Raw genomic sequence first — 128,040 nt, 5'->3', positions numbered from 1 at the left:
GAGAGACGATGGACTCTGAAAAACAAACTGAGGGTTCTAGAGGGGAGGGGGGTGGGAGGATGGGTTGGCCTGGTGGTGGGTATTGAGGAGGGCACGTTCTGCATGGAGCACTGGGTGTTGTGCACGAACAATGAATCATGGAACACTTCATCTAGAACTAATAATGTAATGTATGGGGATTAACATAAGAATAAAAAAAAATAAAATAAAATAAAATAAAATCTTGAAGAATCATGGATTTCACTTAATTGCCTTTTTTTTTTTTTAAGTCTCCTTTAATCTAGATTCTAGAACAGTACCTTTGGCTATTTTTCCTAACGATACCAATATTTTTGAAAAGTCCAGGTCGGTTGTCTTATTTGTAATCTGGATTTGTCTGATTGTTTCTTCATGATTAGATTCACATTCAACCCCTTTGGCAAGAAAACTATAGGAGTAATATGGCTTACTTCCCATTGCGTCACACTGGGGGGTCCATGTGCCATTGCCCTGTTACTGGTAATGCTATATTCGATCACTTATATAAGGGGTGTCTTCTATAACTCTTTATTGTAAAGGTACAGTTTTTTCTTTGAAATTAATAAGTGATCTGTGGATTAATTAAGAATGTGTATGTTTAACAAGCTCTTATGGTGATTTTTGAGTGCCCTAAAGTTTGAACCGCTGTTTTGCATGTTGTGATGTGAAGGAAGGTCCACAAAGGCCTTGTCCACCTCCTGAATACAGACTCACCTGGGGCTGAGTGCATCTGTCTTCACCGTTCACCTCCTGCCCCACCTCCAGATGCCCCCTCTGTCTTCGCTGGCCCCAAATCCCTAGCCCAGGAGACACTAGTAGGCCAGATGGGGACATTGCCTCCAACATGAGCGAGCTCGCTCCCTTTATCAGTAAGGTAATCGGCCTTGCGAGGAAGAGCCCTGAAAAAGGATCCTTACATTAACCCAATGAGTGCACGTATGGGAACACTGAGGTTCAGAGAGGTGAAGTAACTTCCCCAAGCTATTCAGGGTGGGCACTGGATTCGAATCCAGTTTCAACTGTACAGCCCATGCTTTTAAGCACTATGCTGTACTCCCTACGGAGCACTCATCCCACCTGACTTCAGAATTCTCTCACTGTCTTCTTCCGAAGCCTTCCGGGCCCACGGCATTCCTGAGAGTAAGGAAGCAGGGGCCCTGGCCTTACTCTCTTTCAAGGTGGGGAGACGGTGCGACACAGAAATCAAGTGGCACTCCTGCGGCCTTACGGCAAGCGAGTGGCTGAGCCAGGCCGCTGATGGAGAGACCGTAAGCTCTTGCTTATGAACTTGATTTTGATTTAAGAGGCAGCTGAGAGCCACTGCGATTTCTGACTGGTGCTTGCTGAATCCAGAGTGGGTTCAGTTGGATTAATATCACTGTCCTTTGTGCGGGGAAATAAACAGGTTGCTTGGTAATAAACAGGTTGGCAGGGTTTGGCGGAAAAGGCCAATGCTGCCCAACAGCCCCTTCTGTGCTCGGCGCACGTGATTGACTGCCTTTCGGCTTCCGGCTCTCTGTCCAGCCTGTCACGGGGAAAAATGCCACCTCCTAGATTCTAGTCAGCTCCAGAAAACCTCGCGCCCCCACCCCCCACCCCCCACCCTCCTTTCCCAATAAACAGAAAACGAGCCTTGTGGAGGGGCTCCACATCTGCGTAGCCCACATTTTCCCCTGATCTCTCAATTCTTCTGTGAGAACGCCCAGCCAAACGCTGCGGTGACATGAAAACGACACGACAAACCAACCCACAAAAAACAAGACCGTCCCCTACTAGCAAGCCCCTGGTAATCTGGGGGTTTACTGCCCGGTTTAATCTTTAGTTTCAGGTTGCCCGTTTTCGGGTGGCAGAGGTGTCAGGAAAACATCCCTGCACCTGCTGCAAAGTCTCAGCTACGGCTGGAGATAGACGCAGACAAACCCATCTAGAGTTGAAGCCAGCACATGTACGTAGAAGGTATCATCCAAGTTTAGTACGCCCTGATAAATTAAACAGCATCGCATATAGACACAGAAGACGTCAAAGTTGGAGGACTCCCAAGAGGTCATCCGGCAAAGCCCTCCATCCTACTCGTCACCCCTGGCCGAGAGACCAAAGTTCGGGCAGCTCCAGTGACAAGCGGCTCGCTGGCTTTCAGAGGCAGTTGGCGTCCGTGACCAGCTTCTTTTCAACAAAGGTCTTTTCTAAAACAAGGGGAAATCCATTCTCCCAGTACCTGCTGGCCATTGGGGGCTACTGCCTTCCTCAGAACAAGGCATCTCCTTGGGCACCCAGGCCCCACCCCCAACCCTAGAAGGACTGAAACTTCTAGCACTACAGTTCCTGAGCCAGAACCCTACTCCCCCTCCGACTGCTCCCTCTGATGGATTGTGTCCCTGAGCTCCGGTTCCCTGGGGGGGGGGGGGTGTCGATCGATCGGTTGGGGCGGCCCCACCTCTATCGCTCCTCCCCCTCCCTGCCCACCCAGCGAGCACAAAGCTCCTGGGAATTGGGGCCTCTGTGGGCCCACTGCAGTGCCATGACTCTGCTTGCCAAAAGCCACTTGATGCAGCAGGTAAGCAGGCAGTTAGAGAGGTGCATTGGGTTTCTGAGAGGCACCAGTCTAGCTAAGGCAGAAATAGGCTCTAACTTAATAATCTGCTCATCACACACAGTAAGAGACACCCTGACTTATTCAAAGACACCGTGGGCGGTGCAGAGGATGAATAAGCATGATTCACTGCCACTCTGGCACCCGGGGCCCGAAGAATAATAAAACCCAAAGAATTGTAGCCGCCTGAGTAGTAAATTAAGAGATCCGGGGCTCAGCTAGACTCTAGACATCAATGTTACCATGGTGATAAAGGGCCCGGCGTTCAGCAGCTATTAGAGAGCAGGCATCTAATAGGCTAGTCTATGTCACAGCCAAAGCCCAAGGGGCTAGCAAAGAAGACCAATTAGCATATCCATTCATTAGGGGCCTCTGCACACTTCTTCTCTTAATTCCAATTAGTTGTTTGTTTGAACCGACGTCTCTTGTCTGCATTATGCTCATTAGTGCCTTTTAGCCACTGGAAATAGGCTTGAATCTCCACAAGGACCTCACAATTTCCCAAGCCTTCATTTTTTCCCCCTAGGGGTCTAGGCTTATACAGTCACCAACCCATAGCCCTCAGTCCCTCGAAATGAAAGCATCTCTCACTGTACAACTGTACTCGACAGATGGAAACTCTGCTCAGGAATGTGATGCGCTAAGGGTTCTTCCTGGAACCCAGCGAAGTAGGGATCTGGGGCCATTATCTGGACCATTCAGGTCAAGGAAACCCTCTGGCCTTAGCCACTGAGCCTGCTGGCTACGCCCACTGGCCACTACTCAGAGGCTAGCTGTGCGGGCGGGGGAGCTTCGGGCACCGGGGACCATACTGGCATCAGCAAAGTCGGGCAGTAGCTGTTCCAGCTTGAAGGACCGCCCTTCAAGGTCCAACCCAAACCCCGCCTATTCCGGGAAGCCTTCCCTGATCTCTGCAGCCCCAAATAAGTTCCCCCTCCTGCATGCACTTTGAAGATGACACCTGATGCCGGGCAGTATTCGCGGACAGCCTCAGGCCCTCGGCTGGCCTGGAGCTTCGGCACCCATGACTTCAGAGTCCACAAGTCACTAATGCTGGAAGGGTCTGGGGTTCTAGAGAGTGCCCAGCACTGCCCTCGCTGACTGCAATGGCAAAGAACTCTTAAGCCCCACTGCACGTGACCTCCCAGAGACTCCCTGAAGATTTAAGGAAAGCACACCACTATACAACTGCTCTTTGGTGGCTCTGGGACACACTCCACCCTCCCCCCAGCCAACACACACACATGCAATTGTGGAAGTGACCCACAAGAACAGATGTCAGAAACTAGCCCATCTCACGGTGGAGGCGAAGATTCTCTGAAGAGTGCTACCAACTCTTTCTTCCTCTGGGAACAGGAAGACCCAGTCCATAGCTTTCTGTTCCCCATCAGCAACCCAGCAACCATGTGGTTTGACCAGAGCAGGCCCCCAGGAGAGGAGGCTTCTAGAAGCAGCTGCGAACACCTGCGTCCAAGGACTGGGCATATACAGTTTGAGAGACTAGAGTCATTTGCCGTTGGATCTGCTGTCAAAGCCTCTCCTTGCCTCTCTTGCCTCCATAGCCACCGTTCATTTGCAGCTCTGCTGGCCACTTCCCGCTCCAGCCTGCTGCACTGGGCGGCAGACTGCTCCCCCAGCCCTCGTGGCAGGAATGGTTTCTCCTGTAGCTAGTCTTTTGAGTGTGAACTCATGCAGACTTCTGTGTTTGAGGTCCCATGGGATTTTGTTCTTTTACCCCACCCAAGAGCTGGCATTCCAGAAGGTAGCCTGAGCTATAGTCAAAATACACTGCAAATATATTAAGTGTATGGCAAACCCCAAGTGACCCAGAAGGCTCAGGCGTGGGAGATTCTGGAGAATGGAATATTTTGTTACCTGAGGTCACGTTGCTCCAAATCTCCTTCTGTCTTCCCCCTCTTGGGTTTTTTCCCCGGCTTTATTGAGATGTATTGACATATAACATTGTATACGTTTAGGTGTACAAGGTGGTTTGACTCCCTTATATATTGCAAAACGATGGTCACCATAGTGTTAGCTGACAAAACCTTCATCACGTCACTTAAGTGCCATTTCTTTTTTATGGTGAGGACACTTAAAATCAACTCTCTTAGCAACTTTCAAGTAATAATACAGTGTTATTAACGATAGTCACCATGCTGTACGTTAGATCCCCAGAACTTGTTCACCTTATAAGTGGAAGTTTGTACCCTTTGACCAACATCTCCCCAATTCCCCCACCCCAGCCCCTGCTAACCACCATTCTACTCTGTTTCTATGAGTGTGGCTTTTTTAGAGTCCACATATAAGTGGGAGCATACACTATTTGCCTTTTGTTGTCTGACTTATTTCACTTGGCATAATGCCCTCAAGGTCCATCCATGTTGTTGCTAATGGCAGGATTTCCTTCTTTCTCATGGCTAAACGATAGTCCTCTGTGTGTGTGTGTGTGTGTGTGTGTGTCTGTGTATCACGCTTTCTTTATCCATTCATCCACTGACAGACACTTAGGTTGCTTCCAGACCTTGCCTATTGTGAATAATGCTGCCCCCCAACTCTTGATTTTTGAAATCTTGCTTACATGACTGTGCTCTTTTCTGCGTTAGGAAGACAAGACTAGTTAACCTATCCTCTGGTTTCTGAGGCTTACAAAGGGCTTTGAGATTCTCATATTTAACATTAGAAGTCACACAAAAGGCTTGACTGGAGAAAGTGTGAGAGAGCCCAGTATCTACTGAGATCAGGTTAACCCCTGGAATGTATTTTGCTTTTATTAAAGTCCAAAAAGAGGAATGAGTTTCTCTTTTTTTGTCAGTGGCCTCTTTCTCATCAAATAAGGGTATGGAGCGGGGAGGGACTCTGTTAAGGAAGAGTCCTAATTAGTAGCGTTCTAGTAAATGGAGTCTTTATTTTAAATTAACCACTATTGAAGCTGTCTTCATCAGAATAGCCTAGGCTTGGAATTATGAATAAGTCAATCTATCTAAGCTATTGTGCTGGTTTTCTTGGTTATGTATATGCCCAGAATCTCATTATCTGCAACATTCTCAGCCACCTGGGTATAACGGGGTGATTTGTGAAAGAAGGATCACAAATTCCACCCAAGCCTTTTAGCCACCCAGGCTCTGGTGGGGTGGACCGAACAGACCAAAAATGCTATACAATGTTTTGGCTCTTTCTACTAATTTTTCTTTTGTTGGATCCCACATTGGCTTTAGGAGTTATATATGTCTGGGAAACTGACACTGCAAAGTTCTGGCCTGTTCCCTGCCCTGATGCTAAGGGATAAATATAGATCTCAACCACTACAGAAATGTGGCCAGGATTCCAAGGGGTGTGTGCGTGAGGGGCAGTGACTGATGGCGCCATTCTGACATGTGGGCTAGAAAAAGGCTTCTTTATGTCCAAGACCCTCTTTGGGGAGGGGAGGGGTAAAGCAGGAGCCTGGCCTCTAAAATCGGAATGCATAATCCACATTTCAAGGGGCTCATGGGTTGACACAAATAAGGAATATTGTAGGTGGCTTGATGTGTGTGGGGGGGGGGCGGGTGGGGAGAGCAAAGGGAATCTTTCCTGACACCCTAGATCCTTTTGCATGAGATCAGTCTTATGAAAAAAGAAAGTTATTCTTGGCCATGTCCCCTCACCCCCAACTCCCACCCACGCCCCACCTCCTGCACACACTGATACTCAGCTCTCAATTGAGAAGAACATGACTGAAGATTTCCATTGGGCCCATAGTACCTCGGGCGCTAGAGAAGGGCAGAGGGCGGGTAGAGACGTGAGGTGAGGGGGGTGGTGAGTCGCTCATCCTCGTGACCCAGAATATCTCCCTCCTCCCTGTGATGATGAGCTTGCTTTTCCATAAGGGCTTTCCTTTGATTCAGGGAATGGGCCAACCAATGAGAGAGGGGCATGTTAGATTATTTTGGGGAAGGGCTCATGCCAGGAGGGTTCACTTTTACTAGGCGCCAAGTGTCCCCAGCAACCAGTGTCTCCTGTACCAGCAGAAGCTCCGGAACTCTCACCCCCTGGCCTGCCTCTGCCCCGTCTGTGCCCACGGAACAGCCATGAGAAGGCAGCTCCGGTCCAGAAGGGCTCCGGCCTCTCCTTATGCTTATCGCTACAGACTTGTGAGTCCCGGGGAGCAGAATATTTTGCCCACCCTTTTGAGGGGGGTGGGCTGGGGGTTGCGTAGATCTTGGCTTATGGCCGCTTCTCCTCAGCATGGGCAGGAACAGCGAGGTGTAAGGAAGCCTATAATTTCAAGATCCAGCGGTGACTCCTGGCACCCCACTGTGCCCTAAATTGCTGCATTGAAGGAGGAAGCCCCTCTTCCTGGGGAACAAAAGACAAGGGGAGGGGAAGATGCCAAAGAATAGGGGCCTTCTAAAATTGGGGGGGGGAGTCTAGAATTTAAACAAACAGAGCTTTTGGAGTCTGGGAGTAGAGGTTTTGGTCCGATAGCAGGAAATTTTAGCCAGGAGAGAGAGGAAGGGGAAGAGGAAGGGAAAGACAGCCCACCCAGCTGTCTTCAGTCCCCCGGGGCGGGAGCGCCTGAGGAACCCAGCTGCTCTTTTTCTAAAGCAGAAATTCCAAACTCTCGCGAAAAATCAGAGAATCGTAGATAGAAGCCGGGCGTAATCTTAGACATCATCTCTCCAGAACCCCTCATTATGTAAAGGAGGCTGCTGGGACTCAGAGCACAGGAGTGACTTGCAAGTTAGTGAGAGAGCTAGTGAGAACGCCAAGTTTCCTCACTTCTAATCTTGGGATCTTTCTATTAGACGTGCAGTAGGCAACTCCGTAGCCCTCTGATCCTCCCCCATCCGTTGCCAGCCTGCCTGCCACCCCACCCCACCCCGCCCAGCACACACACACACACACACACTCTCAGCACGCGCTTCTCTGCTGTCGCCATTTATCTTCATCCAGGGTGCATCACAGATTTCTTTGAACCCACGGTTTCTTTGCATGTTCTTTGCTAGAAATCGTTAATATATGCCACACGCAGTACTTTTTTTTGGAGGGGGGGAGTCTGAAATCTCCCCCAGAGAGGGCTGTGATCTGAGCCCCAGGAGGAAACAAAGCTTAATCCACTTTTCTTTGGAAATGGCCCCTTATATAACCAGGGAGTTAAGTAAAGACTGTCAACAGCCCGCAGAGGAAAACACGAATCCTTCCACGTCCACGTCAACCTACAGAGGGCTTCCCTTCTCAGCCACACCGTGTAGAATCTTTCTTTGGGCATTTCAAGAGTCCCTCCCAGCTTTTGGAGCACTCACAGCCTGTAGGGCACCTAGAACTCTTCCTTCCTTGGCTTCTTTTCTCCGTAATGTTGCTAAAGGGTTGTGTATAGGTTCAGTTATTTGTCAAGTGCATCAGAGGAGCTTGCTCTTTATAGGAAATGCTTGATTTTAAAGGCATCGGGGGATCTTGCCCTTTAGAGGGAATACTTGATCAAATTTAAAAAGAAACTATTTAATGCAGTGGTTAATCATATGCTAATTTCTCTTTAAAATCAACCAACCATTCAAACGTTTACATGGTGTTACTCAATGCAGGGCACAAATTTATCCTTTGGGTCACACTGTTTGTTTATATGTTTATATATTTAGAGTGCTCAAAATGGAGCCACCCTCTGCCCTTCAGACTCTTCCCTTTTAGGGCAACATGATGGCCCCGGCACACACCCACTACTATATTCCAGCACATTCAAACACACTATCACAGGAGGGCACTGCCTCTCATCACCAAAGGATTCCCTACAGGATTCTGTTAAATAGTTAGTTGCACAAAAGTGCCTCCCTTGCACAATGTGAGGTTCTCCTGTCCCGGGAAGCAGAGGAGAGCAAAAATGACATTTGAGATTCCTGAAACTCAGGCAGTGTGAGAGCCGTGGGGAAATTAGCTCGGAGAAGGTTAATTCTTCCTGGGAGGGTAAAGCTTTAAATGACAAGCCATCTTTAATGGGATTATCATAAAAGCTCATATCTACAAATAAGATCAGGCTGAGGCCCAGGCCAGCTGCCTCCTCTGTGGAGCAGAGGTGGAGGGCAGGCCCCCCCCGCCCCGGGCAAGAGGGAGAGAAAAGTTGTTCAGAAAACATAAAGGGGACTATAAATCCTTTCGCAGTGAACCATTCCACCTCAAATTCTCGGAGATTCCCAGGTGCGGTAGATTCTTGGGGGGCCATGAGGACTACACACCACAGTCCACAAGGCTGCTGGGGTTTAGGACGACAAGCTCTGTGAGAGCAATTTCCCCAGAGTCCAGGCTCAGGTTTTAAGTGGGGCAGTTACCACTGGCGCTTGTTCGGTCCCCACCGGCTCCTGAGCTGTGGGCCCCACACGGGGGCAGGGCCATCAAGGAGTTGGAAAATATCCACTCTGCCCCTTGGGTGCTCAGAATGTAGTTGGGGAGGTCAAATGCGTCCGTGTGTTCGCACACAAGGTAAAGAGATTTAAGAACATTTATTAGTCCATTCAACGCTGAGTGATGGGGGCTTTTCTGAGCCTTGTACCGTGAGTCCACGTCAGAGCCAGAAATCCTTGATTATGAGCACCTACAATCTCTTGGGAGCACAGAACCCGACACACCTATGGTGGCTCCATCATTCTGTTAACAGCGTCTGGGCGCTTGCGCTCAGTGCGCGAGGGGAGACACGTCACTGTCCCGGGTAACAAGAGACACAGGTTCTGTCAACTCGATCACAAACTCGCTGTGTGGCTACAGCTATGTCCTGCTCCCTCTCTGGGCCTCCGAGGGACAAGGGAATCTTCAGGGTCCCAGTCAGTTCTAGTATGGTGTGTGATAGAAAGCTGTACATTGGAACAAACTCGAGAGCCATTCAGAAGTGCTTACGATCCAGAGCTAGACAGCGCTGGCCAGACTGAACACTGAGAGCAGAGCCTTGTCATTCTCTGTCCCTTTTACTGATTCTGAACAATCCAATTTTCTGAGGCCCGCCCCCCCCACCAATGGCAGCATTTTTAGCTGAGTGTCCTCTAAACGGCCTTTGAGGAATCAGGCAGGGAGGGGGCAGCATGGAGCCCCTGGCCTCTATCATTTGACACATCCAACCCCAACAGGTGCACAGGCCCCGCCACCCTTCAGATTTGGACAGCAGAGAGAAGGGAGGGTGGCCTCATTTTCTGCTGCTGCAGTGAGCCTTGGCAGACCCCCAAAGAGCAAAGATCCAACTCTCCTGCCTATGGCTGGGAGGCATTTGAAATACCGTTGGTGAAGTCTGGGTTTCTCTTTTTTTGTTTAATTTCCTTAGAACCACTCAGAGAAGATTATAGTTTCAGATCTCAATGACTGCAATCAGTCAATCAACAGATATGTGCTGAGCACTCACTACGTGCCCAGATTTTTGCCTAGGGTATGGGGTGGGGGTGGGGGGTGGGGGGAGACTAAGGAAGTATCAGTTGAGGTTCCAGACCTTCGGGAGTCTGTTCGACCGGCGGAGGTGCCAGCCCAGGCAACAGTCAGAGAAGCAGCAAACGGACCCCTGTGTTTTGTTTTTGCTAGGGAGGGAGTCTAAGTTTTGAGGAGGGGTCCAGCCACTGGCCTCTCCTCCTGCTGTCTGTCCCAGGCTACTTTCAGATACAACGTGGATGGTCAGGTTGAGCACCTGCCAGCTACAGGACCGATGGTAAAGCTGGCTTGGACTTAGAATTTGCCATGGTGGACTCAAGTGTCTAAAATGAGTCTGTTCTCCGGTGTTGAGCTCAGCTCTGCCCTAACAGGCCAGACAAAGCGAGACCAAGGCCCCAGGACGGAGGAGTGACATAAGCAGAGTCCTGGGGGGAAGAGCCCAAGGGCCTGCAGCTGAGAATAAAACTTACACCTCTGTGGAAAGAATATTGGGTCAAAATGGGTCAAAGAAAGGATATTTCCTCCAAAAGAGCAGAGAGAGAGAGAGAACATGTGCCTCTTGTAACGAGGGGGAAGCGTCTCTGAATATTGAGTCGTTTTCCATTCCTTTTGGCTGGTGGGATGCGCCCTGGGGAATTTTTTTTCAAAAAGGGGACTGTGTTTTGTCACCATTCCAGGATGATCAGGATGAAGTGAACCAGAACTACTTAGCAGATGAAGAGGAAGAAGCTGAAGAAGAGGCTCGGGTGATGGTGGTACCCGATTTGGAGGAGGAGGAGGAAGAAGAGGAGGAGGAGGAAGAGGAGGAGATAGAAGAGAAGGAAAAGGAGGAGGAAAAGGGTCAAGGTCAGCCAGCAGGCAATGCTTGGTGGCAGAGATGGCAGATCGTGAGCGAATACCTGTGGGATCCGGAGAAAAGGATGTCTCTGGCCCGAACAGGTCAGAGTTGGAGTAAGTCCCAGTTGTCCCAATGCCCCAGTCGGGTGTCCTTTGCTTTTGGCTTGGTGTCCAGGACTCCTTTACCATACGTTGGATGGGCTTGTCTGCAAACTTCTCTTAGATTTCGTGTGAAGGGCTGAATGCCTAGGGAAATGCCTGGACTGTGGGCAGATCCCATCGGAAGAAACTCCAAGTATGTAAACACACTAGATTGTGGAGCTGAAAGCCGCTGGGCTCAACTTCATTTGCGATGCAGAGAGACAGTAAGAATGAGTTGAGAAAGCACAGATTTTTTGTTGTTGTTTAAGTCCCGGCCCCATCACTTTCTATCTGTGTGACCTTGGGCTCATCCTTTACCCTCTCTGAGCCTCATTCTTCCTCACCTGCCAAATGAGGGAAACAATCCCTACCATGTTTCTCCCACAGGATCAGCCTGAGGCTCCCGTCAGATGCTCCAGCTGTAAACTTGAAAGCACAGTTGACCCTTGAACAACACAGGTTTGAACGGCACTGCCCCACACAGGTGCTGTGTTTTCCCCCATAAATACAGCGTAGTGCTGGAAATGTATTTTCTCTTCCACAAGATTGCCTTTTCTGTAGCTTACTTTATCGTAAGCAGACAGCATATCCTACATGTAATGTACCAAATACGTGTGAATTGACTCTTCCTGGCTTCTGGTCAACAGTGGGCTATTAGGAGTTACGTTTGGGGGAGTCAAGACTTAGACACAGATTTTCAGCTGCACGGGGGTTGGCACCCCTAAGCCCCGTGCTGTTCAAGGGTCAACTGTACCATGCAGTAGACTGTTGCTAGGATATGAGACCCCAGTCCCTGCTAACTTGACCGCGGATTTATAAAATCTCATCGTTTCACCCAGTAATGTCAGAAAAGAAAAGCCAGGAGGCCTGCCCTTGGCCCCGGCTTGTGGGTGCTTTAGGCTCCCACGGTGTACACAGAGAAATTCGGTTTAAAGGGGTCATTTCTGGCGATTACGGCCGAGCCCCCGTCGCGCTCAATCAGTGGCAGAATGGCATTCCTTAGCCACGGCCTTGACTTCACGACCTCTCCAGCACCCCTTTCCCAGGGTCCTACTCACCTCTTGAACTATTCATGCTGTGCCTTCTCCTCAGGAGATTTAGCCTGTGGTAAAATTCACACTTGCCACACTCTCTGCACAGCCCAGAAAAAGAGTAGCCGCTGGCTTGGCACTCAGTTAACCCAGGAGAAAAACAAAATAGATGACTCTGCGGATGAAATCAGAGTCCCCCAGGGCCCAGGGTCTAGGTTGCTGAAGTTGACGGTCATGCCTTCTAAAGGCCCCTTTGGCTGAGAATTCTCTCCCCACCTAGTTTATGTTTCTAATTCAGCTCCGTCAGGGTGAGACGGCCAGCCCTCCTTCCTGGAATTAGGAATAGCAGGTGTGGGGCTCTGAGCAACGCCCACCTCCCTTCACCCCTCCTCAGTTCCCAGCCCCACCCCTGCCAATCCCTCAAACTCTCAACTGGAACAAATGTACCATTCAAGGAACATTCCAACATTCTGGAAGCTGCAGACAAATGCCGGACACTCACTGGGGCTCCTAAGGTGGCACAGCTGTTTCTCCCTTGCCTAAAGAAGACTGGGAAAATAGGCCTTGTGAAATGCAAGTGTGATTCTGGGAGAGGGAGCTGTACTTTAACCCCTAAACAGCCAGCCATTGGAATTTCACCAGATGAGCTGATCCATGTGGCCCCTGGGGAGAATAATCCACAGGCCAAAAGAGAATGATGGGGGAGAAAGTTTCAAGTGCCCAGGGAAGACATGGCAGTGGGGACACCGCATGGTAGGCCATATCCGGGCCACTGGATGGCAGGTCTGAGGAGAGTCCAGGAACTCAGGCTTATGCTGTTGGGCTATGCCTGGGCAAGGGGCACATGGTGATGTTAATGCCTAGGCCACCAAGCATATGCTTTGCTGCCCTCTTTGCTGCCCTCTTGCTTGAAAACTAGGTGCCCACTTGAGCATTTACTAACCCTATCCCAGCCTGCACATCGACATGACCAACATTATTCACCCAGCCTATGATTATACTATTCCGGGTTTTCCCTTTGGTAGCTGGGCAACTTCTATTTTTAGGAACTATCTGTTATTTTATTGGATACTGACAAGAACCATATGAGGTAGTAATATTATTATCCCCATTTTACAGATGCAGAAACTGAGGCTTAGAGAGGGTAAGTAACTTATCTAAAGTCACACAGTTATTAAGCTGCAGCACTGGAATTCAAGCCCAGGTCAGATGAACACTGGGGCTCATCCTCTTGCTGGAACACCACATTGTCTTCATGAAGTGTAGTGATGAGCAAGGCCCTGATGGATAGGGTCTCAGGACCTGATGGGATGTTTTGGTGGGAGGAATGAAGAATCTAGATCATGGGGCCCAGGCTTAGGTAAGGCATTCAGAAGAGACCCCTGGATTACCTAGAGGAGTAGCCCAAGTAAAACCTGGACATCCAGGGCAGAAAAAGTTGGAGGGTTCAGTGGGTTCCGATGGGTATGGTGCTTGGTCTTCCTTGGTGGGGATGGGGGGGTGGGAAGCTGTGTTAGCCCATCACAGACTTCAGGGCATAGCTCAGGGGTAAGGCTCAGGGGACTCACCACTAGTGCCATTCTCCCCTCTACACTTCCTAGCCATACATCCTACGCAAGGCAGAAGACATCTCCAAGGGAATGTACCTGTATCCCATTGCTTTCCTTTCATCCATGAGACTGAGTCTTCTAGTCCCCCAGGATGGCTCCAGTCATTGACCCCTTCCCAGGACTGGGGACTGGGGTTGAGGAAGGGGGGAGGAGGCACAGGGCACATCCCATCAGGGCAGCCAGTGGGCAGGAGCCAAGTACCACAGGCGCACGGGCGCTGCTGTTTCTTCTCCAGGGATTCCAGCGGAATCGATGTGTTCCTGCCCCAGTTCTGCCTCAGTTCACCTTATGAAACATCAAGGTTCCATTTCCAGTTGGATGCCTGAGGATCTTTTTTCTCCCTTCCTCCGCTCCTCCCTCCCCCCCCCCTTTCTGGTTAATTTTATTTGGTTCATGGTTCAATTTAAAAATTAATATTTGGATTCAGTTTTGGGTACAGCAAAGTTATGTGGTTTGCTCCGGTTTCTGGTTCGTGATTCAGTTCAAATCTGTCTGTTCCGACATCATGTCATTGCTGTGAGCGGAGCCAGATATTGTTGCCGGAGAGGGCACCAAGGAAGACTTGAAAAGAGCTTCTCAGCAGCCATCTCGGGCTCATTCACCTCACTCGGTGCTGCCTCATCCTGGGGCAAACCTAATCCCAAAACAGCCTGCGGAGGAGGCATTCAGACAACCGTGCTTCTTTGGGTCCTACAGCAATAAGCACATGAATAATAACAATGGTGAGGACCTGCCGTGTAAAGAGCACTTGGTATCTGCCAGGCTCTGTGCTATGCTATTTATATGCATCGTCCCACACCAAGAAGGAAGTCCTATTATAGTCCTCATTGTACAGATGAGGAAATTGAGGCCCAGAGAGGCGAGCAGTATGTCCAAGATGAAACAGCGAGGAAATGGTAAGGTCAGGAAAGGACGCGAGGAGAAGCGGAATTTCAGATATTGTTAGGGATGTAGATCAGTATATTAGTGAAGTGCTAAGCTTGTTCCCATTTTACCTGTGAGGACTTGGGGGCACAGAGAGGTTCTGGAACTTGCCCAAGCTCACAGGTAGAGCAAGTGTCGATAATTAAGTACAGTTTCTTCCTCCTTCCTTCCCCGTCGCGTGTTCTTTTGGAAAAGCAGAGCCACTTAAACTTTTGCTAAAGATGAATAAGATTTGAAATAAGGGGTGAGGCCTCACTTTGCCTTGATTAGAGTAGAGGCAAGTCCAGCGGAAATTAATCAAAAGTTTGAATTATAGGCTATGTGAAAAGAAATGCTGTTTTCATCTCTTGCAAATACATATAATCACTGGAGCCAAGCCGCTAGGACTTTTCAGGGCACCTGCTTTAATGAGGGCTCCCAAGCAATTTGCCCTCTGCAGTACTCTCAACTCCACTCCCCTGTAATCTTGCTCATGGCCATCATCTGCTCAACAAGCCCTTCCATCGGAGATGCTGTAAAGGTACACTGCAATCAGACCTCCGGCACAGTTCTCACGAATTCCAAATTGGTGAAATCTGAATAAGCAAGGACATACTGAATCTGGGGAATATGGATAAATAAATAAATAAATAAAAGCCATCTCACATGTTGGGGTTGGTTCTAGCTCAATAGTTCAAGCGAGGAGGCAGGAGGGCTAGTTGGCAAGCACTGACCACTCTCATCTCTGATCCTTCTGCAGGCCTGATCTTAGTCATTTACTTCTTCTTCTATGCCTCCCTGGCCGCTGTCATCACCCTCTGCATGTACACGCTATTTCTGACCATCAGTCCCTACATGCCGACCTTCACTGAGAGGGTGAAGCCTCCTGGTGAGTGCCCAGATGCCCTGTGCTGTCAGCAGTCGCTGGACAGAAATCTGCTTGGACAGCATGTTCAGCCTCAATTAACTTTGGCTCTTCCTGGTAATGACTTAGGGATTCAATTATTAAGAGTAAAAGTAAAATGGTACTTGGCAAATTATGGTCCTTTTTGTTTTGATTGCCTGGGGGGTAAGGGTTTCATGGGAATCAATACAAAAAAATTATCCCAAGAACGGGTTAATATATCCAAGACCTGTTTTCGTTGCCAGGAGTTATGATTAGACCCTTCGCCCATAGCCTTAACTTCAACTTCAACGTTTCTGAACCTGACACTTGGCAGCATTATGTCATTAGCCTAAATGGCTTTCTCCAGGGTAAGTAAGTGCCTTTGAATGGGGGAAATCTCTGTGGAAAGGTGATGGGTTGGGGGTGGGGGATTCGAAATTCACAATTCACCAGAAATCCCACCCTTACTAACCCCAGCCCACCCTGGTCTTTCCTTACCTTGCATCCCCCTCAGCACCTGTATATACAATCAAGACTGTTCTAGTTTGTGATTGTATGTTGTCTTGAAAGCATATAAGCCAAGTCTCCAGCAAGATGCTAAGTTCACTGGGGGCAGAGAATTTGTTTTCTTAAACATCCAGATGGCTCAATAATGACCATTTATAAAAGATCATTCCAGGGGGTGGGTAGTGGTGAGAAAAGAAGAGTGTTCTCCAGAATGGGAAGATTCCTGCCTCCTATACTTTCTCAAGGTAAGAGAATTCCTTTCTTGGAGATGGGCCATCCTGAAGGAAGAGAGCAAGGGTCTTGATTTAATAGCATCCTGGCAGGGAGTTAGAGAAAGAATCTCTGGGTGACAGTCACTCCAACATTTTGATAGGAAATGTTTGCAAGATGCCTATCTCTATAGCGTCATCAGATACACTTTCAGGGACCGAGTGGCTTTTTGAGAAGCCCTTCCATGGACTGAAAGCTGAGGTAGCAGTTTGGTTAAGGTCCGACACAGAGCACGCAGGCTCTAAGCCCCAGTGGGCTGCACAAATTAGTTGTGGAAAAAAGCCAGTTTCATTGCTTTGGTTGTCCCTGCCTGGCTGAAATGGAGGGATAGGGAGCAGTAGAATGTGCACTGAAAGAGAAAAACAATCTCTTATGTGATGGGAAGGGTTATGTAAATGCATAAATTTTGTCATTTAACTTTAACCCTGCATAGAAGCTACCGTCAGGGTGCCTGGGTGGCTCAGTCGTCGGTTAAGTGTCCAACTCCTGATCTCAGCTCAGGTTTCGATCTTAGGGTTGTGAGTTCAAGCCCCGCATTGGGGCTACATAAAGAATCTACCATCTCCATTCTACAAATGGGCAACTGAGGCTCAGAAAGGGGAACGTGATAAAAGTCTCCCAGCAGCCGAACCAGTGTTTAAAACCACATCCATGGTTGTGACACCTTCGCTACTGGAAGTGTGGTCCAGGACCCGCAGCATCAGCATCCCCTGGGAGTTTGTTAGAAGGGCAGGCTCTCAGGCCCCACCCCAGACCTGCTGAATCAGGATCGGCACTTGAACAAAATCCACAGGTGATCTCTATAAACTTTAAGGCTTGAGAAATACTGCTTTTTGTAATTCTTTGTTGCTGCCATATGACCGGGACTTAGAAACTCAGCTTTGTAACAGTCATGCTCAGTGTCATTTTGGGGAAGTCTGAGTTTCAGATTCCTCATCTGTAAAATGAGGGGGACTGGGTCCCTTCTGAATCCATGTAGTTTTTTGAGCTCAAAAACAAAAACAAAAACGTTTTGGGCATCAGAGCCAGCACAGTCTCGTCTTTTCTTTCAAACTGTCTGTGAGCTATTGCAAGTGTGTTGTCAGAATCTCTGCTGAGGAAATCCCTCCAAGAAGCTAGTAGATAGAGAAATACCAATTCTGACCTGACGACAGAGATGGAGAACATTAGGGAAAGCATTGGGTTTTTAGTTCCTAAGGGTAGATAACATGCCCTATTTAAAAGGAACACATCTCTGAAATAGACATCCCAGAGTATCAATTTCATTCCCACGAGGACTGGGATTTTGCAATAAGGGTCATGCCCATGTCACATTATTTTTAATGGAACTACCTCAAGAGAAACAATGAGCACGTGATTAGAGCTTCTATTTAGAAACTTATTATTTGAACATAGTTCTGGTTCTAAGAAAAAAAAAAAAAGGATTAAAACGAAAACTTGAGTCCAATGTAGCTTTGTCAAAGGAAAAAAAATAGACATCCCAGAGTATCAATTTCATTCCCACGAGGACTGGGATTTTGCAATAAGGGTCATGCCCATGTCACATTATTTTTAATGGAACTACCTCAAGAGAAACAATGAGCACGTGATTAGAGCTTCTATTTAGAAACTTATTATTTGAACATAGTTCTGGTTCTAAGAAAAAAAAAAAAGATTAAAACGAAAACTTGAGTCCAATGTAGCTTTGTCAAAGGAAAAATAAAGGCTTAACCGTAATTGGAATAGATTTAAAATTCCCAGGGGCGCCTGAGTGGCTCAGTTGGTTAAGCGACTGCCTTCGGCTCAGGTCATGATCCTGGAGTCCCGGGATCGAGTCCCGCATCGGGCTCCCTGCTCGGCAGGGAGTCTGCTTCTCCCTCTGGCCCTCCCCCCTCTCATGTGCTCTCTCTCAAATAAATAAATAAAATCTTTAAAAAAAAAAAAATTCCCAGTTGCTCCTTAATAATATTAAACCCAAGTCACAACCTGTCTAGATGACAACCCAGCAGTACATCTGGAGTTTTACCCCCGGTAGATCATAGGTGCACAGACTCCTCTGAAAAACTAAGCTACTGGGAACATGAGTGCATGGGGGCTGGACCTAACAGGACTAACTGGACTCCGTCATTTAAAACCAAATTGGAAATAATGCAGTCATTTCCAAAGCCCAGTTCAGTGGCATCTGGTAGTCCAAAGAGTGAGCTCACAGACAGCCCCTTTTCAGCTCTCTCTCCGTGATATGTATACCTTGGACACATGCTCCTTTCCATCCGATGTAAATGGACATGAACCCTGAGTGCCTAGGTTCTCAGTAGACAAGATCTCACCCTCTCACGTTCTCGGGGGAGACCCTACAGCTTGTCTGTTGGTTTCTGTCTTTCAACCTAAGCTTCTCTTTTGTGGTGCTAACTTCGGTCTGTAAAGGATGAGAAGCTGGTTTATCTCCTCTTCCTCCCTCTTTCTCCTCTTCCTCCCTCCTGTCCCACAACACACACTTCTCATTTTCTTGTGTCTGGTGTCTCTCATGGACCTCCAAGGAAGATGTTTCCTAGACTGAACTTAAAAAGACTTAGCCCAAGAGGTTTGCTTCCTTATATAAGCCAGGCCGTGACATGATTCAGTCCCTCTTCCAGAATCTACTATGTGCCTCTTCCTCTTCCAGAAGTAGAAGGGGCAGCCCTCCCCAGTTTACAGTTTGCCATCGCTGAAAAAAAAAATGGAAAATGGACGTTATACGGTGACCAACACATGACCCAGAGATAGCTATTCCAAAGTTTGGAGGGAAGGAGAAACAATCGAAGTGGGCCCAGGGGATGAGCCGGAAAGGCTTCCGGGAGAGAGGCTGATGGGGGGGCCTGGGACACCGACGCCAGGTCACAGAGCCTAGGCCAGGCTGAGTGGGCTCTCAGAGGAGCACCAGAATGCTGCAGAAAGGAAACTAGGGAGGAGGACTACTGAAAACGTGGCCCTCCCCTGTAGCACCTGTCTAACAGGCCCACCTCCCCCCTGCTGCCCTCCCCCACACTTTAGGTTACAATGACAGTCTTCAAGAGGAGATGAATGTAGATTGTCCCCCGGGGCAGTACTTCATCCAAGATGGCGATGAGGATGAAGACAAGAAGGCCTGCCAATTTAAGCGCTCCTTCCTGAAGAACTGCTCGGGCTTGGAGGACCCTACTTTTGGCTACTCTACTGGACAGCCGTGCATCCTTCTAAAGATGAACCGGGTATACTGGCCCTTGATACTCCGGTGATACTAAGTGGAGGAGCTGGGTGGGAAGGCTCTGGCCCCTCCGTTTCTCTTGGGCTCTGTCTTCACACCCTGCAGGTCTGGCCACTCTTACTGACAGCATCAGTAATTCGAACAACCGGGCAAACCTGTCAAGCAATAATCCCTTTTTCTCCCTGAATACTTCCTATTTCCACCCTCCTCTCCCGCCCCTAACCTGCCCTCTGATGCCCTCTGTCAGTAACGAGGTCCTGAGCTGTTTGGAACAGGGGACTGACATGATGGGAGGGGCAAGTCTTCTATCACAAGAGACACATTTTCCTCCTCTCCTGCCATGACTGAGGTGTGGTAGAGCCCTACCAGGCACATCCCTCTTAAAACCAGAAAGTTCTTTACAGCTTCAGGGTTCTCTTGCTGCCGTTACCATTGTACAAACATCAGGCACAAATACAACAAGGAGTAAGCTGAGCTGCACAGCTCTGGAGATATTTTTGCATTTTTTGCTTTTTGTAACATTCCTGAGAGGGCGAAATAGGTTAAGTTTATGCCTACGGAAGGGGTGGCTTAAGGGGGGGTTTAGAAAAGCCCCATTTTTACTGTCCAATCCGTTTTGTGTTTTGATGTTCAACAACAACAATGCTGGTTTTCTTTTGATAGATTGTAGGCTTTCGTCCTGAGCTTGGGGATCCTGTGAAGGTGTCCTGCAAAGTTCAGGTAAAGTGCCTTTTTGAGTAAGTATTGCTAGCCCATCTGTTTTATGTAAAAAGATGGTTCATCCCTTCCAAGGGTTTCACCATGGATGCCGGGCTATGGGTTAGGGAAAGGTTAGTTGTCATAACAACGCCTCCCTCTAGTACCTTCTGGCCTCCCTCTTGCCAGAAAGCATTCAATTCACGTCTGTGTGTGTCGTGTGACTGTGTGTGTCCTCGCTGGTTTATACCTGTGAACGCCAAAGAATGAACCTGCTAAGGGCCACAGCAGGGACCGACAACGGGCCATGTCATTAACTGGGATTCTGTTTACACTTTTGCTTTTAGCTCTAATTACTTGTTTCTTCGAACTAAACAACCAGCTTTCATTAGAGTCATTAGTCCCTGCTTTTAAACCAGAATTTCCCTTTTTGCAGCAATGACCAGTGGCACTCCGTGTTACAATAACAAAGGACTACCAGGGAAGTATAAACAGAACTCCATTAATATGCTAATTAACTGTCCTTGGAAGGACCATTACCTTCTATCTCATCTGCGCCAATTAGCTCCTTTGTAGGAAGAAGCCCTAGATCTTGGGTTTGCTTCTCAAACCGGAAGCAGTAGCTCCCTCCGGTTTCCTAACATGCACTGCACCCCCAGCCCTGGATGGCTGCCTCGCTACTGTCCTCAGACCTCCAGCCTTGAGGGTGGTGGGTCAGAAAGCAGAAAGAGGCAGCATTTATTGATCCCTTAGGCTACGCCAGGTACTTTGCTAGATGTTAGGGGTGCTGAGATAGCTATGACTCGGTCTCTGAAATCGGGGCAACCACGTATTACAGCTGCTGTGAAAGGTGCAGCGGGGACACGGAAGATGAGGGTTGAAAGGTCAGGCCGTGGTTTGCCCCGTGAACAAGGTAGGAAGGACATCCATTCTGTCCACACGGACATGAGTGTGCGTAAATATACACACACTCCAGACGTGAAGACAAACTAGTGGCACTGATTCCACAGGCTGTTCACAGACGTGAACTGCGTTGCTTTCTAGAAGAAAATGTAAGTAAATCATAAAGACCGACTCAGTCTTAAACTAGCATACTAATTGGCTTGAGCCCTGCTTATAGTTCCCTAGTGGAAGCCATTCGTTTTTCCGTTTACACAGAACCTTGCTAAGAACCGTCCTTTAAAAAGAACACAAGAAATAGTCAGAGTCGTCATACATTCCATAATAATCAGTTGGTAAAAATCCACACCCACTTGTGGAAATCAAGCAGGACAAGGTCATCACTAGAATAAGAGTATACTCTGAACGATTACACTATATTGACAGAAGCAATCCCATGACCCCAGTGAGTGATCCGCTAGTAGTGAGCACTGTCTGTCCCTTGTTAGCCCCCAGACCTCTGCTATATAGGGCAAGCCAATGCATAGGCAGAATGGTCAGTCCCCTACCTGACATGATATGATGAGGGTACACTTATTTATTTCATCTTTGCAGTGCTGGTTCCCTCTTGCTTATCCTCCTGAGTTCACCTCCTGCAATTAAGCACTACGGAGAAGGTGGTCAGACACATGAGTTTCGGGGGGCCAGACTATAGGCTGTGTCCCTAGGCAGCAGATCCCTGTGCACCTGGTCTACCTTCCAACAGAACTGAGCCCACGGTGTGCAAGTTGTCGTGGCGTGGGATTTACTCAATATGTTCTAACATCTACCTGCCTCAACGTCCAAGACTGGGTGCCAGGCCCAGGAAGATTTTTTTTTTTTTGGAGAGGGGCTGGCATGGTAGGCCCTCTTGCTAGAGCAGCACCAGCTACTGCCAGCCTTCCGGAGCCCTTCTGTCTGGGTCCCCTAGGAGCCAGTACAGAACTATATCGAGCACATTCGGCCTCCTCAGTCCAGGCCTTCCATTCAATATTCTTTCAACTGAAAACCGAGGCACAGTCTCTCCCTGGAAATACTCTGGGGATAGGTAAGCTATGCCCCATTCTGCTTTCATGGGTCTTCCTGGGACTGTTGGTTATGGGTCACATTGTGATTTCACCTGGGGCACAGGCCCCTTGAGCTCAGGCTTCAACCCACCAGGGGACCCGGCATCCCACATACACCTGCTTTTACTTCCAGAGAGGCGATGAAAATGACATCCGATCCATCAATTACTACCCAGAGTCGGCTTCTTTTGACCTTCGCTACTACCCTTACTATGGCAAACTGACTCACGTAAGCCTGTATCCTTTTCAGTCTTTGCTGTCAGAAAGGGCTCAGAGACAGAGGCAGGGCTGTTCGGAATTTCTGAGAATTAGGGAGCAGCATGTAGTAACAGTGGGGTGAACAGTGGCTGGCCAAGACCAGGAGCTCCCTCTACCAATTCCTAGTACAACCACTCCTTTCCGTATCTGAAGGTATTTCAGCTCTGGTCTGGTCTAACTCCTTCAGATTACAGATGGAGAAATTCGAGTTCAGAGAGAGAAAGCGACTTGCCCAACACATATAGCTAATTAGTGGCAGAGCCAGGAGCAGACAGATCACTGTCATTGCACTCCACGATACCCAAATAATCACACCTGCCTGCTTCTCCCAGGTGAAGCCTTGGGGCGGCTGTGGTGGGTCATAGGGCGAGGCTTCACCTTTCCCAGAGACATTGGAAAGATACTAGTTCTGGTTTCATTCGTGGTCTGATAGCCAGAATATCCTATCACACAGAGTTAGAACCGGTTTTCCCCAGAGGAGGGTCAGACATCTGACAGTGACTTATGCAAGAAGAGTGTCATTTCCCCACCATCCCAGGGCAGAGAGCATGTCAGTTGCTTTAGCCACTCGTGACTTGGCATCATGGGATTTGCTCAGTTCCCTGTGTGAGGGTTATCCCATCCTGCACTGAATATCTGCTCCCTTGCATCCTGTTACCCACCGCCACGCCCTCCGCTCCTCGCACTTAGGATTCATGTTCTTCCGCCTACAGGTTAACTACACCTCCCCGCTGGTGGCAATGCACTTTACAGATGTGGTGAAGAACCAAGCGGTGCCCGTCCAGTGCCAGCTGAAGGGCAAGGGCATCATAAATGATGTCATCAATGATCGTTTTGTGGGTAGGGTGATCTTTACTCTGAACATAGAAACCTAAGAACTTTGCGGGGCGCTCCCACTAGTTCTGTTTCTGTTTTACTTCATGTACCCCCTGGTAGTACCTGAATTCCTTTTCTTCGCTCAGGACACAGCCAGATGGACACCTAAGACAGCAGATCATCTTTCCTTGCCTTTGACATATGTATGAAATGACATTGTGGGATTGATTTTTTAAAGGTAGTCTCTCCTGATGACAAATAGATGATGTTAATTTCCTTTCCCCCTACTTAAAACTAAAACCCATTCTTGCTGCTAGAAGTCTCACCATAGTGTAAACATAGTATCTGATAAAATTCACAAGAGTCATGAAGGAGAATATCTATGATGATTTTAAATTCATCGTGTTTTGTAAAATTTTGTTGTTTTTAGAGGTGAGATTCCTCCCAACCAGGCTGATAACCTTTAAAAAAAAAAAAAATTTTTTTTTTTCTTAACCTGCCTGACAAGTTCCTTCCCTGGGAATCACCAATCAGACCAACTCAGAATACACCTAGGGCTACCATACCTAGAGAACTCTATATCCAAGGGTGCTTGAGGAACTGGCTGCCTCAAAAGGGCAACTAAATAATACTGATTTGAAGACTAGGTTATCTTCAGCTGGGACAGAAAGCAGTGCTAACTGGATATCGTTCTGGAATAGAAATGAACACCTTTCCTATGACTTTTTTGGGGAGGTGGGGTCCATAGCAACTGGGGAGAATACTTACCATGTGGATGTGATTGGCATTTGATTCCTTGCTCTGTGGTGTGATCATCCAAAGGCAAACATGCCTACACACGGGTTTGTCTCAGCTTCAGGCAAAGGAGAAAACAAGGAAGATCTCCACCAGCTAATTATTCTTGGGCTATATGCTTGACAGTAGTATAATGTTCTTCGAGACCATCTGGGATGGGCATGTTGAGCCCCAGCTACAGCTCTAGGGATTGAAATCACGGTCTGCCAACTGATACACAGTAAGACAGAAAGCTCCCGCCAGGCCACCCAAAATCCAAGGCCCATTGCCAGTGTTTCATTTGCCTAGAAAACGTGGGGCAGATGTTTATCCAGGTTGTGGATCAGCCAGGCTGCTTTGTCTTATCTTTGGCCACGCGACCATTCCACTGCTTCTTAACACCTCCACCAGGGGGAGGGCTGGGACAAGGAGAAAAAGTGAGCATTAGAGAATTGCATAGTGTCTCGGGGTCCAAAGTTAAGCTTCAGTGCCACCTAGAAGCACCCAGAGTCTGAATCTCCTCTATAATGTTTATCTTCTCCCGAAACAGGGAACTGGCAGTCTGGTAGTGAAGACAAACAAGCAAAGAAGTAACTATGAACTAGCATGACGACTTATACAACTAGTATGTGGAAATGGGAACATGAGGAAAAGTAACTAACTTGAACTGAGAAAGTAGCAGAGGAAATTTCACATGCAAAGTCACAATCATGAAAGAGCACAGTGTGTTTGGGTAACTGGGAGCAGTTCGTGTAACTGGAGTGTAAGGGGCTCAGAGGAATGGCCGGGAGTGGCAGGGGATTGGGCTAGAGAGGTATAGAGGTACCGAAAGAGGACTTTGAGTTTAATCCAGGAGATGAAAAGGAGTCATTAAAGTATTTTAAGCAGGGAAGCTCTGTGATCATATTTGCACTTTAGAAAGAGCACTTTGGCAGCTACAGTGTGAAGGGTGGGTTGGAGAGGGCAAGACTGGGCAATGAGGGAGAAGGAGGAGTCAAGAATGGCTCCAAAGTTTTGAACTTGGCTAGAACCAGCGTGATGGTGATATTGTTGATCGAGGCTGGGAATCCAAGAGAGAAGCAAGATTGGAGAGCAAGATGTGATCAATTTCAAGCTTGTGATTCCTACTGGTCAGACACCGATGTCGAGACGTCAACACAAGTGGGGTTGGGGAGAAGGAACTCTGAGAACAAAAGCAACATTTGCTTAAGTGAACCTTCTTAAGAAATTCTAAGCTATTTAATCTGGGGAACTCGAGCCAGTTATGTAAACACACCACACCAGTCTAGTCTCTCGGAGAGTGTTTTTCTCTTTTGCTCGGGGCCCAAAGCACTGCGGCTGCTCTTTGGAATCTCCTTCCGGCTTTCCAACTCTTGTCAACAGAGTAGAGGGAAGGCGACCTCTGCTAACAAGTGATAGAAGATATTCGACAGCAGATCTGTGGAAAATACAAAAAAACCCCAATGAAACTGTCTCCTCCCAACCCCTGTCCTTACCAAATTCCGTTTCCAAAGCTAATCAAGAACGAAATACCTGAAGACGGTAACTTTAAAACCATTTCAAGATTACCTCAAATAATCAAACTCTCAAAATTCAGTAGTAAAAGATAATAGAACATTAGATCTGGAAAGGATACTAGAGTGTTTAGAGAAAACAACCTGCATTGCATCTGACTCCAGGTCCAGTGCTCTTTCTACTCTGAGCTGCTGCTTACCAGGAAGAACCATCTTTTTAAAAATCAATGGATGATACCCCAAACATTTTGAAACATATGTCAAATTTGAGTTAGAATAGTTAACATTTCACAGGAATTCAACTACTGGTGCTATATTTTATACATAATACATTATCCTGTTAAATACGTTGACTATTACACAGACAAGGAATTATGACTCTTTTGTCATACAGTATTTCTCATTCAGTGGAATCTATTGTATCCACAGTTTCCAAGCAGTATTGAATAGTACTAGGATGGTTTGGGTTGTCAGATGGGACATGAAAAAACAGCTTTATCACACCGAACTGGAAATTATATACTCACTAAAATGGAATTCTAGCAGTTCAATAAACTTCTGGTGGATTAATCTAAATCTTCCCCCATACTGTTTCATACCGGGATTTGATTTGTATACCATCTGTTGCAATGCACTTGGTTTTACTTGATTGTCAATGAGAATTACTACTTCCAAATGCCTTCGTGGTCTTGTCCATGCTAGATTTATGATTTCTCACCCCTCTGAAATCACTATCCTAAAGTTAACTTTTCTTAGGCATCTATCTGCTGGGACTCTTCATGTAGAAAACATTATTATTGTATTGAATTGTTGACAACAATAAATTGAAATAAAAAAAGGAGTGTATGGTTTCCTCTTTCTAGACGGTACCACTGATTTTCCCACAGGAATACTGGGTAGCCATGTGGGTGGAAAACTTGACAAGTGACAGCCTATTAGTTTAAAACTTTTTTCTTCTTCTTCCCCCCACCTTTTTTTTTTTTTTTTTTTTTTGACTCTTGGGGTTTAACCACAGGAGGATGAAACTAAAAGTTGTTTCATTTCTGAGTATTTTTCCTTTTTAGTCTCTATGCTCTGGTTTCTCAGAAGACTACTTGGTCAGAGCAAACTTCCTTTCTTCATCAAGTACTGGTATAAATTGTTCCATTTGTTTGTGTAGGAAAGGAACACCAAGAGAAACTTTGAGGTGGGGAGAAGGAACCAAAATCCAAAGAGAAGCTGCAATTGCTTGATGAAAGCCTGGCTAAGTGACTTTAGGGCACATCTGGCCACAAATGGTCTCCCAGAGCAAATCCCTAATGGTAACTGCAATTAAAGACAGAAATATTTCCACTCCCTTGTTTGACTCAGAGGCTAAGCTGCTGTAGGAATCCCTTCTTTCTTTGGAAGCTGCCCTGGCCTAAGGTCTACTAGGCTTATATGGTTTGATTGGGGTGAAGTCTGTGATCCCAATACATTTCCCCTATCTAGGTTCTTCGTTAGTCATTTTCCTTACTGATTTCCTCTTAAAATACTCAAACATGATAAAGTAATTAACCAAGTCATGCAGAAGTGTGATTTACACTGTGATTTTATCTAGGCAGAAAACAGAGGTTTGGATGTGTGTGGTGGTGGGGAGGAAGGACAGGATGGATGGAGGCAAAGGGCGAGGAAAAAGGAGTTGAAAGGCTGAATAGCCCTGCTTACTTCACAAAGTTATTTAGTCACAGGCTAGAAGGGGAGAAACGCTTATAGGAAGATCTAAAAGGCTTAAGAAAGATATGATAGGCTCCCAGTCTGGCAGCTTAGTCTCCAGGATGTAGTTCTGTGCAGGCTCCTGTATGGCCATAACATCAATCAGGGTTCCAACATTAAACAGCACACTTGACAAAATGGAATAATTGGAAGGGGGGTATTTCCAAAGAGATTACTTATAAATGTGTAGATGCAGGGAACCACAGAGAATAGCACAATAACCCAGGCTAGTATAAGCTAAACTCTTACCTTCCTAGGTCCCAAGGGACAGGCATAGGAAGTGATTCCCACAACCCAGAAGGACTGAATCATGTACAATTGACTGCCTTGAGAGGAGTGGTGACCTTGTTGAAGGACTAAGCTAGCCCAAGGTGATCTTGTAGGGAGGTAATCCTACACCTATTTATGGTTGTATCTGAACTTCTGAAACTAAAATCTTTTCAAAATTTTAACATTAAGATCTCCAAAGAACAGTCCTTTCACTCTACCCTACCATTTTGTTGACATCTTTCACTTGAAAGAAAGGGAGGATGAAGAGAGAAAGAAGCCACCTTGATTTATTCTGCTTTATCTTTACCAAAAAACATTCTATAATTCAACTCTGCATTAAATGTCTGGCTTGCATAAAACATTTTCTTTCCAGAACAGAATGATACAACCTTCATAATACAGCTAACTTGAGTCAGAAAAGTATTTGTCTTCCATTAAGGACAAACATGTTCATAAATGAGAATCAGGATAAAGGTGACATCCTTTCCCTCTCCAATCCTCCAGCTGATGTTATCATCTTGTGTATAGAAAATCCTAAGGAGCTACTAAAAGACTATCACAGCTAATAAAAAAGTTCACCAACAGTGCAAGATAAAAGATCAGTATACAAAAATCGGTTGTCTTTCTATACACTAGCAGAGAACAATTTAAAAAAGAGAAATTAACAAAACAATTCCATTACAATTGCATAAAAAATAAAATACTTAGGAAAACAGTAACAAAAGAAATGCAAGACTTGTGCACTGAAAACTGCATAGCATTGTTGAAATAAAAGAGCTAAATAAATGGAAAGAACTATGTTCATGGATTAGAAGATTAATATTGCTAAAATGGCAATACTTTCCAAATTGATCTACATATTCAGTACAATCCTTTCAAAATCCAACTTCCTTTTTTCCCCCAGACATTGATATGGTTATCCAAAAATTCATTTGGAACTATAAGGGACCCAGGAAAAGTCAAAATAATTTTGAAAAAGAAGAACAAATCTGGAAGACTCATACATCCCAATTTCAAAACTTACTACAATGCTACAGTAATTAAAACAGTGTGGTACTGTCATAAGGATAGACATATAGAACTGAGAGTCCAAAAATAAACCCATACATCTGTGGCCAGTTGATTTTTGAAAACAGTGCTACATCCGTTCAATAGTCAAAGAATAGTCTCTTCAACAAATGGTGCTGGGACAATCCACATGCAAAAATGTTAATTTGGACCCTTACCTCATACCATATACAAAAATTAACCCTGAATGGACCAAAGATCTAAATGTAAGAGCTAAAATTATGAAAGTCTTAGAAGAAATATAGACATAAATCTTTGTGACCTTGGATTAAACAATGGTTTCTTAAATACAAAAATGTGCAAGGAGTCTAAATAGATATCTCTCCAAAAGAGATATACAAATGACTAATAAGCGTATGAAACGATGGTAAACATTCTTAGTCATTAGGGAAGTGCAAATCAAATCAAAACCACAATGAGATACCACTTCACATCCACTACAATGGCTATTAAGAGAAAAGACAATAACAAGTGTTGTTGAGGATGTGGAGAAATTAGAACCCTCACAAACTGCTGGAGAAAATGTAAAATGGTGAATCCACTTTGGAAAAACAGTGTGGCAGTTCTTCAAAAGGTTAAACCTAGGGTTTACCATATGACCCAGAAATGCCACTCCTAGATATACACCAAAGATCATTGAAAACATAACTCCACCCAAAAGCATGTACTTGAATGTTCATAGCAGCATTATTCATAATAACCAAAAAGTGGAGATAACCCATGTCCATCAACTGATGAATGAATAAACAAAGTGTGGCATATCCATATAATGGAATATTATTCAGCTATAAAAGCTATGAAATACAGATCCATGCTATAGCATGGATGAACCTCAAAACATTATGCTAAGTGAAAGAAACCAGAAACAGAAGGCCACATATATGATCCCATTTATATGACATGTCCAGAATAGGCAAATCCATAAAGACACAAAACAGATCAATGGTTGTCAGGAAGGGGTTGGAGGGGGGTGGAATAGAGTGATTGCTAATGGGAGTGAGAATATCTATCTATCTATCTATCTATCTATCTATCTATCTATCTATCTATCTATCCATCCATCCATCCATCCATCCAACTATCTGTCTATCCACCTATCTATCCATCTATAGACAGAGGGAGAGAAATTTCTGGGTCATATGGCAACTTCTTGTTTAACTTTTAGAGGAACTGCCAGGCTGTTTTCCAAAGCAGCTGCACCATTTTACAGTCCCACCAGCAATATATGAGAGTTCCAATTTCTCTATATCCTTGCCTACACTTGTTACTGTCCATTTTTTAAATTATAGTCATCCCACAGGGTGTGCAGTGGCATCTCATTGTGGTTTTGATTTGCATTTTGCATTTCCCTGATGACTGATGATGTTGAGCATTTTTTTCAATGTGCTCATTGACCATTTGCATATTTTCTTTGGAGAGATATCTATTCAGATTCTGTGCTCATTTTTAGTTCGGTTGTCTTTTTACTATTTTTGTTAGAGCTATTTATGGTCTGGATATTAGACCCTTATCAAGTATAAGATTTACATAAATTTTCTCCCATTTTATGGGTTGTCTTTTCAAGTTCTTGATAGAATCCTTTGAAGTAAAAAAGTTTTTAATTTGGGTGAAGTCCAATTTATATATTTTTTCTTTGGTTACTTGTGCTTTTGGTCTCATATCTAAGAAACTCTTTTCTAACTCAAGGTCATGAAGTTTACTCCTATGTTTTCTTCTAGGTGTTTGAGCTTCTGCTGGTACATTTAGATCTATGACCATTTTGAGTTACCACACTCTTTTTTTTTAAGATTTTATTTATTTATTTGACAGGGAGAGCAAGAGAGCACAAGCAAGGGGAGCAGGAGAGGGAGATGGAGAAGCAGGCTCCCCGCTGAGTGGGGAGACACAGGGCTCAATCCCAGGACCCTGGGATCATGACCTGAGCCGAAGGCAGACGCTTAACTGACTGAGCCACCCAGGCGCCCCTTGAGTTACCACACTCTTTTAATTACTATAGCTTTGTAGCAAGTTGTGATTGGGAAGTATGAATCTTCCAACTTTGTTCTTTTTAAAGACCTTTTTTGGATTTTCTGCATCCTTTTAACTTCTATTTAAAATTTTGGATCCGCTTATTAATTTCTGCAAGAAAGGTTCTATTTCAATGGTTGCTTTATGGTTTATAGCAGGTTTTTCTCAGCATTGTTGACATTTGGGGCCAGGTAATTGTTTTGGGGACTGTCCTATGCATTTTGCGGCATCCCTGGCCTCTATCCAATAAATATCAGTTTTGGAAACCAAACATGTCTCCAGGCATTGTTGAATGTCCTCCAGGGGCCAAAATCACCCCTGAGAACCACTGGTTTAGAGTTTATATCTTTAACATCACAACTTACCTTCAAGTTATATTATACCATTTCATGTATTGTATATGAACCTTACCATAGTATACTTCCATTTTCCCCATCCAGACCTTTTGGCTACTGTTATCATACATTTTACTTATTCATATGTCATAAGTCCCACAACACACTGTTATTATTTTTATTTAAACAATTAATTGTTTTAAAAAGAGATTTAAATAATAAGAAAAAGAATCTTATATATTTAATCATGTAGTTACTATTTCCTAAGGCTCCTTATTCCTTTGTGTAGATCCAGGTTTCCAAATAGCATCATTTTCATTCTGCTTCAAAAATGTCCTTTAAGGGGCGCCTGGGTGGCTCAGCCGTTAAGCGTCTGCCTTCGGCTCGGGTCATGGTCCCGGGGTCCTGGGATCGAGCCCCGCATCGGGCTCCCTGCTCCGCGGGAGGCCTGCTTCTCCCTCTCCCACTCCCCCTGCTTGTGTTCCCTCTCTCGCTGCGTCTCTCTCTGTCAAATAAATAAATAAAATCTTTAAAAAAAAAAATGTCCTTTAACATGTTCAGTAGTGCGGAACTGCTGGTGAGGGTTTTTTCAGCTTTTGTATGCCTGAAAGTCTTTATTTTTGCCTTTGCTTTTGAAAAATATGTTGATGAGTATAGAATTCTTGATTGGGAGGGGCACCTGGGTGGCTCAGTTGGGTAAGCATCCGACTGTTGATCTCAGCTCGGTCTTAATCTCAGGGTTGTGAGTTCAAGCCCCATGTTGGGCTCCACCCTGAGTGTGGAATCTACTTTAAAAAAAAAGAATTCTTGAGGCGCCTGGGTGGCTCAGTCAGTTAAGCGTCTGCCTTCGGCTCAGGTCATGATCCCAGGGTCCTGGATCAAGCCCCGCATAGGGCTCCCTGCTTGTCGGGAAGCCTGCTTCTCCCTCTCCCACTCCCCCTGCTTATGTTCCCTCTCTCGCTGTGTCTCTCTCTGTCAAATAAATAAATATAAAATCTTTAAAAAAAAAAGAATTCTTGATTAAGAGTGTTTTCTTTCACTTCTTTAAAGATGTTGCTTTACTGTCTTCTGGCTTGTTTCTCCAAGAAATCTGATGTTAACCTTTGTACATATCTTTTTTTTCCCCCTCGCTATTTTGTTGTTGTTGTTGTTGTTGTTTAAGATCTTATTTATTTATTTATTTGTCAGAGAGAGAGAGAGCACACAAGTAGGGGCAGCGGCAGGGAGAGGGAGAAACAGACTCCCTGCTGAGCAAGGAGCCCGATGCAGGACTTGGTCCTAGGATCCTGGGATCATGACCTGAGCCAAAGGCAGATGCTTAACCAACTGAGCCACCCAGGCGTCCCTTCCCCTCACTGTTTGTAAGATTTTATCTTTATCACTATTTCTTTTTTTTATATTTTATCTATTTATTTGACAGAGAGAGACACAGCGAGAGAGGGAACACAAGCAGGGGGAGTGGGAGAGGGAGAAGCAGGCTTCCCGCTGAGCAGGGAGCCCGACGCGGGGCTCAATCCCAGGACCCTGGGATCATGACCTGAGCTGAAGGCAGACGCTTAACGACTGAGCCACCCAGGCGCCCCTCTTTATTTCTAAGCAATTTGATATTATGTGTTTGGCAGTTTTCATGCTCCTTGTGCTGGGAGTTCATTGATCTTCTTGGATCTGTGGGCTTCCTAAAATTTGGAAATAACTCAGCCATTATTTCTTCTTCAAATATTCTTTCAGCTACCACCCCCACCTCATCCTCTCCTTCAGGGACTATGAAAACATATATATATTGGGTTGCTTGAAATTTTCCCACAATTCATGGACACACTGATCTTGTTTCATTCATTTTCTATCTGCATTTCATTTCGACTATTTTCTATTGTTCTATCTTCCAATACACTAATATTTTCCTGTACAACTGGTAATCTATCATTAATCAAAAATACAGTGCTTATTTCATCTCAGATACTGTAGTTTTCATTTCCACAAGTTTGATTTGGGTCCTTTTTATAGCTCCCATGTCTCTACCTATTATGTTCAATCTTTCTGTACTTTATTGAGGATGTTAAATACATTTATAACGACCTTTTAAAATATTTATTTATTTATTTGAGAGACAGAGTGTGGGGTGAGGGGCAGAGGAAGAGGGAAAGAGAGATTCTCAAGTAGATTCCACATCGAGCACGGGCCCTACTGGTTCCATGACATATGACACCCCCCGGAAAGCTGATATCCTGACAAAGTAATGGAACTGCCTGCTGAGGAACAGCTGAAGCACCAACTCAAAGTAAATACTTTGTGAGGACAGAATGCTGTTCTCCAGAATACATTAAATTCATTGAATCAAACATTTTTACATGGTGCGTATGCTCAATTAGGATACATGAGTTCAGGAGCCAAGGAGTGGAAGCAGGAATAGCCACACTTATCATCACTTCCAATGACACAGTTGGGGGACTTTATGTTTGCCATCTCTGCAATTCTGAACTTTCTAAGGTCAGAGGTGCTAGCCCTGAAGGGAGCTCACTCTAGCCCAGGGTTTCTCAACCTTGCCACTAACGACACTTGGGGCTAGATAATTCTTTGTTTGCAGGGGCTGTCCTGTACATTATAGGATATTTAACAGCATCCCTGGCGAGACGCCAGTAGCACACTCTTCCCAGCTATGATGAACAAAAAATGTCTCCAGATATTTCCAAATGTTCTCTGGGAGACTGAAGTGCCCCAAGTTGAGAATCACTGCTCTATCCAATGGGGGGGGGGGAAGGTTCATATTGAACTATAATTTGTGGCTGCCACCTCGGCATTTTGATCTCCTTGTGTCCAGGGTCCAGCAGGCAAGAAGAGGAGTCACCATTTTAACTTGGTCAATTGACCCTGACTATCAGGAGATAGGGCTACTATTGTACAATGGGAACAGGGAGGACTGATTGGAGGATCAAGTAGTTTCTAAGCAGAAGCAGCCGCTAGGTTGGATTACCATTCTGTCAGAGATCTGTCCAGTAAGGAGAAAAGCCCAAATAGATACACACACTTGGCTACTTACATAGAGAGCCTAAGCAAGATCAGCACAGTGTCAGCTCCCCACATCCCTAATCTCACAGGATGACACCTGAACCACAGGGGTCAGATAACAGATTGACAGAGCATCTGTTGTGGAGGAACCAATTCTAGACTGCAGCTAAGAAGTGTTAGAGCCTTTATCTATATGCTAAGGAAGCCAAGGTAGATAGTCCGTGCCTCACCGGAACCAGGGAGGTAGATAAGAACCTGATCTGTGGCATCCTCCTGCAAGAGAGGGAAGCTTACGAGAAATAGCCTTGCGACAGCTCCTCAGAAGATTGCTATCTTGCCATGTTCCTGGGAGGATCACGGGGTGTTCTGCCAAGACTTAGGTCAAAACAATTGAGCCTTGCCTATGTGGCCTACACAGATATATGAAGGTTGCCAGGGTGCCATCGTTCACCCATTTCCCTATAGGTACGTGTGTGGAACCCAGGTGATCCACTTGAATATTTCTAGGTACTACCTTTCCCAGTTATGACTATAAATGGACAGGTACAGCAACTCTGAACTGAGAAGGACGTGGTGAGGAGATTGAGGCCACTCAAGGACAAAGGTCTGGGTCACACCCCTAGGTAAGCCACTGAGACAACAGAGGTGGTAACTGGGGGTGAATGGAATTTAAAATGGACAGTAGAGGAAGGAGATTATGACTATCAGTCGTGAACCCAAGACCAACGTCTATAGCGTTGCCTGTGTTTCTAACACTGACCTCCCTCTTCTGAGTTTCCCCTCAGGAGGAAAGACCTTATAGAGCCCTGTAGAATCTGCCCCCCAAATATATAGAAAGAAACGTATCCCAGTGGCACAAGTAGTATATTGTGGTAGACAAAGACACATACTCCCTAGCTGCCTCTTCGAGGAAAAAGTTGCTGCTCAGCTCTGGGAAGGGCAGTCAGCAGACCCTAGGTAGCCGTCAGCGTTTTCAGGGCGTGCCTCAGCTGCAGTCTCTCTGTCCACGTCATACTCTTCCTGTAGCAGCCCACATCTAGTAACTGAGTGAATTTGACATGGGGCCATGCTGATTGGCAATATTCATTCCAAAGCCCTTTGCTGGGTCACCGAAGTCTTTGTTTGGGCTATATCACATTTCAGTTTCTCCACTGGCCCAATCCTACTTCATCCGCCTTTCGTGGGTGTTGATCCCTGACAAACACCTAACTCCATCTCATCATCTGTTTCTGGAGAACCCAAACTGGAACACCAATGATGATGTTTAGATCCAGGTTTAGAGGAAACAATATATCTTGATATGTCAAAATATACTCTGTAGGGACATTTTTCTGGCATAAAGTTGTTCATAATATTTCCTTATAAGCTTTTTAATGTCTGTATGAATCTAGTGATGTACTGTCGCTCATTCCTTATATTGGTAATTTGTGTCTTTTCACTTTTTTTCCCCTAACGAGTCTGCCTGGAGGTTCATCAATTTCATTGATTTCCTTAAAGCCCAGCTTTAGATTTCACTGATTTTCCTCTATTGTTTTACTGTTTTCTACCTCACTGATACATGCTCTGATTTTTAAAAATTATTTTGCATTTAATTAGCTCTTATATTTTTGGTTCTTAAAGTGAAAACTCAGGTCATTGAATTGGACCTTTCTTCTTTTCTAATGTAAGATTTAGTTCTATAAATTTCCCAATATGTTTAGATCTAAACAATACATTTAAAGATGTTTAAATTTTCCTCTAAGTAAGCTTATGCTTGAGCTACACTTCAATAATTCTGATATATTGTGCTTTTATTTTATTTTATTTTAAAGATTTTATTTATTTATTTGACAGAAAGACAGAGAGAGTGCACAAATAGGCAGAGCGGCAGGCAGAGGGAGGGGAAGAAGCAGACTCCCCCTGAGCAGGGAGCCTGATGCAGGGCTTGATCCCAGGACCCGGGGATCATGACCTGAGCCGAAGGCAGCCGCTTAACCAACGGAGCCACTCAGGTGCCCCTATTGTGCTTTTATTTTAATTCCCTTCAAAACACTTTCTAATTTCCCATTTGATTTCTTCTTTAGCTCATGAAATATTTAGAAGTAATATTATTTAGTTTCCAAATATTTGGGGATTTACAGATATCTTTCTGTTATTGATTTCTAATTTAATTTTCCATTGACGTAAGACAACATACTTCATATCATCTAAATGATTTTAAATATATCAACTTGTTTTATAAGTCAGAATATTGTTTATCTTGGTAAATGATCACCTGAAATATGTATTCTGATGTTTGTGGGAATAGTGTTCTATAAATATCAATTAAGTCAAGTTGATTGATCATATCTTTTTAATTGATCATTCAAGTCTTCTTTGTGTTTGCTGTTCTGCTATCTACTTTGTTTGAAATTAAAGCCACCATTTCAGCTTTATTTCCATTAGTATTAGCAGGATGTATTTTTTTTTTTCTATTCTTATACTTTAGCCTATTCGTGTCTTTATAACTAAGGTGGGTTTATTGTAGACCACACATATTTGGGTCTTGGGTTTTTTCTTATCCTGACAATCTCTACCATTTACTTGAGTTGTTCAGACTGTTTATAAATAACATTATTGATATGAGTTGTATTTAAATCAACCTCTTGCTCTTCGTTTTCTGTTGGTCTTGTTTGTTCATTGTTCCCCTTTCTTCTTTTTTTTCTGCCTTCTATTTGAATTAATTGGGTTTTAAAAATGATTCCTCTTTATCCCCTTTGATTTATTAGCTATATTGCTTGGTTTATTTGGGTTTTTTTTTTTTAGACCTTGCTTTAGGGTTCATAGTAGATATTTTTAATATATCACTGTCTACCTTGAAGTCATATTATACCACTTCTCATATAGTATAGGAAATTTACAATATACTTCCATTTTCATCTTTGTGCTATCATCATATATTTTTCTTCTACATATATTATAAACACCACACTACATTGCTATTGTTAGCCTTAACCAATTACCCTTCTTTTTTGCAACATGATTTTTAATAACTAAATAGTATTATGTACTAATCAGAATATGGATGCATCAGAATGTATTTAACCAATTCCAAATTATGCATTAAAGTTGTTACCACACAAATTATATAGCAATAAACAGTCTTGCACAAAAATCTCTTTGCACATTTCCAACTATTTCTTTAGGATAGTTTTTTATTGTGGTAAAAAATACACATAACATAAAATTTACATCTTAACCATTTTTGGGGTCGCCTGGGTGGCTCAGTCAGTTAAGCATCTGCCTTCGGCTCAGGTCATGATCCCAGGGTTCTGGGATCGAGCCCCATGTCAGGCTCTCTGCTCAGTGGGGAGCCTGCTTCTCCCTCTCCCTCTGCCTGCCACTCCCCCTGCTTGTGCTCTCTCTCGCTCAAATAAATAAATAAATAATCTTAAAAAAGCCATCCTAACCATTTTTTTGTTTTTTGTTTTTTTTCATGCATTATTTTTTTGTATTCTTATGTTAATCCCCATACATTACATCATTAGTTCTAGATGAAGTGTTCCATGATTCATTGTTCGTGCACAACACCCAGTGCTCCATGCAGAACGTGCCCTCCTCAATACCCACCACCAGGAAAACCCATCCTCCCACCCCCCTCCCCCATCCTAACCATTTTTAAGTGTATAGTTCAGTATACTTCCAGCTCTGTCTGTGTTCCAATCCTTTTGTATGCTTAATTCCTTAGCCTTGGGTAGTTTCCTCAGATGTACGTGCATATTAGTACTGGGGGGACCCTCTGTAGGTCTGTGGAGTCCTCTGTCTATACACCTCTCCTATCTAGTACTCTGTCTTGCAAACTCTAGCTGCCATAGTCTCCCTAGATTCTCCACTCCATCTTCTCAGTTTTTCAGGCTCCACCTGGGTTCCCTCTCCTTATACCATGGCCTGGAAACTCACTCCAGACAGTATGCTACATAAACATGGGGTTCACCTCATTTCTCAGGGATCACTGTTCTTTATTACTTGATGGCCAATGACTTTAAAACTGTTATTTCATATCTTTGTCCATTTTTTAAAGTTCTTTTTTCTGGTGGGAGAGTAAATCCAGTCCCTATTATGTCATCTTGGCCAGTAGTGGAAATCTACCTCCTTTTTTGTTAAATTTTACTTCAAAGTGTGTCAGTCAGGCTTCAGTCAAAGTAGTAGAACTACTGTGTGTGTGTGTGTGTGTGAGAGAGAGAGAGAGAGAGAGAGAGTGCGTGCGCACGGGTGCACATAGGTGTATGCATGTAATTTATAAGGGATTTGCTACAGAGATCTTCCTTATACAATTGTGGGAACTGGTTAAGGAATCTCTGTAAAGCTGTTATCTTTACATCTGATGCTGAAACTTGAAGTCCACAGTGTAGGAAATCAGGAAGGCAAGACGGACATAAATGTAAAGTGGGAGAGAACAAAACCACAAGCATGAGCTGACATCCCCAAGGACAGACCGAAACCTTTGTCAGTTCTTACTTCCTCTGACCTTGGAATGGGTATCCTGCAGAGGCCAAGACACTTCATCACAGAACTAAATTCACACACCTGGCCCAGGAGTCAAGGAGCCAAAGGAGGATCCAGCAGGAGGTGGAGAATTTCCAAGCCCAGCTGCTGCCTTGTGTCAATAAGGTGAATCAAGAAAAAAAGCCACAATGTGTTCAAGCTACAAAATGGCCACCGCTTCACTTTTGTCCTCCAAATCTTCCACAATAAACTCACTTGTGTCCCACCCTAACTGCAAACATAAAGGAAAGCGAGTTCCCCCAATGTTTATAGCAGCAATGTCCACGATAATCAAAATATGGAAAGAGCCCAAACAGATGTCCATTGACAGATGAATGGATAAAGAAGATGTGGTATATATATATATACAATGGAATATTACTCAGCCATCAAAAAGAATGAAATCTTGCCATTTGCAAAGACATAGATGGAACTAGAGGGTACTATGCTAAGTGAAATAAATCAGTCATAGAAAGACAAATATATGATTTCACTCATATGTGGAATTTAAGAAACAAAACAGAGGATCATAGGGGAAGGGAAGGAAAAATAAAATAAGACAAAATCAGAGAGGGAGACAAACCATAAGAGACTCTTAATCTCAGGAAACAAACTGAGGGTTGCTGGAGGGGAGGTGGGTAGGGGGATGGGATAAGTGGGTGATGGACATTAAGGAGGGCACTTGATGTAATGAGCAGTGGGTGTTATATACAACTGATGAATCACTAAACTCTACCCCTGAAACTAATAATACACTACATGTTAATTAAATTGAATTTTAAATTAAAATTTTCTTTTATTTTTTCTTTTATTTTTTATTATTATGTTCAATTAGCCAACATATAGCACATCATTAGTTTTTGATGTAGTGTTCAACAATTCATTAGTTGCATAAAAAAATTCTTATAAGTAAAAAAAAAGAAAGAGTTCTGGGAAATGTAACTGAAAAGATAGGAAGGAAGGAAGGAAGGAAGGAAGGGAGGGAGGAAGGAAGGAAGGGAGGGAGGGAGAAAACCAGGAAGGAAGGAAGGGAGAGAGGGAGGGAGGAATTGGATACAGGGGAGGAAAGAAAACAATGAAACAGAAGTCCACAGTTTGACCCAATTGAAGATCCAAACTTTACTAAAAGAATTTATAAAACAAAAAGATAAAAGTGTGCTGATTTGCTTTTGCACCTCTACAACATAGCTTCTGAATCAACTTTAATATCTGCTGAAATGCATCAACTGGCAAAACTTGATGGCCTTAATACTTGGGCTCAGATTACAGTGATACCTGAGGATCCATCTAAATTTGAACTCAACTCCTATAACCATAGGGAAGTTACTGTAACATAAAATAGAGGGCAGTTATGCCTCATCTTAACTATCAGGACAATAGCCTTGCCTAAATTCCCTGGGATGGTCGCACCCATTGCCCTAAAATATCCCATAACAAGGACACAGATGCTCTAACCCAATGGGTAATAAATTAAAATTAAATCTTTGGCACTTACAAATTGGCTTTAAAAAATGAGACCACATGGACCTTCTCCCCTCCACATACCTGTTAAAAAGCTAATAAGGTCCAATGTGAATTTAAATAGGGCCTTCAAGGATTGAAACCCATTATATAACACCTATTTAGAGAAAGAGTGTTAACCACTACTCCTCCCTTTAACAATTCAATTTGACCTGTTCTTAAACTTGGAAAGAACGAATGCTGCCCCACAGTAGATTACTGCAGCCTCAGTGCTGTGGTCCCACTCACTAAGGCCCCCCATACTCAAAATTATTGAAATTACTGACTCTATCTGATCAGCAACCGGTAAATATTTTTCCGTAATAGATTTGGCTCATATGTTCTGTTTAGTGTCTATTCTACCAGCAGTTTTCCTTTACCTCCTAATGGACATGATACCCCTTTACCTGGTTATCTATGGAGTACCACAATAGCCTGGTCATCACACACAATCTTTGCAGACATAATCTTAACTGCATCTAGATGTGCCCCTGCATTCAGGGGCACATGTATAGCATTATATTCATGACACCCTCCCCTGAGGATACTCATTTGGCACACTTACTCAGGGCATACGAATACTCATAAGGGAGCTCGGCAAAGTGGATGGGCCATTGCCTCACACATAGTGCAAGGCCCTGCCACCTCTGTAAATTCCTGAAAATTATTTGGTAAACCAAGGGCCCCTCTATCCTCACACTGTCAAGAAACAGCTACTGACTCTCTCAACTCCCACAATATTAAAACAAGCCTGGGCACCTGGGTGGCTCAGTCGGTTAAGCATCTGCCTTCGGCTCAGGTCATGATCCCAGAGTCCCTCATCGGGCACCCTGCTCAGCGGGGAGTCTGCTTTTCCCTCTGCCCCTCCCCCCCACCCCCGCTCTCGTGCGTGTGCACGTGTGTGCACGTGCAAAAATAAAAATAAATAAAATCTTAAAAAAAAAGAAGCCCAACATCTTTTAGGCCTTTTGGGTTCTGTAGGCAACGTATTCCTCACTTACAAATTTTCCTTAAGCCCATTTCTGCAGTTATTTGTAAATCAGTCCACCTTGAATGGACCCCCTTCCAACAAGAGGCTCTAGATTCGGGCGCCTGGGTGGCTCAGTTGGTTAAGCGACTGCCTTCGGCTCAGGTCATGATCCTGGAGTCCCTGGATCGAGTCCCGCATCGGGCTCCCTGCTCGGCAGGGAGTCTGCTTCTCCCTCTGACTCTCCCCCCTCTCATGTGCTCTCTCTCTCTCTCATTCTCTCTGTCTCAAATAAATAAATAAAATCTTTAAAAAAAAAAAAGAGGCTCTAGATTCTATCAAAATTGCATTACAACACCCACTCTCATTAATGCCCCTCCACCAGACTCCTCTCATGGTAGAAGCTTTAGCAACCTTCTCTCATGCCTCTTGGAGTCTCTGGACCACCCATACTGGCCATAAGTTACCTATGGGCTTCTGGTGCAAAAAACTGTCCTCTGCAGCCCTATAGGATGCTATAGGAGAGGTAATTGCCAGCCACAATACTGGGCTTTCCTGGAAACAGAAGTCCCACAGGCCCTGAGCCCATGATCCTCTGTACCCAGCCGCCCACTATGCATTGGGTCATGGAAGCAGCACCCATAAGTTTGCCATGACCACAAAGGCCTCCTTTGCTACAGGATAGAACCAAACCTAGGGGGCGTCTGGGTGGCTCAGTCGGTTACACATCTGCTTCCGCCTCAGGTCATGATCTCAGGGTCTTGGGATCGAGTCCTGCATCAGGCTCCCTGCTCAGCGGGGAGTCTGCTTCTCCCTTTCACTCTCCCTTTGTATTCTCTCTCTCTCTCAAATAAATAAAAGATTTTATTTATATGCGGGACTCGATCCCAGGACCCAGGGATCATGACCTGAGCCAAAGGCAGACGCTTAACGACTGAGCCACCCAGGCGCCCCATAAATAAATAAAATCTTAAAAAAAAAAAAAAAAAAGAACCAAACCTAGGCCCCCTGGCATATCCCATCTACAGGAGGGGTGGCCTTCCCTGTCCTCAGTTCTTTGCCAGATGGCATAGGGCTGGAAGAAGCCACCTCTCTACCAGACCCCTTGGCTACCTGGGAAGCCCCTTGGGATCAACTGAGTGAACAGTGGGAGTTTGTACATTTTACAAATGATAATGTCCATCACATGTGACAGAAGTTCACTGGAGAGCTATTGTTTTCATCCCTTAACCAGGACATTCCTGATAAAGGATAAGACAGAAGAGTCAACACAATTGCCCAAATCTCAAGTCTGCATCTCAGAACTGTTTTCCCTGGCCAAGAATCAGCCCCATCTGCACCATTTTATAGACTCGTAGACTGTTGCCAATGGTCTGGCTCTCTGGTCCGGCCAATGGCAGCAACAATAATTCTTTGTCTGGGGTTTCCCCCCTTGGGGTACAGAACTCTTGCCTCACAGATACCCCACATAAAATCAAGGTCACATATGCCAGTACATACACTGAAACCACAGTATAAGGCCTTACCAAGACACTCTTTATCCCCTTCGGAGTCCCAAACATTACTGATAGTGACCAAGGCACTCATTTTGTTTCTCAGAATATAAAATACTGGGCTCTTGAACAAGATATTCAGTGAAACTTTCACTTTCCTTACAGGCTACAGGCTTCAGGCCTCACAGAGCGCCATAATGGCTTATTTAAACAAGTTCCAATTCAATTAAATGAAGCATGGTACATTTTTGTCATCACTCAAACATCCCGGGTGAATTATAAGAAAGAGGCTGACTCCATTTTTTTGATGTTTGACTGCTGACAGCTTTTAAGCCTCAACCCTGACTCTCTCCCTGGGTCCCATATCTGGGCAAGTTAATAAGAAGGCCTAAGTTCTTCCTCCTTTGGTGCTGACAGGAGTTTCAAACCACACAAGCCCCTGCCCCATCCAGGAACTGTCACCCCAGCCCTAACCTGAACCACCATTAAAATCCCAAACCAGTCTCCTTTCCTTACTGTCTTAAGCCATTTGTGGAGGCCTGGCTGCTCTCCCCAGAGAGTCCCATTAGGTAAGTAATAAACATATTCATACCCTCTTAGCGTGTACGTGGTGTCATCAGTCTTGACATCTGAACCAAAGTTTGGGTGGGGATTCACCTTGTTTCTGCATGATGGTCACAACATATGTCTACCACGTTCTCCTCCTGGTCTCAAGGTCTAACAACAACACATCCTCATACCAGCATCCCAAGGATGAGGGCTTGTGGTAAGGTTTTCACTTCACTGATCCTTTATCACAAAGGAGTATCTTTCACTGAAACCACCAGCAAATTTTCTGTGTCTCCCTGGCCAGCACAAGGTAACATACCCACTCCTAAATGGAGTCACGGACAAATGGAAACAAGATGGCTGAGACCAATCATGAGACACTGCCCATATCTTAACACATCACTGTCTAAGCAATGTAGAGGTTCTGTTAGCAGGTAAGAGAGTATGGCTTGCTGTTGGTTATTAACCAGCAATATCTGTCACAGGAATGTTGATACAGTCCTTTTTCAGATATTTAATGTAGAATTTTTACAGATGGGCCAGTATATTTTATACTATATTATTTTCTACACTATTTTTTCTGATTGGCTATTAAATTTTATTGGCTTCACAAAATGAACTGGGGAGCTGTCCATCTTTTTCTATGATGTGGAATATACATCTTTAGCTTACAATACCCATCTTTAGCTTATCGTAATATACCTTTAAGAGTTATTACACTCCTTCATATATAATGCAAGAATCTCAAAACAGGGAATTTCTCTTGGATATTAACCAAAAGTAACACAGAAATGTTGGTACAATCTCTTTGCAGCTATATTTACAAATGAGATGGGTCAGTAGCATTCTTTTTGAGGTAATATATTGTTCTCATTGGATATTATATTATAATGGCTATACAAAATGATCTAGGGAGCTTTTCATATTTTTCTATGGCTGAAATGGCATACGTCATAATCATCTGATTTTAAAGGCTAAGCAGGAATTAGCATGAAATCATGTTTTGTGCTTTTAAAAACTGACTACACTCAAACCATGCTTCTATAGGTTGGAACGCTCCAGGACTCGGTCCTCTGTTTTCTACTCATCTCTTTCCCTAGGGGATCTCATTCAAGCCCATGGTTGTTAAATACCATCAATTCACTGTTTTTTTCCCCCAAATTTATATATCCAATCCAATTTCTCCCCTCTGCTCCAGACCTGTATATCCCTGAAGGTCTACTTGATATCTCTACCCTAGTCATGAACAGACATCACAAACCACATCTCTGAAAATGTACTCTTGTTTTTTCCTTTCCTCCCCTGTTCTTCTCCATTTTGGAAGTGGTACCATCATCCACCCACCTGCTAAAGCCTATAAACTAGGGGTCATCCTTATCTCCTTTCTTTCTCTCAATCTTTACAACCCTCATACAATCTAAAAATACCTGTCAATTTTGCTTTTTTTAAAAAAAAGATTTTATTTATTTATTTATTTGACAGAAAGATAACACAAGCAGGGGGAGTGGCAGAGGGAGAGGGAAAAGCAGGCTCCCGGCTGAGCAGGGAGCCTGATGCGGAGCTAGATCCCAGGACCCTGGGATCATGACCTGAGCTGAAGGCAGACGCCCAACCGACTGAGCCACCCAGGCACCCCTCAATTTTACTTTAAAAATACATTCTTTCTCCCTGTGTCCATATCCATTAACAATACTTCAGACTAAGCCAAATCATGATCATTTCTTGCTTAATCCACTGCAACAGCTTCCAAACTGTTGTCCCTGTTTATATAATTTCATATAATGTCTATTCTGTAACATCCAGAGTGAAACTTTTTAGACCTGACAACACTACCACAGGAAATACTACAACATTGCCCCTTCGTACTTAGAATAAAATCCAGTCTTTTTAATATTGCTTCCAAGGCCATTGCAAGATGGCCCTTTTGTTTATGTTTCTAACATCATCTTATTCCACTCCCTCCCTAACTTACCAGGCTCTTGCCACACTTGGATCTCTTCTACTCCTTGAAGATTTGAAAATTTTCTGCACCAAGACTTCTGCCACTGGAATTCTGGGTCTCAGTTCAAATGTCCCTTTCTCATAGAGACCGTCCCTAAACTCCTTATTCGCAGGGGACAATCTCAAACCCCTGTGTAGTCTCTATCTCTCACATCAACTTATATATTAACTTGATAGCACACACCCCAATTCACAATTACTTTGCTTTATTTATTTACTTTCTTCATTTATTATTCCACCAATGGGACATAAATAGCAGGAGGGCTGGGAACTTTTCAGTATTTTTCAGTTTTTGTCCAATGAGCCCACTATGTGTTTAATAATTATCTGTCAAAGGAAGAAAAATGTATGGATCTGATGATGAAGAGAAAAGTCTAAGTTGGAAATACAGAGTTGTGATTTGAAGTAGTGTTTAAAATTATGGGAGTGGATAAGCTCACCCGAAGAGGAGGGGTCTGAAGACAAAACTGGGAAAACACCAACTATGGGGCTGTGTGCTGAAGAACTGGCAGTTCAATGAAAGATAAGCGAGAGAGCTAAGAGGAACATCCGTAGAATTTGATATCACAGAAACGAAGACAGTATGGTGTCAAGGAAGGGAATGGTCAACAGAATTAAACACTGCTGAAAAATCATGTGAAAACTAACTTTTAGGGCACGTGGGTGGCTCAGTCGGTTAAGTGTCTGCCTTCAGCTCAGGTCACGATCCCGGGGTCCTGGGATGGAGCCCCGCCTCCTGCTTCCCGCTGAGCAGGGAGTCTGCTTCCCCCTCTCCCTCTGCTCCTCCCACTGCCCCTGCGCTCAGCGCATGCACGGGCGGTCTCTCTCGCAAATAAATAAATAAATAAATAAATTTTTTAAACTGACTTTCAAAGTATCCACTTGCTTTTGTGCTGAGGTAGGGACTGCTGGTGACCTTAATAGAGAATTTTCGCTGAGGTTTTGGGAGGTAAGAACCAATGTGCCGCAGGCTGGATGGTGAAAGCACGATGAAGTGGACAAGAGTGTGGACTATTCTCTAAGAGTCTAATAGGAAGAGAGAAAGGGCAGGATATAGGGTAGAGGGAGGAAATTATTCGAAGCACAGAGAGAACTTGGACAGGTTTACTGTATGGGAGAAAAAGATCCAGTAGCACAGGAGATGCTGGGAAATACGGGGGGCGGGGATAAGATGTACTGAAGTGGCTGGGGAAGGGGAACAGGAGCGACTAGAGTCTGCGGCAGGAAGACAGCGTTTAGCAAGGAAAGCTGACGGACTTCAGGGCTCAATCACTTGATTTTCTCGATGACAGGAACTCCAAGGTCATCTGCTTAGGACGAGGCGGGAAGAGGGCGGACGGCTTGGGAGTATAGAAAAGTTTGCTATCGCACCTGAGAGTGATGGGAGAGGGCGCTGAACCAAAAAGAGCCCCCGCCCCCGCCCCCGCACGCACTCACCGACCCCCAGGTCAGGACTTCATTCCGCGCCTCTGGGTGCTGTCCTTCAGAAGCTCTCGGGAACGAGACGCGCCTCTGGGCTCACTGCAATTTCTAGCACAGTCGCCCACCCGACCCGCCCTGTAGGAGGCGTTTGCCAAGGAAAGGGGGCAGAGCCCAGGGCAGCCGCCAACCTGCCAGCCAAGCAGGGGGCTCTCTCCCGAGTGGGGCCGGTCCCAACAGGCCTTGCGGCCGTGACTCAGAGCCCATATCTCTGACGCGCTCCTCCGTCGCCCCAAACGAGGTCGGCGGGGTGAGTCGGCTTCACGCTTTATCGAGCGAGCAAGTGGGTGAGAGAGGAAGCCCGCGGAAGGGGAGGCCAGGACTGGGCGAGGGCTGAAGTAGGACTGAGGCGGGGAGGGCGGCGGTGGGGGCTGGAGGGGGTGGTGCTGGTGGGCGGGGCGGGCCCGTAGGCCGCCGTTGTTTTCGAGCAGCAGGGCGGCCGGGGCGGCTGACTAGGCCGCAGCGGCCATGGCCGTAGATTTCGGCGACCCCAGGAACGGCTTCCGTCACAACGAGGTGGTGGTGTTCATCAACGAAGAGGTGCTCAGTAACGGCGGCGGTCCCGACTTCTACCTGACCTTCTGCTCGAGGCCCTGGAACGAGATCGAGGACGAGCTGCTGTCCATCGTGGCCGACCCCCAGGTGCCGCGCGCCCTCAAGAGGGCCTACTCCTGGAGCGCGCTGGCCTTGAGTGTGCGCGCGGCCGCGAGGCAGCAGGAGCAGCAGGCGCGCCGCGTGCGGCGGCTGCAGGAGCAGCTGGAGGAGCGCGAGACCACCACTTGGGCTCTGGCCTCCCAGCTGCAGCGGCTGCGCCAGGAGCGTGAGCAGGCGGTCTCGCAGTTGCACGGCGTGCAGCACGACCTGCAGCGGGTGCTGGACGAGCGCGAGGCGCTGCGTGGCCAGCTGCTCCAGGCCCAGAGGCAGCCCCAGCAGGCCGGGTCTCAGGCGCAGTGGCTCTCGACCGAGATGTGGCCCCTGAATGTAGCGGATCGCAACGAGGTGCCGGCCGCCACCCGGTCGCAGCGTGACCGGGATGCGGAGAGCCAGAGAGGGGAGGCCCGGATGGCCCCCGCGACAACAGGTGTGCTTTACACGCCAGGGCCGCAGCTGCCGCCGCCGCCGCCGCCGCCGCCGCCGCCGCCGCCGAGTCCCTGGGCCCAGGTTGTTCAACCCTCTCTGCCAATGCCGTTCCCCATGCCCTTCCAGGTGGCGTTCCCCTACCCACCACCTCCCCAACCCACAGTAGTGGCAGAAGCAGCAGCCGGAGCAGCATTCCCACCCCAGATGCCTACCGGGGCCGTCTACCCACCTGGCACGTGGCCTCCGTTCGGGCCCCAGGAGGGGATGGTCCCGCGGTGGGGCCAGAGGAGCCAAGGCCAAGAAGAAGGTCCTGCGAGGCCCCACTTTGGCGTAAACCCCTCAGGGCACAGCTGGAGCCAGAGAGAGGAGATGAAGCAACAGCTACAGGAACAGATGCCCAGGCAACCAAATGGTAAGAAAGCCTTTGAATCCCAGCAAAAGGACAAACCTGCCTCCGACCTGAGGAGGAGGGGATTGGGACTGCCTGTGGTGTAGAGCATGATTAATTTTTCTGGACACTTGGCTTGTGATAAATGCAAAAAAAAAAAAAAAAATCTACATGCTAACTTTGACCCCAAACAAGTTTCTCACTGAATTTAGGCATGTAGAAAAGAATAGGGACAAGATTCCAAAGAGAAATCAATTTCTGGAGGCCCTCTTCTGATCAAAAGCTCACTCTTATTTACAGCAGAGAAAAATCGAAAATGCCCCAAATTTTCAGTATCCTACCATCAAGTAATAACCATTTTTAGCACATTAATATAGCTATTTCCACAGGTGGATCTCTTTCCCCAGTTTCGTATCATACATGTTTATGTGTGTGTGTAATGTGTATTGCTTTAAAGAAAGATGAGACTCTAACGAATATGTTAATGAATCGTTTAAAGGAAAATTTTTCCAACTGTGTTTAAGTTCACAGGTGGTGGACTCTGGATGGCTGCTACCAATTGGTTGACACCCTGGAGAGGCTGACATGATGAAACATTCTTTTTCTCTTTTCTGTATTCTCATTAACCTCCTCTCTCCCACAATAGCAGGTCTTTGGCTAAGAAGAATCATGCTTTTAGAACATACGCACATTGTGTTCTAGGAGCACCACTTTTCCTTGAGAATGCTATTGTTATGCTATAAACTGCAGCAGTGTTCATTTTGTTTCTTGATTTGTTTTTACAAAATTCATAGCCGAGGGCCTGTTCTTTGTGTCTCTAAGCTCCAGGAACTTTGTGTGAAGCCGAAGAAACTCCAGCTCCCAGTGTGTGAATGAATCCTCACAAAATACCCTCTGGCTCTCAGCAGGCTTCACCTCAGTGAGATCTCAACTGGCTGGAGCTAGTAGAAGTGTGAAGAAATCAGGGAAAAGGAGACATTCTGGCACACATCCTGAAACAGGGGAAAGCAGACAGATTTTGTTAGAATTTGATTCTTCTGTTAGGGAAAAGGGATTGACAGCAGATTTCAAAGGGTGGATGGGAGGGTAGTATTAAATGTTAGAGGTTATAGCAAGTTTGTTGAATTTCGTTCATTAATTCATTGAACAAATAGTTATTGATAGCCCAGTATGTTAGGAACTACAATTATATGTTGTTATCTGGTGCAGACATTATAGCTCAATTGGATGAGTTTGGTTAGATGACCGAAGAGCCTAATTTGGGATACAGTGTACACGGGGGGTGTCTTTGCCTAGCAAGTAGTAGTGGCTTTTGGGTGAACCCAATTGAAATAACATCAAGATCCATTTCTGTGATTCTGGAGGCAACGTCAAAGGCACTTTCACGGAAGGACTTGAATGACTGAACTGCTCAGCACATCAGTCCCAACGGAGACAAACAGGCAGTGGCAAAGATGGGGAAAAGTAACCTCACAAGAGTATGGGCAGGACTTTTCTGAGACTCCTGCTGATTTCCTCCCTTGAAAAGGACTGCTATTTTCCCGGTTGTCTGAAAGGCCACTGGGTTGTCTTGAAGAAGGAGAGTGTCGGCTACACACTCGCTCCCTCAGCTTTGGGACACCACCATCCCAAGCTCCTTTCCAGTCAAGATGGATTCCGAGGGCGAACACCATGCTGTGGATGGTGCTTCTCTTGGGAAGACTGACTGGATTAAAAATAGAACTGGACTGGGACAAGCCCTTTTGGGAATGCCCCGGGCCCCTTCTCTCCCATTTGGTGTGTTCTCTGCAGGCTCTCTGCTCCCCCGAGGCAGGTGGAGCCCAGGGGGTGGGAAGTTAGATGGTCTCCAGTCTGAACGAAAGGTGTCCTCGAGTTCCCCCATGAAATCCCAGCTTACCAAGCTCAGCCTCTGTCAGAGGTTTCCTGAGTCTAATAATAAAGAGTGTGCACTTGCCTGCTGTGTCTTCTGTGTGGTGTGCATCTCGGGGCAGGTTTGCTCCAGGGCGGCAGTTTAAACCCACATCTTCCCACCATCCCACCGAGGTGAAGGAAAGTTCGAGCACATTCACCATTAGAGGGCCTCTCCTCTTCCAGCAAGTTACCCAAGATTGGGAGGGGGAGGAGCTTCTGTGGGGCCTTCAATCCATTGTGAACGTCCCTGCTCCCCTCACTGTCCGAGTCCACATGGTCCTTTGAAGGTGGGCATCTCCGCTGCTCTTGGGCCCATGGGGCACGGGAGGGGAGGTGGGGACGGGGCTCTGTCTAGGCTGGGAACCCGGATGCCTGGTTCCAGCCTCCCTATGTGCACCAAGAAGCCATTTCCCTGAGGCTCTGTCTCCCAGAGTCCCAGCAGAAATTTCCCTTCTGCATTTCTGCCCTGCAATCCACGGTCCCCTCCCTCCTATGCATAATCCCATGAAGGTGTTCAGAGTTCGGGGGAACAGCCAGGTTTAGACGGCCTGTTAATAAGATAAATGTTCCCTGAGGCAAAGGGGGGTAGAACCTGGCTGCCTGCTTGGTGTAGGGACAGGGGATGGGGCAGAGAACTGACCCTACCCCACCAGCTTTCTCTCTCTCCTCAGTCCCGGTAACCGGGAGGCCTTGCTTACTAGAGGGGAACACTGGGGACGAAGAGGACCATCAGGGACATCGACCTAAAGCTAGGTTTTCTGGGTCAGGGGCTGGTTTTGTGATACTCCTGTGTGTGCCAATAGCTCCCTGGAATTTTGAGAGGATGGGGCACAGATGCGACTCGGCAATGTTATAGGATATTTTTATCTGATGGTTCTCAGCGTGGTTTCTGGACCAGCAGCATCAGGATCACCTGGGAACTTGTTACGAATGCAAATCCTCGGACCTGACTCCAGAAGTCCAGGGAGTGGAGCCTAACAGGTGTTTCTGATGCCCGCTGAAGTTCAACAACGCTTGTTTGTAATCCATAGTGCAATGTGAACAAATCACCCAGGATTTCATTATGGTTGGTTCATTTAGGGCTTCACAACTCACTCTGATGTCCACTGGAATGTCTTTAGGTCTGTATGAAAGCAGACTCATCCCTGGGCATAGCTCTTCCACAGCCCAGTGTGATTACCCAATATTGCAAGGCTGACTTTTTTCATAAAAACATTCATAAATCTTTGTCCAGAATTACTGAGGCTGGCTCTCAATTATCTCTTCATTCTGGGCTGGGCACCTGCATGTAAAGCCAGTAAGTTTAGTTTAAGGGACGAGCCTGGGCTTTGGAGCCAGAGAGACCTCGGTTCATAGATAACCTGTTCTGCCATTCACTAGCTGTGTGACCTTGAGCAAACTCCTGAATTTCTCGGATCCCCAAAAAGTGTTGGCTCCCTTCTCCTACCCTTACCACTCTGCTCTGTGATGATGGGGTAATGCGTATAAAGGATACCCGCTGAGGGCCTACCACGTGACACTTTGGCCATTATCCCACTGGTGACTGCCACAGCTCTGTGAAGTATAATAGATTCCTCTATTAATAGTTCTTCAAGGAGGATATTGTACTCCCATTTTACAGCTGTGGCAACTTAATAACTTACCCCAAATCATTCAGCTGGGAGTTGGTGAAGCCTCGGTTCTCACCCCAATCTGCCCGGCACCAAATTCCATGCTCTTTCTACTGTAATACTGCAGTGCCTCAAACTTCTACCCTTCCCAGTTAATAGCCGTTAACAGGGTCTGTCAATGCCTTGACTGATAGAATTGACTATAATGAAAGGACTCGAAGTCACAGAGGCAGTCTGGTGGGGAAGGAAGTGGGTGGAGATGGCAAGAGTCCAGCTTTGGTGGCCGGGGAGTGTTGGTGATAGAAAAGAAGGTACTGGAAGAAGAGGACTGCGGACATACCTCCTAGAGGCGTCAGGCTGGTGGAACCTGCAGAGACAGAGGTACGGAAGATGGAGCAGCATGCAGTGGGGGACTCGTTCCCAGTCCCACCTGCACAGAGCCCATGGCCGGCTACATTTCTACTCGCGTTCACCTCCGCTGCAGAAGGAATGGCTCCAATTCCAGCCTTTCCCGTGGGGGCTTCTGCAGGCAGCGTGTGGAAACGTGTAGAGATGGGGAGAAGCAGCTCTCAGATGGCACAGGAGGCAATGACAGGCCGGTGAGAAACGTGCCTCTGCATCGCTCTGGGGCTGGCAGAGCTGTGCACGGGGCATGGTTAAAGGCCAGGTGCCTGGACTAAGGAACAGTGTAAAATAAATGCATTTTTCTTTGAATTAAACATGCTTTAGGGGGCGCCTGGGTAGCTCAGTCGTTAAGCGTCTGCCTTCGGCTCAGGTCATGATCCCGGGGTGCTGGGATCGAGCCCCGCATCGGGCTCCTTGCTCGGTGGGGAGTCTGCTTCTCCCTCTCCCTCTCCCCCTGCTTGTGCACTCTCTCTGTGTCAAATAAATAAATAAAATCTTTAAAAAAAAATAAATAAACGTGCTTTAAATGAGGGGAAAGTCCTGGTAGGAGTGGAGGCTTTGTCCTCTCCCAGAGCTAGCGCTCATCTCGGAGCAGACCACCAGAGAGCACCACGGAGATTCCAGACCCACTCTCTGCGGGAATTACCTTCCTGAGGCCCTTTCTGGTTATCAAAGCAAACTGGATTGACCCAAACAGAAACATCAAAAGCAGTTAAAGCCGCCCACTATCCCCAAACCTGGGGGTGACTGCTGGTTATACTTTAATGTATTTGTTTTATACCCATACAGGCTTATGTACATGTCTGCACATACAGATCTACCAAACAGGATAAGGTACATGCTTTTTTCTGCAGCCTCCTTGACTGCAGAAGTAGTGGTTCCAATCCGGACCCCTCTTGCGGGGGATTCTGCACCCAGCATGGGGGAAGGTGGAAGAAAAGGGAGAAGCACGTCTTGGGGGGCAGAGGAGCAGTGATAGATACAGATAGATAGATAGATATACGTTTATTTACCAAAACAGAATCGTGGTACATCTTTCTTTCCAACATTTGTTTTTCTCTTAACAACAGTAAGACATGAACTGTCTCATATTCATATTGAGAATATGATTTTAAATGGCCGTGTAACATTCTGTCACATCAACGTTTCAATGGACTTAACTGGTTCTGTCTTACTGGGCATTTAGATTATTTTCAAATTTTTATTTTCACATTCAACATTTTATCAGTATGCACAATTTTCCGTACCATGGCCAAGAGTGAATGCCACCATTAAAAATATCCCAACCGGTTTGAAAGATCTCTTGTTTTAATTTCTATTTCTTTGCCTACCTGGACGATGGAACCTTTTTTTCAAGCTACTTACTCAGTTTGTATTTCTTCTATCATGATTTAGCTGTTCATGTCCTTATTCAAGTTCACTCGTGGAATATTTATGTTATCTTGTTTTGTATTTGACAGTAAGGATATTACCCAACCCTTTGTCATACTTAAGATTGCGAGTATTTTCCCTTGTTTGTAGTTTGTCTTTAAATTTGTGCCCGGTGGCATTTTGATGATCAGAAATATTACATTTTTATATATTGAGATCGTCTCCACTGGCATTTCCTTTTTTTTTTTTTCCCCTTTATTCTTAAGAAGGTCTTCTTTACTGGGGCGCCTGGGTGGCTCAGTTGTTATGCGTCTGCCTTCGGCTCAGGTCAGGATCCCAGGTTCTGAGTTAGCCCCGCATCAGGCTCCCTGCTCAGCCAGGAGCCTGCTTCTCCCTCTCCCACTCCCCCTGCTTGTGTTCCCTCTCTAGCGGTCTCTCTCTCTGTCAAATCAATAAAATCTTTAAAAAAAAAAACAAAACAGGTCTTCTTTATTTTGAGGTAAGATCTACAGCCATCTATATTTGATTCTATATCTTCTATAGTTTTCAAAAATTTAAGTCTTTAATCAACCTTGAATTTATTTTGGTACTTATCGTGAGGTAGGTGTCTAAATGTAATTAACCCCGTGTCTCAGCTTCAATGTTTACTCTTTCCCCACTGATCTGAAAAGAACATCTTTATCAAACACACACACACACACACGCTGATGTTTGCGCGTATGTTGCCTGTTAAAACTGCTGGTCTATTCTTATTCCCACCTAACATTTGATTCTGGCTTTATAACACATTTTAATAAATGCAGTGCAAGTTATCACTCATCTTTTTCTAAACTTTTCAGGGAGTCATCACCTGTGTATTCTCTCAGTTGAAGCTTCATAGTTTACCTCTCTGTTCCTTTGAGTCCCGGATGTACTTCCTTCATTTGGATTCTGTGAGACTTACCCTATAACTTCGTAATTCACTCCTCTTTTTTTAAACCTAGTTTGAGTGAATTTCCATTCCTAAGGTTTTATCTCAGCCCTAATCTCTCTTTACTTCCTGTGTCTGTGATCTTGTCTAAACATTCGACATCTATCATCTTTAGAAAGAAGATCTTGCTCTGTATCATTAAAAAAGCCCACGTTTGGGGCGCCTGGGTGGCTCAGTTGGTTAAGCGACTGCCTTCGGCTCAGGTCATGATCCTGGAGTCCTGGGATCGAGTCCCGCATCGGGCTCCCTGCTCGGCAGGGGGTCTGCTTCTCCCTCTGACCCTCTTCCCTCTCGTGCTCTCTGTCTCTCATTCTCTCTCTCAAATAAATAAGTAAAATCTTTAAAAAAAAAAAAAAGCCCACGTTTATTGCCTTACTATGTATTTGGTGGCATTATGCTATTTAGTTTTCTTTAAAACCCTACAAGAATGGGGGGCGCCTGGGTGGCTCGGTCAGTTAAGCGACCCCACGGTCCTGGGATGGAGCCCCACGTTGAGCTCTCTGCTCAGCCAGGACCCTGCTTCTCCCTTTCCCTCTGCATGTTGCTCCACCTGCTTATGCTCTCTCTCTCTGTCAAATAAATAAATAAAATCTTAAAAAAAAAAACCCTACAAGATGGGTAAGAGCATCATCTCCATTTTACACATGGAGAAACCTTGGCTTAGAGGTTAAGTCCAAGGTGATACCGCCACTGTGTGGTAAGAGCCAGGATTCAAATTCTGTTCTCCCACACCTGCCATGCTCTACCATACAGCATTTAAAAGAAAGGAAAGTGAAGGCTAAATATTGTTTGCTTTAAAAGTGAAAATTATAGCAACCAGAGAGACGACCTTCTGTTTTGGGAACTGAAAATGACACAAGAACCAGTACCAAAGGGAGGCTGCTACGGCAGAGCACTGCTTGGGTCTGAATCCCAGAGGCGTTCAATGGATGGAAGGTAGATGGTAGAATCCACGTCCAGCACTCTCCCCAGTGCCTGGCACATAGCAATTCTCAGGTGTACATTTTTCATTTTTATACTTTTGAAACCAATGGGGTTCTCACAACCAATTTTTTTATTTTTTTAAAGATTTTTATTTATTTATTTGAGAGAGAGAGAACAGGAGAGAGAGAGAGAGAGAGCACAAGCAGGGGGAGGGACAGTGGGAGAAGCAGACTCCCCGCTGAGCTGGGAGCCCGATGGGGGGCTCGATCCCAGGACCCCGGGATCATGACCTGAGCTGAAGGCAGGCGCTTAACAACTGAGCCACTCAGGCGCACCCCGCCCCAAGATGCCACTGGCATCTTAGAATTGATGAAATAAAGTATTAAGCGCTTAATAAATGTTCAGCTACGGCCCAAGATGACCACTCGTACACTCAGGAACTATTTATTCCGTGTGAACTATGTGCCAGGCACCATTCTCGGGACTGGGACAGAGTAGTAAACACAGCAAAAACTCCTGCTCTCAAGAAGTTTCCCTTCTAGGGGGAGCCATACATGAAACACAGATTCACAAGTAAAATGTGTGGTTTGTCAGATGGTGAGAGGAGATAAGCAGTAAGTGGAAGCAGAAGAAGGGGAGCGAAAAGCAGGGGCGGGAGTGGGGGTGCTATTTTAAATATGGTGGTCAGGGAAGGCTGCACTGCCTGGGGGACATTGGAAAAGAGAACTGAGCGGGATGGCAGGGTGAGCCTTGAGGAGAGCTAGGGGCAGATCTTTCCAGGTTAAGGCAGAGCAGGCATGGGGGCCTCGAGCACCCTCAGGGGCTTTGAGGAATAGCCGGAGGGCCAGTCTGGCTGGAGTGGCGTTGAGTACAGAAGAGCAGTGGATGAGGTAAGAAGGGGGAGCATTGCAGATGCGGCTGGAAACTTTAAGTATGTGGGTACAGATTTCCTGAAATCCTCTCAGAAAGGCTCTAGATCTGACAGTAGGAATCGCGTACCGGAGCTCAGAACCACCCAGCAAGGACCGCCGGGTGTCAGAGCTGGGGGACGGCTCGGGGCAAGGATGGCGTTAATTTAGGCAAAGTGAGGACAGAGAGTTCCCACTTAGTCTCTTAAACACACTAAGGCACAGTCAAAATGATTCAGAACAGTTTGACGGCAGAAATGATACGTGATTCTGGTCACGATACGTGACCAGAATAACTAGATGAGGCTCTTCTGAAAAAAGTGACGTTCAGGGCTTCCCATTACTGATGAGGCACATTGCAAACTGGCCTTGGCTTGATCTTTCAAAAGGCGTGTTGCCACAGCACCCATCCGCTCCTCGAGTAGGCGGGACAGAACTCAAGTTATTTTAAGAATACTGAAGAACATTTCGAGGATGACCACACACAGGATAGAAGAGGACAGAAGCCAGATTTCTGTAACCATTTAATATAAGGCGTATGTGTGGGTCTTTTGTTGTTGTTGTTGTTGTTGTTAAATCTATTGTTCCTTAGAAACCAGAATGCAGAGTGGTTAAGAGCATGGTCTTTGAAGGCAGACAGAGCTGAGCTCAAATGTCAGTTTCGTCACCGACTTCCTGCGCGACTCTGGTTAAGTAGCCAAGCTAATCATGTCATCTGTGACCTGGGGACCATACCGCACCACCTCGGAGAGAATGAAATGAAAGAACGTGTGTCAAGCGCACGGCTCTGTACCTGCTCACAGCCACTACAGCTGCTGTTTCCTACTAGAGATGCATCGGGTTCCAGGAGCTCTCCGGTTTCTGATGCAGATCTCTTGAAACGAAGGGGCTCGAGTCTACGCGGCCATCAAAATACTCACAGAGAGTAAGAGCAAAAAGAAAACACCTCCTCGGAGTTTGAAAGGCCGTTCTAGCATCCAGAGTAGACACACTGAGCGTAAAAAGATGAACCTCCACGTTGACTTTTTTTTTCCAAGCGGACTTTTTAGATACTTTTTAGCCCTCCCCGCCACGTGTAGAGAACCACTCTTCTCGCCGTCAGTCATGCTGAAGTGTTTGCTTCTTTTCAAGGCCCCGCGAGGTGCAGAACTGTGAAGTACAGTCAGTGAAGAAGCTGAGACAAGAATGACGGCTTCTACCGGGAACCCCCTTGCCAGTCCCTCAAATGCAAGTAAGGCCTTTTTTTGCTTTTTTTTTACTTAATCAACAGCCATTAAACGTCTAACAATCAGAAAGTGAAGTCCTATTACTCAGGAGCTATACAGAGGGCCAATGTTCAATGCCATGTGCCACCCACAATGCGCCCTACATAAAAAGGAGTGTGTTGTCATTTGATCCAATGATAGAACATGTGAGCATTAGACTGGGTTGTAAGGAATTTAAAGGAATCTGCAGAAAATGGGTTAGGCTCCTTCTCCGCCCCTGCCATATCCCTGAGGTATATCTTGCTCGGAATGGAATGAACTTCGACAATGAGTACAGTACATCAAGGAAAAACAGACACGTGCTGAAAGTCCATTTATTCACAAGCTCTTACATTTGTTAGATTTCCATATTTTCTTTTCAGCGTTTTCTTGGAATTTTCACAACCCCATAGGCCCCCGCATTTGAATTGTCTGTACTAGAGCTTCCTAATGCCTTCTTCCCGGTGGTACTTGGTTAATTTGCAGACCTATGAAATCACAGGATTCCTACTGACAACTCAAGAGACTAGAATTTGAGGAACTTAGATTATACAAATCAATCCAAGCTCTTAAGGCTGAGCACATGGAATAAAAATGAAGTTATCCATAGTGATGTGGATTGTATAATCTTTATTATCTTTGAATCCACTGGTCTAAAAATCACACATATCAGATTAAACAGGAATACCACAGTATGTTTTATTTTGCAGGTATCGATTAGTTCACTAAATTGATATGTCCAAAACTTTAGGTTGCAGCAAGCATCCGTTCTTCCAAAGAAGCTTAGGTGAAAAACAATCCTTTATATCCGTGAGTTCAAAGTCCTACTGTCTGATCCACTGTTGTACTGACAGAAAAATGAACTCAGTGAGCAAGCTAACTGAATCCTCAGTTCATAGATTTGGGGCTTCCCATTCTTTATTGGAATTAAAGCAGCTTTTGTTTTAACCCTCCACAAATATTTTGTATTTTAATCTTCATTCTCAAACAAGAATTAAACACGTCTGCTAATTATCTAAGATAAAGCCATGATATCTAATGATGAATTAGTGCTATTAGTCTCCTACCCGGAAGGTAGAAAACTTCTAAGTGAAGCCTTAATTCTGAATGTATCTGAATTTCCAGTTCATATACTTAGCAAGGTCACAAGCTGATTTACATCATCCGGCTTTCCAGACAATCATCTCAAAAATATTCATCGAAATTAAGCCACTGTTCTTTATGGTGCCATCATTTTGACCAAATAACAAATAAGCAATTGTTTTCACAGAACATGTTAAAAGAAAACCTTCTTTCTGTACTTAGCAAATAGAGGCGAGCTTGAATCTGCCAGTCAGAGCTAGAGAGTTCTAAGGGAGATGTAACTGAGCAATCTGACTCTATGCCACATTGGAAAAGATGCTTTCGAGATGAACATATAGATAAGATAGCAAAGAAAGATCTTGATGAAGTCTCTTCCTTTTTAGCAAAATTTTCTAATTCCAGTTACTGGCAAAGAGTTCTGGCATCAGTTAAGGGCAACACCACAGCTGCATTGTGCTGAGAGGTAGACTGGGACTTAATCCTTGGATTTAATAGCAAACTAACTTTATTTAAGGTTTAGGCTTCATTTTTTAATCCATGGAACACTTCTGAAGCGAAGGCAGATCTTTGGAGACTTTTGTTTTTAGTTAGAAAGAAAACAGCTTGGTAAAATAAACATTTGCCTTATGCTAATACCAGGTATGCAAAGTAGCCATTTGGGCCCTAGAGAAAGACAACACTGTGCTTCCAAATCAAAGGGCAATTCAACAGCCTAGCCAACCAAGCAGGCCCTGGGATGAATGGTCTCTAGTACCTTACTCCAGAAGCCAGAGCCATGAGAGGTCCCTACAGGGATAGAAGTCTCTATCAAGATCAACAAATTTACAGTATAATCCCAGTCCAGCTTTGGCTAGGCAGCCATCTGACTGATGATACTTCAGAACCCACTAGCCTCTAGAGTTAGCACTTGCTGCTGCAAGAAAAAAGAAATCAATACATTAAAAAATGTCAATCAGAACTTATTCATGTAGGGAGTGGGAGAGTGCAGGAGGCCCACAAAGTATAGAAGTGGTTTGGGGGTTTTTTTTGGTGGAGGATGAACTCACTTTCTGGACAAGTTAAGACTCTAAGAAAAAAAAAAAATCTAAATTATAACCCTAAAAAACCATAACCCATCCTATATCAACACTTAAAAAAAAAGCTGAAGATCTTAATTCATTCTTCAGATAAATATCAAGTCTGAGATAATCAATATATTCCAAACTCCAGGAGGCAAAAGAAAAAAAAAGACATCCTTATTAAAATACAGTTGCCACGAATGGTAATGAAGAAAACAGGCAGACTTTTGCTATTAAGCACATATTGTGAAGCCATTTCTTTCTCTCTCTTTTTTTTAACAGAAAAATACTAAACAGATTTAAATAATCCTGATCAGGAGGTGAGGAAAGGAAGTCTTATTATGAACCAAATTTTATGCTTGCCACCAATGAAAAGGAATTCATTGTTCTTGAATTTATTTCCCCAAGCAAGTTAAATTCTCTAACAGCTTTGATTTTGTAAATACTGTCAACCAAAGTAGCAAAATACAAGTAGCTGCAACATACAAAATTATTCTTCAGTAGAAATGCTTTCATAATTGAATCCAGAAGCTTAAAATCATTATTTACTAAAAAACATATTCTAAGCCACAATTTTTCTTCCAATTACACTTTAACAAAGGAAGAAAAAAAACAGAAAAAAAAATTGGTCCTAATACATTTTTTTTTTTAAATAAGAGCTACTCATGCCCAAGTTAGCTAGCAATTCACTGAGGTTAGTCTGCATGTCTTAAACAATCGATTGCACAGCATTTCCTGGCATCTAGCCAATGGAAATGTAACTTCTGATGGCAAAAAAAAAAGCGCACTAGATTTAATTGATTACACAGACTGATAACCAGTACGACTTTTCCTTCTTCCAATCATATAGGAGATAAAGACAACAATTATAAGGAAGCCCAAGGCCACACCCACTGCAACAGGAATAAGAAAGTTGAGGTCAGAGTCAGCAGAACATTCTTCAGCTGTTAGAAAAGAACAGACAGAGAGCAAGGAAATTAGTAAGGAAGGCAATTAAGCAGAAACAAGCCAACAAGAAACAAGCATTTCGAAAGTGAATGTACATTAGTCTTTAATAGCGTTACCTCTATGTCCCTATTCCCTCGATATCCACCCAAATATTTCTAAGGAACCGATCCTCCAATATCTCCCATTATTACTTCATCTCAAATCACACCTAATTTCCTCAGTACAAAAAGCAGAAGTTAAGGGACAAACAAGAAAAGATCTGTGCTCACCTAACACGGGAAGATTTTATGTTTGTCTAATAGCACTGGGGAAAAGAGCAATCATCTACACTTAACCGCCCGCCTGCGTGTTTTCCCGCTCCCTTTCTCCCTTGCCACAATTATCATCAATATATAAATAAGAATTCTGTAGGACTAATAAAATTTAAGTTAAAAAGGACTTGGGGTCAAGAAAATGCGGTATAATATTTTTTTTTCCCCACACGGGCATCAGGTTGTCAGGTTATAAACGTGATTATTTGTAGCTGAGCAGTGGCCTGGAAGAATAATAGAATCCAGTACATCGGAGTCCATTCCGGGACTACCAGGAAGGCAGTGTGTATGTAGATTTTGAGCTTTGGACTCAGACAGAACCGACTTTGAATCTTGACTACTTCCCTAACTAGCTAAACGACTTTGGTCAAGTTATTTAAACTGGGCCTCATGTTCCTCACCTGTAAAAGGGGGATAATCATGCCCGTACTTAAGGTATTTGAGGACTAAATACAATTCTATTTCCAAAGCATCTGACATACATCAGGTGGTCAACCAGTGTTCATTCCCTTCTTTCCTGCCATGTCTGTGATCCCATCCAAGGGTTAGGTTTTGAAGTAGCAAACAGAGATCAAAAGCCAATATTCAGTACTTTCAAAAAATACTTAAAGTTGGCATCGTGTGTTAGTTATTGAAAGTAGTTAGTACAGAAGCTCAAAGTGCCCCCTTCTGATCCCATAATTTCATGTTTAAACTAGTTTTACCAGTGAGTGATTAGATTTCCTTGGGACAATTGCTATCAAAATGCTAATAAGGGTGTTGCTGCCCACTAGATAGGTAACCTCAGCGAAGTCACTCCCTTTTCTGTGAAATTATAGGGTTAGAGTCAATAACCTTTAACGCCCTTTCCAGTATAAGCCTAACGTGATTAACAAGATGTGATATTTGGTGTGATTTATGATTGAGTGATAACTTGCACTTTTTCCTCTAATTTTATCTTTTGTTCCTTTTGTACTTTTGTCATTCATTAAAAACACAACACAACACAAAACAAAACAAAAAAGAGTTGCTAAGTTTCCAAGTACATGGATTTCAGTATTGACCATAGCCTTTATTGGAAGGATCCACCATATTTCACGAAAAACCTTCAGAGACAGACAGATAGCTGGGTACCAAGATACTGTAATCAGTGAGTTACAGAAATTCTGAACAAGCCAATATATACACAGAATGAATTAATATAAGAATCACTTGGATGTGAATGTCTGCTCCAGTCCATTGGTTAAGCTTCCTTCTTATTTGTCTATACATTCAATATCTGAGCTGCACATATGACAAGGAGTATGCTTCAATAGGGGCTGATTATCTAGCTCATTTTCATGACAACAGCTTCTCTCTACCCCCCCCCCTCCAATCTATGCTCTGCCCCACGGGGGCCTTCTTGAAGAAGCAAGAGCCTAGTTGCTATGCTTCACTGCCTCCCTTCTGAGATTGCTGTTAGCTTACATTTCATAAGTACCAGTCTGATGACAACACTAAATAGATTTTAATGCTCTAGAGATCAACAAGATGAGGTAGAGAAACACAACACAATCTGTCCTAATTAGTTCATAGTTCATGCTAATCAGGCATCCAAAGAAGAGAAAAACACACGGGGAAAAAAAAGACAAGCGGTTATATGTGCTTGAATCTTCTCAGTCTTTGCTGAAAAAGAAACAATTTTTCTAAAACTCTAATTCTGAAGCCAGTTTAAGTTCTGTTGTGGCCTCTTGGGGCTGTTTTTTACCTAGGGAAAAAATCACAAGCCTGAGATACTGACTTCATCCTTAAATCAAACTCAAAGAAAACAGCAAAACCGAAAAAATCTTGATGGTCCCGAGGACATTCAACTGAAAACCAAGTTTGCGCGTATCTGATGGGCATTTATGTCACATCAATATGTATTAAATGAACTACACGCAAAAGTACTGTGATGAGCTTAAATCAGGATAGTTCTTATACATTAAAACAGAACACTTGTAGTTAAACAATATTTATTAATTCCATTAAGAGACAACTGCATATTTTATTCTTATAATGGCCATGTTAGTAAGTTTAAGGCATCTTAGGTTAGGATCAAAATTTGGCCAAGGCCTCTTAGGATAGACCTCAACACACTGCAGCACACCAATGTGTTTTTAACCAGTTTGTCTTCAGGACCAGTGAACACAGTATTTAATTTTCAGCCGAAAAAAAGAGAACAGTTTTTATTCATAGAGACTTATCTCAAAATGCTGGGACTGATTCAAGAATTAACGTTTCGACATATCAATCTTAGAGAGCAACGTGTTTCAAAATGGAGAGGCAAGAAAATCTCATGTGCGTGTATTTTTATATCATCGATCAGATTGCAGGTTCTAAAATTGCTCATATCCAGCGTGATGGCGCTTGAGACCAATAAAGTAAGCCAGCAACACTAGAATAAGTATTCCTGCCAAGGCTGCTCCCACCACAATGGGCACAAGGAAGTTGTCGTCATCTGCACTGCAGTCTTGAGCTAGATGTGGAGAAAGGACAATTGAGAACAGAAACAATGACACAATTTCCAAGCCGCAAATGTTAATACCCAGCCTTGCCTCTGACACCGCGGTCACCAGGCATTGGCATTCCTTACCAGCGAATGAGAGGTTCCACAAAAGTGATCCTCCAAGGAACCAAACCATACACTTTTAGGTACCCCGCCCCCCCCCCGCCCCCGCAAAACACAGTCATTTTGGCTGAAAGAGAGATTATCAACCGAACACCTACTGCCCAGATTTCTTAAACAGAAGATAATGGATAAATATAACGAATCTTCCCTTGATGATCAGGGGGTGGGCTTTCGGGGGCAAACCGTTATCATGTAGAAGCAGGCACAGTGCCCAGAAGTATTAACGAAATGAACCGAACGGACAGCGACACAAAGCGGACGCACGAACTCCACGCAAGGCACTCTGGGCTCCTTCGGTGACAAAACGAGAGAAGCTGGCGCGGACGGCATGACTGTTGGCATCCAGCGTGAGTCAGACAAGAAAAGCGGTGGTTCTAATTCCGAAAGGTGCTGTCACGGGCAGGCAACGCGCGAAGTGTCACGGAAGCGTTCCAGAGACACACTGAACTCAGCCTTGTTACACAAGACGTACTTTGAAAGAGGTGACCCTGGAGCTGAGTTGTTAAGGATGAGCAGGAATTAACCGTGCAGGTGATAGGGGAAGGGCATTGCAGGTATAGGACACGGCACAGACCAAACTGTCTGGAGGGCAACCGAACACGGCACTTGAGGGGAAATGCAGGTGGGCTGGCAGAGTGGGGACAAATCGTGGCTGGAAAAGAGGCAGGAAAAGTGTAGTAGGACCAGCGCACAAAGGCATCGTAGGCTCTAGGTGCTTCCGCCTTACACTGATGGAAGGAAAAAAGAGTACGGTGGGATTTTAGGCAGGATATTTGTTGTAGAAGTCATGCCAACCGGAGACTGGCAGTGAGGAGGCGCCTCTATTGCTAGAGGCCAGAAGACCAATAATATGGTCCTGACCTGGGTGAACGAAGCATAGCTGCAGAAAGGGACAGACTAGAGATCCAACGAGAAGGCAGAATTGACCTGATGGATATTGGGGGCGTGGTGGGAGGTAATAAAATGGCTCCCAATTCCCCACTTGAGTGATTATGTAGATCCCGGTGCCATTCATCCCGACAGGGAATACAGGAGGGAGAATGTATGCATTCAGTTTTGTTGGTAGTTATTTGTGTGTGTGTGTGTGTGTGTGTGTGTGTGTGTGTGTGAGAGAGAGAGAGAGAGAGAGAGTGAAGGGTGGGGAGGGATACGTGGAAGAGGGAGACGTTCAGTTTTGGATCTTCTGGGTTTCAGATGCCTGTGTCCCAACCAAGTGGTAGGACAAAATGATGAACCTAAGTGGTAGTAAAAACCAGGGACACGTTTGTTTCTCAGCAAGGGCAAATAGAATCTAAAAAGGATCAGAGACAAAACCTTGGGAACACTCAGATTTGAGGAATAAAGGAGCAAGAAAAAGAAAAAGGCAAGTAGACAATGGCGCCACAGAAGCCAAGGAAGGTACCAGTTTTGATTAGCAAAGGGAGAAGAGTGAGAACTATTAGAGAAGCCTATCGGATCCAGTGATATGGAGGGTGTTGGCTGTGAGGCAAATTGCTGCTGGTTTAGGAGCAAATGGGAAGTGATCGGTTAGGAGATCAAGAACTTGGGATGGGGAACATTCAGTGGTCATTCCGAGAAGTTTAGAGGAAGAGAGGGCACGAGGGAGGGAGTCAGAAGGCCAACAACAGGGTCAAGAAAGGGTATCTTCGGGGTAGAAGAGACTTAAATGCGTTTGTAGAATGACGGCAAGAGCCGCAAACAATGGACTGAAGCCGACAGTACGAGGTCTCCCGGGAGGTAGGTGAAATAGGATTCCAGAAGCCCGGACAGGGAAAAGCAAAGCCAGGGAGAGTGGAGAGGAGGAAGGGATGGTGCCTGCAGACGGAGGTCCATTTGCAGAGGGAAGGCAGCTGGGATGTTGAACCACCACTTCTGTTTCCCATTTCCTTGCCTCTTACTGCCCTAGTTCTCCTCCTAGCTCGCAATCTACCAGGGATGGAAAAATCAGATAATTACGCTTATTAGAAATGTGTCAAAGTAAGAATGAATAGGCTGCCAGGCAATTCTGATTGTGCCCGCATTTAAGAAATGTGCCAGGCTTTTGCTAGCCTCTGGGGCAATAAATGGGAACAAGATGCAATCCTGGAGTTTATGGACTTTATGATGTCGGCTTTGGCTGCCAGCTCAGTGAGCTTTTTTACTTGCTTCTTGGTTCTGTTAGAAATCCAGATAGCTGAGATTGCTAGATGTGACCTGGGAATACTTGGTGTTAAGAGCACCCAGTTAACTGACTCCTCTCCTTCAGTTTCCCAAATTACCACCTGCCACATCAACTATTAGGTGACACGAACCAAAAAGTATTATGCCTTGGATTTAATATAACTTGGTTTTTAAAAAATTCATTAGTAGATTAATTTCTTATTCTGGCAACAGATTCACAGTCCTCTCTTTCCCAAATTGGGTATTTGACCTAGTACTGAAACGACTTTCATAAATACTGCCAATAAGGCTTTCATGTAAGACAAATATTCCCAGAGTAGATCAAAAACGCAATTCCACTAATACAAAGATCTTTCTAGATGCTGCCACTTACTTAAAATGCTCTCAATTAGTATGTGAAGTATTAATTTATAATAACTATTGATTTTATGAATTCAACCTTTAAAAATTCTTTAGGTAATGGGAAGACATTTTGGAAAACAGTAATTTTAATAGGATCACATCCTGAGGAAAAGAAAATCTCATTCTGTAAGTCATTTTGACCTGATTTATTTGCATAATGTACACTGGAAACCATATTGAAAATATCTGGGGGGAAGGAAGAGTGTATTTGTGGAAGAACTTAATGATTAATTACAGAAGCAGTGAAGATTTTTTAAGAAAAAAGTTTCGTGGCCATTGAAATTTCAATGAAAAGTTTCATGTAGATTAAAAATACTGTTAATCCTCATTTTTCTGATAGCTCAGAAATTTTCCAGATACAATTTTCAGTGTGAGTTGGAAAGCTGAGATATACAGTTGTAATAAGAATTCATCTTAAAAACCAATTGTGTCAAAATTTCTCTTTGGAAGAATCACCATTAAGAATCATAGTCTTGGGTGCCTGGGTGGCTCAGTTGGTTGAGCGACTGCCTTCGGCTCAGGTCATGATCCTGGAGTCCCGGGATCGAGTCCCGCATCGGGCTCCCTGCTCGGCGGGGAGTCTGCTTCTCCCTCTGACCCTCCCCCCTCTCATGTGCTCTCTCTCATTCTCTCTCTCTCAAATAGATAAGTAAAATCTTAAAAAAAAAAAAAAAAATCATAGTCTTGGGGCACCTGGGTGGCTCAGTCGTTAAGCGTCTGCCTTCAGCTCAGGTCATGATCCCAGGGTCCTGGGATTGAGCCCCGCATCGGACTCCCTGCTCCGCGGGAAGCCTGCTTCTCCCTCTCCCACTCCCCCTGCTTGTGTTCCCTCTCTCGCTGTGTCTCTCTCTGTCAAATAAATAAATAAAATTAAAAAATAAAATAAAAAGAATCATAGTCTTGGGGCGCCTGGGTGGCTCAGTTGTTAAGCGTCTGCCTTCGGCTCAGGTCATGGTCCCAGGGTCCTGGGATCGAGCCCCGCATTGGGCTCCCTGCTCTGCAGGAAGCCTGCTTCTCCCTCTGCCTCTTCCCTCTGCTTGTGCTCTCTTTCCCTCTCTCTCAAATAAATAAAATCTTAAAAAAAAAAAATCATAGTCTCACGCGACATCTTATTATATACCTTTTAGATCTACAGTCAAACTGAAGTACATCACATGAATGTGAAGATCACGAAGCTACTCAGTATTACCCAAACATGTCTCTACTAGTTTCAAAAACAAGGTATGGTAATTACTGATGGAGAAAGTTAGTTCCCAGAGTAAAAGAGATGGGTGGGAGAGAGATGAGCCCAAGACAATATAACCTTACCTACTTAAAGACATAAGGATGAAATGCTATAATCTTAAAAATATCTGAGTCTTACAAGAATTCCTCCTGAAACGTGCAAGAAACTTCAGCTGGTACACTTTATACTGTATGTAAAGTATATGTTCTTGACTGTAACGAGTGGCTTATCAGATTCCTTCTAAAAATACTCAAACTGTCATTGAAATAGAAACTATCACTCACAGAAATTAAGAGGAACAGGATTTTAAAGCCCTCGGTCCCCAGATGAAGAAGCTGAGACCCCAGAAGTAAGCAGCTTGGCCAAAGTCACATGGCAGCTAGCTGCGGAGCTGGGAGTTGTGACGATTAACTGGCGGTCACACAGCTTAAGTAGGTAAGCCAGAGGAAAGGTACTAGCCAGGGTGCCAAGTTTTTGTGTGTGGGAAGCTATGGGGAAATTGGAAGGTTCGAGGATTTTAGGGTGATCTGAGAGAGTGACTGCACACAATCCTATTTAGGTTCAGACCAATAGCTGCCACAGGTTCCTACCGAGTATCAGCCCCAACTTAGAGGGGCGGAGAAAAGCGAACAGAGAGATAGTCTCAAGCTTTTCCCATGAAATACATATTCTAGATCACTGGTTCCCTGATTGGCTACCCACCAGACCCCACTGGGGAGCTTACACACCCACACACGTGCATGCGCGCACACACACGCACACACACTCGCAGGCACAAGCGTGCACGCACACACATGCCCAGACCTGCTAAGTGAAATCCTCTAGGAATGGGGCCCCGCATGTGCATTCTTCTAACAAGCTTCCCAGGTGATTCTCACTCCGTAGCCAGCCCAGCATCAGTACAGACCTATCTATGTATGGGACCACTCTTCCAGATGGTAATACACAGAATGTTCTGGAAATAATTTAGTTCCACTTCTAAGCTTTTCTAAAGTCCTCCCTTTTGGAAGAAATTGTCATATAGCATACAAAATTTTCACTTTAACCAACGGGAAAAAATGTGAGCAAATTTCCTTAAGAAATAAAAGAATCTTTATTGTTTGTTTTAGAAGCAATATGTTGAGCAAATGGACAGGCAAATATCTAAAGAGAAACACCATACATCGACTAGTGGTTTAAACATTTGAGAAAAAGAAAACACATGAAAAGTATTTACATGGACCAGTTTCTTTATACAAATGCTAAAACATGAAAAACACCCAGAACCAAATAGCAATGTTAGACCATCAAAGTGTAAACCCAGTAAAACAAACAAAACTACAAAAAGTACAAAGAACATGTGGCTATAGGAAATAATAGCGTAAATAAGAGTATATAAACTGGTCCATGTAAAATACAAAAATATTCAGTGAAGTCAGATTTTCTATAAAACAGTGCTAATCAGAGGTATTTTAATAGGAATTAGGTATATAATCTAAATGTAAAAACTTTTAGAAACATTAACAGCATTAAGCTCGTGCCACCCACTTGTGCTTCCAATTTTTATTTTCAAAATAAAAAAAAGCTGCTTTGTTTTGACTCACGAGAAGTATCTAATGTCTATTTTCTTATAAGCATTATCCATTCATATAAGGTTAACAATCCTACACTAGAACACTATTTAAGTAAAAAATAAGTTTTAAAAATTGGATTTATATTTAGTCCTCCAAAAGTGCCTTAAGCTGGTAATGCAGCTCAGTGTAGCTGGAAGGAAGAGGCTGGTCAAGAATCTGATTCTGAGCCAATAAGAGTTTCAGGCTACTCTAAGCAGAGGGCAAATTTAAGTGGGAGAAAATATTTACCACTCCAATATAACTCGAAAGATACTTACAGACATCCACATGCTAACAGGCAATTGCCTCTGTGTGTGCGTGGTGTGTAGAGCTAGACTACCGAATTAGTTCAACATCGATAAGAGTTTGGAACCCAGATGTCCCATTTTCTAGTGAATATGGGGGCACGTCATCTCCCACCCCAAAAACACAAGAACCTTACATATATGGCTGCATACTAACAACTCTTTAATATTTACTCAGCCATTCCAATACCAAAAAAAATCTGGAAGCAGCGAGAAATACTTGACGTGTTAACTATCAAGCTGAAATGTTTTGCTTTCTCATATAAACATTAGGTGGTGCACGGTAAATGGACAATTGGTGCATCTCCCCAGAGCACAAAACCGAACACAAAGTACATGAATTAATAATGATTCTACCATAATGAACAATAATAACGTTAAGTTTTGATTAGCACAGAACTATTTAAATGTGAAAGCCAAATTAGTAAATGTTGTAAATATCAATGCAAGCCGGAAACAAAGAACAACTTTTTAATGGACTAAGAGAAGACCAAGACTTTTGGGTTAGGTGCAGGTTACTTGCTAAGTCTAAGTGCACTTCTTTATCTGGGTTCTAGGACATTCTGGCATTTCTTAAGAAAGAGAAAAGGACAGGAGAGAAAAGGAAGAGAAAGGAAAAGAAAGAAAAGAAAAAGAAAAAAAAAAAACAAGAAAAGAACATAACATACTACCACCACCAAGGATACTGCAAAGCTAAAGAGAAACTACATTCATTTTCGCAGTGTACGCACAGGCCAATTTACAGGTAACAAAGGACTAATGCCCCAAATTGGCACGGCCTAGCAATTATCTCTAAAGCACCTAGAAAATGGATTGAAATGCCCAGCTGGAATAGTCTTGTGTCTTGCCATTTAAAAGACTGAAAAATCCAGTTTTTTTTTAAAAGGATTAAACAAGAAGATTAACACCTATTCCAAAATGTATACAGCTTTTGTACCTTTTGTCATTACAGCCGCATTAAATACAAGTATATTCAAAAGGCATTAGAAAAGCATTCATTGCTAAGAACATAATACTAGACTCTGTTCAAATCTACTGGCATATCTCTCATAGTTCAAATATGCAGCAACGCCAAAGTAGCTAAGTTAACCTGCAAACAAAATCACAAAAAAGTACAAAGGGAGCAAGTACAAATCCACTGTAGGATGCACGGTCTCAATTTTGACTACATGCAGGAAAAAAAAAAAAATCTCTTTTTGAAAACTGTTTTTCCTGAACTGTATATTTCTAGTCAGAATACATAAAGTGAAAACACTGAAATACTAATTCAAGATAATAGAATAGAACCAATAATCAGGTGATTTTACACATGCTTTTTGCCGTAGAAATAACAGTTTTAAAATTCCTTGGTTGGGGAAACCAAAATCAGGTGACTAAGTTGTAGTTTATAGTTTTTAGGGTGTTTTTATTTATGTAAGTTTGAAATCCCCCACACCATCCATTCTAAAATCAGAATTACAACTAAATATACCTGAAATTGAACAGTATTGCATGTTGGAACTTGTACTTGCTTTATTATTTTGTAACACAGATCACATATGGATTAGTATTACAGAGTCTGGTATCCGGCATAGCTTTTTCTTCTGCCAATTAGGTAAGCAATCACTATAACGATAATCAAGCCTGAAAGACCAGCACCAACTATAATTGGTATTAGAATGGTGTCATCATCCAGCGAACACTCCTGGGCTGTAGGTGAGAAAAAGTGTGTAACATATAATGAGTATAATCAAAAATGAATGTCCAAAAGTAAAAGATGTTGATTCAAAAGTCAGAAATGCTCTTACAAAATCAACTTTAAGTAATAAAGACAGGTATATTTTAATGATAAAGCTACAGAAAATTATGGATTGCTCTAGAATTAAAATCCTAAAACGTATTTGCCTTTTCTTTTGTGGGTGTATGTATATTCATATGTATGAATACATACATACTCATTTATATCTATGAGTAAGCACATATATATGTGTATGTGTTTCATATTCCAAGTCCTTTCTAAAATAGAGGAATGAAGAGGAGCACCTGGGTGGCTCAGTCAGTTAAGCATCTAACTCTTGGTTTTGGCTCCAGTCATGTCTCAGGGTCCTGAGGTGGAGCCCTGCATGGGGCTCCACGCTCAGCACAGAGTCTGCTTGAGATTCTCTCCTTCTCCCTCTGCCCCTCCCCCAGCTTACGTGCACGCTCTCTCTCTCAAATATTTTTTATTGATTGATTGATTGATTGATTGGAGAGAGACCGAGATAGCGACAGAGAGCACAAGGTGAGGAGGAGAGGGAGAAGTAGGCTCCCAGCTGTGCAGGGAGCCCAAGCTAGAGCTTGATCCCGGGATTATGACCTGAGCCGAAGGCAGACACTTAACCGACTGAGCCACCCAGGCGCCCCAATAAATAAATAAAATCTTTTTTTAAAAGAAAAGAAAAGAAATGAAGAGAGCTAGTTCTAACCCATCTCTACATAGCCAGATTAGCCTCTTAGTGCTAGAGTGAATGTCTTTTGGGAAACTGAGAACAGATCAGAAAGGTTTAATCATGGGATTAGAACCATGCTGGCTCTCGAATCTTTCAGAGCAGAGAGCAAACTATAGCCTGGAGGCCAAATCTGGCCCAAGAGCTAAAACTGGCTTTTCCACATTTTTAAATGGCCAAAAAAAAAAAAAAAAAACCCCAAAAAACAACAGAAATTTTGTGACACATGAGCATTATATGAAATTCAAATCTCAGTATCCATAAATAAAGTTCTATTAGAACCCAGCCACACTCATTTATTTATTGCCTATGGCTGTTTTCGTGCTACAACAGGACAGCTGAATAGTGGTGACAGAGCCCATGTGGTCTCCAAACCTAAAACACTTACTGCCCGTACCTTACAAACAAACTCTGCGCATCCCTGACCTAGAGTATATGATCCTAGTGGCTACAGAAGTCAAGAAGCTGGGACCTCTTACTGATGTGCGTGTGTTTACTACATTTATTAACCTGGCTAGGGCTGGCAGCCCACAGGGGGCTAACTTTTCTATTTCCAGAGAGTAGTCTGATCCAGTAAAATCCATTCAACACTCTTTGACCTGACTGCAAGCTTACTTCCTCCTCCTGCACGGTCAAGAATTTGCAGTGCGTTGTACCTATAGGTACCCATAGTCAAGAACCTAGCTCCACAAACAGATTACATGTTCACTGCCAGTATTCAATGTTGTGTATTCCTTTGGGTACCATTTTTAATTCGACATACACAAAAACCAAAGTTTCAAATTCGGGAAAGAATGCAGCTCATCGCTATTAGAGCTGACTAGATAGATGAACAGACTCAAGCTGGTATCACGCCGCAAATGATTTTCAATTCTAAACACCAATCTGGACCTAAAATTAGGGTAATAATGGAGGGGAGCTAGATAAAGACTCAAAAATAAAACTATGAAAGGATCAAAATAATTGTAGTACATAAGCAATACTGACAAAAGGGAAAACAAATTCTTGAGAAAAATTTCTAAGTGTGATTAACCTTTCCAGGCATGAGAATGGTAGGGTGAGGATCCCAACTTATTCTGGCCTAACCAAGTCAGGCTGGTGACCAGCACCAGCGCAAAAGCAGCTGAGCGGCTCAGGGCATAGTCACTTTTAAACACAGCTGCCACATTTCCTTCTAAACCATAGAATTAACTGTTAAAAAGGATGTGGATGGTCTGAATAGCTCTGCTCAGCAGAGCTGTGATCCACAAACCCCCAATTTTAAGTAATCAGTTTTAAAGGACAAGTCAATTAAGGAATTTTATGGACTTTTTTTTGCCTCCGTGCAAATTTTAAGCTTGTAATGCCAAATGCATCTTTCATATTTGTATAAACGCACTGCCATGAGCCCTCCACAAAAGGTTTCGTTAAAAATCTGATAAATACCACCATCAGCCCCGAGCAGATCTTCCAAAAAGCCTCATGCACACTTCAGCCGGCCAAAACACTGTCCATGGTATTTGAGGCTTTGCCTAACCGTAATCTTCTGTCTTAACAAAGTAAGACCAAACTGCTTTTATTTGTGTATGAAAATATTTCCAACGAGAAGATGGCCCCAAGAAAACAGATCCCAGATGCTCAAAGCTGCCATCCTTCCCACAAACTAAAACCTAGCGGGGAGTATCAATACCTTAAGCAAAGCTCACTGAATGCTTCCATCAGTTTTGAGTTTTAAGAACTTGGTTGCAAGTGGGTTTCAGATCCACACACAAAGAAATCTACTTTGAGCAAAATGATGGGCCAAATACAGAGTTCACAGAACTTGCTCAAGGCCATGCGAACTCTCCAACAGAGTCACAAGAGGTGAATTCATATTTCTCTATTTCAGTGCTTAAATTTCCATGAGTCAAAGGAAAAGCCACCTATTAGTCAACATAAGAACATAAGTTATTGATAAAACTTGCTCGGTTCTTACCTGTAGAATATTTTCCTTCCATCACATTGAAAGGCTGAACCCTCAGATCAAAGGTATTTATCTGAAATGCTCCAGACACTGAAACAGTCTGCTCTTTGTTGCACATATAAGAACTTCCCAGGGGGGCATCCCAGTAGCTCAGATTGTTATTTGCGATGCTGAAAACTTTAAAGAAAACAAACATGTTAGGAGCTTTTGTTTTGTTTCGTTTAAGTAGGCTCTACACCCAACATGGGGCTCGAACTTTCGACCCAGAGATCAAGAGTCGCATGTTCTACCGACTGAGCCAGCCAGGGGCCCCTGTTAGTAACTTCTTATTCTATCAACGTAAGAAATGGGACAGTCCTCAGAATTTTTCAGTGAAGTATGGGAGCCTGGGGTACAGGGTCTACCAAAAAAAAGCAATTCTTAGGATCACTAAGTTTCCTATCTTCCTATAGATGTTTCTGTGGTCTAAAAATCAGTCACATCCTTAACTATTATCCACCCTACTTGAAAATGAGGGAGACTGAAAAGATAAAAACACTATAGTTCTCAGTTACTGATTTTCAGTTGTGGTCAAGGTATAATTTTCACATAGATTCTTCTGTTCCATTAAATAAAAGGCACTATTTGGTAACAAAAAAACTATGGTTTCTATTCCTTCAGTGTAACCTACTCTTTTCCCCAAGGCCAATGCTTTGCTTACCAGAGCCATTAACCAAGTACATGCTGACATTCACTTCCTTCAGATAGAATCGGTTTTCATTTTTCTGTTAGAAAAAGAGCTTCCAGTTAATCAACACATCACACCTGTCTAAAGGTACAGTTAATATCTACAGATGAAAAGCAATCTAATCCTATTACCCAGAAGATAAAACCATGGCTTAGACCCGGACCAACAGAATAAACTGCAGCTAAGGAAAATGTGACAGAATCCTTTTTCCTCTGCATTTTGTTTCCAATTTTTGGACCAACGGTGTAGTCACGTGGTTCTTCAACACTCAACAATTCGTTCCCTCATTTTATTCCTCCTGTCACTTGCTAAGCCCCCACCTCCTCTAGCTTGGATCATGACAGTCTCTTAACTGGGCTCCCTCCCCGCCTTTCAGCCTCTCCAGCTGGGAGCTTTCCTTCGCCACTATTATCTTTGTGAAGCACGCATCTATCAGCCAGTCATTCTAATTACGTTAGTGCTTAGCATGTACAAGGCAACATATCTAAGTACTCCAGGGAGCTAGCCGAATGAACCGGGCTTGGATCCTGCCCCCACCGTGTCTGCGATCTGCCAGGGAAGAGAAGACAAATACATAAAGAAATAACCATATTGCAAAAAAGACAGCGATAAATTATAAAAATTAAAAAGAGATAGATGACTTCGAAGTAGGGGAGAAGCAGAGCGATACGAGCTTACGGATGCGCCATTTGAACTGGGCCGAATTCAATGAGGAAACAAGCAGAAAAGGGTATTCAGGAAGGCAAGCGCATGAGTAAAGGTAGCCAGAAAATAAGCACCATCACAAGTACGGCAGCATTTGAAAACTTAGTGCCAAGCGATGTTCTTAAAACTTCACAATGTGAGGGCGCCTGGGTGGCTCAGTCGGTGAGGCACCCGAAGGCTCAGGTCATGATCCCGGGGTCCTGGGATCGAGCCCCGCATCGGGCTCCCCGCTCAGTGGGGAGTCTGCTTCTCACTCTCCCTCTGCCTGCCTCTCTCTGTCAAATAAATAAATAAAATCTTAAAAAATTTTTTACAGGTGAGGTGTCACTGAATAACCGTAACACTCCATTCTGGGATGGGGTGCTCGAAGTATGGCGATGTTAAGTGATTTTCCCCAAGGCCATATGGTTAGTGGCCAGTGAGGCGGGATCTGAACCCCGGAAGTCTGGCTGCAGAGCCGAGGCGCTGGTTGCTACCGCGCTCTCCTACCTCACAGAACACAGGCTTCATGAGAAGGGAAAGGAGGAGACACAAAGCCGGATATGCAGGTTATGCAGGTTCCGTTGCATGGCGGCGGGGGGCGGGGGGGGGGGCAGTGTGGGGGAGAGACTTGAACTACCCTGCCATGGAAGTTAGAGGTTACCTTGTTGGTAAAACAGAACCGCTGAAGCTTTCTGGGGAGGAGCTGTGCTTCCAGAAGATTAAGCGGATGCAGAAGAATACCAAGGGAGGAGAGGAAGAAGGACTAGCTGGGAGGCTGGGAGGTAAGAGGTCATGCAGGCTGGACTCAGGGCAGAGGCCGTGGGGAACAAAAATGGAGGGGACAGATGCAGAGAAATGTCAGGAGGAAGCACAAAGGAATTGACCACCTCATTACACCTCTCCTCGCCTTAGGCTATGTCTCGCCTTGGCATTCAAGGCTCCCCACGATTTGTCCCACCTACTTTCCCATGCCTGTCTTTCCCTCACATGCCACGTGCCTCATTCTCCCAGCTGGTCTTGATCGCGTTCCTTTTTCCAGAAATAACGTATACTTTTCCGCTTACTCCCCTTATCTCCACGTGTACAAACCTGACCCATCCCTGAAGGTCCAGCTCAAATGTCATCTCTTCCGTGAAACCCTGCTGACTCTCCTACACCCAGAATTAACCACTGCCCCTCTATACTCTCACAGACTTTGTATTTTCTCCTGGCCTATCACTCATCCCACCCGGAATGCACCTCCCAATGGTGCTCTAATTGCCCACAGAATCCAGTTCAAAAGCCCTAGTGTAGTATTCAAGGCCTTCCACAAAAACGGTCATTTGTATATTTTTATCTTTACCACTAAACTGTGGGCTCCTTATTAATAGAGGCCTTCTTCTTTGAATCCCACCATGGCATCCTGTACTCAACAAACTCGAATTCAATAAATTCTCCTTCAAAGTGTCTATCATGACAGGGTTGAAGATGGGCCCCAGTGAAGTCTGGTGATATTGCAGGTGTTTCTTGATTTTTCAAAGTGCCTATAGCATGGTTAAAATGTCACTATTTTTTTTTTATTTTCTTAAAAAGATTTTATTTATTTGAGATAAAGAGGCAGAGATAAAGAGAGAGAGCACAAGCGGGAAGGACAGTCATGATCTCAGGGTCCTAGGATGGAGCCCCACATCGCGTCGGGCTCCCTGCTCAGTGGGGAGCCTGCTTCTCCTTCTCCCTCTGCCTGCCGCTCCCCCTGCTTGTGCTCTCTGTCAAATAAGTAAATAAAATCTTTAAAAAAAATAGTCTGTTGGGCAAATTAGATATTATAATTATTAAATATTTCCCCGTAAGAGTTAGAAGAAACCATGTTCCTCTTAGGACCTGACCACAGCTAGAAAGATCAAACTCAATCACTCCAAAGGGAAGGAACCTAAAATACTATTTTATTCATTCTTACTGATAGTATAATCCCTATGAGATAACTTTAAAAGAGAATATGTCTGGGGAAGCCTGCTTTACCGCATCGAAGAGGACGAGCCTGACCAGACCTTTTTAATACTAATCCTCTGGTCACATGTGTACTGTAACAGAGGAATGATTTCAACGCTGGTAAAGGGAAGATTTTTATAAACCTCTCTAAGATATAATTGCCTGATATAATCCTCAATTACTCTGCGTATATTCCATAGAGAAAAAGGGCTTTAGACTAAAGATACCAAGTTTGGACTTGAAACAAACACCACACATCTAATTTTTTTTATATATCAGATGTTGAGAGTATTTCCCCATCCCTAGATATTGTAATCTTATTTAAAAGCAGAACTGGTTTTTAATCTACCTATACAATAACCCTTAGTTTGAGAACTGCCGGCGGCTTAAATTTTCCCTCATTGATGGCTGTCCCCTCTTTCCCATTCCCATTTGCCAGAACACGTACACACACACACACACCCCCCAAAAATTATGAGGGTAATAACTGCTTCTGAGAAGGTAGAAATGAAAGTCCTCGGTGATGAATTTATGCTAGCAAGAAGCAGAGCACATATGCTTAACCTGGAATCTTCTCTTTAGGGTTCAGCCCTTCATACAAGCATGAACAACAAAAATCCGAATGCTACCATTATACGCTATCTTGATTTAATGACTTTATGCATGTTAAGTACTTACACAGAGTCTTGTAGATGGCAAGTACTCGATAAATGTTAGCTATTATTGTTACTGATACTATGACAAACAGTATAGCCTCCCCAAAACCTAAAATATTAGAGTAAACAAACATGAGTTTTCCAACCAATAATAGAGAAACATATTATGGAAATTACTTTTTATCTTTTGCAATATATAATATATAAATATATATACTTTTATTATTAAATATTTCTGTATTGGGTAGATTAGAGAGGTTTTTGTTTTCGTTTTCTTGAAGTGGGTTAATTCTTGCCCCTACTGTGAAGTCTATATAATGGGCGAATAGTCGCTTTTGGTGAACATGAATATTAAGAATCCAGCCCACAGACCACTGAGGTGACTATGAGGGATTAAGAGGGGTCGATGGGCTACACTTTATAACTCAGTAGTGCTGAAATGGAAAACAGAGCTAAATCCACCCCCCTACACACACACATAGCTATTTAGACTTTCAGATGTGTTTCTAAGAAAACAAACTTAATCTTAGAGAAATCTGTTACTCACCACAGCGAAGACAAAGTCAAGATACTTGATGTTGCTGCAGTTCAGCCTAAGCAGGGCAGTCTGAGGCTGACAGCTCCCGGTGAAGTCAGTCGTATTGGGGTTGATGTTAATAACCGAAACAACCTGCAGGGGAAGAAGAGAGAGAAAGGTACAGCTTAACCATACGCATCCACAGCAAAAACCTTATACTCTAATGAGCAACTTCAGTGGAGAACAAAAAAATCCTTTTGTCTGCATACTTAAGGTTATGGTGTCTTACTTTCAAACAAAGTTGGCCCAGGCCCTCAAGCTATGACTCAGACAACTTAAAAAAAAGAAAGAAAAAGAAAAGAAAAACAAGAGGGAAGCTTCCTCTGTAATGAGCCAAATGAAAAGACACATTTTGGGCACCTGGGTGGCTCAGTCGTGAAGCGTCTGCCTTCAGCTCAGGTCATGATCCCAGGGTCCTGGGATCGAGCCCTACATCGGGCTCCCTGCTCCGTGGGAAGCCTGCTTCTCCCTCTCCCACTCCCCCTGCTTGTGTTCCTGCTCTCGCTGTGTCTCTCTCTGTGTCAAATAAATAAATAAAATCTTTAAAAAAAAAGAAAAGACACATTTTATGGAGCACAAGAGCCATCTGTCTGGCTTATTGAAGTCGCAAGACTCTGGAAGTGGGATCTGCCCGTCAGCACGCCCCCTGGAGGCTCAGTGGAACACTGCAATCACAAGTGCCACCCCGGACTGGAGCCCTGAGCGCATTGGAGTCATCGCGGGGAAACAGCGGCACTTTGCCAAACATCAACCTACACTGCATTTCACATACAAATGTGAAGGAGTTATATTTTAAACGGACTGAAATAAAAATCACCTGTGTGTACTCTGATCTACTGATGGTAAATAGAATCTAAACCCCAGGGCGCCTGGGTGACTCAGTGGTTAAGCGTCTGCCTTCGGCTCAGGTCATGATCCCAGGGTTCTGGGATTGAGTCCCGCATCGGGCTCCCTGCTGGGCAGGAGGCCTGCTTCTCTCTCTCTCTCACTCCCTCTGCTTGTGTTACTGCTCTTGCTATCTCTCTCTCTGTCAAGTAAATAAAAATAAAATTAAAAAAAAAAAAAAAAAGAATCTAAACCCCAAAGAGTCCCTGAAACGGCTAGGTTTCCTGCTGGCCAAGACAACCCCTTGACAGGGACATTAACTCTTCCTGGTTACAGTAACTCCAAATTTATCAGACCTCAACAAGTCAACATCAAATCTCCATTTAAAAGGGGCACCCGGGTGGCCACTCGGTCGGTGAAACGTCTGGTCTGCCTTCTCCCTTCGGCTCAGGTCATGATCATGATCCCGGGGGTGCCGGGATCGAGCTCCATGTCAGCTCCCTGCTCAGCGGGGAGCCTGCTTCTCCCTCTGCCTCTTCCCCTGCTCGTGCTCTTTCTCTCTCTCAAATAAATATTTAAAAATCTTTAAGGGGCGCCTGGGTGGCTCAGTCGTTAAGCATCTGCCTTCGGCTCAGGTCATGATTCCAGGGTCCTGGGATCGAGCCCCGCATCAGGTTCCCTGCTCGGCGGGAAGCCTGCTTCTCCCTCTCCCACTCCCCCTGCTTGTGTTCCCTCTCTCGCTGTGTCTCTCTCTGTCAAACAAATAAATAAAATCTTTAAAAAAAAATAAAATAAAATAAAAAATAAAAATCTTTAAAACAGGGCCGCCTGGGTGGCTCAGTGGTTAAGCGTCTGCCTTCGGCTCAGGTCATGGTCCCAGGGTCCTGGGATTGAGCCCCGCATCGGGCTCCCTGCTCTGCGGGGAGCCTGCTTCTCCCTCTCCCACTCCCCCTGCTTGTGTTCCCTCTCTCGCTGTCAAATAAATAAGTAAAATCTTCAAGAAAAAAATCTTTAAAACAGAACCAGGCTAGCAACACTACTCTTGGGCCAGAGGTAGGATACACCATATTTGAAAGGAGATACGAGAAGAACGTATCAATAAAACCAGAGAACTATACCTTATCGTGAGTGAAGTTCAGCTGCAGCCCCATGGTAGCCAGAAGACAAGTACCATTGCTATTATTAACCGAGTAGGATCCCACCTCTGGTTTTTCCTTTGGAGTGGGTGTTGTAGTAGGTGATGGTGCAGTGGTGGGGATGATGGGCACCACAGTGGTTAAAGTTTTATCTTTTTCACACAGAAACTCTAAAGAAACAAACAAAGGACAAAATAAATTCAAGTGGCCTTTTTCTTAATTCATAAGGCCAGGAAAGAACAAAATATTTCTCACAATAGAAGTCCAAAGGGTTATATTAGGGGAATCAGGCAGAGGTTCCCAAACTGCTGCTTCGGATGCCGACAATCTCTAAGAGTTATGACACACCAGACACATACAAACGCTTTATCTACTTCATACTTTATCTACCACACACTCATCTTTTTAGACCCCAAAGTCCCTTTATTCCCAAAGAATGTCACCTGCCTCTGATGTGAAAATGAGAGATTTAAGTTTGAAAACATTTCACTCCTGCCCTCTTCTTTCCCACATACAACCACTAGAAGGAAGGACAGTGTTAACCAGGAAAACGTTCAGAAATCATTAAAGGGTTTAAATACAAATGAACCTTTTATTTGTATCATTATTTGTATCACCCCTTCAACAAATCAGAGGCATTTCAACCTCTTCTTAGGAAGTGCTGGTAGGTTTTCAGAGCTGGTGAATGAGAAATTATGACATTTCCATAAAGTCATATATAAGTTATAAAAGCAGTTTATAAAATTCAAGATTCGAACACAAAAATCTCATTCCTAAGCTAAAGAGCTGATGATCAAGCTATTTGAGGATTTGTTCAAACAAAGATTAGGTTTGATCAGCTGAAAACACTATAGGTCGAGCATTTGTACAAAGCCATCAGTACAACGTGTACATCATCAACTTGAAATTGCAAGTTCCACAAGAACAAGAATTGTGGTTATTTACAAAAACTTTATAGTCCAGTGTAAGCTACGAACAAGGCTTAGTATAGAAATGCTTCCAGATAACAACGTCAATGAAAGCCAGCTGGCATACTCTAATCTTAAATCAGGATCCAAGTATGTATACTTGAAGAACTCACCTTTTGTGCTCACTGTGCCATTCTGGACAAAAGCCTGTACATGAACATCCCAATAGGACTGGGCGACACCATTCTTCTCTAAAGTTGATAAACTATTGCATCTGAAGATGTTGTTCAAAGGAATTCTGAATCCCACAGCGTCACGGACGGTCAAAATTCCTATAAAACAAGATTAACACTAGCTGTTCCCAAGAAGGTAGTTCTCAAAGTGATCACATAAATTTATCTATAGACTTTCTTCTCCTTCTGCCTGCCTGCCTCACCCCATCCTCAGGTGACAGAGGACATGGCACGTTCAAGAAATGACAAATTCACTGGGGCTGAAACACAGGGAGTAAGAGGAAAGACATGATGGGGGGTTAGGAGGGAAAGACGAGTCGCAAGTGGCCACGCGTTAATGGAAACTGGAGGAGGGCAGGTTAGGTTTTATTCTGTTAGCAGTGGAAGGTTAGCGTCAGTTTTTAAAGCTGGAAATAAATAACACACACATAGTTTATTCTAAGGGAGATGGCAAAATTGTAGGGGCTAGGCAGGGGAAAAAACTTTTAAGGGAAGTCATTTAAGAGGGAAAGCAGTTAGAAGGCTATTGTTCTGGCTGAGGTAAAAGGTGAGGAGGTTGCCTAAATTAAGATGGTGAGAGGCAGTCGAAAGAGAGCAAAGAGACCAAACTGAAAACACAGCTAAGGTACGATCAACAGGGCTTTGTAACCAAAGAAGGAAGAAAGATGGATTCATCAAGGACTTTAGAGTAAATCCTTATTTTTGTGCTACTATCCCAAAGTATAAAATGAGCCTTTGGAACCTCTTCCTGGATAACATTTCAAGACTATTCCATTTTAGGAAATCTTCAGAATGTGAAAGGAGTAAGTTACAGTCAGTCTGCATGGAGTTTTTATTATAATGCCTACGGTGAAACCTCAAAAAGACTATGATCACAATTATCCACCCAAATGGCTTAGTTTCTTTCGGAGAAGCAGCAAGGAAGGAAGGGATACAAGGTCCTTAATAGGGGCTGCCTTCGGAGTCTCTCCATCATGTAGCAAGGCAGCCAATTAATGCTGTCTTGGCACCCCCTAATGGCCAAAGGAAAAAACAATTTAAGCCAAGAACCAGAACATTTTTCCCCAAAACGGTTTCTCACTGTTGACATAAGTGAATAGGTATTTGAACTGTCTTATACAGAGAGACCTCAAAAACAATCTATAGACATACTGGAGCTCTACTATGAAATGATAATTTTTTTAAACTATATTATTTATGAATGTGTACAGATTAGTCAAATATAAACACACCGATAGGAAGGCTCCACCCCAAATTCCTAAGAGTGGCTGCCTCTTGGGAGGCAGAAAGGGAAGCTCTGGGGAGTGAGTACAGAGGAAACCTCAAATGTATCTGTAAGGTTTTATTTCTTTATTTTTTTAAAAGATTTTATTTATTTATTTGACAGAGAGAGACAGCGAGAGAGGGAACACAAGCAGGGGGAGTGGGAGAGGGAGAAGCAGGCTTCCCGCTGAGCAGGGAGCCCGATGCGGGGTTCGATCCCAGGACCCTGGGATCGTGACCTGAGCCGAAGACAGATGCTTAACGACTGAGCCACCCAGGCGCCCCTATTTCTTTAAATAAATAAAAAGATGAGGCAAATATGAAAAAAAAATGGCATTTATAAATCCCGGGTAACGGATACATGTAGGTCTATTATATTATTCTCTGGACTTTTCTGTATTTTAATCATGCAAAAAAACTTTTAAAAGAAAATAGCAGCTTTCAAAGTTACTTCGATTAGCAGATGCCTAAAAATAAAACACTAAATTATTTCAAAAACAACAGTCCATTTAAGGAAGCCATTTTAAATTCCAAATAGTTTCAAATATCTTCTTACATAGACGCTAGTAATAAAAAAAACTGCATCGGCCCCTCGTTTAAAATAAAAAGGAGGAGAGTGAGATGTTAATGTTAGAGTCCATATCTTTTCCATTCAGATCTGTCAGATTTGTCCTTTTATCCGCCACCCCCTTGGTCTAGGCACACGCTGCATCATCCCTTGGTTACTCTAACAGCCTCTTAAAGCTGCCATATCTCTGCCTGCAGTCTCCTCACTTCCCAATTAATCCCGCAGAACATTCTTTATTAACTACTGTCTCTGCTTTTGTTATGTCATTCTCCTGCTTAAAAACCTAAAATGGTTCCCCAGTGTCTACCCCATCAAGCTAAATGCCTTTCCTTGGCTTCCAAGGCCCCCTATCATTTAGACCCGCTGCACCCAGCGCACTTGATTTTCCTTCTGCTACACACACGGCCTCTATTTTCATCAGGCAGCTCTCCAGCTTCCGCTGCACATACTATGCTTCCCCCTGCTGGAAATCCTCTGCTCAAGCTCTCTGCCTGACTCAAGCTCCATTAGCCACTCCACTATTCAGCTCAGGTCCCTCCCTACACCAAGATTTCTCACTCCTCCAACGCCCGCTGACCTCTCCTTTCTCTCTGCTCCCAAGCAGACCACTGGTGAGGACACACTCAGACCGGCACTCGCAGAGGGGCTCGGGAAGTATATGCCATCCGCAACGTTTACTCTGTACCCTGAGAGAGAGGGTCGACAGGCGTCCCCCCCCCCAAACAAAACCCCGGAACAACAACAACAAATCACACTGATCTCAAGCGCTTTCTACTTTTGCCATCTAACTTGGAAAAACAATTTTGCTTTGTCTCCCCAACTTGTTCTAGAACTCCTTGAAGGTGAGGGGCAAATCGTAGACTAGTTCTAAAGGACAATGCAGGGCACAAAGCTAAATATATCAAGTAAACCAGTAACAGTCTCGCTTCGGTCATCCTCTCAAACGAAGAGATTAGGAAAGAGAAAACTAGGATTGATTTCCAAGTCTCCATCCATGTTACCTCCCAAGTTTTGCATGAGCTAATTCATCTCTGGGTCCCGAAAATAGGATCTTTTGATATCCATACCTCCAAATTAGTCATTCATCCCCAGGGCTTGCAACTGAAGCCCATCTGCCTGTGTTTCTGGGGTCGGAAAGAAATACTATCTGTGAAAAATGCTAAGCTACTTACAGACACCATGTTAACTCGAACCTCAATAGAAGGGAAAGAAAGGAGAATTATAGCCCTGACAAAATTGAAATCTCCACTATCCATGCCTTCAAAATATTTAGTACAAAAAAAAAAAAAAATCTAGTATGCATTTCGGTTCTAAGAGTGACAAGAACGCCTTATTGCCAATGCTTTTCCAAGTTCGTTTTGACCTGAAATTGTCTCAAAATAGCAACAAATGTTGACTTCAGTCATTTTGCCTTTAATTAATCATTTACTTTCCAGTCCAAATCCTATCTAAATGGTAAAAAGATCTGAAGATGAAGCATTTCTGCCCATCTCAGGTTACTGAACTTGTGCAGATTTAAAATAGCTATCGGTAAAGGATTTTCTCATTCATTCAGCATTTGCTGACTACCCACTATTGAATGAAATAAAAAATAATAGTGAAGGCATGAACTCTGTAAGCTTAACAGACTTGAGTTCAAACACCAGCTCACCCACTGACGAGCTGTGTGACCTCCGGGGAAGTCATTTATTTCATCAAGCCTCATTCCCTTTACCTATAAAGCTGGGATAATATCTACTTCCCAGGCTTGCTGTTATGGACTGAGGTGCAGCTAGTCACACACTTAGGGTACTCCGTGGTACAAAGTAAAACACTCAAACAATGACTGCAAATACCATCACCGCGTCGAACACTGCCATACGTGGGGTGGCGGGGATACAAAGACATGAACTTTCTGTTCTAGTTAGGAAGACAGACATGCATGCAGATGATTTCTTACATTATTTACATTTATATTATTAATATAAAGCAAGAGAGGGGTGCCTGGGTGGTGCAGTCGGTTAAGAGTCCCACTCCTGGTTTCAGCTCACGTCGTGATCTCAGGGTCATGAGATCGAGCCCCGCATGGGAGCGGGCAGTCCACTTGGGTTTCTCTCTCTCTCCCTTTGCCCCTCCCCGCTGCGTGCGTGCGAGCGCGCTCTCTCTCTCTCTCTTTCAAATAAATAAATAAAATCTTTAAAAAAAAGAGCAAGAGAACATAACAGAAATCTAATTTGTAAGCTTACCTTTATCTTTAGCATCAGGAAATGTCGTATTATCGCTAATGTTGTAGGAAAACGAGATGCCGTCAATTGAGTAAGTAGACTCCTCCTTCGTAAAATTCACAGTCCAGGAAAAACCAGATCCAAACTGCACTGCTATTTTGGCATTGTTCTGGACATCCCCACAAATGCTTCCATTATATGTTGCAGTGCTAAAGTCTGAAATGGTTACAGTTTTCTAAAAGAAAAAGAAGTTCGGGGGTAAGGAGCTAACAGGCAGTAATGAGCACCAAGCATTTGCAGAGGATGTGCCAATTCAGTCTCTGTCACCCCCCCCTCCCCCGTGGCCAGGTTGCCCTTGGCCTGGCCCGTTGTGTAAACCAGTCTCAGATTCTTCACCTACATACCAGTCCTCTGGACAAATTCATGTATGTCGAAAAGGGAAAGGAAAATGGGCCTGAACTTCTATTCTTGATTTAAAAAAAAAAAAAATCAGGTTATAAGGAGGCAGGACCTTAACTAAAAGAAAATAAGAAGGCAAAAGGATTGAGAGAATACCCCCCCAAGGAGATTTTAACAGCAAACTATTAAAAATGGGAAAGCTTTGATGTGTACATGTTAAAGCATTACAGATGTAGTCAGACCTAAACGCCACAGTCTTCGGATCATTTGCCCTTAATCAACTGCAAGAAGAACTCCAAAGAACCCATGAAATAAAATATTCCTTCCAACACTAAACAGAATACCTTCAAGTATGTATGTTTTTGGAAACCCACAGAATTTAAGTGTTAAGTCAGTTAACATATGAAATCTTATTTACATAAATGTATACAAAGGATAAAGGGTAGAACTGAGTTCCTACTGTAAAACTCAAGGAAAAAGAAAAGCACTTACGTAAGTTTTGCTTGTGGTCTCATAGTGTATTGTGAAATTCATCTGCCATTTTGCATAAAGGCAAGTGGCTTTTTCTGAGTCTGTCACATTAAGTTCCAAGGCGTAAGATGAGACCGCTCCTAGATTAGAAAGAGTAAGACTGTAAAACTGTACCACGAAAACGTATCTGAAATAAAAAGCTCTACCCACCACTGAAATTCAACCAGCTCTAAAATGCAACAAAATACTTTGAAAATATATGGTATCTTGGTGATGGTTTTTCTTTGTATTTTTAGCGGAATCCTATTGATAAAGTTAGCATCACCCCTTCCAGAAGGAATGGGTTACTTGACCTAGGATGCTTAGGTAAGGGCACAGATCGGTGACATTTACCTTTTGCCTCCTAATAGCCATATCCACATTCATCTGTGCCTTGCTAGTTTTGCGTGTCAGGACTTTTGTTTTTAAGGTAAATGAGCTTACGGGAAGCTTGGGAGGGGTGTTAAACGGTCTCTCTCATTTGCAACAAGGATGGAACTAGAGAGTATTATGTGAAGTAATGTAAGTCAGAGAAAGACAAATACCATATGATCTCACTCATATGTGGAATTTAAGAAACAAGACAGATGAACATAGGGGAAGGGAAGGAAAACTAAAATAAGATGAAATCAGAGAGGGAGACAAACCATAAGAGACTCTTCCCTGTAGGAAACAAACTGAGGGTTGCTGGAGGGGAGGGGGGTGGGGGGATGGAGTAACTGGGTGATGGGCATGAAGGAGGGCACGTGATGGAATGAGCACTGGGTGTGATATGCAACTGATGAATCACTAAATTCTACCCCTGAAACTAATAATACACACTATATGTTAATTAATTGATTTTAAATAAAAAAACAAAAACAACAACAAGAAAAAACCCTGTCTCCTTCAAACCAGCTGGTGGAACTTTCTCTGTCCAAATAATGGTAGATCGGATGTTCATGGTCTTGTTGCTTTCAATCCTGTCACAAGCTATGTGACCCATGACACACGGATGTCTTGGCAAACTATTTTATTCTGATATTAAAGTGTGGGAGAGCTCTTTGTAAGCATGTGTACCATGTGACCAAAAGAACAGAGTTTCAAAGGTTGTTAGGTCTAAAAGCAAAAAGTTAATTTTTTATAAATGTAACATTCATCACTTTGGTTTCTTTTAAAATCCAATCGATTAGGAAGGCTGATGAATCTTCTGACATGGACTCAAAGTCACTTCCTACGTTCTGAACCTGCTACCTCTTTAGGCAGAGAAACCTTACAGGGACAGAAAAGCCTTAGGACTTTTGAGCTAACTTGGCTCTGATCTAACACAGGGACATCACCTTTTAAACTGAAGAGCCCAAGGACTCAAAATACTATGTGCCAGCAAACACACCAGCAGTATAAATGCCTGACAACCATTTAAGGGTTTTCTTCACTGTCTCACACATTACCCAAGGGGTGAGCTGTTTCCTGTTAAGACAGATGCGTATCTTTTAATGATACCTGAGCAACCCAGCGTCATCTACAAGTAGGGACATGCTATAGGCTGTGCAGCATGAAGTCCTAAGAGGAATACCAAGAAGACGTGCCTCAGCAACAGCTTTCAAGCTGTGCACAGAAGCCGATCGTCGTGATGCTACAGAGACCAGGGGCCTCACAAGTCTGAAGGTTCTGCTAAAGCTTGTGGTTACTGAGTACCTAAATGTACTGGTTAAGGCCTGAAAAGACCTCGTGAGGCCTAAGTAGATTTCACAGCTGTCCTTTCCTAAGTACAATATGGAATGGAGGAGCTTGTCATCCCTGACCCAAGGCTACCTACCCTGTAGTGGTGCCGGGAACTCTGTCTCCTAATGTTTCCAATCGACTGGAGGCCTGCTTTTCATACGCTGCCTCTCTGGTCTCATTTAAAGTCCCTAGCTTTAACATAACTTCCTTGTATTCAAGGGCTTCAAAACGGCTGGAAATCACCAAGAAAAGCCTCACACTGGTTAATCATTTACTTCCCAAAGATACTGAAGTAACAGAAAAAAAATGGCAGAAGATGGTAACAGCCCTGACGTGCCCACGTGGGAGACCTCAAGCGTCATGAAGCGGAAGGCACAAGTTGTGGTTCAAATTTACCACTACAGCCAATTCAAGGCAGTCTAGCTGCCGACCTGAAAATGAGAACTGAGAAATGCCCTGAGGGCTCCAGGTCTTTCTGTTCTGGTGCCTTCGCCACCTTTCTCCCAGGGAGAGCTATTCTTTTCACAGAGCTTCCCCGCTTCCTTCCTCTCGACCTCTCCCAACTGCACCGGAAACCACTTTCACTCCATCGCTATCAACCTCACACTCAACTATTCTAAAACGAAAATTCACTCTAAACTGGTCCCCTTCTCGGCCTCTCTAGCTCTCAAGGAGAGGTGGGACCCAGTACAGTCACTCAGGCTCACAAGTTTGGGAATCAGCTTCTACTTCATTCCCTTTGCGAAGTCCTACTGGGTTTTTTTTTCCCCCTTCAAATCCTCTCTTAAATCCAATCTTGGCCTTTTATTTCTATTCCCAATCCACCGTCCCACCCCTCAATTACTACAGACGCCTCCTAGCTGTCCCTCAGAAATGCTCCCTGTTTAACGGTCCTTAAATACCTCTTCCTCTCTGGACCTAGCTCCAAAACTCCCATATTAAATTTAAGTTCCTCCACCTGACTTTCAAAGTAATCCTTAATCTCATCCCACCTTCTTCCTTCAGCTTCTCTCAAACCATCTTCCCAGAACACACCCTTTAATCCGGTTAAACTTGTTCCACTGGACCCAAATGCCATGCTCTATACTCAATTTCTACCCCTAGGCTTCACCTGTCCCTACCAATTGAAATTCACGGTTTTTCCACTGACCTCAGTGTTCACCTTGGGAAGGATCTCCCTCTCTGTTCGGCTGCTGCCCCCAAATCTGAACCACCACCACCCCCCCCACCACCACCCCCCCACACCCGCCCCGCCGACTCTGCCTCTTCCTAATAATTTCTGGCCTATCACCCCCCGCTTTAAAAGCTGAAAACGTCAGACACCTGCTGTCCCGGCCTCCCTGGCAGCAGGGATGGGCACCTGTGCTCGGCTCCGCCGGACACAGGCATCCACCCCAGATCTCAGATAGGAGGGCAGCGGAATGGAGCCGCGCACGGAAGCTGCTACAGCAGGCAGGGTCAAGGTCCCAGGCAACAAGGCCGGCCACGCTGGTGGCAGTGGCCCAGAGTGGGCGGACAGCAGTGTCACGCTTGGCGCTGTTAGTGCGGCTCAGGGGCGTGATTTGGGAAACTCAACCAGGCTTCGAGATACACAGCCAGGAGCTCTGGTAATTCTGAGTTACCGGATACACATTTTTTCATAAACATACAGAAGAGTGCACACTGTAACACACGAAAGGGAAAAGCGCACGTAACGTGAAGCAGACAGCTCCAAGAATTTCCACAAGCTGAGTCCACTTGCGTCAAGAAACAGAACATTCCAAGTGCCCCTGAAGCCCCCACTGTTCCCCCCTTCCAGGCACCTTTTTCCCCTCCCAAGGGCAACCCCTATCCTGACTTCTAACTATATAGATTAATTTTGCCTGATTTTCAACTTGATACCGATGGAATCACTCACTATGTTCTTTTGGGTCTGGCTTCTTGCACCGCATATTATGTTTGCGAGGTTCACCCAGGATGGTGTGTGCAACTGCAGTTTGTCCGAACTCACTCTGTATGTGTAGCTTTCTGTGATTGGGTAAATATTCCACTACTGATCTGTGGTAGATCGTAGATGGCATATGGACAGTTTCCAGTTTGGTCCTACTATGCATGGACACACTGGCGAACACACGTGGATGTGCACCTGTTGGGTATATACATAGGAATGAAATGGTGGGATCGAAGCCTACGCATATGCCTGATATCTTTTTAATAAATTCCTTTTCTGCTTAAAATCGATCAGATTTTATTTCTGGTGCTTACAATTAAGAACCTGGACTGGGGGGCACCTGGGTGGCTCAGTTGGTTGGGCATCTGCCTTCAGCTTGGGTCATGATCCCAGGGTCCTGGGATCAAGCCCCGCGTCGGGCTCCCTGCTCAGTGGGGAGCCTACTTCTCCCTCTCCCTCTGCCTGCCACTCTGCCTACTTATGCTCTCTCTCTGTCAAGTAAACAAATAAAATCTTTAAAAAAAAAAAAAAAGAACCTGGACTGATAAGCTACCCATTTCTCAACAGCCAAGTATCTCTACCAAGGTCTCCTTAACTGTAAAAGCCTCGAGGAGCTGTCATACATGGCCCATACCCCTACCTTTCTGTATATTTTATACTATCCTGAATTATTCAGTTATTTTATGCGTGTAAATCCTGACTCCTATATTGTCACAAGCTCTAAGACAGCAGTTTTCAACTGTTAACTTCACAACAAACTGATGTGTCATGGTAAATTATAGTATACAGCAGGTAATTTGTTAACTAATAAAAAAAGGACCTGAGTCTGTGAATGAATGATATATATGGATTCAAGATTCCCCTTTGATAATGTCTCTGCCACTCATTTGAATTCCAATATTCTCCCTTACCAACAGATGATCTAATCTATGCTGCAGCCCCTAGGAATGTGCCTCTTGTATGAACGTCATCCATCACGGGTGCCATGGTTGGGGAGATCATGTCTATTACTTTCCCTCCATCTCCTATCATTCCTAATAGTGTGGAATACATATTAGTTTCTCAATAACTCCTGGTTGATCATATCAAGGTAAAAATACCCTGCAATAAGGACCTGAAATATAGTTTAATTACAAAAAGGCCAGTGTTTTAGCTCTTCCAAATCATGAACCTAACCTATCTGGCTTCTAGATACTCCCTCAATCCCCAAGTCAGTTTTTGCCTCAATAAATTTTGACATGAATTTCAAGCTAGGAATAATGTATTTTCCATAAGGCAAGTTGACAGTTGAAACATTTACACTTTGCTAAAAAAGTCTCCGGCAAAGCATTTCCATCCTTATTGCTGTATTTGATTTTAGCATAGCTAAACCATTTTTGTTTGAAAGTCTTTATGACATTAAAAAAAAACCCCACAGCTGTGTCAACTATACTCAAATTAAAAAAAATCATTAAATTTAGTTAAATAATGTTTTTCAAGAGAAACCCCACACAGCTGAATATATCCTAGAGTGCGTTAATTATAGAGCTGAGAGTTTATTCTCCAAAGAAAAAGGCATGCCTCAAAATCAACTTTTTCAAATTTAAATATCCTCTCAATCTTATTTCCAAAAAGTTCATTTACAGGTTCTTTTAGAACTCACAACTTATTTCGCCAAGCATGACATGCCGCAAAAAGTGGCTAGGTTTTTACAAGTCTATCTGACCCGAAGCGTAGTAGAAAAAATACACATTTGCAGGGGCGCCTGGGTGGCTCAGTCGTTAAGCGTTTGCCTTCGGCTCAGGTCATGATCCCAGGGTCCTGGGATCGAGCCCCGCATCGGGCTTCCTGCTCGGGCCTGCTTCTCCCTCTCCCACTCCCCCTGCTTCTGCTCCCTCTCTCTCTCTGTCAAATAAATAAATAAAATCTTTAAATATATATATATATACATTTGCAAACAAAAGGGGGGTGGGGGAGGAACATAATAGCAGTGGTAAAACAAAACCAATAAAAAACAATGATCTAAGAGGCAATATAATGAGGCGATTAAGAGCCCCATCCCTGGCACTGAAAAGCTAGAATTCAAATCAAGTCAGTCCAATTTACTGGCTGTGAGACTCTAGGCAAGTTATCCTCGCTAAGAATTGCAGTACTTCTCGAACAGGTTCTTCGAAAGCCTGCAAGCCCTTCAGAGCTAAGAGAAATTTGCCTAGCAAGTTGGATATTCCAGCTTACAAGTTTCCCTTCTAGTAACTAGAGCACCTAAAGGAATCCTTCCCAAACTGTAATTCTATGTTTACTTTCATCATATTAAGTTATGAACTCCTGAACTCAAACTCATCAGTTCAGAATGATGCTGGGCAAAGGGTCTTAAAACAACAACAACAACAACAAAAACACGACATGGGCATACAGTACCTATTTATTCTTTCTTTGCTGTTCATAGGTTTAATAAATCAGATTAACTGTTCCTCATTTATTAAGTCCTCATTTATGCTTCCTAATATAGGTACAACCACCCATTCAGTTGCTGATGCTCTCAATTTCTGGTAAATCTCTTTTAAAAAGAAAAGTAATAAAATGATTTTAAGCTACAAAATAATTTAAGATCAGGGTAAGGAAGTGAGCTTCAACACTATTCAACTAATGGAAAATGCTTATTGCTGAGTGAGTGGTGTTTGGCAGACCTCCAGAATTCTTTTGCAATGCACAGCAAGATAACAACAAGCACTTATAAAGTACACTTTTGGATCTGAGGCGATCTCTGATCACTTTAATAAGAAATTATGATCAGAATGCTTTTGTCACTACAGGAGGAAGAGCAGACTTCCTGCACCAAGGATCACTTAAGTCAGCTACAGTGCTATGAAATCATTGTCAATCGCAAATTCCACTCAAGGATATGGAAGAAAGCCGCACTCCTGGGAAATATTTTAATATCTATAATCCTATCAGATGTGATAACCAATGACTAATGGACAAATAATAAGCCTGTCCTTTCAACTATCTCTACTATAGCTAAAAATAATTTTAGCAGAACCTTGAAATCAAAGTTATCAGCTTAACAAATGTGGTTAAGGTTACAGAGAGATCTCCTGCTTACTTTCTCTCTTTCAGATCACCTCCAAAGGGAGGGAGATTGGTTCTCTGTGAAAACCTTATTCTCCTTCCCACCGAGGCCTTCCTAGTTCTCCATGTTAACCCTGCCTACCATGGAGGTGTATCTGAAGGGGTAGCATTATGATATGGGATCATACATCAGTAAAATGGTTTATAATTATCTGCGCTGCTTAGCACTGATCTTGAAGTTCTCAATACAAAGACACAAAAAACACCTCTTGCGAAACATAATTTAAGGTTCACGGAAGAAAAAGGAGACCAAGTTGGTCTAATTTACAGTCATATCCCCAGTGCCCACCAATGAATACCCTCAACAAAAATCTCAGGGTTAACCATGTACCAGGTGCTGTGCTAAGTAGGCAATGAGAAATAACAGTGCCTAAGATAGTCTTGGCTCTCAGAGACTAATGCCTTAGGGGAGATCTGACTGGCAATGGGATTTTTTTTTTTAAGATTTTATTTATTTGACAGAGAGAGACACAGCGAGAGAGGGAACACAAGCAGGGGGAGTGGGAGAGGGAGAAGCAGGCTTCCTGGCTGAGCAGGGAGCCCGATGCGGGGCTCAATCCCAGGACCCTGGGATCATGACCTGAGCCAAAGGCAGATGCTTAACAACTGAGCCACCCAGGCGCCCCTGGCAATGGGATTTTTAAAAAGAGTGGAAAATAGGCTAGCCTAATAAGCTAAGAGTTTGGGAACCACAAGATTTACCCCTATTCCTCCAGATGGTCACCTGGCTGGCCTCCCTGCAACACTCAGGTCTCCGCTCACCGGGTAATCGATAGATAACCATTTGTGGGAGGGGTCCTCCTACCAGTGAAGCACACTCAGGATATTTATATGAGGTTTCTCCAACCCAGAAAAGCACCAAGAAGTCAAACTAGTTGTAAAAATCAATAACCACAGAAGAATTCTGAAATCTATGATGTCACAAAGAAAAAACACTTAGGCAACGATGCTAGGAAATGATTTTTAGCCACTACTCTCTTTATAATGCATCTGTATAGCTTTTCTTCAGAAAACTCAAGAGCTTTTCTTCAGAAAGCTCTCTAGTCAGTTATAATTCATTCAAATAAAGAGCATAACTTAATCTCTGTGAAAAGGACCAATAATAATACATAACCCCTAAGAACTCTCCTCTATACTTGCTGTAAAGCAGCTATTTTTAAAAAGTTCCCGTGGAGCCAGAATAGTTATAAAGTTACAAAGTGAAACTGGCACAGCTTGAGCACTCAAGCTAATGAGACTATAAATTCAGGACAGATCCCCCTGCAATGGTACCCCGGAAGGGCACAAGATTCACAGCAGCTCCTTTACAAATATTTACGGAGTTCTTAAAAACCTTATTCCTGGTATCCACTGTGATGTATGCAAAACCCACCAAGCAACTCAAGACGGGCTCAGGTCTTAAGAGAGAAAGCCACATGGAAGGAGTCTGAGCTCCACCCTGAACCAGCAGCTGCCAGAAAAAGCAGCTGTATCGAAGAGATGATTTCTGTCTTATCCTGATATCGTCTGAAAAATCTAATCTAGGTACATTATGAACTTTTACTCCTCCAAATCCTGTTCTAAACCTGGAAGTAGAGGAAAGCGACCTTGGAAATCTTCCAAGAAGATGAATCTAGTTAGTCCCGATCAATAAATTTAGGCAAACTAGCAGATGAGCTGACGGGTTCTTTTATTTGCTTCTTTTTGCCTGTTTATTTTCTGCAATGAGCAAGCATTGCTTTTGTAAAAACAAAACAAAAAAGCTTTCATTAAAAAAAAAAAATCTAATGACACGAAAGCCAACAAGCAGGACAGCTATTATTTTTTTTTCACTTTCTCTAAACAATAACCGTGTTGTGTTTGTGCAGATTCAATTGGCAGTGAACTACTGATTAACAGATGCCTCAGTCAGATGTGTTCTAGCCACTGATAAAGTGCTGTTCGTTGTAAACAATCCTCTCCTAGGGTCACCGGCTCCTCAGTAAGTGCTTTACAGCAGTGTTAGAGCTTCGAATTGTGTTTGAGCAAAGGCTCCACGGCCCCCTTCCAGAAGGGCTATGGAGGCGTCTCCTGCCCTATGTGGATAGCCGCACTAGTTCGGGGAGTCCGAAACGTTTGGTATCAGGACCCCTTACTCTCTTACCCACTGAGGACTTCAAAGAGCTTTGGTTTACGTGCGTTCTATCTATTGGTATTTGCCATGCTCGAAATTAAAAATGAGAAGTGAATAAAACACAACATCAGGGCCATCAGAGTGGTGATGTCATCACACAGGATGAAGCCTCTGGAAAACTCCACTGTACGCTGGAGTGAGTGTGTGAGTGAAAAAGAAAAATAACTTCTTGGTATTCTTTTAGAAATAAGTTTTATCTGACAGGCACCCCCTCAAAAAGATCCTTGAGAATCACTAAATCAGATCAAGAACCCTTCCAGCGCTATCACTCTGGAGCAAGACTGCTCAACCTCAGCACTACTGACATTTTGAGGTGGATAATTCTTTGTTGGGGGGGGGGGCACTATGCTGTGTACTGTAGGATGTTCAGCAGAATCCCCAGCCTCTACCCCCTAGATGCCAAACGCAATCCCCTGTTGCGACAACCAAAATGTCTCCAGATATTGCCAAATGTCCCTGTTTGAGAATCCACTATTTTAGGGTGCTGATTTTATGCTACTGAAATGTGAATTACAGCATGGGCACCTCTCACTGCCTTCTCAGACCCCTATTATCTTTATCTACTCGCCACTCCCATCTGGGTCTGTTCCTTCTGGGTTTTTTTATTTGGTCACAAACAGCAAGTTGGTGGATAGCAACAAGCACAGGATGAATGAGGTCAGGAAGAGACCTTCTGGTCAAAGTTCACCTTTCAGGCATTACAGCCCTCGGGGACCCAGTGATCTTTGGGGGAGGGGGGTATAACACAGTCAGCCAACATTCATCCAGCCATTCTTATGACTTGTTAACAACTAAGTCTTTGACAAGTTACCTTTCTCCTCCAAAAATGAAGTAAAGGGCCAGCTGTGCCACTGAGAAGGAGCTTCTGAAGGCAGAGAGGCAGCGTACACGACTCAGACCACCACCCCCAAAACCTCACATCCGGGAGGCCCTCCCAACCGAAATACTTGGAGATTGTTTTCAAGTCTTTTTTAAGTTGTTGTTGTTTTAAATCTGGATCAGGCCGGGAGGAAGTAGCAAAACTAATAGAAAACAGACATCCTAGGATGCCTGGGTGGCTCAGTTGGTTCAGCAACCGCCTTCGGCTCAGGTCAGGATCCTGGAGTCCCTGGATCGAGCCCCGCATTGGGCTCCCTGCTCAGCGAGGAGTCTGCTTCTCCCTCTGACCCTCCCCCCTCTCATGTGCTCTCTCATTCTCTCTCTCAAATAAATAAATAAAATCTTAAAAAAAAAAAAAAAGAAAAGAAAAGAAAACTGACATCAACACCTCCAAGTCAGATCTTCTCTCCCCACCAAAGTTCCCCCTCTTCCCTTTAGTCTCCAGAGGTTAGGTCCGAGTTTTCTCGCCTGGAAATTGCCCCGGGCCACCTTAGGTCCCTACCCCTCAAAACTCCAACTACCAAACTCAAATCCAGCATCATTCCTCATCTCTTTACTCACCCTTCCTCCAGGACCTCAAATTCCCACCCACAAACCGCCCCCCCAGCCCCCTCGCTGTCCCCCAGACTCTACTGTCATATCTGCCCCTACCCCCCCACCCTTCCCCCAAGCTTCTTCACGCAGGCGACAGTCTCTTCCCTCCCCAATTTTCGCTCTCATCCCATAATTTTCCACCATCTTCAAAACTCTTCCCCGATCCTAAGAAACCAGGACCCTGTCTCTGCCACCCCAGAATCGCACGTACGTCCCTCCTACACTCACTCCTCAGTATCTTCCCCAAGTTACTCTTCCTACCCAAATCGGCTCCACTCCTCACTCTTCCCCACCTACTCCCTCGGCGGCCCCCCGCGCTTACTTGCCCCTTCTCACTCTCACGGGCCCTTCCTCCCCGCCATCCCTCGGTCAGGCCTTCTCTAGGTCACGGCTCGCCTCCCTGGGCCAAGCGCCGCCGCCCAGTGTCAGCCGCTCAGCCTCTCAACCCTCCCCCCCTTCCCCCGGACCAGTCTTTCAGGTTGGGGCCTTTGAACTGGGCTCCCCGGGCCCAGGCTGAGGGACAGAGCAGGAGGGCCCAACAACTCACCCAGGACAAGGCAGAGCAGAACGAGCCCCGAGCCCGGAACCGGGGAGAGGCGGAAGCACACCATGATTCCGCAAAGCAGGAGGCGGCGGCGGCTGGTCGGGGTGGAGGTGGCGGCGGCGGTGCCAATGGCAGCAGCAACACCAGCGAAAAGGCTTCGGGGAACCGGGCCAGGAGGACCGCAGACCACCGAGCACAGCCCCGCAAACGCCAGGACTCGGCGCTTCAGCGCGGGTCATAAGACTAGGGGCGGGGCTCGTTCTTGCCTTTAGCCAATCTCCGCGCTGGAAAGCGGCGAGAGGGGTGGTGATGTAGGAGCCGGTGGGCGGGGCGACCATGCCCTGGCTTTTTGGTTCACAATCATTCTTATGCGCCTGAGAGCTCTGTGCGGACGGCTTTTTCTAAGGCTTAAAAGACAGGATTAACTTTCCGGGGTGTAGGTAGTAGAGTTCATTTCAGTTCCAACTCCTTGAGGAGGGAGAGAATAATTTTGTTGAATTAAAAAGGTTGCTAAGCATCACAACGTAATATATGTAAAAATAATACACAGTTGTTCTAGGAACACTGTTGTTACCTCTGCTGTTCATGTGATTGACTAAATGGATAAGAGAGCTAGGGGGTAATATGGTGTCGCGGATCGCCAGAGCAAGACGTGGCCTTGAAGTTCGCCTAGTTACAATACCCTGTTTTTCGGACGGAGGAATTGAACTCAGAAAGAGGAAGAATCTTCTTTAAATACAGAAAGAAAGAAAATAGGAAAGAGAAAAATAAAATAGGAAGATAAAGGGGAAAAAATAAAGCTCATCCATTTTCCCACTACCCAGAGAGAGATGGTTATCTAGCTCTCTTTCCAGTTGCTTTTCCTATGCATATCCACATGTGAATATTCTTTAATGAATTCATACTAAACATCCTATTTGGTATACTTAACAATTGAACAGATGAAACCTAAAATAGTCAACAAAGGAAAGCATTCAAAAACTATTAAAAAAATCTCAAGTTGGGATAAAGCACTAATTCTCAAATGTTAGTGTCGGAAAGAATCATCTAGGGAGTTTTAATATCATACAGACTCCTATACCTCATTCACAGAGATTCTGAAACAGTAGGTCTCTGGCTGCCCTTGGAGTCTGCATTTTGAACAAACACCCCAGGTGATTCCGATTTCTGTGGTTCCCCGATTACAATTTGAGAAACCTTAAAAAATAGAGCTCCAAAAGCGTCTAATCCAGGAGATCTTAATCTGGTGTCAATGGATGAACTTGCCGGGGGTGGGCGAGGGTGGAGGGGACCGTCTGTGAATCTCCAGAAATTACTTGCAACACTCATGTATGCGTATTTTTCACGGGGAGAGGGGCTATAGCTTTTACCTGTTCTCAAATGGGACCTGTGAGTCCTCACTCTACAACCACCCCTGCTCAAAAATTAGGAGTCATTGGTATATCCTGTCATTTGCTTTAATATGATTCATTCCTGAAAGTGAGAACACTTATTCATGACTTCTTCATGGGTGCAACTGAGTCATGAGCAGCTGACTTGCTCTAGGAGGAACTAATATACGCTACAGTATTAGACAATGCTTTTAGCAAAAGAAGGTCATTTGACTATCCTACCACCAATACGACTTGAAAGGAGCCATGTCCTGGAGAATCCTTGATTGAGTTGAGTCCTTACAAGTTTCCCCACCCATCCTTACTGATGGACCCTGTCCCTTCTCCCTCAACTGTAAATCACCTAACTATAATGTTCAGTGAAACCCTAAGTTCTAGAAGAAGACGCAAAAAGAGCATAGTGGAAAGAACATTGGATGGGCAGTCAGAATAGTTAGATACCATTTATTGGCAGCGTGACCTTGGGCAAGTCACTTCATCTCTTTTAGTACATGTGCTGCCAAAGCAAGTCACTTCATCTCTTTAACTTCTGTATTTTTATCCATAAAATAAAAGGAGACCAGAGCAGTTTCTCAATCCTGGCTGCACTGGAATAACTGGTGGGACCTTAAAACTAGCATTGCCCCTTGGTCCCAGCCCTTGAGATTCTGATTCAGCTGGTAGGGAGTGGGGCCTGGGCATTGTGTTTTCCTCTAAACTCCCCAAGGCAATGTTAACGGGCCAGCGATGATCTCTAAGGTGGTCCCAGCTAAGATTCTATAAGAATAAATGTTCATTTATTGAAAATATAAGGAAACAGTGTCACAATTAGTGAAATGTCCAGCTTAATAAATTGTTGCCCTTAACTTTCTGCAGGTATCATCAAATTAAAAAATGGAAGACAGTGAGATATAAACAGCCTGGTAAGCTAAATCTCCCCATCACAACCTTTTCCCCTGACCAAAAACAAACACTGGCTCCCTGACTGGGACAGGAACCTCAGGAGACAGAACAATGTTTTTGAAGCGGTAAGTAAATGGTGGGTGTGTTGTTAGAATGAATCGATTAAACATTCTCAATCTTTGTTTGGTCTGAGCTTCCATACTCACCGCCGTTTTGTGAGAACCAATCCCTTTTGCAGGCGGTGTCCCATGACCCCAGCACAGTCAAAGGAGCTTAGCGCAAGCTCTTCTGTATTGGAGGCAGATGTGTACGTCTGGGACCAGCATCCATGTTTGAGAAATTCTGTGGGATCCCCTCCCCTCTGAGCTTCACATCCGGTGTCTTGTTGGTTGCTGCTGCCGCATCCAGAGTGCTTTTAAGGGCACCTCCCTCTCTCCTACCTCCCCAGTGTGCAGAAATCCTCAGCACACCCCCTCCCCACCCTCTACCCCCATAGGTAGTTTATGACTCTTTTTTTTAAGTTTTTATTTATTTATTCATTTAAGCAAGCTTTACATCCAATGGGGGGGCTCGAACTCACGACCCTGAAATCAAGAGCCGCACGCTCGACCGAGCCAGCCAGGCGGCCCTGTTTATGACTCTTTAAAAAAATTTTTTTGGGCGCCTGGGTGGCTCAGTTGCTTAAGCGACTGCCTTCGGCTCAGGTCATGATCCTGGAGTCCCGGGATCGAGTCCCGCATCGGGCTCCCTGCTTGGCAGGGAGTCTGCTTCTCCCTCTGACCCTCCTCCCTCTCATGCTCTCTGTCTCTCATTCTCTCTCTCTCAAAATAAATAAATAAAAAATCTTAAAAAAAAAAAATAATAAAATAAAATAAAAAAATTTTTTTAAGTAATCTCTACACCCAATGTGGGGCTTGAACCCACAACTCCGAGATCAAGTTAGCTCCACTAACTGAGCCAGCCAGGGGCCCCTGTGACTCTTTTGAGCAGCTTTGCGAGCTCATGACTTTTTGGCCAGGGAGCGGGAAATCGCTGGCAAACACATCCCTAAATGTGAACACTCTGAACGGCGTGAGAAATAATGGTCCTATCAGATTTGGTAAACGAAAGACAATGAAATGTGTGGGTCAGAGGGGGGAAATGGACATAAAGATTCAGAGATTTAGAATGAGAAAGTGATAAATGTTTATGAAACGTAAGGGGTACAGTTGATGGTATTGTAATCATGTTGTACTATGACAGATGGTAGCTACGTTCACGGTGGCTGTAGCATAACATATAGATTTGTCCAATGTAAATTGTGTGTCAACTATACCTCAATTTAAAAAAAGAAAAGTTTTGGGGCGCCTGGGTGGCTCAGTTGGTTGAGTGTCTGCCTTTGGCTCAGGTCATGATCCTGGGATCGAGCCCCACATCGGGCTCCCTGCTCAGTGGGGAACCTGCTTCTCCCTCTCCTCCCCGCTCGTGCTCTCTCTCCCTATCTCTGTCTCTTTCAAATAAATAAATACAATCTTTTTTAAAAAATTAAAAAATAGGGGCGCCTGGGTGGCTCAGTTGTTAAGCGTCTGCCTTCAGCTCAGGTCATGATCCTGGGGTCCTGGGATCGAGCCCCGCATCGGGCTCCCTGCTCCGCGGGAAGCCTGCTTCTCCCTCTCCCTCTCCCTCTCCCACTCCCCCTGCTTGTGTTCCCTTTCTGGCTCTCTCTCTCTCTGTCAAATAAATAAAATCTTTAAAAGAATTAAAAAATAAATAAAAAGAAAAGTTTTCCTGAAAAAAATTTATGAAATGGATGAATGAGTGGCCGTGAGGTATCAACGTCATCTAACTGCCGTCCTATGGTGGTTTTATTTGCATTCTCGCTCTGCCATCTTTCTTTTCCCTATTCCTCCTCCTTTAAGTTTCTCCTCCACTCCCTTTTCCGTTTTCACGCTAGCGTGTCCCCTTTTCTGGATCATGCCTCCAAACTGTGACAATACGGTCCTCAGTCGACCCCAACAGAGAGATCACAGTGGACTCAAGAGGCTGCCAACCTTTGAGCTAGAGCTCTCTGGGTGAATGGAGACATGTTGTTTTGAGTTCTTAGTTTCCTCTAGTGGGATTCTTCTCGACCACCCCCAAAAGATATGGTTTAACCTGTTAAAACGAAATGGTTTGAGCACGCTTCAAAATAACCAAAAGAACTTTTTAAAACCCAGATTACTCAGCCCCATTATGGAGTTTGAGCAGGTCTGGGGTGAGGCACAAGAATCCCCTTTTCTAGCAGCTTCCCAGATGATCCTGATGCTGCTGTTCTGGAAACCATACTCTGAGTAATGAGGTCCCAAACTCTCATCTGTGGCTACCTGTCCTCTGGGGAGTGGAATTAAGGGGTGGGGAGGGGTGCAGAAAGGACTTTGATTAACTTCTGCAGTATTTAAATTTTTAAGAGCAATTGGATTGTTTTTGCAATAATGATTTTAAATTAATGATTTTAAATTAGTCCTCAGAGTAATAACTGTTAACACTATTTTTTAATACTCTCAGGAAAAAATTATGCCTGTACCTGCGTATGTATTTATATTCTTTTTCTAATTAGACAAATATGAGCATGCTCTACACATTGCTTACTGACTTGCTTTTCTCACTTGTGGCATATCTTGAAGATATTTCTTTTTTTTTTTTAAAGGTTTTATTTATTTGACAGAGAGAAAGACAGCCAGAGAGGGAACACAAGCAGGGGGAGTGGGAGAGGGAGAAGCAGGCTTCCCGCAGGGCAGGGAGCCTGATGCAGGACTCGATCCCAAGACCCTGGGATCATGACCTGAGCCGAAGGCAGACGCTTAACGACTGAGCCACCCAGGTGCCCCTTGAAGATATTTCTTAAAAGCCATATAGCTTTACTTCATCCTTTCAAATGGCTGCTTAATATTTAATTGTGTAGCTATATCATAATTCGTAAAAACACAAATATGCTTAAACCACTCCTTTCAAACAAATCCCTAGATCTGTCTGCAGCACCACCTTGTGGTTCCCATAGGAATTGCATCACAGAACAGCATCGGTGTAAGGGAATTTTAAAAAACCATTTAGACTGAAGTCGGTGGTTTGAAAATTGGACGCTTAGCACAAGATAAACATTGCTGGCGTGGCCAGAGCAAAGTGGGGTCCAGAAGTTGTGATGCTGAAATGGGTTTTTGGAACCCATTCAGCCATCAGATTATCATGCAACCTTCGGAAAATCACTTCATGCTTTGTGCATCTGATATCCCTCTCCACGCCCAAATGAAGACTCTCCCCTGTTCCCCCCCTCCCCAAGCCCGACTTGGAGGAGACAGGAGCGTAGTCAGCTGACGGCAAGAAGTTGCTTCTTAGAAGAGGGGGAAGTTAAAACACTAGTTCTTCTCCGGTGCGTATCGCTTTAGTCTCTTAGAGAGGCGCCCCACAGCCTAGTAGGGAAGAGCCCAAGCTCGGGCCTCGGACTGCCTCTATTTAATCCCGTTTCTTCCACTCCCTAATTGTGTGACTTCTGGGCCTCAGTTTCCTCATCCGTAAAATGGAGGTGATAACAGTAGTATCTATCACGTAGGATTATTGTAGGGATTAAGTGAGGTACGTGGAAAGTGCTCACATATAGAAAGAAATTAACAAATATTTCCAATGCTGTGATCAGTCGTGGTCATTATAGTGTTCCCTTTGCTCTCTGTCAGCGTGTCACAGACCTAAGGAAGTTCTCATTGGTGCTCACTGATTAAGGGAGGGCCGTTGCTAACCTTTAAATTCTAAAATTCCTTCTATATTAATGTAATATATTGCCAGCGAAGAATATTTGTAAAACACTGCTAAGCACAAAGAAAAAAATTTTAAAGCCCGTAGTCCTCCTTCTGCCTAGAATTTTCCTTCTCTTTCCACCTCCTCCAACAGCAGGCTGGCTTCTGCTTCTCCAGGTGACATGATTTTCTCAGAAGAAATCTTCTTTAACCAGCCAAGGCTGAATTAGGGGGGTTTCACCAACAGGCTCCCCCCAATATCCTGGACTTCCCTCATCATGGCATTCATCACACTGTAATTGTCTATTCACTGGCCCAGACCTGAGAGTAGCCTGTGAGCTTCCTTAGGGCAGAGGACGTGGCCATTTTTTTTTTTTTTTACCAATCTCTTCTCATAGTAAGTGCTCGGTAAATGTATATTGGATTAATGAATGAATAACAGATCTAAGAATAGGATCTGGCTTTTCGAGACTATATGACCTAAGTGCTGAGCTGGAGGAATGGTCTCCCAAGCAGAATATTTCCCCAGTTTTTTCCATCTGAGTCACATCAGGGAAAGTGGCAGGCTATATGCCTTCTTTCCACTAGACCAACCAGCTGACCATTGACAAACGTCTGCCTTCCACCTCTACCACTTTCTCCTCGTCTCTTCGTCTCTCTCTCTCTTTCTGAGTCTCATTCTCTCTCTCTCTCTCTCTCTCTCTCACACACACACACACACGTGCATGCTGGCCTTACTTATACCTCCCCCATGATCCCCACATTCTCTTTCAACACAACAGATTATGCGGGAGACTGATCCCAGGACAGTACGACTCACAAACTGTGAAATAATGTCCCATTTCCCTTCCTTTGCAGTAGGGGTTTGGAGGAGAGGGTTCACCTTCAGAAATCCTTAACCCCACCTGGTGACGGTATTCATGATGAGGATAACCTGACTCGGCAGGTACAACTGAGAAGGCCGCAGCCAACTCTTTGGCACAAGATGGCGGCCCCTTGTTGCAGACCCTTGATTTGAAGCGATGGACATGTTCAAATCAGAAGAGCCCTTGTCCGCTTCAACCTCTCCATTTTGCCCAGGGAGCTCAACTTACTTGCCCAAGTGGGCAGCCAAACGGGGACTAGAACTCTCATCTCTGTACTTCTTGTCTAGTGCTCTATTCTTGGTTAGCTCCAAGCCTGGGCTCTAAAAGGCCCCACTCATCGAAGTGTCCTGTCAGCGAGAGAGGCCGGGAAAACCCCGAGGGTGCTGTTCGGCGCTGGTGCAGAATTGATCGGGTGCAGACCTTAGCACTCTTAGGAACTGAACTGTGGGAGTTTCCTAGCAACGTCCCTCTTCCAGATGTTATTTCCTCCCTTTTGCAGCTGACTGTTCACCTAAGCACTTGCTGGCTCTACAACGGGCTTTAAGGAAGGACAGCCCATCCGCCAACCACTTCATTAGGGATTTAACAGAAGTTGAGAAAAACAAGTCCACATCCTTTGATTCCATCCCTTTCTTTCCATTGGCGTCTCTCCATCCTTTCTCCCCGGACATAGTGGTTTCTGCGAGCCAGGGTGCCTCCCGGGGGTAGACACGTCTCCCTGAAGACCTGTAAAGCAGGATGAAGACAACAACCCTCCAGATAAAACCTAAACGATGGGCTTGGCAGGGCCCCGCGGAGGTTTGGCCATAATGCCCCATCTAGCCCCCTGCTCCCACCGCACATTCACTCACTCTCCTCAGCTTACAAACCAGGGAAGCTGCTTTCTGATCCCAGTTTGGCCACTACTCACTCTGTGGCCTCTTTAGGCCACTTCATCTCTTTGGCCACCTGATGAAACTTTACCGTCTAAGTGTTTGAACTCCTGTCAGTGTTTCTCAAAGTGTGTTCCATGGCGTCCTTGGGGTCAGGGGAGGTATCTTGGAGCGAGTAAGGAAGACAATGGCTCCAGTTTTCTTTGTTTTAGAGCATAAGTTTTCGTGGCTCTGTCGCTAAAAAAAGTACAAGAAACATTGGGCGAAGAAATCGCCATGTTCACTTTTATCTGAACTAGTCTAAAATCCTAGGTTCTTTCTCAGTGCCCAAGATAGGCCTGTTTTATGATGAAAGATTCGGGTGGATTTTGTTCAAAAAATAGAAGCTCAGGGCGCCTGGGTGGCTCAGTTGGTTAAGCAACTGCCTTCGGCTCAGGTCATGATCCTGGAGTCCCTGGATCGAGTCCCACATTGGGCTCCCTGCTCGGCGGGGAGCCTGCTTCTCCCTCTGACCCTCCCCCCTCTCATGTACTCTCTCTCTCTCTCATTCTTGCTCTCTCAAATAAATACATCTTTAAAAAAAAATAAAAATAAAAATAGAAGCTCAAATGAGAACACTCAAAGAGCATATCCATGGCAGTCCTCTAGAACCATCTCTAAGCTGGTAACACCCGAAAAGGCATGATAGCTAGCAGGTCCTATATGCCAGGGGCTGGTGTAAGCCTTTTCCATGTACTATCTCGTGGGATTCTCGAGACAACTCTATACAGCAGGCACTGTTATCTCTGTTTTACAGACGAGGAAACTGAAGTACAGAAAGTTTAAATAACATGCACATCTTTGTCAGTTTGAATTGCTATAATGACTTATCGTAAGTTTTCAGTCATTTAGTACAAATACTCAGTACGTCTGTGGCGGAAACGGCTGTTGCCTTCCAAAGAGTCATTCCCCCTACTTCCTTAGTGACACGACCTTGATTATGTTACAGGTGACAATGTGTTCAGCTCCAAGAGATGAAATCACAATTGCTTTAAGCCAGCCATGCAAGCCTTTGCTAGTGATGGATATAAAGGTGACCAAGTGACCTAATTCTGACTAATGAGACAAGAGGAGGACCCCGAGGGAGCTCTGAAATTTTTCCTCTCTGAAAAAGAGACGAACGTGAGAAAAGCCTGCATCCACCTATTGTTGGGATACTAGAGTCAGGATGCAATGTTTGGTGCTGTGGCAGCCATCTTGGAACCATGAGGGAAGACATCATTGTGGTACTGAGGATGTCAGAGCAAAAAAGACAAAAATATTTTTAAAAGCGCTGAGTTGCTGCACAATCCCCTTGGGACTGCCCACCTCCCAACTTCTTGTTAAGTGGGATAATACATGTCCATATAAACTTAAGTCACTCTTAGTTGGGGAACTTTATTGCCTGACTTGAAGTCATCTGAACTAGTATCCTTCATCCAGGAAGCTGTCCATCTGTTTCACCATCAATTCAAATCTTGAAATGTTTCCAAGATGCACCTTAAACCCTACCTGCAGACCTCACCCACCTCTCTCTCTGTTGAGATTCTGAACTCGTGTTTACCACGTGTCCTATAGCTCAATATTTCGTTATGAGGGGGTTTTGTATGACTTTTCACTCTAGGTTCTCCTGGGTTCATTTGGACTCTCCAACTAGACTAAGTTCCTTGAGGAACATGCCTTCTAGTAGCTTATTTACCCCCAGCATTTTCAGCAGTACATAACGCTGTAAACGCTGTCCCACACATATGGTGGTCATCAACCTTCCTTGTCGGAATAAAAATGATGGCAATTACTGTTGACGTTTTTAGTGCTGACTAAGAGGCACCTCATGTCTCTCCTTACAAGGAGTTCATTTTTACCCTAGGACAGGTAACTCGAGGTCCAAAGTAAACAGGTGACATTTTATGAGCTCAAAGGGTTTTCTTGAGGTCTGACAAGTTGTTAAAGGTTATTTGACCCTCAAATCTATACTGGAGAACATAAAAATCAGTGTTTCTCAGTAATGGCTACACATTAGAATCACCTGGGGAACTTTTTTAAACCTACAGATACCCGGGTCCCACCCCCAGAGAGTCTGACTTAATAGGAGGCGTGGTCTGGGCATGAGAGGTGTGAAGAGTTGAGACCCACTGCTGTAGATCGCTGTGTGGAAGTCCTAAAGCAGGGTGCTTAAACTCTAGAGTCCATAAGAATGACCTGTGGTTTAATGTCAAATGATGACTCCTGAGCCTCACTACTGGAGAATCTGAGTCTGAGTTGGGCCCAGGGGTCTGCATTTTTAGAAAATAGCCAGGTGGGTCAGATGTAAGTGGTCTGTGGGCTACATTTTATAACCAGAAAATTCTGTGGTGCATTTTTCACTTGCTTAAAAATACACTTTTAACAGAAAACTAACAGAAGAAAGTAGCTGTTACAAATCAGAAGGGGGAAGGGGTGCCTGGGTGGCTCAGTCAGTTGAGCATCCAACCCTTGATTTCAGCTTAGGTCATGATCTCAGGGTCCTGGGATTGAGCCCCGTGTCAGGCTCCATGCTCAGCTCGTGCTCTCTCGCTCTCCCTCTCAAATAAAATAATCTTTAAAAGAAAGAAAGCAAGCTCAAGTCAAAGAAGGTGCTATCCCAGTGGATTCTGCCCTAGAGTCATATATTCAGTTCTGGGTACCACAGTTTCAGGGCACTAAACTAGAGAGCCTCCAGAAAAGGGAGACCAGGGTAGAGAGGAACCAGAAAATCTCCCCACGGGCACATGGTCAGGCTGGACAACAGGTCTTAGCGGGGGTAGCGGTCTTCAAATACCTACCTACAGGGCAAACACGGGGAAGAGAAAGACTCTTCTCTGGAGCTCCGGAGAGGAAATGGGAAGGTTCGTTTGGAGTTACAAGGAGCCAGGATTCTGTTCAGTAGGAAGACTGTTTAACAGTAAGACCTTAACAAGTACTAACTCATAGTGACTTGTTTTGAGTTGCCACAAGTGTTTAAAAGAGAAGCCGAATGAGCATTTGTCCAGAAAAATGTAGAATGAGTTTCAGCACCGATAGAAAAGTTAGATCAGATGACCTCTAAGTGCTCTATCAACTTGGATCCGGTAGCTTTCTGAAATTCCTTGTGCCTCACAAGTTGTTAGAGGAGGGAATTTACCATAAATGAAAATACAAAGGACGGCGATACCATGAAAGGAAAGGGGCCACAAGATAAGGAATGCGGGCAGCCTATATAATGTAGAAAAAGCAGGAAAACAGATTCTCCCCCAGAGCCTCCAGGGGGAATGCAATCCTGCTGACACTTTGATTTTAGGACTTCTGGCCTCCAGAACTATAAGATCATAAATACGTGTGGCTTTAAGCCACCAAGTTTGTGGTGATCTATCAAAGCAGCCAACAGAAAACTAATAAAACAACCCCTGTAGGGAAAGACTCGCAGATTTTAGGGAAGGAGAGGTGGGTCCCTGAGTATTTTGCCCCTGAAGTTGGCTTTTATAAGATTTTGGCGGAAAAATGTAGTTTGTTGTTTTGGGGTTTGGGTCGGTTTATTTGCTTCCTTTGCTACTTAGAAGTCCCAGAATAAGAGCAAATGCCAGTTTTCGATGGTCTCCAGACAGGTTTCTCATCTAGCCTTCTAGAAACCTGCGAGTCTTGGCAACCACTGTGGAGCAGTTTGAGGCCATGGCTCTGTTTTATGTGCCCTGTCTGCCCTCCCCACACCTTCCACCCCTCAAGTCCCAGGAAGCCTACCCAGAACCTCCATCTGGTAACTTCTTTCCAACTCAGCAGCTGCTCAAGCCCTCATACCTTCCATCTGCCCTGCGGGTAGGGTTGTTTTCGTCCTTGCTAACACCTTGCTTTGCAATCGGGTATCTAGCCATTCACTCATGTAAGCAATAAACTTTGCCCCTCTCCATGTGTGTTAGCCGCTTTGCTGTTCAGGTGCAGTTCCACTCCAGGGCTCTACCCTGGCTGTTTTCTCCGGAACATTCTTTCTTCAGATATCTGGATGATGAACTCTCTCGTTTCTCCTCCAAGTCTTTGCTTACCTGCCACTTTCTTACTGAAGCCAACCCTGACTACCCTATTTAATACACACACGCACATGCGCGCACACACACACGCACACACACTTTCAAACTCCCTTTTCTTGCCCATTTTTCCCCAGCACTTGTCTCCTCCTAACATAAAATATAATTTCTTTATTATTATGTTTATTGTTTAGGGTCTGTCTTCCTCTATTAAAATGCTAAGGACACCAAGTGCAGGAATCTGTGTCTTTATCTGACAATGTCTTTTATAAGACCTTGTGTGACTCACAATCGGCCTGCCCAGTACGACACACAAGTTGGATTTCACTCTGACTGGCGGGGCTGTTAACACTTGGGGGCACATCCCCGGGTGCTCAGCCCAGCTCTCCCCTCCTCAGCACTGACTGCCGTCCTAGTGGTTGCCCATTCTCTCCACATCTCTCTCCTGGACTCAGTGGACAGGAATGAGTGAGAAAGGAGTTAAACCACTCCTTCCACTGATCTAGGTGCTTATGGATGTATTGAGGCGCTTTGGGAAAAACACAGAAGATGGTTAGAACAATAGTTTTAGGGGTTGTCCAACATACATTTGTAGGAAAACCTCAAACAACCGCCAAACTTAAGCAAAAGCTCAGGTGTGTTTTGCCTTACATAAACCCAATAAATGAGAACTCAAAAATTTAGGGAGGGGAACAGAATACAATACCCCAACGTGTGTCACTTGGGCATGTGGAATGGTTTGAGCTGAAGGCAATTAAAACCCAGCAAACTCAGGCAAAGCTTTTTACCTCCCCCTTAACCGCTTAAATGAATTTAGATAGGATGCCTGTACCTGGAAGACAGCTATTACCAGAGATAACTTTTTTTTTTTTGAGAGGAAGAAAGAGATGGGGGAGGGGCCGAGGGAGGGGGGAGAGAAAGAATCTTAAGCGCGCGAGCCCGATGTGGGGCTGGATCTCACAACCCTGAGACCATGACCTGAGCCGAAATCAAGAGTTGGACACCCTTGGGGCGCCTGGGTGGCTCAGTTGGTTAAGCATCTGCCTTCGGCTCAGGTCATGATCCTGGAGTCCCGGGATCGAGTCCCGCGTCGGGCTCCCTGCTCAGTGGGGAGTCTGCTTCTCCCTCTGACCCTCCCCCCTCTCATGTACACTCTCTCTCTCTCATTCTCACTCTCTCAAATAAATAAATAAATAAATCTTTAAAAAAAAAAGAGCCGGACGCCCAGCTGACTGAGCCCCCCAGGCGCCCCCAGAGATAACTTTTTATATCAGAAAGATGTATGGCATGGCAAATATTTGTTTACCCATCATTTGCTCTTCTCATCTTCCTGTGAAGTGTCCTCCTCCCCTTTGAAGCCCCAGGCTGCTACCCACTTCTCCTCAGCCAAGGATGATACTCTAGGACCTGACTGCCTGGGGGTCTCGAATTTTTATTTGTTCATTTTTCTCCTGTTAATCTGTCTTATGTCAATTTGATTATTAGGCCAGGCAAAGAATCATAGAAGGGAAAAAAGGAAAAGTTTTTCACCCCTCAGCTTGTAAAAATAGATTGGATCTGAGAGTGTCCACTTGCATTTCAAAGGATGCTTCACTTCACAGAAAGAATTTACCTCCGGGTTATTTTAAAGAGTTGGCTCAATTGAAAATTTTGAACCTGAATGTCACAAAATGGAGGATTAAATGATGCACGTTACATTAATACGGTGGACTATTAAACGGTTATTAAAAGTTGTGTTCTTGGGCGCCTGGGTGGCTCAGTCGTTAAGCGTCTGCCTTCGGCTCAGGTCATGATCCCAGGGTCCTGGGATCGAGTCCCACATCGGGCTCCCTGCTCAGCGGGAAGCCTGCTTCTCCCTCTCCCACTCCCCCTGCTTGTGTTCCTGCTCTCACTATCTCTCTCTCTGTCAAATAAATAAATAAAATCTTTAAAAAAAAAAAAGTTGTATTCTTAATGTAATGGGAAGATGCTAATGTTGTCATGAGGGGGGACAGTTGGAAAAGAAATTGTATAATTATGTAAGGGAGGAATATTTGCCACCCCAAAACGTGTCTCTTTGGCATGTGGATTATTTTAAGCTGATTATATTTAAGAAATGGAAGACTCAAGAAGTCTTTTCTGCCTCCCCTCTAACTGCCTAAAAGAATTTTTTTTTAATTTTTTTTAATGATTTTATTTATTTATTTGAGACAGAGAGAATGAGAGAGAGAGAGCACATGAGAGGGGGGAGGGTCAGAGGCAGAAGCAGGCTCCCTGCCGAGCAGGGAGCCCGATGCGGGACTTGATCCAGGAACTCCAGGATCATGACCTGAGCCCAAGGCAGTCGCTTAACCAACTGAGCCACCCAGGCGCCCACCTAAAAGAATTTAGACAGAAGACCCGCTCCAGGAAGGGAACAGTCCCCTTAGATACCTACATTATAATATTAAGTAGGGGTGGTGGGCACGGAGGAAGTTAGCAAAATCTGTTCATTGAAATTCCTCTTGGGCGCCTGGGTGGCTCGGTTGGTTAAGCGACTGCCTTCGGCTCAGGTCATGATCCTGGAGTCCCGGGATCGAGTCCCACATCGGGCTCCCTGCTCAGCGGGGAGTCCGCTTCTCCCTCTGACCCTCCTCCCTCTCCTGCTCTCTGTCTCTCATTCTCTGTCTCTCAAATAAATAAATAAAATCTTTAAAAAAGAAATTCCTCTCTATGTCCCATTGTTTCTGTATGACCCAGCAAACATTTGTTCACCAAATATTTACTCTTTTTCATCTTCCTACGAATTGTCTTCTTCCCTTTGAAGATCCAGAACCCTAATCCCTTCTCCTTAATACTAGATGGCATATAAACCTCAATTGCCTAACTGCCTGGGCTCTCATTTTCTTGTGGAGTCCCCTCCTGTTAACCTGTCTCACGTTAATCTGTCTGATGTCTCACTTTTTCCTGTTCAATTGTCTCTTGTCAATTTAATTCTTAGACCAGCCAAAAGATCCTTGAATGGTAGAGGAGAATTTTTCTTTCCAACAATTAAAATGTTTTTTTTTTAATTCCATAATAAAAGAGACTGGAAAGACACCAAATTATTAACAGGAATTGTTCCCGAGCATTGAGACTGTAAATAATAGACTTTTTGTCTTTTGAATTGTCTGATTGTCCACATTTTCTATAATGAGTATTATTTTCATTATAAAGATTAAAATAAGGGGCGCCTGGCTGGCTCAGTCGGAGAAGCATGCAACGCTTGATCTCTGCGTTGTGAGTTCGAGCCCTACATTGGGTGTAGAGGTGACTAAAGTAAATAAATAAACTTAAAACAAAATAAAACAATAAAAAATAAAGATTAAAATAAAATGTTTAAAAACAAAAACCAAGCTTTGTATTCTAAAAATTCAATTGGCTCAAAACTTATCTGAATTGTCGTTATTGGGGTGTATCTCCGGGGGAGGGAGAGAAAGTTCCGGGACAACTGTTTATTAAGTCTTTATCTAATTCTCCCTTTTACTTAAGAATGGATCTATAATAATCCAGAACTAAGGTAGAAGAGTGAAAAAACAAAACAAAACAAACCCCGATGATCCTTTTAAGAAAACGTGTGGCAGTTGCTTCCGTGGGGAACGAGGGAATCACTTAGGCGATTATTTAAAACCGCTATCTTCTCATTTTGCGGGCGCGAAATGAACTGGCTAAATGAATCGAACAGCTAATTTACTTGTTCGTTGTATCGAATGGGAGAGTGCCGCTTAAATGTCCGAAATTGGTAGGTAGGACTGTACGAGAAAGGGTGAAGGCGGTGATGACAAACCAATAAATTAAAGGAGGCTCTTTGGAGAAATCGCTGAGTCAAGAGTCGGGCAATCACGTGAAGTTTTTAATAAAAACGAAACTAAACCAGAAGTGGTGAGCTTTGCCTCCCCTACCCCCCCTTCTTCGTATTGTTACAGGCGCGGGGGGCGTCGGTTGAATCTGTCCTTCGGCTCCTCCACCCGGCGGACCCGGCGGGCCGGAGCCAGAGGGGTGGTGGAAGGAGCGGGATCCGGGCGGGCAGGCGCGCCTTTGCCCTTGCGGGCCAGCCTTTCGGGAACAGCAGCGCAGCGAGCCGGACGAGACATTGGCCTTGGGTGTCTCCTGCGTTTGGTACCTTTGGAGGGCCGGCTGCAGCTGTGGCAGGCTGCGCTCGCGGCCAGCGGTCAAGGAGACCTTGCTCGGCAAAGCGACTATTGTACTTTCAGCTCGTGACTCCGCAGGCTTTGCCGCTTTCTAGGCACGTCTCCAGGAGCTTTTTCCCCCTGCAGGCCTAGCTTCTAAATGCGGTTTGTTTTTGCTGTGTGATGCTGTTTTATTCTTAGCTTTGGCGCCAAGAGTGGAATGCAATCCTTACCAGTTAATTATGGCCTCTTGGAGGAAAGAACAATAAAGTGCTGGCCTTTATGTCTAAAGTTGGTTACTTCTGAGTTCAATGGCAGTAGTTGCTTTGAAGTCTTTACCTGGCGTACTTACTCACCTGGTGTCCTTTACGAGCGCAAGAACCTGCACCAAAGCCTAGTGCTCTCTTGGGTTGGCTCTAGCCAACTTCGACATAATGACATTGTGTCGCGTATATACATACGTCAAAACTCATCAGATTGTACACTTTAAATATGTATAGTGTATTGAATGTCAATAATACCTCAACAAAGCTTTTAAAAAGGAGCACATGTAGAGAAGTAATAAATGGTAATCAAAATTAAGGAACTGATAAAATGCAAAAATACATTTCTTTTATCTATGTCACTGAGTAGTAAAAAAAAATCGTTATCTCCTGCCTTTTCTTGGTGAGTTAACTGTTATTTATTTTAAAGCCTTAAATTTCTGTAAATATAGGCACATGGTTTTACCTGCAAAGTTTTTCCTAAATGAGGACATTTCATTAGTACTTTATTTACTATGGTTGTGACACCTAAGAAAACACGGTGCCATCGGGCCTCAAAAACAGAAAAGAGGGGCGCCTGGGTGGCTCAGTCAGTTAAGCGTGTGCCTTCAGCTTAGGTCATGATCCCAGGGTCTTGCTCAGCACGGAGTCTGCTTCTCCCTCTCCCTCTGCCCCTCCCACCCCACTGCTTGTGCTCTTTCTCTCAAATTAATAAATAAAATCTTAAAAAAAAAACAAAACAGAAAAGAAACATCACTGCCCAGGGGCACCTGGGTGGCTCATTCGGTTAAGTGTCTGCCTTCGGCTCAGGTCATGATCCCAGGGTCCTGGGATGGAGCCCTGCATCGGGCTCCCTGCTTAGCAAGGAGTCTGCTTCTCCCTCTGCCTCTGCCCCTCCCCCTGCTTGTGCTCTCTCGCTCTCTCTAAAATGAATAAATAAAATCATTAAAAAAAAAAAAAGAAACATCACTGCCCAGTAGAGGTAACACATCACCAGTGTCAGGAAACAGGCTAAGGAGTCGGGCTGGCCTAGGTCTGAGCTCAAACTCTCGCCACTCAGCTGTGGGAGCAGCAGTAAGTCCCTTGTTTTCTCTGAGCCTCAGCTTCCTCACAGGGTCCTGAGTAAATCAGGGTCAGCAGAGGAGGAACAGAAAGAGAGATCATTTGGCCTCTATCCTGGGTGGGAGGTGCTCAAATCTGGGCTGCTGCATGGGAGTATTCTTGTGGAATTGCTGGTAGAATGGTTATCACAAATGTTAATCCTAAGCGAAGTCCATGGAACCCTGGTACTAGAGGGTGGGAGCTGGTGAATGTCTCCAAAATCTGAAGGCTTCCCAGGCCTTGCAGACCCTGAAGGAATAAATGAGATAATAATGAGTGTGAAGGCTCAGGAGAGTACCCTATAGATAGTAAGTACTGCATTCAATCATTGGATTTATTTTTATTTTGTGATTGGGGGTGGTGGAGCCACCTACCCCACAGTGTCATTGTGAGCAGAGCATTGGTGAAATAAACAAGTTCCTAGCAGATAGCCTGAGACATAAGAGGTAAACTAGGTGGGTCTTGGTTCTCTTCCCCCGTCTCTCTCCTTACTTTGAAACGTTCACCTCAAATTCAGCCCACTCTATGAGGCTTTCCCTGCGTCGTGTCCCCCAGTTCAACAACAGGGCCTTACCTGGGGCTCTGGGGCAGGATATAGGTGTTGGAGGGGTGGATTTTCCTCTACCCTTCAGAGTTCTTCTGGCTGGTCTAAGAATTAAATTGACATGAGACAGATTAATAGGAGAAAATAAAATTTGATTATGTAAGTACGGGGAACCTACATACATATGAGATTCCAGATAGTTGGGCAAAATGAGGTATAAATGTGTCCTGAGCTAAGGAGAAGGGGGCAGGGGCCTGGGACTAGGAAAGGGAAGGAAAGCAACTCACAGGAAGATGAGAAAGTAAATGTTTGGTAGACAAATGTTTGCTGGGCCATCTAGAAACAATGGGACACAGGGAGGAATCTTAACAAAGGGACTTTTCTAAATTCTTTTCTGTCTGCTGCCCCTAATTCATAATATACTGTAGTTATCTATGGTGGTCACTTTCTTCCTGGAGAAGGTCCCTTATCCCAACTCTTTTAGGCAGTTAGGCCGGGAGGTCAATGTTTCTTCTCGAGTCTTTTGAGCCTTGTTTTCAGCTCAGAATAATCCGCCTGCCAAAGTAGCACATCTTGGGGAAGCACAGGGTGGGAAAGCTAGGTTGGGTCCCCTGGCATGGAGGTCAGTGTGAGCGTCTCAGTTTGCACTGAAGTGTTGCCCCACACTTTGGGGACTTAGGTTGTAGTTGCTCTAAGGGCGGGAAGTGGGGTGTGACAGATTGGGTTTTCCAGAAGCAGATGCTGAGGCAAGATGTTTAGAGATCAGTATCTGTGAAAGAAATGGGTGGAAGGCGGGATTGGGCAGAGGGAAAAGTTGAACAGGGATGCCAGCCTAACAAAGCCTTGTCTGACTCACAGGGAGGTCTGGAACAAGTCTTGCCCATCAGAGTATCCCACAACAGGCCTTTATACCCCCCTCTCTTTCAATCACGGGATGCGGGCTGTCCCAGGAAGAGCATGACCTCACGACCTGAAGTGGATGCAGACCCTCAGGGGCTGACAGGGGTGTCTGAGCACACGTCCCACAGCTGGGCAGCAAGCCCTTCCTCGAATGGTGATCAGGACGGTATATTCTCTGTGTCCACCACACTGGGGGGTAAAGCAACAATGTAGTAACACATATCAAGGAGATGTGGTAAAGAAAGGACAATCCAAATGGGATCCTAAGTTACAGAAATAAATACAGGTATACTAGGTTTTCTCCTAGTCAGTGTCCTGAACTCCCTGACTCTAAGCCAGGAGTCCTTAACCTAGGGTCCATAGATGGAGTTCAGAGGGGCTCATGAACTGGGATGGGAAAAAACAGCAGCTTCATCTGAACCAGTCTTTCACTGAAATTGAGGATTTCCTTAAATCATGGATATAGGCAACAACCCACAGTAAATTTAGCAATACCTGTGACTTAGTCAAAACCAAGAGAAACCGTGGCTGTGTTTTATATCACATGACTATTATTGTCAGTATCTGCACACGTAGTTTATGCTCATCAGTACTTCAGCGTTGTTACTTTTTACATCTCTAGATCTTGCTATTTTTTTTTTTAAGATTTTATTTATTTATTTGACAGAGAGAGACACAGCGAGAGAGGGAACACAAGCAGGGGGAGTGGGAGAGGGAGAAGCAGGCTTCCTGCTGAGCAGGGAGCCCGATGCGGGGCTCGATCCCAGGACCCTGGGATCATGACCTGAGCCGAAGGCAGACGCTTAACGACTGAGCCACCCAGGCACCCCTAGATCTTGCTATTTAATGTGTTAAGAGAGAAGCACATATTACATCACATATTATTAAATATTTTAATAATTGTATTTTGATATAATTGGTTTCCTTGTAATCTCATATATATTATTTTATGCATTTAAAACATTATTCTATGTCAGGGTCCATAACCTTCATCAAATTCTTTTTTTTTTTTTTTAAAGATTTTATTTATTTATTTGAGACAGAGAGAATGAGATACAGAGAGCATGAGAGGGAGGAGGGTCAGAGGGAGAAGCAGACTCCCCGCTGAGCAGGGAGCCCTATGCGGGACTCGATCCCGGGACTCCAGGATCATGACCTGAGCCGAAGGCAGTCGCTCAACCAACTGAGCCACCCAGGCGCCCCCTTCATCAAATTCTTAAAGAGGTGCATGGCACAAAACACGTTAAGAAGTCCTGTAGTAGAAAAGTCTATAGAGCTAGTGGTTACTTATATTAGGTAATTGATACACAAACCATCCCCCAACCCCATATAATACAACTACTCCCAACATTCCTCCCCATTATTTCCCAAATATAACACATTAGAAAGAAGGAGAGACAGAAAACTCTGCTTCAGGACCCTTAAGTTGGGTCATGCAGTTATTTCATTCACTCATTCATTCATTCATTTATTCATTCCAACAAATATTTATTGAGCACCTATTATGAGCCAGGCACTAACTGTGGTGGGTACTGAAGATACAGTGATGAATAAGACAAATATTGTCTCTTTCCTCAAGAAGTTTACATTCTAGGGTCACCTGGGTGGCTCAGTTGTTAAGCGTCTGCCTTCGGCTGAGGTCATGATCCCAGGGTCCTGGGATCGAGCCCCACATCGGGCTCCCTGCTCAGTGGGAAGCCTGCTTCTTCCTCTCCCACTCCCCCTGCTTGTGTTCCTTCTTTCACTGTGTCTCTCTGTGTCAAATAAATAAATAAAATCTTAAAAAAAAAAAAGAAGTTTACATTCTAGTAGGGAAGACTAGTGAGAATCGAGTAAACATACAAAATAATTTCAAGTTTTATTGCTTTATGAAAAAAACAAACAGGGGATAGAGATAATAATAGCCAACATTTATTGAGTGGAATGTTTAATATGTGCCAAATATTGTTCTAAGCTTTACATTGACTAACACAACTCTACAAGGTCCCCAGAGGTTTAATATTCCCATTTTAGGGGCACCTGGGTGGCTTAGTCGTTAAGCGTCTGCCTTTGGCTCAGGTCATGATCCCAGGGTCCTGGGATCAAGCCCGGCATCGAGCTCCCTGCTCAGCGGGAAGCCTGCTTCTCCCTCTCCCACTCCCCCTGCTTGTGTTCCTGCTCTTGCTATCTCTCTCTCTGTCAAATAAATAAATAAAATCTTTAAAAAAAAATCCCATTTTAGAAATAAGGAAATTAAGTCACATAAAAGCAACCAACAATACATAGCTAGTAAGTTTCAGAGTCAAGATGCAAACCCAGGCTACAGTTCCTCTTTAGACATGTTCATTTTGAAATGAATCTAAAACATCCAAGTGGATATGTTGAATAGGCAAGTGAGGATATGATTCTGGGTATAAGGGAAAAGCCGAAGCTGCAGATATAGATTCAAGAGCGATTAGCATGGTTTTTAAAGCCATGGACCTAGATGAAGATCCCCCAGGAAGAGAGTGCAGATAGAGAAGAGAGGCACCCATTGTCCTGCATTTCATCCAATTTAGCATTTGTCTCATACTTTAAACAATTTTCATTTTAAATTGAAGTATAGTTGACATACAATATTACATTAGTTTCAGGTATACAACATAGTGATTTGACAATTTTAGACATTACAAAATGCTCCCCACAATAAGTTTAGTTACCCTGTCACCATACAAAGTTATTACAATATTATTGACTATATCCCCTATGCTGTACTTTTCATCCCTGTGACTTATTTATTTTATAACTGGAAGTTTGTACCTCCTAATCCCTTTCACCTATTTGCCCATCCACACCTACCTCTCCTAACCCTCTGACAACCACCAGTTTGTTCCCTGTATTTATATGTGCTTCTGATTCTTTTTTTAAAAAATATTTATTTATTTATTTATTTGAGAGAGCGAGAATGAGAGAGAGAGAGAGCACATGAGAGGGGGGAAGGTCAGAGGGAGAAGCAGACTCCCCGCTGAGCAGGGAGCCCGATGTGGGACTCGATCCCAGGACTCCAGGATCATGACCTGAGCCGAAGGCAGTCACTTAACCGACTGAGCCACCCAGGTGCCCCTCCTTACCATCTTTCTTAACGTCCCCATCAGGAAAAGCAGGCAGGGAGCTCACTGATGAAAGAAAATGTGCCCAGGAAATAGCAGCTAGGGACACCTAACAACCTCAGGTCGCAGGTAGTGGTGGAGGAAGTATTTGACACTGCCCAGCTGCCTGTCCCTTGGAATACCAGCCAGTGGTTCCTTGGCCTGTGAGTTCCAGATGCCAGCCACACAAGCTATCGGCTCACCAGGTGGCAGGGTCAGTGGGAGATGTGGGAAATTACAGGTTAGGTGTACATGAAATAGTGTAGGGAATAGAGGCTAAGCAGCCCTGCCATATAGCATATAGAGAGAACTGAACGTTCTTGCAACAGTGGTTACGTAATTTAGGCATGGTATAAATCTACAACTGTTTATTTTACTGACTGATAATGCTTCTCTATTTTGCAATAAATCCTCTTCGCACTAATGAGCACAAATAAATGAACATATGTGTTTATGAAAATTTAGGTACTGAATTTAACGATTTACATGTAACTCACACAAAATGTCTGCTGACGTCCGCCACCCATGTGGGCCACAGTGATATAACTGGTCACACAAAAACCAGAGGACACCTATCTGCTGACGAAACATCAGCATCTACCTCAGAAGTCAGTAGTTAATTCACAGTGGAATATTATTCAGACATTAAAAAGAAGAAAATCTTGCCATTTGCAATGACATGGATGGGGCTAGAGAGTACAATGCTAAGAAAAGTCAGTCAGAGAAAGACAAATACCATATGATTTCGCTCATTGTAGAATTTAAGAAACACCAAAAAAATGAGCAAAGGAAAAAAATAAAAGAGAGAGAGAGACAAACAGACTCTTAACTCTAGAGAACACACTGATAGGTAGGGGAGGAGGGTCAGGGGATGGGGGAAATAGGGGATGGGGATTAAGGAGGGCACTTGTGATGAGCACTGGGTGACATATGGAACTGTTGAATCACTAAATTGTACACCTGAAATTAACATAACACTATATGTTAACTATACTGGAATTAAAATAAAAAAGAAGTTGGTAGTTATTTTAATAATGTGCTTAAGGATCACATGCAGATACAGAAGATTTACATATAATGCTGTGAAGCATAACTTTTCAAGATCAAATGGTTGTTCTAAATTCATTTTGCTTATTTTTTTTTAAAGCTTTTTTTTATTATTATTATTTATTTGAGAGAGAGAGAGAAACAGCATGAGAGGGGATAGGGTCAGAGGGAGAAGCAGGCTCCCCGCTGAGCTGGGAGCCCGATGTGGGACCCGATCCCAGGACTCCGGGATCATGACCTGAGCCGAAGGCAGTCGCTTAACCAACTGAGCCACCCAGGCGCCCGCTTATTTTTTTATTCTAAATTTCCTTGTGTATGTATGAAAAATGAAGCAGTAGCTGTTAAAGTGTTGGCTGAATTTGGCAAACAAATGGTTCCATGCACCAACTTTACACCAGTGTGTTTGGGTGCTTCAAATACAAGTTAAATTAATAATAGTTCAATTATCCCATGCAATGTTTCGGATCAAATAACAATTTTGGAAGTTAATAAATTTTTTTTTCAGTGATAATATGAACATAAATTCTAGCAGAGGAAAATGTTGTGGTAAAAATAACATTTTTACTCAATGAAGAAATCTATAGCACAGGAACATTATTGAGATTGGTTATAGTACACATATAATTGATAACTGCATCCAAACAAACTGCAATATTTTTTCAAAGATTTATTTATTTATTTGAGAGAATGCGTGCAAGAGAGCGAGTGGGGGTAGGGGCAGAGGAAGAGACTCTTGAAGCAGACTCCCTGCTGAGCGCGGAGCCTGCAGGCAATCTCAGGACCTCTGAGATCATAACCTGAGCCAAAATGAAGAGTCGGAGGCTGAACCGCCTGAGCCACCCAGGCGCCCCCAAACAAACTGCAGTATTTTACCAATGGACAAAGCTGTAGTGTCAAATTTACAAATGTATTTTTTCTATAGACACAATTAGTGTCTGAACATTTTTTGTATGTGACAAAGTTCATGTTGACTTCCCCCAAAATAAGAAAGACTTAGCATGGCAGCATCAGATTTTAGAAGCATTTGAGCTTCTGAAGAACTACTTTGTTACTCCACTTAAGTCTCCTACAATGGCACTGGATTTTTTAAAAAGAGAGTTCTCTAAATTTCAGGTTATTTTGTTCACCATCACTTGGAAATATTTAATCAAAATATTCAACACATAGAGTGCTTAAAAAAAATCCCTTTGGCTTTTGAAGCTTTTAGCGAATTGCAGTTAATGAAAACAGGAAGGCATTAAAATGTTTCCCAAAAAAGGACTGGAACAAATTACAGTGAGCAACAAATAGGACTAAATTGTGAAATTCTATAATTGTGCTTTAGGATATCCTGACTTGTGAAAAGACACTTGACATTTTGATAGAGCTCTTATTTCTTAATTGGATAAAATTTTAATTGGGTACGTTTATATTCTGTATCTGAACAAAACAAAATTTGAGAAGGCCTATGACTTTCAGTATCCAAATTTGGTGAAATTTCCAAAAGAAACATAGAGATGACTTTTTTTTTTTTTTAAAGATTTTATTTATTTATTTGACAGAGAGAGAGACAGCGAGGGAGGGAACACAAGCAGGAGGAGTGGGAGAGGGAGAAGCAGGCTTCCCGCCGAGCAGGGAGCCCTATGTGGGACTCGATCCCAGAACCCTGGGATCATGACCTGAGCCGAAGACAGACACCCAATGACTGAGCCACCAGGTGCCCCTACAGACAACTTTTTAAATGAGTTTTGTCTTGTGAAAACATTTGTTGAAGAATGATACTTTGAAGAGACAGTTTTTGTGAGAAGATTTGGGATTATTTACACATTTCAATGTTTTAAAAAATGTAATTGTGAATAATCTCTAGTAGAACCTAATGAGTTGCAGGGCACCTCAGCACGTGCAGACACAGTATTTTCTCAATTAAAAATTATGCTTTACAGATATGAGCCAATTGAAGGTGTGAACAATTTCAAACTTCTTAGCCATAAAATGCAAGTTTGAAAATTACTGCAATTTTATTTTTAAAAATTTTAAATAATAAAACCATATTGAAAAAATACTTTCTTCACAAAAATACCAGTGATACATTATAAGAAGCTGATCAAATCATGTGAATATGTACTAATAATAATTATTCTACTTGTGCTATTTAAAAATATTCAGATAGGGGCGCCTGGGTGGCTCAGTTGGTTAAGCGTCTGCCTTCGGCTCAGACCATGATCCCAGGGTCCTGGGACTGAGTCCCGCATCGGGCCCTTTGCTCAGTGCAGAGTTTGCTTCTTCCTCTGTCCCTCTCCCTGGTCGTGCGTGCGTGCTCTCTGGCAAATAAAGAAAATCTTTTAAAAAATTCAGATAATCAATATAAATGATTTATATCTTGCTTTAATATACACAGATTTTATTTTCATTTTTTAACAAAGGAGTTTACTTTTGACTGTGGTTTTTGCACACCAATGAAATTAATTTTGGTGAAAAAATAAATATTACAAAAATTTCATAGTTATTTTTAGAGTCACCTTCACTCTCAAAAGTGTCTCACTTTGGATAAGTAGCTATAGTATCACTCTAACTATAGCATACATAGCATATTAGCTTTAGGCATGGTATAAATCTACCAGGAGTAGATTATACCTGTCAGCAGTCAGCCAGGGCTTCAATCCCAGTTTTGCAATTTTGTAGCTTTGAGACCTAAAGTTATTTAATCTCTCTGCAAACTCAAGTATTCTCATCTTTAAAATGAGGATAATAATGGGGACACCTGGCTGGCTCAGTCAGGAGAGCATGCGACTCTTGATCTCCGGGTTGTGGGTTCAAGCCCCACACTGGGTGTAGAGATACTTTTTATAAAAATTAAATCTTTTTGGGCGCCTGGGTGGCTCAGTTGGTTAAGCGTCTGCCTTCGGCTCAGGTCATGATCCTGGAGTCCCGGGATCGAGTCCTGCATCGGGCTCCCTGCTCAGCGGGGGGGGTCTGCTTCTCCCTCTGACCCTCCTGCCTCTCACGCTCTCTGTCTCTCATTCTCTGTGTCGCAAATAAATAAATAAAATCTTTTAAAAAAAATTAAATCTTTTTTTTAGAAGATAACCAGCTTTCATTTTTAAAAAGGGTTTTATTTATTTATTTGAGAGAGAGAGAGAGCACAAGCTGGTGGGGGGAAGGGACAGAGGGAGAGGGAGAAGCAGGCTCCCTGCTGAGCAGGGAACCCGATGCGGGGCTGGATCCCGGAACTCCAGGATCATGACCTGAGCCGAAGACAGATGCTTAACCAACTGAGCCACCCAGGTGACCCTAAAAATAAAATTAAAAAAAAATTTTTAGGGGCACCTGGGTGGCTCAGTCAGTTGAACATCCGACTCGATTTTGGCTCAGGTTATGATCTCAGGGGTGTGAGATGGAGCCCCAAGTCAGGCTCCACATTAGGCATGGAGCCTGCTTAAGATTCTCTCTCTTCCTCTCCCTCTGCCCCCCCGCCCCCCCCACTCTGTCTCTCAAAATAATAATGATAATAAATTCACTTTAAAAATTTTTTAATGGGGATGATAATAGAAACTCATTGGGTTATTGTTAAGGATGAAATGAGGTAACATGCATAACACACTTAGCACAGTGCTTGGCATATAGAGCACTCGATAAACATGAACTATTATTATTATTGTTTTTGTTACTATTATTAAGAGGCTATGTTCTTGATTGCTGCAAATTATCTTTATCACTGACTTGGTGTCCTAACATTAGCAGATTGGTTGCCTGACCTTGTCTTAACCTAGCAAAGGAACCCAGTGATCAGGAAGATTCACCAAATTAAATCATAGCATAGACCAGCATTTTCAAGAATGTTTTCTTTAGAATATTGGCACTGCAGGATGCTCTGCCAGCAAAAGTTTCTGCAATCGACTGCCATTAGGAAGCTCTAGCCATGTTCTTGCAAATTGCAAATTTGTAATACTGTGTTAGCCCTATAAAAATCTGAGAAGTCTTGCAGTAAAGAAACACTTCAGTTTTGTTTAACCCTCATTTTCCCTATTTATTTGTAGCCTCTCCTCTTCTCTCGTTTGTATGTGATCCCTCAAAATTAACAGAGTATTCTAAAAAACATATTTCATGAAACATGGATCTAGCCTTTCTCATTTTAAAAATGGAAGGCCCAATTGGGAGGACTTTCCCAAGGCCACACAGTAATAGTGGATTCATAGGCCTTGATCCTAGGTCTCTAAATCCTTGTGACTTTTCTTCTAGGAAAGGCATTTTGTATGTTATCATCTTTGTGCCATGGATATATTAACGTGGGCTATATATTAATTAGTAGCTGTATGATACCTTTGAAAGGACAAGGACAAGAATATTTTATAATAGCCAGAGGTTTTCTATTATAAAATCTATAGCTTTAACAGCCTCCATGCTCTCTGGGACTAAGGGTTTCTGCTCCCAGGCAGTAGGCAGGGACCTTAGACCACAGTTAATGGGACATTGTCTCTGGAACTGACACAAGATGAAAGCCAGAGGGCGCACTTTCCTAAGGATATCAATTTGGATTCACAGAGCCAGAAGGCATAGAAGCAGCGAGAACACTGAGGAAGACAGAAGACACTATCACTGTGGACGCATGATGATGTTTAAGATATTAAAGCCATGGAAGACTAATTAGAAAAGAAAAGGAATCCAAATAGCACTATATCAATGTATAAAACTTCTGTTTCAGGGCGCCTGGGTGGCTCAGTTGGTTAAGCGACTGCCTTCAGCTCAGGTCATGATCCTGGAGTCCCGGGATCGAGTCCCGCATCGGGCTCCCTGCTCAGCAGGGAGTCTGCTTCTCTCTCTGACCCTCCTCCCTCTCATGCTCTCTGTCTCTCATTCTCTCTCTCGCAAATAAATAAAATCTTAAAAAAAAAAAAACTCTAAAAAAAAACAAACTTCTGTTTCATAATCAACAAAACTAAGGTAAAAATGTAATGTGAAAAAATGTGTGTATAAATGTATATACATCTGCACTACATACATACATCCTGTCTGAATCTATGACACCAAGTCTTCAACAACCAAAATATGTCAACTTCATAGTAGAAGAAATCATATAGAAATAATTGCTAATGGGGGGCCTGGGTGGCTCCGACAGTTAAGGGTCTGACTTCGGCTCAGGTCATGATCCTGGGGTCCTGGGATCGAGCCCCGAGTCAGGCTCCCTGCTTATCGGGGAGTCTGCTTCTCCCTCTCCCTCTGCCTCTCCCCCTGCTTGTGCTCTCTCTCTCTCTCCCAAATAAGCAAAATCTTTTAAAAAAATAATTGCTAATATTTATTGAACACATCTTATGTGCACTATCTCATTAACACTTAAATAAGCCTATGAGGTAGATATTATTTGAATACTATCCTCATTTTACACATGAGGAAACTGAGGCTTAAAATCTTAAATAACTTGTTCAAGTTCACACTACTAAGTAGAAGAGACAGCTGAGCCTCCAAGTGTCTCCCTCCAGAGCACCCAACTACTCCCTCCCTCTCCATGACTTAGGAGGAGGTCCTGGGTGGCTTGGATTTCACTTACCTCTCCAGCCTTCTTCAACACAATTTGTATCCAGCAAGACAGAAGTACTTTCAGGTCCCTGAACAGGCCAAATTCCCTACATAGGACCCTCTTCCCTTCATCTTTACCTGACTGAATTTTACTCATCCTTTTGGTCTCAGCTTAGACATCACTTCCTCCAGAAGTCTCTGCTCTCCAAGTATGGGTTAGGTGACCTTCCTCTGTGCTTCTATAATTCCCCCTCATTTCACCACACTGTATGACAATTGCCCATCTCCTGATCTGTCCCCTCTGCTAGACTGAGAATTTGGGAAGAGCAGAGACTAGGTGTGTCTTGCTCCCCACTGCATTCCCAGCTCCTGATGCAATGCCTATCCACAGAAGTTCCCTATCCACAGAAACTTCTCTACTCGAGACCTTTCTGAGTCACAAAGCTGTACGGAGAGCAAACATCACCAACTCTGTCCATCACTAGCAGATAGTTATTGATCATCATTTTGGTCTCTGGCATTGGTGTTCATCAGGCATGTTTGCTGTGGTTTTGCTTAGGTTTGAGCAGTTTAATGAACATTATTAACATATATCTGATACATACAAAAGCAGTGGGAGTGTTGAAAGTTCCAATAAGAAGTGATTTAGGGTTACAATAGAAATGAAACTAGAATATGAAAGTTACCAGGGTTGCACAAAAATGTACATAAAGAGTAGTGAATAACCCCCCCTTTTTTTTAAGTAGGCTCCACACCCAGCTTGGAGCCCAACATGGGGTTTGAACCCACGGCCCTGAGATCAAGACCCGAGCCGATATCAAGTCAGATGTTCAACCGACTGAGCCACCCAGGTGCCCTGAGTAGTGAACATTCTGATGGGCAAATATGAGATCATGCAACATGTGAAGTATGCTGTGTTTATGAAGACCCCCTACCCCCCAAAATCAAGAAGAATCATCTATCTCAACTGAGGAAGTAAGTGTCCTAGGCTAATTCCCAGAGCACCTTATTTTGGGATGTGGGTAGAGCTAGAGGTCTTTGCCCACCTTCCAAGTCTTTTTTCAATCCTTTTATGACACATTACCAACCTAAGCTTCTCTGAAAACTATTATTTTTTTAAAAGATTTTATTTATTTATTTGACAGAGAGAGACAGTGAGAGAGAGAACACAAGCAGAGGGAGTGGGAGAGGGAGAAGCAGGCTTCCTGCAGAGCAGGGAGCCCGATGCGGGGCTCCATCCCAGGACCTCAGGATCATGACCTGAGCTGAAGGCAGACGCTTAACGACTGAGCCACCCAGGCGCCCTCTGAAAACTATTATTGTGAAATCTTGAATTTAAAGATGTTATAGCAAAAAGCCAGGATAATCAATCTTTATAAAGAAGGGTCCCATTCTCTTAAAAAATAAAAAAAGGCAGTGAATCCCTCCCATTGTGTATCCCCTTGCTCCATCTGTATAGGATTTTACAAAATATTATCATCTAGATTTTGTAATATGTTACCATTTTTTGAGTGCCCATTAGAGGTCAGGCACTTTTAACATTCTCTCACTTAATCCTCACAATGTCCCTGTGAGACAGATATTATCCCCTGTCCAGGAGTGCTTAAGCCCAGAAATGCTTAGGGTTCTACTACTAGGTGGTGGTAGAGATAGAAGTAAACTCAGATCTTCTGTCTCAGATCACCATACTTTTACTTCACTGATTGGTAAAAGGCTAATGGTCAGAACCTTTACAAGGGGGACACCTGGGTGGCTCAGTAGGTTAAGCATCTGCCTTTGGCTCAGGTCATGATCCCGGGATCCTGGGATCGAGCCCCGTGGTGGGCTCCCTGCTCAGGGGGAGCCTGCTTCTCCCTCTCACTCTGATCCTCCTCCCCGCTTGTACTCTGTCTCAAGTAAATAAATAAAATCTTAAAAACAAACAAACAAACATTAACAAGGGCTGGACTTTCTTAACGACCAAGGAGTATGTGCCTGGGGAGAGGGTAGCGGGGCAGGCTTGCTCTGTTGGTGGGAGGGGGAAGGGAGCCAGCAACAGTGGCTCTAGCCCTTGGATTGTGCTCCCCAGCTGCTAGGCACTTGCACGGCCCTGGCTTTTTGGCAACATTCCTAATCTGCTCAGTGGAAATTGCCCATTGCTGACTTTGACCCTTCAAATGCAATCCCGGCCAGACTGTGTGGGGCATGATAGGTTTTGTGCGTCCTTTCAAAACACTATGTTCTGGATTAGGCCTTTGGACAATCGGTTTGGACAAATTGGTCTTGTATGACTAATTGTATCTTGTCCCATGAATCTTTAGGGAAGTTGAACAGAATGACTCATTTGAGGATCAACTCTTCTTGTGCTATCCTGGAATCCAGGGCTGGCTGGGACGGGCCAGGGTGCTAAGGGCAGATATTAAAACCTAAGAACAGGGCACCTGGGTGGCTCAGTTGGTTGAGCGACTGCCTTCGGCTTGGGTTACGATCCTGGAGTCCCTGGATCGAGTCCCGCATCGGGCTCCCTGCTCGGCAGGGAGTCTGCTTCGCCCTCTGACCCTATCCCCTCTCATGTGTTCTCTTTCTCATTCTCTCTCTCTCAAATAAATAAAATCTTAAAAAAAAAAAACCACCAAAAACCTAAGAACAGATTCCGATCAAATTTCCTGAAATGATTTCCCTGGGAGTTATAGGTTTTAAATTTTAATAAGATTGGACCCCCTTTCCGATGTGTATGTGTGTCTACCCCTGTGGATTCCAAATATTGCTATTGAGTTTAGCTTGCCATTAATCTAATATTAAACATTTTCTAAAGCAGTTGCATAACAGTGATGTCAGTACACAAGATAAATGTATGAAAA

General features: G+C 44.1%; 2 protein-coding genes across 9 annotated transcripts; one reads left to right on the top strand and one right to left on the bottom strand.

Annotated features, from left to right (window-relative positions):
- Positions 1-6,558: 6,558 nt before the first annotated feature.
- ATP1B4 (ATPase Na+/K+ transporting family member beta 4) lies at positions 6,559-26,256 on the top strand. Of its 2 annotated transcripts, none has more exons than XM_006746203.3 (8): positions 6,559-6,738; positions 10,663-10,924; positions 15,268-15,396; positions 15,657-15,761; positions 19,180-19,376; positions 20,036-20,092; positions 22,187-22,282; positions 23,025-26,256. In XM_006746203.3, the coding sequence occupies exons 1-8, from the start codon at positions 6,676-6,678 to the stop codon at positions 23,184-23,186; spliced, it is 1,071 nt and encodes a 356-aa protein (XP_006746266.2). In that variant the 5' UTR covers positions 6,559-6,675; the 3' UTR covers positions 23,187-26,256. The 2 variants fall into 2 exon arrangements, with proteins under 2 accessions (XP_006746266.2, XP_006746265.2); XM_006746202.3 differs by having other exon boundaries at positions 6,560-6,738; positions 10,663-10,936.
- On the bottom strand, positions 25,119-97,072 carry LAMP2 (lysosome associated membrane protein 2). 7 transcript variants are annotated; one of them, XR_014141212.1, is made up of 10 exons: positions 96,834-97,072; positions 85,902-86,020; positions 85,032-85,245; positions 80,916-81,074; positions 79,817-80,004; positions 77,844-77,966; positions 73,959-74,022; positions 73,271-73,435; positions 51,657-57,043; positions 50,555-50,988 (listed from the first exon to the last, which is right to left on the bottom strand). XR_014141212.1 is itself a non-coding variant. In XM_081808337.1 (9 exons), exons 1-9 carry the CDS (start codon positions 96,895-96,897, stop codon positions 25,278-25,280), a joined length of 1,158 nt encoding a protein of 385 aa, XP_081664463.1. In that variant the 5' UTR covers positions 96,898-97,072; the 3' UTR covers positions 25,119-25,277. The 7 variants fall into 7 exon arrangements, 6 of the variants coding, with proteins under 6 accessions (XP_081664463.1, XP_081664458.1, XP_081664464.1 ...); XM_081808337.1 differs by lacking the exons at positions 50,555-50,988; positions 51,657-57,043 and adding an exon at positions 25,119-25,339; XM_081808332.1 differs by lacking the exons at positions 50,555-50,988; positions 51,657-57,043 and adding an exon at positions 46,574-46,920.
- Between the last annotated feature and the right edge of the window lie 30,968 nt (positions 97,073-128,040).

This window comes from Leptonychotes weddellii, chromosome X (genome assembly GCF_054177405.1).
Source record: "Leptonychotes weddellii isolate Sample4059 chromosome X, ASM5417740v2, whole genome shotgun sequence".
Classification (NCBI taxonomy): Eukaryota; Metazoa; Chordata; class Mammalia; order Carnivora; family Phocidae; genus Leptonychotes; species Leptonychotes weddellii.
The sequence above is the reverse complement of the archived record's forward strand: the minus strand, read 5'-3'. Positions and strand labels throughout refer to the sequence as shown.

Excerpts from the sequence above, each read along its gene's own strand:
- LAMP2 (XM_081808332.1), bottom strand. The coding sequence starts at position 96,897 with ATGGTGTGCTTCCGCCTCTCCCCGGTTCCGGGCTCGGGGCTCGTTCTG. Across the intron at positions 81,075-85,031 it reads TCCTGATGCTAAAGATAAAG|GAATTTTGACCGTCCGTGAC; the intron begins GTAAGCTTACAA and ends CTTGTTTTATAG. Across the intron at positions 80,005-80,915 it reads TGGCACAGTGAGCACAAAAG|AGTTTCTGTGTGAAAAAGAT; the intron begins GTGAGTTCTTCA and ends TTGTTTCTTTAG.
- ATP1B4 (XM_006746202.3), top strand. The coding sequence starts at position 6,676 with ATGAGAAGGCAGCTCCGGTCCAGAAGGGCTCCGGCCTCTCCTTATGCT. Across the intron at positions 10,937-15,267 it reads CCGAACAGGTCAGAGTTGGA|GCCTGATCTTAGTCATTTAC; the intron begins GTAAGTCCCAGT and ends ATCCTTCTGCAG. Across the intron at positions 15,397-15,656 it reads TGAGAGGGTGAAGCCTCCTG|GAGTTATGATTAGACCCTTC; the intron begins GTGAGTGCCCAG and ends TTTCGTTGCCAG.